Raw genomic sequence first — 125,334 nt, 5'->3', positions numbered from 1 at the left:
TAAGACCACCATCTTAATTTTTCGAATTCACCAATTTTCGAAGAAAGATTTTGGGTGCCACTATTGTTATAAAAAGGGGCATATGAAGCGGAAGTGTAAAAAATTGAAATTCAAGGAGCAAAACAAAAAGAAAAATTTTGAGAAAAAGCATAAAGACACAACTTCAGTTGCATCTGATGGTGATCTCATGGTTGTTTGTGATGAAAGCTGCATTAATTTGACAAATCCAGATACTGATTGGGTTATTGATTCTGGTGCATCATTCCATGTCACTTCTCGGGGAGATTTCTTCACTTCTTATTCCAAAGGAAATTATGGAGTTGTTCGGATGGAAAATGAAGGTCTGTCGAAAATTATTAGCATGGGAAATGTCTGTTTGGAAACAAATTTGGGATGCAAGTTGGTGCTCAAAGATGTGAGACATGTACCCAATATCCAACTAAATTTGATATCTACCAGAAAGCTTGATGATGAAGGGTTTGACAACCATTTTGGTGATGGAAAATGGGAGTTCACAAATGATAATTTGGTGGTGGCTAAAGGCAAGAAGACTGGTACACTTTATATGATGCAAGGTAAAATTGGTAATGGTGTTGTGAATGCAATTAAGAGTCACTCTTCTACCAATTTGTGGCATAAGCAGTTTGGGCACATGAGTGAAAAAGGAATGCAGTTTTTGTTCAAAAAGAAGCTCCTACCCGAGATGAAAGGTACCTCTCTTAAAACTTGTGTTCATTGTTTGGCCGATAAGCAACATAGAGTTCCTTTTCGTACAAAGTTTGTTACTAAAAATTCTAATGCTTTAGATTTGATACATTCAGATGAATGTGGTCCTTTGAAAGTTAAATCTCATGGTGATATACTTTATTTTGTTACCTTGATTGATGATTGTTCAAGAAAAGTTTGGGCTTACACTTTGAAAACTAAAGATCAAGTTTTAGATGTGTTTAAGCATTTTCAGGTTAAAGTTGAAAGAGAGACTAGAAAGAAGGTGATATGTGTGCGCTCAGATAATGGTGGAGAGTACATTGGCCCATTTGATGCATATTGTTATAGTCAAAGCATTAGACATCAAAAGACCGTCAAGAAAACCCCACAAAAAAATGGAATTGCTGAAAGGATGAACCGCACCATACTAGAGAGAATGAGATGTATGCTTTCTTATGCAAAGTTGTCAAAATCATTTTGGGGTGAAGCAATGATGACGGCGGTGGACTTAATTAATTTGTCTCCTTCAACTCCTTTACTTGGTGAAGTTCCCAAAAAAATTTGGAAAGGTAAGGATGTCACTTATGATCACTGGAAAGTGTTTGGTTGTCGTGCATTTGTTCACATTCCAAAAGATGAAAGATCCAAACTTGATGACAAGACAATGCAATGTATTTTTCTTAGCTATGGACATGATGAATTTGGATACAGATTGTGGGATCTTGTTGACAAGAAAATTTTTAGAAACCAAGATGTTGTATTTTTTGAAGATCAAACAGTTGAAGATTTTGGCAGGGTTGAGCAACCAAAATCTAATGAGAATGATTTTGTTGACTTAAACTTATTGTAACGACCCGAAGAGTAATAATATTTAATAATAAAGAAAATGGTAAATGGGAATGGTAACAGAAGGAGGTAGCAGAGTTACGTTATACTTTGGGATGTAATAACCCAAAAAAATTTTCCTGGCCTCGTCGCCGAGGGTTCTTTAGGACCTCATTGACGAGGTCCCGTCTCGTCAACAAAAAGATATCGAGAGAGGATTATTGGGAAGTTTGAAATTCGTCGGCGAGGGTGCAGGTTTGTCGACAAACTTTCTACAGGACTCGTCGATAAAGTGACGTGGCTCGTCGACGAATCCCGCAGTATAAATAGCCCTAAATTGAGTTTAATAGCAGAATCTTCAGCAAAAATCATCCTCTCTCTCTCTCTCTCTCTCTCTCTCTCTCTCTCTCTCTCTCTCTCTCGCTCTCTCTCTCTCTCTCCTCTCCCTCTCCCTCTCTCCTACGACTCTTTCTCTATCTCTCTTCGATTCCAGCCTCGTCAATCGCTGAATCGACGATCTGCGGCCACCACGACACTCCTGGTGAAGTTCTCTCCAAGTTTACTGGAGCAGATCGTCGATGGAATTGAGTTGAATTTTTTCCCAGAAGCAGGGTAAGGTCTTTTAGTTAGTTTTTGACCTTCTAGCAGTTGTAGGAAATGTAGTAGGCAAAGAAATAATGATGAGTTGATTATAGTACAGTATCGTAATTATACAAACTATGAATACCGTATTTACAGTTTATGAACAAAAATACCATGATATTTACATGCTCATAGAATAAAGGACTTTCAATATGCAGTATACTCAGAAAAATATATTTTCAGTAATTTCAGAATAATCAGTTTTTTAGTACCATAACGCCCCAATATTTAGTTATATAGATAACATTTTCAGTTATACAGAAATTAGATTTTCAGTCAATTTACTTAGAATTTCAGATAAATTCTACAGGGTTATGGTTATTTTAGAAACCACAGTAAAAACAGTATATTACAGATATCAACTACCCATATAGTATCAGACCTTGATGGATCAGACAGCAGAGCACGGTACCATAACTACAGATATTCAGTTCAGAGTGCAACCACTTTACTCAGATAGTAAGTGGTATGAGGTCGATCGTGCCCACATCGAGACAAGCTCTCCATCAAATATGGATTAAGGGGGTCAATCAAACTGTTGGAGTTCAGTTAACTTACCCTGATCCTCCAGCTAGGATAGGTCCCGCCTTCAGGCCGCACAACCCTGTCATAAGAGGTTAAATCATGACATACAGCCATCCAGGGAAATTTCTCAGATATTATAAGTACTATCAAACATAGTAGTATTAATATGAAAAGTAATTTCATATAGATTGACAGGTTCAGTTATGAAGTTAATGGTTTTATTATACGTTATGTAATATCGGTACTTTTGGATTCAATTATTCATATTATTCTTAAATTAGATTATTTTTACCAAACTATAGCTCAATAGCCACATACTAGTAATAGCATGTTTCGTCTTACTAAGCGTTTGCTCATTCTAGTGTTGAATTATTTTTCAAGTGAACCAGTTCCGTGAGCAGAGCTGGCTCGCAGGTAGAGGGGCTATTGTTCTGCCCTTTTGAGAGTGAGTATTATTTTGAGTGGCATGTTTTGTAAACCTTTGGTATTTGTGAGGGTAGTTGTCAAAAGAACAGCAATGTTTGTATATTGTGGGATGATTTGACACTCTGGTATTGTATTATGTGTGGTTTTATTTTATATGTTTGGTCTTCCGCTATTTAGGTTAATGATTGAATTTAAAACTAGGGAAAAATATTTTATTTTATTAGCAGGTCGTTTCACTTACCTTCTCCACCTTTGGCACATGATGAAAATTTAGAAGATGTTCTTCCACCTCATGAAGATGTTGGAAATGATGAAATTCCTAGTGATGTTGAAGGCGAAAATGAAGGGGAGCAACAAGTTCAAGAGCAAGTTCCATTGAGAAGATTTCAAGAAAGCCAAGATCTTTAACTAAATATCCATCAAGTGATTATGTTACTCTAACAAATCAAGGGGAGCCTGAAAGCTATCAAGAAGCCATGAACCATGAAAATAAAGTTGAATGGATGGAGGCTATGTAAGAGGAAATGAATTTCATAGTTGACAATCACACTTATGATTTGGTTAAACTTCCTCTTGGAAAGAAAGTTTTGAAAAATAAATGGGTGTTTAGGCTGAAAAATGATGGAAAGAATCTTCGGTACAAGGCTAGGCTTTTGGTAAAAGGCTTTGGTCAGAAAAAGGGAATTGACTTTGATGAAATATTCTCACCGGTTGTGAAGATGTCATCTATTCGGGTTGTTCTTGGCATGACAGCATACTTGAATTTAGAAGTTGAGCAACTAGGCAAATTAAAGAAAAGTTTGTATGGGTTGAAGCAAGCACCACAGAGATGGTACAAGAAATTTAATTCTTTCATGATTGATCATGGTTACTCAAAAACCTCTTCAAATGATTGTGTGTTTGTGAAAAAAAATTTCGGATGGTACTTATATTATTCTCTTACTCTATGTTGATGATATGCTCATTGTAGGATAGGACTTCTCCAAGATTGACAAGTTGAAGTTGGAGTTGATCAAGTCTTTTGCTATGAAAGACTTGTGACTAGCAAAGCAATTTCTTGGCATGAGAATTGTTCGTGATTGTGAAAAAGGGCAAATTTGGTTTTCTTAAGAAAGTTACATTGAAAAAGTACTTGAGAGGTTCAATATGGATAAAGCAAAACCCATTGGTTGCCCACTTGCTAGTCACTTCAAGCTTAGTATAAAACAAAGTCCTACAAGTGAGAAAGACAACGAAGAGATGAACAAAATTCTTTATGCTTCGGCCATTGGTTCCTTAATGAATGCAATGGTTTGCAAGACTAGATTTAGCTTATGCTGTTGGAGTTGTTAGTCGGTTTCTCTATAATCCAGGAAAGGAGCTTTGTTTAGCGGTAAAATGGATTTTCCGATACCTTAGAGGCACTTCAAAGGTGTGTTTGTGCTTTGGAAATGGTAAATCTACTCTCCATGGATTCATGGATGCTAACATGGTCGGTGATGTTGATTCTAAAAAATCCACTTCGGGTTATTTGATAACTTTTGCAAGGGGAGTTGTGGCATGGCAATCTAAATTGCGGAAATGTGTTGCTCTATTTATTACGGAAGCTGAGTTTATTGCCATTATAAAAGCCTACAAAGAATTACTTTGGTTGAAGAGATTCTTGAAAGAGTTGAGCATGGAACAAGAAAGGTATGTTATTTATTATGATAGCCAAAGTGCAATTCATTTGAGTAAAAATTTCATCTTCCATTCAAAGTCAAAACATATTAATGTTAGATATCATTAGATTTGGGATGTGTTGGATAAGAAATTGTTGGAACTTGACAAAATTCACACTGATGATAATGGTTCGGATATGATGACAAAAGCATTGACTAGAGACAAGCATGTGAAGTGTCGAGTTTTGGCCGGATTAGTGGAGTTGTCCCCATAAGTCGGGAGGGGGAGATTTGTTGGGTTTTCCCTCCTTGTGGGGCCCAACAATTGGAAAGTGTTTTTTTTTCTTAATGGTTGTTGGCTTCTCAAGGAAGCAGTACTCACCTTCAGCAAAAAGGTCTCACGCGCAGTGACTGCCCCTTCATCTCCTTTTTTCTTTATTTCCATTTTTCTTGCTTGCTGCCATTCCACTCTCTAATTTTCCAATACGAGCTCCCTCCGCCTGCAACCAGCATCAGCGCCAGTTGTCCTCTCCATTTTCTGCAACAGCTCCGCCGGTCACTCCTGCAACTCAAGCTGTTTATTATTAATAACATATTGGTATTTTGCTAGATGTGTTAATTTGGTTGTTTCTTTTGGGAGTTTTGTTTAAAATATTTGGTGAAACTTTTTCATCTTGCTACATTTATTTATACACTCCTGTGTATTTGTAAGGCTTTTGCCTTTTGTATTTATTTTATACAACATATTTGGTGATAGTGGATTTAGACCGTCGTGCTCCGTGAACGTACCTCAACATTTGAGACTATCATTTTAAATTTCTTGTATCTCTTTTTTTTTATTTATCATTTCCATTATTCCATTGATTTACTTGTGGGAATTTTTTCCGTATATATTATATTTTTGCTAACACATCTTGGGATGAAAATATGCTTGCTGCTGGAGGCGGCGATGGCATTCCGGCGCAGAAGAACGCCCAGAGCGACACGGTGTCCACCAGCTCCGCGCCTTTTCCCCATCCCGCCTGCGCCTGTAACGAATTAAAGGCGATATTTGGTCCTATTGTTGGACAATGGGTCGATAGATTGACGAATCTTTGGGTTCTCCAATTGTGGGTGTCATCGCAGAATCTCTCTTATATTTTGGCTGGAGGAAGTGTGATTGGGTTACCAGTCCACTTAAGCTTGAAGACAACAAATTTCACGGGTCTCGGCATTCATCTCACTTGTTGTGCTGACAAATGTTGCTGGTGCTGTTGGCGAGGCGTGCTTTCTGTGCTTGCTGGAACCATCTCGATTGAAAGAGAATGGTGACTACATCAGCTTAGAAAGGGAAAACAATACACAGTGAATAAAACTTAAAACTCATCCAGGAAGGATTTTACACTATTTTTGTTGTCACGGGGTTAGAATTTTATGCCCTAATCTGTGGATATTTGGTTTTACCTGTCATTTTGTTCCCAGCTGGCTATGCAAGCACCGCATGTTTGATATTAGTTTGTAGTCTCTGCAACTGCCATCTTCAGTCACGCCTCATGAATTTGAACCCGAATGGTCGAAAGATTTTAATATTTTAATGTTTCCTTTTCCAATCTTTGAAATATATATATATATATATATATATTAATTTATATTTAAATTTTAATTAATTAAATCAGGTAGTCGATTAACCGAATTAATATTTTCTAATCACCGAATCGAAATCCGATTCACCAAAATGTTGGAAGGCATGACCGAACCGGTTTTTTTAACCGAACCGAACAGACCAACTTCGGTCGGTTAATTCGGTTTTTCCCGAATTATGCTCACCCTTAATGTAGAGAAAGAATAAGTTATGGAAAACTTGTATTTCATGAATAAAAAGGTTGATAGTAGAAAAATTTTAAAATCAAAGTACTACTTATTCTTTCTATATTTATTATAATTTTATTTAACAAAGAATATAAAAGAAATACACATTCCCATAGTGAAATTTGGAGATAGTTATTTTTTGTTTATTCCTTATCATGAACTTATAAAAAGTTTCACATTATTATTTACTTTATCCCGACAATATAATTTTTTGCATTACTAATTGAACTAACCTATTATAATTTATTTATTTCTAAGAATAGATATATATATTTTTCAAACCAAACGAAATCTTAGATCTTTTGCTTGATCTGATGGACGCGTGATTTGAGCTTGACGTCATAAAACAAAAAGAATAGGGAAAATTAAAAAACCTCCATGTGTTTTAATCGAAAAATACTTAGCCACCCTGTGATTTTATCGTAATCACTAAACTCCCTTATGATTTTCAAAAGCATAAAAAGTTATAATCCCGTTTATTTGCTTGATAGACAATTAATCTATTATATGCATGTGCTATTTTTCGGACAAAACTATCCTCAAATTGGTATTTTCATGTAATGAAGGGTGTATGAATTTTTGCAACCTAATTCCTATTTGCGTACATCCATGAATATCCATCGCCTTTATACCCCACTTTTGACGACTCCGACGGGTCCTAGGATAACCAAAAGAGACATCACGACCCTCATCTTATTCTATCGAAATTTATATATTAACAAAAATTATATCCATTTTTAGCATATGATATCTATGCTCTAGCTTAAGGGGGAATGTTAATAGTTATATCATTTAGTACTGTTAGTGAGTTAGTGTTGCGTCAATAAATTAGAAATGACATTATGGTTACTGTGTGCTTGACATATATTGATTACTTCAACAAGGACAATCCAAGTGTAAGAATATAAACAAGAGAATTTTGCACTAATATAACAACCAAATAATTTAATGCAAATACGTATTGTTATGCGCTTTAGATATTATTTCAACAGTGTAAACGTTGAGTGTTATCGTAGGGACAATATGTTAGAGAGAGAGAGAGAGAGAGAGAGAGAGAGATTACAAATATTCATTGAGCAAAATAAATAATACCTGTACTAGGATAAAACCATAAAAATAGAAAATAATATAAATTAATACAGTTCAATTTTCACTTCTTTTTGTATATGCTTATCATTGCAAAAAAAATAAATTTGCAAGGTACGAGAATCTGAAGCCACCACGACGCTTCCATAGAAGTTCTTTGCATATCTGACGGAGCGAATCGTCGGTGGAACTCCGTTGAAATTCATCCCTGAGTTGAGGTAAGGCTTTTTATTCGAAATTTGGTCTTTCCACAGTTGAAGGAAATGATGTACTCGAATAAATACTGAAGTTTAGTTCTGAAAATTATCATTTTCAAGGTACTGCTTAAGGTTTCCTACGGGTGTAAGACCAGTATTATAGAGGAGCTTTTCAGTTGCTAGGTAAAGGGATAAATTAAAATAGTTATTTTTCATTGAAATTACTATTATTTAATAGTAGAATAATTTTCAGAAAGCATGTGCTTATATATGAGTATAATAGAAAAAATGTAAGTTTGGGAAAATACTGCAATTGTATAGGAAATGTAATTTAAGAATGGAATATATGGTTTCATTCAATTCGTGTGGCGTGAATATTATTTTATAAATATATATTATACCATGTTAAGTTAGATTTGCAAAATAAAGCATGTTTACAAATCTTTTCAGGAATAACATGATAAACGCAGTAAATTATGATTTCAGAATATATGATATGTTCAGTGCAAGGCCCTAATTGATGATCGGCGCAAGCCCGCAATTATTCATGTTATTCGGTGCAAGGCTGCATTCATTCATGTTTTTCAGTGCGAGGCTGTAATTATTATGTTAATATAAGATTCAGAACATGTTATTATTTGATTTACGATAAACAGTATACGTTTATGTACTATATGTTATCAGAATCCGGATATTAGTTTAGTTCAGTTTCAAGAGCACGGTACCGTAACTTATAGATCCAATATCTATGATCAGATTGGTGCTAACCACCCCACGAGGGGGTGGGAGATGGATAGTCGATTTGGCTTTCAGTGTAGAGTGTAAACGTCCACCTGACAGTCCAGACCAGGGTGTGGCGGATCCATCGTACTTACAGACATTTTTGACTTGACAGTGGTCGGCCAGCCATTGTCGAGTCTCGCCTTCGGGCTACACAACCCCGTCATGGGGGATAATACATGACATCAACTAACTATACATTTTGGGTAGTTTTCAGTATAATAGATTATATCAGATAACACATGATTAGTATGTTTACTTTGAAGTATGAAATTATATGTTTATCTAACCATATTACGATTTATGCTTTATGCTATGTGAAATGTAAGGTATATGTATTACAGCATAAATATTCATGTTACCACACAACTGATTTTAATTTATCTATCCTTACTAAGAGGTGTCTCACCCTAAGTTTAAACTATTTTAGGAAACCTGGAGAGACCGATGGGTCAGGGCCGCCGCTGAGTGAGTTGAACTTCCCTACTAGAAGGGTAAGTTATGATCTATGATCAGGGGATTTTTGTTATAAAATCCTAGGTTTATTTTGATATTTGGAGATTGTATATATAAATACAGTATCTATAGGAATATAGTAAACTCTGGTATTATGTAATTATTGGTTGATGAATGTGATTTACATTTACTACTGCCTAGGTTCTGCTGTGTATGACAGGTGTCCCTACTACCCACGAGTTCGGGTTGACTATTTTATTTATTCTACTTTTATTATATGAATATCTAAGCAAGTCGTTACAATGGGGAGCATGGTCCAGAGGCTAACCGGATAGAAGCAATGTCTGGCAAGAAGGCAATTGCCCTACAAGAAGTTGCTGTGAAGGCCTCGAATCTAGTAACGAAGGTAGTGGATGCAAATAATGTGGGCATCTATGAACAGAGGTCCAATGAGCTGGAGGAAAAGTTCAAAAAAATTGACCAATTGAAAAAACTGGGGAAGGAAGTACGCAACTACCCCTTCGTGGGAAAATCATCAACCAAATATTTGGACCCTCCTTTTACCAAATAGGTAATGGAGATCCCTTTATCAAGTAATTTCAAAATGTCAAGTATTGAAGGGTATGATGGCTTGACCAATCCTTTGGACCACCTAGACACCCTTAGGGTGTTGATGTAATTACAAGGCGAGCCTGATGCAATCATGTGCCGAGCATTTGCAACCACCCTAACGGGGAATGTTAAGGCATGGTATCGAATCCTAAAGACTGACTTTATTGAATCCTTTTTTTGAAATGGAGCATCAGTTTTTCGAGCATTTTGTCAACAACAAAAAAATTGCAAAAACTTCAGCTCATCTAATGAGTCTTGTCCAAGGGAAAAATGAGACACTTAAGGAGTTTGTTGACTTTGGTGCAATCCCAGGAGGGGGGGGGGAGTGAATTGATATTTTAAAAATTCTTCTCCCCTAGGTCAATTATCCAGCAGTAGTATTACACAACCTAGGGTCAATCTAAAGCAAATAATGAAATGAACTAATAAACGCAGTTGAAATTTAAATTGCACAATTAAAATATTCAAGCATGCACAGTAAAGCAAGTAAAAAGATATAACACCAGATATGTTATCAAGGTTCGGCAACTGTGCCTATGTCTCCGCCTTGGCTCACAAGCATAAAGATTTCACTACGGCTCACTTAACAGGTGAAGTGACACCGTTTACAATTAGGTCAAATTAAAGCAGGGCTAACCTCAACCTTTACACACACTCTTTGTAGGGCAGAGAAGACCCTAAACAACTGATCCTTCCGGGTTATATCAAACCCCCTCAGGCCACGCCTGGAATACAACCAATTATTGAAATTTACGTACTATTTAAGCGCTTCTACACAATCATATATGTACCACAATACAATCCAATTAAATATGCACTCATAGATGATATGGATTTAATGCTTAGGTGAGATCCTCCAATATGTAAACTCTCCAAAATGTGTGAGCAAACGTATATGTGAGAGTTTCAACCTTTGATTCAAGTTATGATATTCAACAAACAATTTATCAAAGGAAGTTAAACACAATCCAAGTCAAATATCTCAAAGATTTTGCAAATGAAGAGCACACTAGATATTTGGATTGAGTTTGGCATAATCAATATTAAGGATAATATGCAAGCTTTCAAGTCTTGCAATATAAGTGCCAAAACTAGCAAGCAAAAATCGAGACCTTCCCAATCGAGTATTTATAAATGAAATACTATGGGAAAGATCAAATGAACAAGAACTCTCAAAATGGTTTTTCAAAATGTTTCCGTATGAGAGAGTATTTGCCAAAGGAAGGATTTGTAAAAATGTATGCAATAACCACAATCACTTCCCTTCTATCTTGCAATTGATTTGCAAGAGATAGGAACAAATAAAAACAAAAACAGAAAACCCTCTTTTCTTCACTAGAATACTCAATTTCCATAAATAAGTATGAACAACAAAATAATAGGACTACATGAGTACACATTAACACACTACCATTTGTTCAAAAAATAACATTGAATGATACTTTACATGGGGTTTGTATTTCATAGAATGATTGATTACTTCTCCAGAGGTCTATACATAAGTATAAAGAACAAAGTAATATGAAAAAACAAATTAATATACTACACTTCATTCAAAATGACATCAGATCAAAGTCAATTCCTTGAATAACATTTTTAGTGTGTACAATTTCATAGATAAACTAGAGTTGATTGTCTTTTTTTTTTTGGGTTAGTTCATAGTGAAAGCAGATGAGAAGACAGGCTAAAGAATTTCTTTAGCCGATGCACATATATCAGCTAGTTGGTCCCAATATTTTTAAATATAATAACTATATCTCATACTTGAACCGTTAAATGCAAGAAAAACTATTAGAAAATCTTTTTTGAAAAAAATAGTATGTTCAGAACTGTCCAGTCATAAATTTTTTGTTAGTTTGTTCAAAATGATCGGCAGCACATGTAACTGGTATGTATGTGCAAGTTGAAAGGCTGATTTAAATCCAATCTTTATTATGATTACACGAACCAGCTTTCATTTCATGATACTACTAATTCATTGTACATCACTTATTACATTTTGCCTACAACAGGCTTCACAGTGATAATATGTGATTCTACAGCGTCAAAGCTTGCTGGTTGGGAGTCCAGCAGGTGCATTTCTGACCCTCTTTTCCACCACTCGAGAAAGTTGCTTCACTGCTTCCTTCGGCAACCGGCGAGGCTGGCTCAGCCAAAGTCCTCCATCAACTATAAGAGTGGTTCCGTTGATGTATTTACCTTCGTAAATAATATAGAAAAATGAGATCTCTCGAGTTAATTAATACTGAAAAACAGGTACCCATGAGTAAATGAGCATATTTGATGAGTGGAAATACCATGATGTTAGGAGCTGAGATTACTGAAGGATGGAGGCAGATGTGATGAGAAAGATGCAAACATAGGATGAACTAAACAGCGATTGCTAGAAAGTACAGCACAATCACTATATATGGTTGGTTTTAGGCAGACCTGTCAAAGCATGTATGATCCAAAAGCAGAATTCTTCTCATGCAAAAATTAAAAACACAAGCTAGAACTTCCTCTTCTTCTCTACCTTAATGGCTTATCAATGGGACTAACCTATATTCCTCTCAAGAGTTACATACAAGAGAGGAGAAAGGTCTTAGGCCTTATAGAGTTACAGGCGTACCTCAACAATAGTCCAATCCATCATAAGACTCCAAATAGGTTTAGAGTTAATTTGTCCCCCTTTTTTTCCAATGTACTTTTTTAAGTTTGCTAAACTGATTTTCAGTTTTCCAAAAGCCAGCTTAGGGGGTTTTGGGAGAACTTCTAGGAGTTAGAGATTTTGAGCTCAGAGAAGTTAAAGGCTGACTTTTTTCTAACAAATTATTCTATTAATGTTCTAAGTTTTTAGTTTAACATTACAAAAGTATCCATGCATTAGTGGCATTTCTTAAAATGACAAATCGTCATTTTAAACATTAGAGGTATCACAGTTTTTTCACTCAACACTCTGAAACGATATTTTCTTTCTATTGTTTCCTTTTCCATGGGGAGCAAACAGTTTTTATGACTTAAGTCAACTCCTTTTCAACTGTTCCTTTTTCAAAGTAGCTTTTCATCAGCCACGAGGGAACAAGCTAAGCCCTAAGTTTCTACACTTATCCTACCACACCAACTTATACAGAATTCCTACACTACTAGCTACAACATAGCACCATAGATCATTATGATCACAAAGCAAACTAACATTCTATTTTACACCATAACTCATTTTGGTTTTTTCTTCCACTTGAAACAACCATAATCAATATAAACCCAAGTATGTGTTGACCCACATGTGGAAAAAGTACACCACCTCCCACTTGGGTGAAATTAATTATAAACACAACTTTTAAAACTTGTATGATTTGGAAACAACACTCAGAATGAAAACTGCTTTATGCTGCCATATGACTTAATTGATAATATATTAGATGATCTAGTTCAACAACTCCACTAAGAACCAATCATAACAATCATTGCATCATTTATTAGCACAAGACCAATCCATGATTATAATACTAGTTTACTTATGAAATTGACCTTAACAAATATGGTAAATGTAAAATGATATCTAACATCATTCATGCAAAAAATTTGGGCCAACACCAATTTCAATTCATTTTTACAGTATCAAACTAATTAATGCTTCGCAATTGATGCAACTCATTTCTTGAATGATACACCGTATGTGTCACATCATATTGTATCTCAAAATTACTATAAACATCCATGACATATTGCTTTACAGCATCCAACATTCTTTGAGATAGACATCCAATAACTTAAGCCTATCATAAACATTATATACATAATAACATAAACATAACATGCAAATGCATGAATGACAGAAAAAATGACAAAACACATAAATGTTTAATTGTGCAGTTGTATGCAAATCCTTTATGGGTTTGTCACATACCCCTTCAAAAGAAATTAAGCCACCATTTAGTCATTTGTAGTTCTGTATATTATCACTTAACAAGTACAACGAATGAACACAATTTCAATATGGCCCTCGAAAATTTTAGATACAATCTCCTTGGTCATATTTCTGCTAATATTGTCTGAATAGCAATATGCACAATGACTATCTTCTCTTTCTACATCGTATCTCTGACCACCAAGTATTTGATTTCCAAACGTTGTCAGCAACTTGAACTTTTATGGTTCTTAGAAAAGAGCACTGTTGTAATGTTATTGTGAAATATTTTCAGTGGTGTATGAATGGGATCCATGGTCTAAAGACTCTAAACTCTATAACAGACGAGATAAAATTCCATAACAAACTAGTATTCTAAATACGAACTTCAAAACAAGTCACAAACATAGCTTGCATACTGGATGATGCTATGATACTCTGTTTCACTCTTTCATCTTGAGCCAACATGAAGCTATACCCAGAAGTAGACTACATAACATCTGAACAACCTATAACAATCTAAGTTCTCAGACCCAATCATCACTACATGATCAACATTTCCATAAAAAAGCATATCGTTTGTCCTTCGTAGATATCGCATCACTTATTCTGTCAGTTTCCAAAGCTCTATCCAAGGATTAAACTGAAACCTACCCAGAACATTTACAGCAATGCTAAATCCAGTTTAGCTCAAAATTGAGCAGACCCTTCACTAAACCTCTATTCACCGCCTCAATGCAAAATTCATTGGACATACAATTTTTCATCCATCTATGCCATAAAAATCTTAGCCATAAAGTTCTAGCTCACTCTATTATAAGCTTTTTCAAAATCCAATTTAAAAACAAGCCCCTTCTTCTTCCTCCTCCTAATATCCTCAACAATTTCATTCGCAATCACTATTGCATCCACAATTTATCTTCCCCCCAAAAAAGCCCTTTGGGTCTTAGAAAGTCTTATCAAGCACTACATTTAACCTATTGGCCAGCATTTTAGTGATTATTTTATAAACACTTGAAACTAGGCTAATCAGTCTGCAATCAGAAATCTTGATAGACCTACTTCTATATGGCATCAAAGTGATAAAAGTATAATTAATACTCTTACTTTAAATCCTATTTCAATAGAATTCATTGAAAACCTTCATCGGGTCATTCTTCACTACTGCCCAACAATTTTTATAAAAAGCTAAATTAAAAGCCTCCAACCCAACAGCTTTATCCTTCTCAATCCCAAAATTGTAGCCCTAACTTCCTCTTAACAGATCTTTCTAACCAGGCTATCATATCAACAAGAAAAGGATCCCACTCAATACCATCACCCTACTCTCATCCTCCTCAGTATACAAATTACAATAAAAATCAGTGATCTCAGAGACAATTCTACTAGAATCCAAGACAATAACCCCCCTATCCACCTCCATCTCCCTCATCAAATTCTTTCTCAATTTTCTATTGGCTATCCTATGAAAAAATTTAGAATTATAGTAACCATCTCTAACCCATTCAAACTTCATATTGTGCCTCCAACTTCTCATTTCCTCAAAGATCAGCTCTTCCAATTCGTTTCTAAAAGAAGCCCTTTTAGCCACTTCCTCCCTAGAAAGGGTCACACCTTCTTCCTTTCTAACTCTTCTAAATCTTCTATAATAATATAATTAAAACCTAATATGTCCAAACACCTCCAATTCCACCTTTCAATTTTTCTTTCAACCTCTTTAACTTCTTCATAAGTCTAAACCCCTCCCAACCCCTTTCCACATCCTCACTCCATAAATCCCTAACCAAGGTCTAAAATGAGCCATGATCTAAGTACATATTCTTGAACCTAAAAGGGGTGGGGCCCCAATGCACTTTCCTAGATTCCAATAAGATACGAAAATGATCATAAGTGGGTATAGGTAATAGTCCTAGAGAAATATTAGGAAACTACTCCTCCTAGTCGTTTAAAAACAAAAACCTATCAATTCTACTAGCCACCTCCCTAGCCCCACTCATTGACCGCATAAAATTGGCATTGCCCAAGGGAGAATCCTTCAACCCACACTTCCTCATAAGTCATAACCAAATCAAACTTCTGCATAGATGCAATAACCCTGCCACCTCCCTTCTTTTCCGGAGGGAACCTAACTGCATTAAAATCACCACCCACAATCCACCTAAGCGAGCAAAAACTAGAAGCAAAGTAATGCTCATACCAAAAAGATCCCCTACGAGCACGCCTAGAAAGACCATACACAGAGGAATTTCCTCTCCTAATATTTACTAAACTTTCTTCAACCAACGCCTAAAATACGTGTACTAAATGGGCAACCTAGGGGATAAAGGTGATCCTCCATGTGCAGTAGCAACTCTTCTAACCTCGAAAAAGGATGCGCCTTGGAAGATGTGTGTGGATGGTAGAGCCATCAACAAAATCACCATAAAGTATAGGTTCCCTATCCCTAGACTTGAGGATATGCTTGGCATCCTAGCTGGCTTCTAGTTGGCACTCCAAGATAGACCTGCATAGTGGATATCGCCAAATTAGAATTAGACTAGGAGATGAGTGGACAATGGCTTTTAAGACCTAGGATGGTTTATTTGATTGGTTGGTCATGCCTTTTGGACTTTCTAGCTTCTAATGTCCCCAACACTTTTATGAGGGTTATGACACATGTTCGGCAGCCATTCATAGGAAAGTTCCCGGTGCTCTACTTTGATGATATATTGGTCTACTGTGAAACTAGGGAAGAGCACTTGTTACATCTTTATAAGGTCTTTGTCACCTTGAGGGAAGCAAAGTTTTTGCTAACATCAAGAAAGAAGTGCAGCTTCTTACAGTCTAGTGTGCTCTTTCTTGGTTTTGTGATCTCTACACAGGGAATAGCCACTCATCTAGAAAAGGTTAGAGCCATTAGAATTAGAGAGTGGTCTGACCCTAGGATTATTACTGAGGTTCGTAGTTTTTATGGCCTCACTACTTTGTATAGGCAATTGATATGGCATTTGGGCACTATCATGGCTCTTATCAGGCTATCACTAAGTGTTTGAAAAAAAAGGTGCGAGAGCTTTTGGAGGGGTCAAACAGAAGATAACCGAAGCACTTGCACTTAGGCATCTAGAATTTAGTAGAGTTTTTGAGGTGCTTGTGATGCATTTGGGATAGGTATAGGTAGGGTCTTAAGCCATGAGGGGCATCCTATAGCATTTTTCAGTGAAAAACTCTTAGATGCCAAATAGAGGTATAGCAAATATGATACCACTACTTGTTGCCCCAAGAGTTTGTACTATTCTCCGACCAAATAGCTTTGCAGTATTTGAGCTCGCAGAATAAGTTGAGTGCAAAGCATGCTGGTTGGGTAGAGTTCCTTAACAAGTACACTTTTGTTCTTAAACATCATTCTAGTGTTGAGAATAAAGTGGTTGATCGCCTTTGTATAGTAGTTATTCTCCATATCTTGAGAGTCGAGGTCATTGGGTTTGATCGTCTATAGGACAAGTACTACACTTGTCCTGATTTTGGGATTACCTTTCAAGAGGTGAGTGAGGGCCACCACAGAGATTTTGTAGATTTCATCATCCAAGAGGGATACCTATTTAGAATTACTAGGTTATGCATTTCCTATACTTCCTTTAGAGATCTTTTTGTTTGGGAATTGCATGGCGGAGGGTTAGCTAGTCACCTAGGGAGGGATAAAACCATTGCCTTAGTTGAGATTCTTGAGAATAGGTTTTAATGGCCTTCCTTGAAGGGGGATGTTGCTAGGATAGTGTCTTAGTGTTGCACCTATCAGTTAGCCAAATCTTAAAGACACAACACTAGCCTTTATACCCCTCTTCCATTGCCACACATGCCTTGGGGAGACCTAAGTATGGATTTTGTTCTTGGACACCCCAAAACAGCCCGAAGACAGGTCTCCAAGATGGCACACTTCATTCCATGTAATAAGACTTTTGATGCATCTCATGCAGCTAAATTGTTATTTTAGAGAGGTCATCAAATTTCATGGGTTGCCAACCTCCATATGTCTAATAGGGATATCACATTCTCCAGCTATTTTTGGAAGACACTTTGGAAAATATGTGGGACTCACTTGCTGCTTTCTTCTTCTTGCCAGTTCCAAACTAATGGTCAGACCGAGGTTGTGAAGTGTAGTCTTGGTGACCTACTTAGGTGTGTTGTGGGAGACAAATAGGGCAATTGGGACTTGTGTTACCTCCTGTTGAGCTAGCTTATATAATTCTATGAATAGGTCCACGGGTAAGAGTCCTTTTGAGTGTCTATTCAATTACAAACCCCGTGCGCCCATTGATCTTGTTCCTTGCCACCAGATGCTTATATTTTTGAGTCTACTGAGTCTTTTATCCATCACATTCATAAGTTGCATGCTGAGGTTAGGTGAAAACTTTCTATGAGTAATATGGATTACAAACTTGCTGCAGATGTGCGTCATAGAGCTACAGAGTTTAATGCAGGTGATAGTGTCATGCTTTGCACAAGACCTGAACGCTACCCTAGAAATTCATTTAAAAAGCTCCATGCTCATGCCAGTGGCCCTTTCCTCATCCTTAATAAACTTGGATCTAATGCATATTTACTTGATTTACCTACTCATATGACCATTAGTCCAGTTTTTAATGTAGAGGATTTGACACCTTACCAAGGCACCTTTGAGCCTCTTGGTTTGCCATTTGATGCTTCTGCAGGTTCAGCAGCTCCACAACCTCCCTCTATTTCTCAACCACGGGAAACAGTGAAGTCTATCTTGGATGATGAATTCATGACATCTCCTCACGATGATTTTCGCCGCTACTTGGTTCAGTGGAGAGGTCATCCCAAGTTGGATGCTACATGGCTTGCCAAGGATGATGTTCGAGACAGTGCTCCTGACTTGCTGTTGCTGGAGTCATATTTGCAGTTCCACTCTATGAAGCATTGTTCCTTTCAGCTGGGGGAGAATTATGGAGGACCACCTATATCCCCTAGGCAACCCATTTGGCACACGTATTTTAGGCATAAGCTTAAGAAGGTTTAGTAACTATGCATATGTAGGACCTCTTTGTGCTTTTTCTTAGTGGCTTCCTTTAGTGTTTGTAATTATGCGTTCAGTTGGATCATGTTTGTAGATGTGTTAGCTGTACTAGAGGTTTAAGTGCTGGACATGCAAGTGGATGTACAGTTATTGTTTGAATCAGATTTCCATTCCCCACCTCTCTCTCTCTCTCTCTCTCTCTCTCTCTCTCTCTCTCTCCTGCGGGTTCTACTGTTCTTCTTCTACTTCCTTCTTCTCTTATCTCAATTCTAATTCTGTCTCTTACCTCTGTTCTTCACCTTCCCCTTCTCTGTTCTTCTCTGTCTGTTCTGTATTACTACTGCTGCTGCCTTTTTTCTTATAATTCTCTCTCTCTCTCTCTCTCTCTCTCTGAATTGTAATACTGTCATACATCTGTCTCTTACCTCTGTTCTTCACCTTCCCCTTCTCTGTTCTTCTCTGTCTGTTCTGTATTGCTGCTGCTGCTGCTTTTTTTCTTATAATTCTCTCTCTCTCTCTCTCTCTCTCTCTCTGAATTTTAATACTGTCATACATCACAAAGTCAATGCATGCTATCTACAAGAGTCCCAACAGCCCAAGACATTATTTGTCTTACCTCTGTTCTTCACCTTCCCCTTCTCTGTTCTTCTCTGTCTGTTCTGTATTACTACTGCTGCTGCTTTTTTTCTTATAATTCTTTCTCTCTCTCTCTCTCTCTGAATTCTAATACTGTCATACATCTGTCTCTTACCTCTGTTCTTCACCTTCCCCTTCTCTGTTCTTCTCTCTCTCTCTCTCTCTCTCTCTCTCTCTCTATCTCTCCCTCTCTCTCTCTCAATTCTAATTCTGTCATACATCACAAAGTCAATGCATGCTATCTACAAGAGTCCCAACAGCCCAAGACATTATTTGTATGGATAGCAACATCAAGAACAAAAGAACCTTCCCATACATCTTCCAGCTTATAAAAGTTGCAGACAAAAGGTGCTTTGTCTCATGCAGAAGACCTAGACCACTACCAGCAAGGAGTATGCCATCAACGTATAAAACAAGGAATATAAATTTCCCCCCCTAATGTTAAGATATACACATGCATCTACAATAAAGAAAAGAGAAGTCATAATTTTGTCCATCTTCAAGTACCATTTTCATGATGCATGTTTAAGGTCATAAATAGATTTCTTCAATTTATGCAGCACATGTTCCTTTCCTTCCATCCAGAATCCCTCGGGTTGTATTTTACAAAATAATAGTCCTCCATTCAGAAAGGCTATCTTAGTATCCATTCGATTAAACTCCAAAATCCAAATCCATGATATTATAAATCAATCCATAGAAGACACATGAGGAAAGGTGGTGCTGTAATCTATCCTTCTCTACCCTTTAGCAACCAGTCAACGCTAATCCATTAGACTTCACCATTTGAGTCCTTAATTTTGAACACCCACTCACAACTAATGGGTTTGAAATCCTCATCATTTTTTTTCATAACAAAAGAAGATAGATAAAGAGAAGAGAAGGTACAATGTGCGGGGACAAGGATTCATCCAAATAAATAAGAAGACACCAAAGGGAAAAAAACAAAAAAACAAAGTTCACAAAATAAAACTAAACAATATTAGCCAAGAAGCCCTCGTCCCTTCCTGTCATAATTCACCAAACTCTTCAAATTCGCAAATTCCCTTCGTCCCTTCATCTTTCAACTTTTACCACCACCTATATGCACTTCATTTCCTCCAATATCACTCAACTTTAAATCCATTTTATCCAAAAGATTTTAAGCTTCTAACTCCACCTTAGGAATCTCCACCATGGGTGTAGGCAGAACACTATATCCCAGAGCTGTAACTTGTTCATCAACCATCATTATCGAAAATAGAAACTCCCTCCAACCTTCCAATGGGGGTAGAGGTAGATGAACATACGATAAATCCCCTATTTCATCAAAGGAATCAGAAATGTACCCATATTGTTCTCGAATCTTAACCACCCACCACAATCAAACTCACTAATATCATCACTCACTGAATCTGAACCTCCCCCCCCCCCCCCCCAATTTCTTTCCCCATCTTTCCGTTACTAGCCTCGTACCTACATCCATCCATCTTCTTAGAATTCGGGTCTTCCACAATACTGAACTCTCCTTTTGAATTTCTCCTTAGTAACTTTGTTATTGACTCACCAGAATATTCTCTCTCCTTCAAACACTTTCTTCATTTCAGGAACCATACAAGCCACCCTCCTACAAGCATAAACCTTGTTACCCTCAATTCTATCAGCGCTAAGACAACGATCATCAGAATTATCCCCAAACCCATCTTTTTTACTCTTTTCCACACCACCTTTAAAATTTTAATACCTCTATGAAACTTGACACAATTTTAACAATGATCATGTTTCGAATCTAATCTGCTAGAATTCTGAACTTGCTCCAAATCTTGGTCATTTCAACTCATATCTTGGAAAGTTGGAGGCCGGATTTGAATTCCATTACTAGAATGTTTAGGGCCTTCCTCCGCTATACTCATCATCTGAGATCCAGAGCAAAATTTTGTACCTCCTTTTTCAACAATGTTGTGATAATGGTCGGATCGGATAATGAAGATGCACAGCGGAAATAAAAACAACAAGTGAATAAAAATACACAATCAGAATGACAACACAAAGATTTAACGTGGTTCGGCAAAGCCTACATCCAGGGAAGCAATGGCACACAAATTTTTCACTAAGAAATCAAGATGTACACAATAAACTTCTCAAAATGATCAACTCTCTACTCATATATGCCCAGAATAACATATATAAAAGTTTCTCGAAGGTTTCCCCCCGTTTGCCCAACCACCTAACATTCAAAATTCAAAAATTCTGAAAAACTGCTCGCAGCCCAGACGTCTCTTGTCGATGAACATAGGGCTTCGTCGACGAGACCAAGAAGACACTTCGTTGACGAACACACGGCTTTCGTCGACGAATCCAGAAATCTGAAATCACCTGCTCTCGGTAATTACTCGTCAACGAAATTTAGAGCCTTCGTCGACGAGCCTTTGCTGTCTCTTCGTCGACAAATATAGCTCTTCGTCGACGAGTCTGCTGTGCTACCTCCTTTATGTTTTTCCTTCTTCATTCTTTTCTTAAAGTATAAGAGCCACAAATAACAATTAATTTGGGCCAGGTCCAAAACAAGTAACATACAGCCCAGACCAATTCTTTTTGCAGCCCCCTCCCTAACGCAACCACCCTAGCTGCCTCTGAGATGATCACAACACCATTAGGAACCCTAGGTTCCTTCATGTTCTAGTTGATCAATTTCAATCGATTTACGACGGCCCCAGATTTGCTCAGATGTAGCACTCCTCCACACTGACAGCACAGCTCTTCTTTCCCAACCAAAACACTCTGATTTCTAGAATAAATTTGGCTATTGCAACACTCATCTTCACACTTTTTACCTTCCAGCACCACTTGACTCCATGGTCTTTGGCGTGAAGAACTATTCACACCAACGCCTCCAGATCCTCCCAAAAAACCTTTGCTATCTCTAAAAAAATTACTTGCAACACTTCACCACCCATCGCCTCTGGCACCACTAGGCATAAACGCCGAAAATTTCTTTCCTTTCAACCCCAACCCTAACTCCAAATACTCCCCCCCCCCCCCCCACCTCATCCACCTAATCGACAACGAATACCTAGGGAAACACATTCAAGTAGTCTGAAATCACCTTCACATTCAACCAAAAGATCAGCCAACCAGACCACAGCTTCTTTAGAAAACATAACCCACTTGTTTCAAGAGACTTTATCCTCAACCACAAGCAAAGACAAGTCACCCCAACCTTGTCTAATAGCAAATCAAAGGATTTTCCTTCAATCTAAACCAATCATTTCAACATAATCAACCGCAAGAAAATTCATATGATTGAATGCAAAAGGGAAATTTTGAACAAGGAAAGAAAAATATATAGATACATTAGAGCGACATTAATAAGAGTAATGCAGCCTCCTAATGATAATTAAGCCCTCTTCCACCCCCACCCCCAAATCTACTTCCCACTCTCCACTATAGGGTCCCAAAATGAAGTATAGTTAGGATTGCCACCAAGTGGAAGACCTAAATAAGTTAAGGCCACTCCAAAATGGTACAACCTGCTAGGTCAACCAAGCCATCTAACTTGTCAAGCCTAAATTGATACTACCATCCCACTCTTAGACATGTTAATTTTGAGGCCAGAAATATTCTCAAAGATTTTCAAGAGTAAAAGTCTTGTGAAAACTCGAAGTACTATCCTCAAGAAAAATATGGGTATCATCAGTGAATTGGAGATGGGACACTAAGACCTCCTCCTTACCTACCTTGAGACCCTAGATGACATTAAAACCTCTGGCATGGTTTATCATCCTACTCAGCACATCACAACTAAGATGAAGAGAAATAGGGAAAGAGGATCCCCTTGCCTCAAACCCTGCAAAGCCTGAAACCGCTCCCGTAGTTGGCCATTCACAATAACTAACAATGTCACTATGGAAAGGCCGCTTTTAATCCACTTTCTCCAAACCCTACAAAAACCCTTCCAAGGCCAACATATGATCTAAGAAACTCCAGCTAACCATGTCATAGGCATTTTCAAAATCCAATTTGAGTAAAACACCCCTCCCTCCCCTTCTCCTAACATCCTCCACCACCTCATTGACCACCAAAGCAACACCTAGAATTTGTCTATCATTAATCAAGGCAGGCTGTTCTAGAGTAACTATTCTCCCCAACACCTCCCGAAGCCTCTTAGAAAAGACCTTGGCAAGAATTTTGTAAAAGCTAGTTACGGGGCTTATCAGTCAGAAGTCTCTCACCCTTTTAGAATGCTTATTCTTAGGAAGAAAGGTAAACATAGAGTTCACATTCTTTTCCACCACCCTGCCTCTTTGAAACTCAAAAAGGAAGTTCATAAGATCTTCCCAAATCACCTCCAACTATCCTAGAAAAAAGCCATGGTAAACCCATCAGGGTCTGGGGCCTTACCCCTATCCATCTCAAAACTATCCCTCTAATCTCCTAAATATCATAAGGACTTTCGAGCATAGTAATGAGGCTTTCATTGATGGGACTCCAATTAATACCTTCAACCATCAACCTTTTCGAGCACCCCTTGGAGTACAATCTCTCATAGAAATTCGTTCTCACTTCCCCAATTTGTCCTAAATCCCTCACCACATTTTCCCCATCTATTTCCAACTCCTTACTGCTCCTCCCATTGGCCACTTTATGGAATCATTTGGTATTACAATCAGCTTCTTTCACCCACTTCATCCTAGATTTTTGTTTTGAACTTATACTCACCCTAAACAGGATAATCTCCAAATTATTGCCCAGTTGTCCCCTTCTAACTCTATCCTTCTTCGCTAGCTAGGCCACACTCCACCCATCTATCCAAAGACTCAATCTTATTTTAAATCAGTTTTTTTCCCCTCAAACCACCAAAAACTTCCTTATTCTAGATTTTCAATCTACTTTTCACATCCTTCGACTTTCTCAAAAATCTAAAGCTTGCCCATCCCTCAACATTGCTCTCTCTCCACCAAAACTTAATGCATTGCCAAAGAGAAGGGCACATCGACAACATATTCTCAAATTGGAATGGTGTAGGGCCCACAAAGAAAAGGGTTGGCATCCAAAAGAACTGCCAGTGATCCGACATTGGTCTAACCAAAACCTCTTGGGCAACACTCGAAAAAGTGTTCTCCCAATCACTAGTAAACAAAAAATGATCAATACAAAAGGTAAAGCAATCTCGTCTCTTGAGGCTACCTAGGTAAAGTGTCCATTACCTAGTGGTGAATCCTTAAGCTCACACTCTTGAATAATGGACTCAAAAATTCCCATGCTACTGGTCACACTAGAGTACCCCCCAAACTCTCCTTTAAAATTCAAACGGTATTGAAATCCCTACCCACCACCCAATGCGGGTTGCGAAGGCCCAAAAGACTAGCCATCTCTTCAAAAAAGGAAATCTCCAAATGGGATAGTGTTGCTCCACAAAATGACAAAAACCACCAATCTCCAAAATGCTTAACATCTAGCAACATAGGAAGATATAATTCACCAACAACATGGTCCCTAAATGAAGCATCCTTCTATCCAAACAATGATTTCCCTCCCAAAGCACCTGAAGAGGGAAAGAACACCCAACCATGATTTTAAATCGCGGTTGTGGGTAGCGTAACGTAACTGTAACGGGTGTAACGGGAAGCGGGAGTAGCGGATGTTACATAATGGGAAGCGGGTGTATTAGCCGTGAATTTTTTTGAAGCACGCACAACCTTGTGCATATTAGCGTACTTGCATGTTTTAAGCTTTTAGCCCTTCTTAGAAAGAGTTTTAGTGTATTTTGGATCCTTTAGTTCGAGTAACTAAGTTATTTGGTAAGGGCAACAAGTTTACATTTGTTTTAAGCCACCATTGATAGAAAAATTACGTGCGTGTATTTATACTTCTCATTGTTCTTATCTATGATAAATTCTTATGTGTGCCAAATTAATTAATAGAACAAAATACATTATACACTCTATTAATCTATTAGACACATAAGACATACAAATAATACAAATATAAAATAGTTAGAAAAGAAAGATGGTTGAAGTTGAAAAATCTAGAACATAAATATCACATTACTAATATTATCAAAATAAAATATTTTCCTAGTATTTTCAAATTGTTAATTAATGCATCTATTGTGAGTATTTAAAGAAATAATAAATTTTGTATCATTGTCATCCTCATTATAATCTTTTCCCCCTCTCGCCACATGGTATATTGAGAATAATTTATGAAAGAGAGGGAAAAAGTAAGAAGAAAAAGTAAAAAATAAATTAAATTTTTTTGTGTAACAGTCCTGTAGCAGTAACGTAATGGCCGTAGTGGCCTTTACGTAACAGTCGCGGTCCATAACGGCCGCTACGGCCATGATTTTTCTTCTCACCGATTTCGTGGTGTGTAACGGTATCGGTAACCCAAAAAACCATTACGTAACGCCGTTACGTAACGGTCGCGGCCTTTATTTAAAACCATGCACCCAACCTCTAAGCTTAGAATCCTAAATATTTCTCACTAAGACAGCATGTACTAAATCTGTCTAAAACTCTTGGATGAACAAGATATTCAAAGAAATCCTACTCATTAACTATTTCACACCCCCCCCCCCAGCACACGCGCTTCCTACTACTTTCTAATCCTTGAATCTGTATATTAGTTAGATGCAAAGAATGCTTTCCTACATAGCGATCTTCAGGAGGAGGTCTATACAAAGCAACCACCTAGATTTGCTGCTCAGAGAGAGCCAAGGTTAGTGTCACGCAAGAAATTATTATATGGTTTAAAACATGTGTCACGCAAGAAATCATTATATGGTTTAAAAAAATCTCCTATAGCATGGTTTGGTTGATTCAGTGTTGCAGTATTTGAGTTTGACATCTAATATGGTGTACAGCAGATCACTCTTTATTTTTCATCATTCATTCAGTAGGATTCTACGTGTATAAAGTATCAAGATCTCACCTTGGTATCATCTCGTCATAGAAGTATGTTCTTGATCTCTTAGATGAGGCTCGGATGTTGGGATCACACCTATCATCGCACCCATAGATCCCAAGAGTAAGTTACTCCCTTTTGTTGCCTAAATTAAGATGGTACCAAGAACTTGTTGGAAGGTTGAATTATCTCATAGTCATTCGACCTAATGTATGTCTTTTGTAAGTTGTAACAAGTGTTATGAGTCAATTTCTTAATTTTCCAAGAACAAAGTCACTAGGATACAATAATTTGCATCTTGGAAGATCTCAAAGGTGCACCAAGGCGAGGTCTCTTATATCAAGATCAAGCATCACACTTATATTCAAGGACACAAATGCAAATAGCATTAAGTCATTTCCCACAAAAGATCCAAAATCGGGTATTGTATTTTTGTTGGTGGTAATTTGGTTTCTTGGAAGAGTAAGAAACAAACCGTGGTAGCCAAGTCGTTGAGACAAAGTACAGGGCCACGACTCACACTATATATGCGAACTTGTTTGGTTATATGGACAAAACACATATAAGTTTATTGCCACTTTGTTGAAGAGAAACTTGTGCAAAAGCTCATTACAATCACATATGCGAAGTCTGATTTGCAGCTTGATGATTTACTCACTAAAGCCTTTGGGAGGGCTTATTCTAAATTCATTTGTACAACAAACCAGGAGCACATGAGACACACACTCCAACTTGAGGGGGAGTTTTTTTTTATAATAAAAGAAAGTACCATTAGATATGGAAAAAAAGAAGGTACAACATGCCGGGACCAGGAGAGAGGCGACTCTACCTAGTGAAGGAGTGGGGTACTCCGCCCAAGCAAAGGAGAGAGTTAACAATACCTAAGTAAAGGAGAAAGGCAACTCTGCCTACTGAAGGAGGGATAGTGAATCCTCATAATGGGTTGCTTGAGGCAAGGACGTAGGCTTGGTTGTTGAACCTTGTAAAAAATCTAGTGTCACTCTCTACCTTACCAATTTATCTTTCTAAGCATATTTATTTTAATTTGTATCTGCTGTGAAGGTTGTGAATATTTTATTGATTGAAATTTGCAATAGTTAAGCATATCATATTGATTTAATCTGCTGGGAATTTTATTGTGTTAGTTTACCACTTACTCAAGTTATAGTATAAACTATCTTGTGGCTGAGCATATTTTCATTAATATTGATCTGTTGTGAGTATTGTCAATATTGTGTAGTTGGCTACATATTGAAATCTTAGCTTAGACTCTTTAGTATTTAAGGATATATAAATTGATTATTTGTTGAGAATACTACTGTTGTTGAGAAGTTAAGATCACTTGTGAAAATCATATTTAAAATTGATTAAAGCTTCCGCGTAATTTTTAACTATCCAATTCACCCCCCCCTCTTGGGATCACATCTCAACTTTCAAAGCTCTCTTGCATGTGTGAGTTAGTTTTTTAAAAAAAATGAACACGGATGGTAAGTTTTATATTCATTAAGTGTGGAATTATTCAAAGTAAGGTTCGGAATACAAGGGTTAAAAACAAACTATATAGCGGAGAAAAACAAATGGGGAGATGAATCAGACATTGGCAGTGAGTCTGATAGTGATTTTCTTTGTCATGGTGGACTTTTACTGGAGGAGGTTTGTTGGCTTTTTGAGTTTGATCCCTGTTTTGATGCTGACAAAGCATCTATATCTTATGCACTTAGTGTGTCAACAGGTTTACATTTCAGCACGGACATAAGATATGAGTAAATGGAAGTCTAATGGACTTAAAAGATTATACATTTCAAGCGAATTCCATGCAGAAGAGCAAAGAAGAAAGAAGACATTTGTTCATTTCAGTTGTAATTGCATTTAGTTTTTTATATTATGGTCTATAATAACTGCATCTCATGCATGATAAGTATTAAATGCTCAAGACCATAGGCTAACCATTTGGACCTAGATGCTATAACTTATTCACACATGGTTGAGTAAGTTCAAGGACAAAAACAAGGCTTACACAGACTTCAGTCGACCGACGTTGGATTTTTTGGGCTTAATTAAAAAGCCTAGGCCATAAAATGACAATAGGAACCATGACCCTTACACTTGAATGTCACATGCTTTTTCACCAGGGTTGAAATAGCACAAGAGACCAAAAAGGACATAAAGGTCATTTTTGTGATGTTTCGGGCGACCGAACCTTGGCAATATAAAATGCCTCGGTCGACCGAACTGGTTAGAGGTCAATAGGTTGACCAAACCTCAGCCGGCCAAGCGATTTTTGAATTGACTCTCCTCAGTCGACCGAACATTGGATGTTACCATCCTCACTTTACTCAGCCAACCGAAATGTTAGTTTAATTTGCACTCAGGCGACTGTAGTTCGTAGCTCAGCCAACCGAACCTCTCACTGGGCGACCGAAAGCTCAAAGCTTTGGAAAATCGCCTAGCTCAACCTGAACTAGAAAAAATCCCTAACTGTTGTAAGTGTTCGGTCGCCCGAAGCTCAGCTCGGGTTGAAAATTTTTACCACAAGTAAAACAGGGTTAAAATTAATTAAACACAATTAAACTTTTTCTAAAAGGGCCTCTGTGTCCCCAACGGTTAGTTTTTATGAAAAATCTATATATACTCTTTCATTTGGCTTAATTAGCAAGAGATTTGCAAAATCATTAGCCAAAAATTCTCCGAAATTCTTTTCACCCATAATACTCATATAGCTCATATTCTTCCAATTTTTTGAGGCATATTGCTCATTCTCCTTGTTCCTTGATTTGCAAAATTATCTCTTGAGGATAATTATTTATCATACTCCTTGGTTGCAAACCAATTGCAACTTGCAAAGGAGTTTAATCTCTTGATATTGTGCTTACATCTCATACATATTAGTGGTAGCTTACAACTCTCTCATTGTGCATTGTTTGAAATTGATTTTAGAGAGTAAGCTAGAGTGTTTCCCGTACTATTTTATTGATAAATATTATTCGGGAAGAACTCATATTTTGGTTTCTGAGTCTTGGCATTTTCATTGCCAGATTCAAGGGCTTGCTTGTGTTATTTGCCAAATACATATATTTGCAAGCTACAATCCCTTATCTCAATTGTGCTTAATAATTGATATACATTGTGCTGAAATATTTGCATAGAAATTCAAGGTCCTTTGCTTATTTGTTTGTTGAATATATTATCTTAAATCAAAGGTATCACTCTCACATATATACAATATATACACATTGGTTGAGAGTTGACATATAGCTTGACCTTATCTCACTTGAGCATAAATCCTTATCATACATGAATGTATTGAGCGTATTGTTGTACACATCTGCTTAGTTTAGAAGCACATTTGTTTTGTACACAAAAACTATTTGATTATCTATTGTATTCCCGACGTGTGGTCGAAAGAGGGAGACTAACCCTGTGAATAGTCCCGAATTGCTCAGAATCGGTTAGGTGAGCACCGGATTGGTTCAGACCCGATTAGGAGAACTAGGTGCGCTAGCCTGTCGCTCCACCCGCAAGTGAGCAACTTAGTGGAATCCTCTTACTTGTAAGCTTGAGGCGGGGACGTAGGCAGTACTGGCCAAACCCTGATATCATATTGTGTGTTCCCTTATCTTTGATCTTTAATTTCCGTACATATATGGTATTATTTATTGTCTTGATTATTTTACATACATGCTTTGAATGGTTGTGAAATACTGAGTCTACTATAAATGTTTTATTTATCTGCTTAGTTTTATATTGTTGGGTAATTGGCATATGTTTAGAAAAACCATAGGTTGTGGTATACTGCTTGTGGTTTGTACATAATCAAGGAAAAGTTTTTAAAATTCCAATTCACCCCCCCCCTCCCCTCTCTTGGGAATACACCAAAGTCAACAAGGTTCATGAACAAATTTGATAAGTTTCTAATTTGTCTAATTTTGCTACATCCTAGAAGGTTTGGAGGGGGTTTCTATTTTTTGAGGCGGATGAGTTCAATAAAGACTTGCTGGTGAATAATCAAGGTAAGGATGGTGTTTTACCAACCCCTTGGTGGAGATTAGTTGGAGTATTGAAACTCAACTGCTGACAGAAAATTGGGGATCGTGGATGCCAAATCTTAAAGGTCAAGAAGTTTGCCTAAATGGTTGTGAGGAAAGGAAAGGCCAGCGAGGATTAGTAAATTTACAGCTTCTAGTGAGTTCCGTTGCCAAGGGATTAAAGAGGGACTATTTTATTTAAGATGTGTTGGATACTTCAATCTTTTTCTTTTCTGTTTTTGTCCTCCTTTGTTATTTTTGCTTTTGAAGTTTCTTGTCCTTTCCCCCATTGCAATTGCTCTCCTTTCTTTCCAAATACACTTAACTTTATTCTAAAAGAAAAAAATTATCCCCAGTCCAAACCTCCTAAAGTTAACTGATGGCAACCTGCTTTCCTTTGTTGTTACTTGTTAGCCAACATTGTATTGCACTGTTGGAAATCCCAAAAACAGAAATCTTTTGTTACATAAATTCCCATTAACAAGATAAATGAAATTATGTTCAAGCCATTTTCTGTGTTCAGCATTTAGGAATTTTTAGTTATTTTAGGTTCTGTTGGCTCACAGAATGGAATAGGATGGGAATGGAATAGCTGTCATATGAGTATAATAGCCTATAAATAAAATTGGAGTTATTCCAAGGCAGATGACTGATAAAATTGGACCTTACAACCTAGATGTATTTTTTCTGATAAATAAAAAAGAAGCTATATTAGATGGAAAGAGAGGAAGATACAATGGGTTGGATCAAGGAGTCCGCCAAAGAAAAAATAATGTAAAAATAAAAATTACAAAATAAAACTAGACAATATTAACTAAGAAAGCCCCTTTTTAACCCCTTCCCATCATAATTTACTGAGCTCTTCAAATTCGCTAATTCCTTTGACCCTTCAACTTTTGACTAATGCCACTATCCATCTGCACTTCATTTCCTCCAATATCAGTCAATTTTAAGTCCATTTTATCCAAAAGATTTTGAGCTTCTAACTCCTTAGAAACCTCCTCCATGGGGGTAGGCAAAATTCCATCCCTTCACTGCGTATTGCTATCGAGCCAATCATTGTCAAAAATAGAAATTCATGTAAACCTTCCAATGGGGATGGATGAATATATGATAAATCTCCTATTTCTTCACAATCATCCGAAACGCAACCATATTGTTCTCAGATTTCATCCAACAGCAACCGCCCACTGCAGTCAAACTCACTAATATCATCACTTTCCGAATCTGAAAAGTCCCCCCATTTCTTTCCTTCCTTTTATTTACTTACCCCATTACTGCACCCAACCTCCTTCCTTGCATGAAAATCTTCAATTATGCTAAGCTCTCCTTTAGAACCCCTCCATAACATCTTTGCTGCTGACTCACCAGATTTTTCTCTTATTTTCAAAGACCTTCCTCATCTCAGCACCCATACAAGCCGCCTTCTGGCAAGCATAAACCTTGTTTCCCTCAAATCTGTTATTATTTAGACTAAAACAATCCGCTCCCCCGCCCCCCCCACGCAAGGCATCTTTTGATTTTTCATTCGTTTCCATTCCACCTTTTAATTTCTCTACAAAACTTGTCACAGTTTTAATCCTGTGATCTTGTTTCGAATCTAATCCACTTATATTCTGAGCTTGTTCTGAACCCTGATCAATTTGCTTACTAATTTTGAGAGCAATAGACTGGGAATGGATTCTACTACCGAAGGGACACGGGTCTTCCTTACCAGTACTCATTCTCTGCATTCTAGCATCCAGATCAATATTTTGGGCACACAAACCATAACCTTGACTACCACCAAGGCCCATCTGCATATAGCCCAAAGGCTGAGCTCCCTTTGACTTAACATTAAAATCCAAATCATACTTTCTTGAACATTGGGCCTGTTCAAATAAGTAGCCCAATTTGTTCAAAAAATACAAGCCTCCTTTTTCAATAATTTGGCCAGGTCCAACACAAGAACTATGCCCCCCGGCCAGTCCTCTTTGCAATCTCCTCCACAAATGCAATCCTAGCTGCATCTGATAGAAGCTTAACTCCTGCCGGAATCCTAGCATCCTTCACCTTCTAATCAATTGATTCCAGTCGGTCTGTGGTGGAACCAGACTTCAAAACCCCATGGTCCATCTACATCGCACATCCACATTAACAGCCGCATCCCTTTTGCCCAGCCATCATACCCAGATTTCCAGAAAGAGACTAACTATCATGCTCCACTCCTTCATCTTATATTTTTTGCCTTCTAGCACAACCTGAATCCACGACCTGGGACGTGAAGGGTCATCAGCGCCTGCACCGCCAGATTCCTTTCAAAATTCCTTACCAATCTCACAAAAATCATTCGCAAAGTTTCTCCACCAATTGCCCTTTGCACCGCCAGGAATGAATACTGCAAATTCCTTCCTTTCCACCTTACCCCCTAACTCCAAAAACTTTCCCATGTTTGTCCATCCAATCAACATCCCATATTGTGTGATACCCTTGTGAATGCTCCAGTAACCCCTTTCCATCTGGCTGAAGACCGACAGCCCATCAGTGAACCAACAAGTTGCCTCCTTAGACAACCTAACCCATCTGTTTGGAGCCGCATTATTTTCGGCTATGAGCAAAGAAGAAATCGAATGATTCACCATAGCCTACAGCATCAGGCTCCATAGCTCTTTACGAGTGAACAAGCGAGAAAGGATTGTATTGCGAGAGAGAGAGAGAGAGAGAGAGATTTTCCCCATTACAACATGTAATAAACGAGGAATAACTATTTCCAAAATTCACTATGAAAATGTTTATTCCTATGCGATTCCATGTTGGTTGAAATAAAACCAAATTTTGCAGTAATTTTTCTAAAAATAGCATAATATTTTTTTAAAACAACTATATGAATATAAAACAGCAATTCCATTTCCATCCTACTCCATTCCGCAAACCAAATGTAAAATTTATTGCAATATCATTAAATCCCCACTACATTTATGAGGGAAATATATAAAAATGGGGAGAAATCAATTTTGCATGATTTAATATTAGTAGTTTAGTACTTCTAGAATTTTGGCCCAAAAGAAACACTATCATCTGTGCAACTGCACCTAACAAAACTGTAACAGATTTCACATATTCTGAAATTCAACCCAAACTTCAGCTTCAAATGAACACAGTATGCTTGGGAAGACAAACTAGCTCAATAATATATCACGCAAAAGAACGCAGAAATAGAAATACTGGTTACTGATAATTGTAGATGAATAAGGTCACCAACCAGCATCAGATGAAAGGTAGAGAGCAGCCATAGCAATATCCCATTTCTCCCCTAGTTTAAATAGAGGAATGTTATTTCCAGCTTTGCTATTTATCTCCTCAGGTATTAGTTTACTCATGCCAGTAGTATCAGCAATGGGGCCTGGTGCAATCCCATTGACTCTTATATCATACTCACTTCCCCATTCCAACGCCAAGTTTCTTGTAATGGCATCAACAGCTGCCTGATTGGAAGGAAGCAATGCATAGATACAAACCACAATTGAGAAGAAACAATGTATAGAAATCCAATGCTAAACCAACATATCTTCACAACAAAGAATATATCTAGCAAACCTTGGCTGCAGATACATGGATTTGATACCAAGATGCTGTATAATGCAAAGTGGCACTTATATTCAAAATTGTTCCACCATTAGAAGAATCCCTTCCAGGTCCCCCTTTCTTAAGATATGGAAGAGCTTCACGGCACATTGTAAATGTGCCAACAGAATCAATATCCATAACTGCAAGAGTCAGATGAAAAGAATCCTGTTCAGCTCAAAACCTTAGTTAATATTTTTAAGGTGCGTTTGAAAGCAACTTCACAGTGCCGGTAAACAACCATCATTTAACAAATTATGAAAGCAATTCGCCTGTGCATATAGTTTTAGACTAGTAACCTCAATCAGCACTCAACGAATCATCATGTAGCACAAAACTAGTTAATTAACAGATGGAGCTATACCATTTTATTCCTTTTCCAGTAAAAATGGATAGAAAGTCATCGTGCTTTTTCCTTAATTTTTCAATGACTTGCAATTAAAAGATGCATCCTTTCCTAGCATTTGCCAAGCTTTCTTTTGATTTCCTCATCTAATTCTAAGACCCCACTCACCAACCAACTTCAGTCGGAGAATACTGAACCCAACACGCATTTTACACGAATCAAATGCTCATGCCAGGAAAACTACATGGTAGGCCAAAAAACCTCGCTTTCTGTCAAAATTTGTAACCAATTCAATCGTCTAATAAAAAATAGATTCTAAATTGTTCAAAAAATGCACTATATACTTCAACAATTTCAATACATATTTTATATGAAGCCACAACCACTTTTGATGCATATGGTTATATCATATATGAAGCCACAACCTGTTCGAAACCCATTAGTAGACAAATCCTCTGCTGATACTAGAAAATTGCCCGCTGCAGCATTCACAAGAATGTCAACCCTGCCAAAATGCTTGACAGTGGATTCGACAACCCTCTTTGCATCTTCCTGTTTGCGAACATCCCCCACAAAGCCAACAGCCTGAAAATTTAGGAAAAACCACACACCAATGGAATGAATCAAATTCAAACCAATCAAAGCTGTGGATCAGAAAGTCAGCTAAAACATTCATCACTCGACCATAGCGCAAAAGTACTGCGCAGCCAGTGGAAAAGGGAAACACTCAATCCATTTAAGTAGCTAGGAAACACTAAAGGCCAATTTAGTTGTAGAAAACAGTTTTCATCGCTCGACCATAGTGCAAAAGTACTGTGCAATCAATGGGAAAGGGAAACACTCAATTCGTTTAAGTAGCTAGGAAACACTAAAGGCAAATTTAGTTGTAGAAAACAGTTTTCATTTTATATCTCCAGATTTCCAAATAAATACAAAGATGTCACCTTACTTTCCAGTTTTCTAAGATTTATATAGGAAATCCAGGAATATATTTTATCAAGGAAAACAAGAAGTAGCATAAAGAAACCCTCCTTAGAAGATACAAGAACAAAAACAAAAAATCAAAACAGCACAGCCGGCCAATCACGCTGTAAATCAGAAAAAGATACCCCTTTAAAACATCCTGCAGCAAAAGCCCACAAGGAGGCCAGATGCTCAATCCTGTCCCAAAGCAAATTGAAGACATACTCAAAGAAAGAGATAGAAATTGAAGAGATCTGGTAGGACGTCAGCAAGTCACCCAGCCACTCGTGACTGCTGCTCTCCGTTCACCTCAAACTGCAAATCTGTCAATACCAAAGCTCCTAAACCAGAAAAGATAAGGTAGACCTGGAGATTTTATGAAGCTAACAGAGATGTCTGCAAGTCACTTGACCACTAGCAGCTGCGGCTCCCCCGTTCAGTACGGACTGCAAATATGCCCATCATCGGAGCTCCTAAACCAAAAATGTTAAGGCAAACCAAAAACCCTCTCAGGGCCGCAGGCTCCGCAACTGGTTGGAGAGCTTTCAGATCCACCTTAAAATGTCCATTCTCCTAGAGTTCCAAAGTGATGATCCTCATTCTCACAGATCTGTTTAAGAGAGAAGGTCCTATAGCAAAAAGACTGACGGATCTATTTGACAGAAAGTGAGAATAAAGGGATCTGTTTGAAGAAATATTTCATCTTAAAATCTTTTAAGATTTTTCGAGAAATTGAATGATTGTAAATATCCTCCCAATGCAATCGATTCTTCGAGAAATTGTTTAAGATTTTAAATGATTGTATTACATAAATAATGCTGCATGCCGCGTGGGTTAATATGTAGTTGATTTTGAATTTTTAATACAACAGATCATCCAAGAGGAGTGCTAGAAGTGGCATAGGCGGACGTTTGGTGTGTGCTCAATTGTGAGTAAAGCCAATATTGGCACTGGCATCTGCAGTTACCTTTTCCTTCACCCGCATATCTAGTCAACCATGGCAGTGTTCAATTGCTATTAAGGTTTACACATCCCTATGAAAAACTAATCCACGCCCATGAACATCTCTAATGTCCTTGTTGCGCTGTTGTTGGGCCGTAGTGGTCTTTTCTATGAGGATATTTACATGATCACTCCAATCCTTTCAATTTGTACCATCTCTATTAGCTAGCTCAAATTGGCCTTTAGCCACATCACTTTTTTTCTTCAGTCTGGTTGGTTCAATTCTATAACTCCAGCCCAATTTAATTAATTTAGTTGGTTACCAATGGTTCAGGACTAACCCATGGTTCAAGATTGGACTAGTTTATAGAATAGATTAAGTAAAAGAAAACTCTTCTTTGAATCAAGTCAAACATATGAAACGACCTATAATTCGTCTTCTCCTCCTTCAAATCCCCAACAGCAGTGGCAGAAGGGGTTCAATGGATTTAGTGAGGTCATCAATGGTCAGTCAAAGATGACGATGTGAGACAGGGCTGGAGGTGCTCCTCTCTTCTCTGGTGACAATTTGAGCCTTCACGGCTGAATGCTGTTGTTAAGGCAACAAGGAATGTTCATTGATGGCAAGCGAAACTTCAACTAGGCTGGTGATGGAGAAACAAGGTCATCAATTGCTGCAATTGAAGCTTTAGTTTAGAAGTGGTCTTCTAGTGACAAGGGCTTTGGCTGGAATGAGAAGATTCAAATGAGGTTATTGTGAGAGATTGTAATGACTGAGAGTGGTAATGGGTGAGGCGGCAACAAATAAGGCTAGCTACAGTCAGATGCCAATTAATGTAGAATGCAACATACAAACTTGGGTTCCAGCATGACAATAACTCTATTGGGAGCCTTAAAATCTACTTTCCAAAATTAAAAGAAATAAGATTTCTTAAAATAAATAACCAAAAGATAAAATTAGTCAAAACTAAAATATTCAAAATTTGATGCATGAAGAGAAGAGCTTCCAACAGACCACATAAACTTTTCAAAGGTGGATTTGGATATGGATTTTTTTAGACGAAGTTAAATATAAACAAAGGAGTTAACTGTACTAACAGAAAACTTCCAAAAAAAGCAACTATTATTAACTAAAGGGACTAAGAAGATGCAATTAGACACAAATGATCCTTCAAGTGCAATATATTGTCATGAAAGCTCAAATTCACATCAGGTACCTGGAAATTAGTAAAGAATAGTCTAATGCTGCATGCACATGGAAGCATTGATTTCAGACCTTAGATTTGGATTTGGATAGATTTGGACAAATTTCAATACAATTTTGTATTAAATTTTATCCAAATCCAATATAAATACAAATCCAAGGCCTCTCCAAACATAAGGTAATTATAAATACAAATCATTAAAAAATAACTAAAATTGTGTGGCAATAGTGACTCGAACCAAAAAAAAACACACCTCTCAAAAACAATATCAATCAAACAAAAACAGATTATCAGTTCACCAAGTAACAAAAACCTTAAGATCAAGCAAAAAAAGCGTTTAATACAAAATTCCTACTGTATGCAAAGGTATGAAAGGTGGAAACCAATAGCTTCAGCCTTTTTGATCCTGCTTCAACTTTTAGGCATTTCCACATGCTAACATGTAAGCATCATTACAGTCAAAATTCCAAACTGGTGACGGTTGCTCCATTAATGTATTTAGAATTTCTTTATTATCACTATGGATGAAGATCAATTTTAGTTCCCTAATTGTTTTTGCAGTCACTCAGGGTATATTCTAAAATCTAATGCCTGTTAATGCAATAAATTTGTAGCCTGGAATCAAAATGAACCAATTAATGTGAGACCAAAATTCAGCCGTTTCAGCAGTACAAATAAACAAATAAGCAATCAAATCTCATCTAATCCAACAGGGATAGTCAGACCAAACCAACATGTCTGCTGTTTAGCCCAAAGTAATGAACAAAATGAGGGGAAAAAATTAACGTATAAATTTTCCACTAAATGGTATAAGAGCAGCTGAAAGAATAATTCCAAAAAACAAATAGACTTCCATATATGTCAAATGCATCGAACTGACCAAAGAGCAAGCTTAAGCCCAACTGACTAACAGAACCGACTGAGGCTAAAACACCAGAAAAACATCTATTATGAGCATGTAACAGAATCGTTCTATGAAAGATCAAATGATAATTAAAAGAAGAGTGTTCCCCACAATTGAAGAGAGAGAATAAAAACAGATGAGCATGACCAGGTTCAACCAATTGTACGCGTTTTCTGAATTTCGGAGCACGAGAAAATGGAAAACGAAAACCCATACAAAGTAGGAAGGAGGGAAATTGCAAAATTACCGGAATTCCAAGGGACTGGAGTGTGGCGACAGCAGAATCAAGCACGGACTTGCGTCTACCCATAACAGCGACAGAAGCTCCATGTTTACCGAACTGGGTTGAAATCTCGAACCCGATTCCGGAGCCACCTCCCGTCAATAGGGCGACCTTGCCTTTCAAAATATCCGCCTTGAACGACGACTCCATGGATACAAAGCTCTCTCCTCTCTCTTTTTCTATATCTCCGGGGCAGCGCCAGTAGGATAGAAAGTGATGAACGATCTTTTATGCCATCACCCGGTCAAACGGGGCAGCGCACAAGTTCCAAGATTCGTCGAAGATTACGGAAAAGACCTTGCCCCTGTTCTTCCTTTCTCATCTAGGAGCTACGAAGTCAAATCTACATGCGGCATCCTCAATCATCCCACATCCCACCATTTCTTTTTGAAATTTTTATCACATAAAATTGAAAAGAAGTGCAAATTTAATTGTGCGTCATATTTTATCCAAATTCAATCAAAATGAAATTAAAATTAAATAGTATAAACACATTTTGGGATAATTTGTAGATAGTTATAGAAATATTATGGGATAATTGTGAGTAGTTATGTAGATAAATTTGATATAATTATAAGGATATTTTGAAATAATTGTAATTAGTTACACGATTATTTTGGAATAATGACCGGTAGTTATAGGGATAAATTTGACGTTTTTGAGAGATAATATTAAAGGAAAAATTCCATCCATGGTATTAGCGATAATTATAGGAGCATTTTGGGATAGTTATTGGTAGTTAAAGAAACATTTTAAAATAATCATTGGTAATTATAATTATAGGGATAAATTTGAGTAAAGGGAGAATCTCTTTTATAATATTAGAGATTTATTCAAACCTAATATAAATCTAAATCTCAATTCTCTCCTATATAAATATATGGTAATACTACATTTGGGAGTATTAGAACCCTGAATTTAAATTCGGATGGATTAAGAAATATAAAATTTTGTATTATATTTAATCCAAAAAGGTCGTATCTTTCCCTCCGCTTCGGCCTGTCTTGCAATACCCTCTACAGCTTGGCCCGTAGCAGTACCTTGACCAACTCCAGGACCAATAGAAGAAAGCCCTCCCCTACCCCCATTGAGATAAGTCAAAAGGGTCGAGAAACTCAACGTCACACCACTATTCTTGAACAACTTGGAGTCGGGCTACATACGGGAAGGATGAAATGCTTTTGAAAAGGGATCTATTGATTCTCTCCCAATTGGTTGGACCATAGATGCGATGATTTACTTCAGTAGCAACTCGGTCTCGAGTGTTGACTTAGTGGGCTTTTCTGGGTGACCCAGGTAGCTAAGGTCGTTGTGGGTCTTCCATTGATGCTTTGTCTACAGAGACTTCTATGGGGTAGCAAAACAAGGGTGTGTTGGAGCTTGGGTAGCTTGATTTTTGGGTAAGAGGTTGGTTCTGGGATCTGGTGTTTGCTGCTTACTTGAAGTTGTTGAAATCTTTCTAAAACCCTGAAAAAAAAAAAATTTAAATCAAATTTTCAGGAAGAAGAGTATATGCAACAACTAAGAAGAGAAACAAAGTAAACATAGAACAAAAGGCAACTATCTAAATATCTCTTATTGGAATTGGTGTATTCCCAAGAGAGGGGTGAATTGGGTATCAAAAACCTTTTACCTAGGTCAATCTAATCATTAGCAGTATAACACAACCTAAGGTCTGTCTATACAATCTCAAATGCACAGATAAATATAATGTGCGGAAATTAAATCATGTGCAGCATTCACAATCTATTGAAAATAACATACATGTGTCGTAAATAAATTGCGGAAATATAAAGTACACACATAGTATGTTATCGAGGTTCAGCTAATACTGCCCACGTCCCCGCCTCAGCTCGCAAGTTCGAGGATTCCACTAATGCTTGCTTGCCAAGTGGAGCAACACCGTTTATAACACCACGTCAAATTATCAGAGTTGACCTCAACCTTTACAACCTCTCCTTAAAGGGGTGGAGAAGACCCACCTCAGGCCACGCCTGAATTACAATCAATAAAGTTTTTCATACAATTAAAAGTGCTTCTAACACAAACAGATTTGTACAATAATATGATCCAAGTATATGCACTCACAGATAATAAGAATATATGCTAGAATTCTTAGAAAACTGGAGAGACGGCTTTAAATTTTGGCAAGGAGTGTTTCAATGCCTGGGAAGAATAAAAAAAAAAAAAGGAACAGGATGAAAAGGCGTGCAATCTTCTTGTGCAGAATGCTCAACCTTTTTTTTTTTTTTGGAATTTAAAATTCAAGTGACATCATGAATGACACATTTGAAATTTTATAGAACCTGCTTGCCCTCCCTTTACAAAATTTATAGAACACATCACGTAAGCCGCGGGCACTTTCTCAAAACGTTCTACTAGCATTTTCGATCGTCCCTCGAAATAAAAGTAGTGTGGCTATTTATAAATAAAAAAAAATTCTTGTGCGGCTAATGCATGCCTTGATTTGGGCAATTTTTTTTTTTTTTTTTTTTACAAAAAAGTTGGAGTCAAATGTGATAATTTCATGGGTAATTTTTCATGATTAGGATCAACATGTTTGAAGCACTTTTGCTGCTTGTGAGGGTATAAAGTGCATTAACATAAGCTTTAGAAAGCAAAAACGTTATTTCTAAAATATTGATAAATTATCCATGGTCTGGCATATGAGAAATTTTTTTTTCTCTTTCTGAGGTAATTTGTGTATGCCTACTGTTTCAGTATAGGTATATTGAAGTAATAAGTTGTCAAAGTAACATCTTTTATGTAGATGCATTTATATTGAAACATTAGGGATGTATGTGTGTCATTTTTGTGAGTAATGATCAACCCAAAGGAAGGTCATTACTAGACCAAATAATTTGCATACTTGCGGTGATAAATATGTTACAATTGTTAGGTTATCCATGTGAATAATAAATCGGTCCAAAGAAAGGCTTGTTGTTTGACAGGACTTATTGTAAGTATTTGATCACTGCATGAAGGATACCACTAACAAGTTAATATTTTTGTCTAAAGATAGAATATTAATGTTGTACTAGGTATCTTCAAATGGGGCCCATTTTTATTTGTTAATGTACTTGTCATGTATATATGGAACTAATTTAGGAATTTAATATGACTTGTATATTATGACTAAGCATGTTGTTTGGTTTTTGTTCTACATTCAGTTACTGCATCTACTACTACAATTTCTACCAACATAGATTCCATTTCGGTGCTTAACGGCTCCAACTTTAAGAACTAGAAGGAGAACATCATGATTGTTCTAGGTTGTATGGATCTGGATCTTGTGCTACGAACAGAACGACCTCCCGCCCTTACGGATACAAGTACCTCTGATATGAAGAGGGACTTGGAAAGGTGGGAGCATTCTAATCGCATGAGCCTAATGATCATGAAATGGTTTGTTCCAGAAGCATTTAGGGGCGCAATGTATGATGAGGATAATGTTAAGGTATTCCTTGAGGAACTATAGAAACATTTTGTAAAAAATGAGAAGGTTGAAACAAGCAACCTTTTGGCTAGTCTTGTTTCAATACGGTATAAAGAAAAAGGTAATATCAGGAAATACATTATGGAAATGTCTAACATTGCTTCAAAGCTAAAGACACTTAAGTTAGATCTTTTTGATGACTTGCTCGTGCACTTAGTTTTGATTTCCCTTCCTACACAATATAGTCAGTTCATTGTGAGTTATAACACTCAGAAAGATAAGTGGACTTTGAATGAGGTCATTGCTCATTGTGTGCAAGAAGAGAAAAGGATTAAGTGGGAGAAGACAGAAAGTGCTCACTTAGCAACTTCCTCTAAGGATAACAAAAGGAAGAAGGATAAGGATGCTACAGTTAGGACATCCCAAGGAAAATTGCAAAAGAAATCAAACCAAGAATTTGGTTGCTACTTCTATAGAAAGGGAGGACACCTCAAGAGGGACTGTCCCAATTACGCCGCTTGGTGGGAAAAGAAAGGTACACTTCTAACTTTAGTTTGTTCTAAAGTTAATTTGGTTATAGTACCTTTACATACTTGGTGGGTAGATTCGGGTGCTACTACTCACATAAGTGTGTCAATGCAAGGCTGCCTAAGAAGCCGAAAGCCGGTTGATGCTGAAAGATTCATCTACGTAGGTGACGACAATAAAGTTGAGGTTGAGGCAATTGGGACATTTAGATTGTTATTTAAATCTAGTTGTATTTTGAATTTGGAAGAGACATATGTGGTACTGTCTTTTAGACAGAATTTGGTTTCAATTTTTGTATTGGACAAATTTGGTTTTTCTTGTTCTTTTAGAAATAATAAATTTTGTCTTTTTCAAAATTCAAATATGGTTGCAACAAGATCTTTGGTTGAAAATTTATATATGTTGGATACTATTGCCTTTAATAATGAGTCCTTGCATGTTATTTCACGAGGTACTAAACGCAAATTAACTAAGGAGGATTTTGCCACCTTATGGCACAAGCAGTTAGGACATATCTCTAAACAGAGAATGGAAAGGCTTGTGTCAGACGGAATACTGGGACCCCTTAACTTAACGGACTTTAAAGTTTTTGTGGAATGTATTAAGGGGAAACTGACAAACAAAAGAAATTTAGGTGCCAATAGAGCCTAACTAATACATACTGATATATGTGGTCCATTCCCTACGGCTTCTTGTAATGGACAGCAGTAGTTTATCACGTTCATAGACGATTACTTGCACTATGGGTATCTTTATTTGATACATGAGAAGTCACAATCTCTAGACGTGTTTAAGGCTTTTAAAGCCGAAGTTGAGAACCCACTAGGCAAGAAAATTAAGGCCATCAAATCTGACCATGGTGTTGAATACTATGGTAGATATGACGGATCAGGAGAACAACGTCCAGGACCCTTTGCTACATTCCTTGAGGAATGCAGTATTATCCCACAGTACATCATGCCAAGGAAACCTAGCATGAATGGTGTTGCTGAGAGACGAAACAGGACAATTAAGGACATGGTAAGAAGTATGATTAGTCATTCTTTTTTACCAGAATCTCTCTGGGGCGAAGCACTAAAGACTGTACCATATATATTGAATAGGGTGCCAAGTAAGGCAGTAGCTAAAACTCCTTATGAACTTTGGACTGGTAAAAATCCAAGTATTAGGCATTTACACATTTAGGGTTGTCCGGCTAAGGCTATGCCTTATAGGCCTAATGAAAAGAAACTGGACCTAAAGACAATTAGCTGCTACTTTGTTTGGTACGCTGAAAGGTCAAATGGTTATAAATTTTATGATTCCTCGACAAGGACCTTCTTTGAGACAGGAAACGTTAGGTTTCTTGAGGTATTTGAGTTTGTGGGGGGAGATAAGGTTAGGGATATTGCATTTGAGGAGGAATTTATTTCTTTTCCTAGTATTGCTATTAAACCTATCCAAGAAACAATACAACACAATATTATTGTACTCCCTACACAAAATGAGGATATTTCTCCAAAAGAGCAAACTCAACAACCTCAAGAAGTGATGCCATTAAGGAGACCCACTAAAGAAAGGAAAAATGTGATTTCGAATGATTATATTGTTTTTTCTCCAAGAACATGAGTTTGACATTGGTGTGGTGGAAGATGATCCAGTCAACTTCCATTAAGTCTAACAAAGTTCTAATTCTCAAAAGTGGATTGATGCCATGAATGATGAGATGAATTCCATGAAAGCAAATGACGTTTGGGATCTTGTCAAATTACCTAAAGGTGTGAAGCCCATTGGTTGCAAATGGGTATTTAAGACCAAAGGGAATTCAAGGGGTAATATTGAGAGATATAAGGCACGTCTAGTTGCTAAGGGATTCACTCAGAAGGCGTTGATTATAAAAAGGCTTTCTCTCCTGTTTCATTGAAAGACTCTTTCAGGATTATAATAGCATTGGTGGCTCTTTTGGACTTAGAGTTTCATCGAATGAATGTAAAGACAACGTTTCTCAATGGTGACATTGATGAAACAATTTATATGGTGTAGCCTGAAATTTTCATTTTTAGAAATCCAGAAAATATACTCTCCAAATTAAAGAAATCCATTTATGGGCTCAAGGAGGCTTCTCGTCAATGGTATCACAAGTTCCATCAAGTAATCATCTCATATGATTTTAAGGTAAATTCGGTTGATGATTGTGTTACCATAAGATCAATGGGAGTAAGGTTATATTCCTAGTTTTGTATATCAATGACATATTGTTGGCAAGTAGTGATATAGGCTTATTGCACGAAACCAAGAGATTTCTAACCCAAAAATTTTGAGATGAAGGATCTTGGGGATGCCTCTTTTGTATTAGGAATTCAAATACATCGAGATCGCTCTCGAGGTATACTTGGGTTATCGCAAAAGAGCTATATCGGAAGGGTACTTGTTAGATTTAGCTTGAAAGACTGTCACCCAGGGGATACACCCACAGCTAAGGGAGAAAGGTTCAATTTCAGTTAATGCCCCAAGATTGAGGTTGAATAGAAGGAAACGCAGAAGATTCCTTATGCGTCAACTGTAGGGAGTCTTATGTATGCTCAGGTATGTACGCGTCTGAATTTGGCATACATAGTTGGAATTTTAGGAAGATATTTGAGTAACCCAAGATTGGATCATTGAAAGACAACCAAGAGGGTTATGAGGTATCTTCAGAGAACAAAAGACTACATGCTCACCTACAGTAAATCAAATCAACTTGAGATTATTAGGTATTCTGATTCTGATTTTGTTGGATACCAAAATAGCAAGAGATCCACTTTGGGCTATATCTATATGCTGGCTTGGAGCCTTGGTAGCGCACCAACTTCTCTTTGTGCGACCTCTGATTTGCGATCTGGAACTCTGGAAGCGATGGATGAAGGTGAGGGTTGCGGCTGTCAAGATCCTTATGGAAATCAAGATATGTTGGTCGGAAGAGAAGAGAGGTGCAGGTATGGTAGCGCACTTCAAACGAAGGAACCTGGGCTTTTGAAAACAAAAATGGCTACAAATCTACCGGAATTGAAGGAAAAGGAAGCTAGGGTTCTGGCGGGGGTCTGGGGGATGTGTTTCTATTTCTTGGTAGGGTTGTGTCCATCTTATTCTTCAATTCTTTAGACAGATTAGCCTACGATTTTTTTTTTGTCTTTTGTTTTTATATGAAATGTTTAAAATTTTTTAAAATAAATAAATTATATTTTTTAAATAGGTAACTTAACCCAACCATTTACTAAACGGGCGGATAGGGTTTACATGGTTGTGACCCATTTAATTTCGATCTATTTATGACTTGATCCATTTACGACCCGCCCGGACTTGACCCGTGAGGGGGCTAAAGAAAAAGGTGTGGTAGGGGTAGATTAGTTTTTTTAGGGATTTTTTAATTTTGGGGGGCACTAGGAGGATGGAGGAAGGTGGGGAATGCTGTGGAGGTGTTAGGAGGGTCTAAAATGGCGTTATTTTGGCCCTGATCAAATTTTTATTTGAAAATACAAATGATTAAAATGACGTTGTTTAAATAAGTGGCAAGCATGTGGTCCTCACACATGGGCATGTGTATGCATGCGCCTAATATTTCTAATTTATTTGTAAATTTTTAAAAAGAGAGAAAAAGCCTAAAATGATAGGGTTTTGTTTCAATTTTCGTGCACAAGGTCAAAATTACCATCGAACCCCTCCTAACCATTTTGGATTGTCAAATATCACCTGTGCAGTCAAAAATTACAAAAAAGATCATAAAAAAGTTCGAAATGACAAAACTTTGCTTTGATTCTTGTGCACAAGGTTAAAATCATTATCAAACCTATTTTTTAAAATCATTTTAGACTATTTTAAATCACCTAGTGTAATCAAAATTGGTAGAGAAAGACAAAAAAAAAAAAAAAAGTCAAAATTATAGGGTCTCCCTAATTCTTGTGCACGATAAAAATCACTATTGAACCTTTCTTTACCATTTTGGACCGCCTTGGATCACCTAGTGTAGTTAATATTGGCAAAAAGATGGTTGAAAAGCCCGAAATGATAAGGTTTTGCCTCATTTTTTGTGTACAAAGTCAAATCATTGTCAGATCTCTTCTTATCATTTCAAATTGCCCTAAACCACGTAATATAGTTAGAATTGGTAGAAAAATAGTAGAAAAACTAGGAATAATAGAGCTTGCCTTGATTTTCGTGCATGAGGTCAAAAATACTATCAAACCACACCATTCCATTCTAGAATGTCTGAGTTCACCCGATATAGCCAAAGAAGAAAAATAAAAAAAAATCTGAAATAAATAGTACAAGCCAAGGAGTGGATAGGTGGGGTCTTGTTTCCGTTCGTTGTTAGTTCAACTCTAGAGTTTCGTTTGGTGTATTTCGTTTTAATTTTGGTTGTTTTTATGTTTTTATCTCTTTTGTTAGTTATGTTTAATTTTGTTTGTCCTAGTTTTGATTGATTTGTTTTAATTTGTAACCACAGTATTCCTCCGCCAAAAGTGAGGGTATATTAATAAATAAATGGAGGTGCCGCCCTCTTTTAGTAAAAAAAAAAAAAAAAAAGAGCCAAGGAGTGGTAATTAGGGCTTGTCAATCTTCATTTTGGTCATTCGGTCAAAATGGCCATCAATACGATAACAAAAAAATGGCTTTATGGTAGTCGAGTTGCAAGGAATGACCTATGTAGGCTAGGGTTTCAGCATCTTCTTCGGTGAGACACTAGAGAAAATGACCAGAGCTGTCATTGAAAGATAATGGTCATGCACATGCCACTTAAACTAGTTCAAGATTAGACTAGTCAATTGGTCCACATAAACTAGTTAACCTATTTTTTTTTTCTTTTTTACTTATTTATTTTTAATTCATTTAATTTGATTTAAAATTAAAAAATTCAAAGACATAGTTCTCCATTTCCATAAATTATGAAAAAAATATGAGGAATTTAATAAAATTTCTTTTTTATTTAAGGACTAGGTCATGTTTTTTATATTTATTTTATATTTTCTTGAATTTAAGCTTCTTTAATTGGAAAGATATATTTTGAATGATTTTAATTTGTCTGCTTTAGTAGTATTGTTTAGGAGGGTTCCTTTTGGGGGTTTATAGTTTATTTTAGTTTTTTTTTTTAAAAATTTTGAATGATTTAACCAATTTACTTGAATTTTATTTCATTTTAATGGTTATTAATTGGTTAAAAACATAAAAATGTAAACTTTTTAGGTAAAATACACAAAACATTTCTCTTTTGTTTTTTATTACTTTGTTGGAATTTTAGGGTTGTTTTGGGCTTAAGGGTGGCTTTAAATTGGGTTCATAGAGTGAAAATGTAAGAAAAAGTGAGTCTTAAGGGTGTTGGGCATTGCATGTTGGGTATGAAATTCTTTATTTATAAGCATGAATGTTAGAACTAAGTTTAAATTCATTTGATTTCCATAAGAAAATACCTTGGTTTGGTTATTGGTTAAATGATATGTATGCTTGCTCAAATCATTTAATGTTGCTTCAATGAAATGTGTTATTTCATATGCACGTGATGTGGGTCATATGATACATGAGGTTATTGATAGAGGTTCTATACTATGGTAAGCTGGATACAAAGATACATACTAGTGCAGAGTTCTAACTCTATCTTGAACTTCTAAAGGTTCCTAAATTGTCCTTATTGTTGCCAACATTGACTATCAATGCCCCTAATCCTCAGTCATTATATGCTTTAAGCATAAATGGCTTGTTATGAGTCAGAGATTTTCCATAAGGCCTATACGGAGGACAACGCCTTATGAAGGTCTCTCTACTTCATCTTTTTCCTAATCTTAGTAGGTAGGAGTCTGCATATAGAACTCATGCAATGTTAGTGATCATTGTGTGTAGGAGTTACCATGATCAAGATAAAATTAGTAAAAGAAAGGAAAAGAAATTTATGCAACAACTTATGTAACCAAACGACAAAGCATAGAAGAACTAGCAACACAGACTCTTAGAAGACACCACTAACCAAGAAAAACAATCAATCAAACAAAAGAAGGCGACATATAACAAGGATCAACTCAATTCTCTGCGTGTCCCCAATGGAGTCACCAAGTGTTGAGACCATATTCTGTTCGAGGGTGCTGACGATGGTAGTTGTATGGCCATACTCGAACAAGAAAACCTAAAGAAAGTGAAGATTCTAACTAAGAAGATACAAATGATTGAAAAGCAAAATCGCCACCTTGATTTTTTTGAAAGGAAAACAATGGAAAAACCCTGAAAAATATATGAATTAGAGAATTATGTTCAGGAGTACACTTGTGCATAGAGAAAGTGACTGACTCACCATCCTAATAGAAATCAATCAACCAACACCCTTATCAACTCTCGTTCTAAGAACAATCATCGCTAAATATATGCGTGTAAGCCTTAAATGAAAAGAAAAAGAAGGAAGAAGGAATCCCCTTTTTGGTCCTCCAATGAAAGATCATCATCCAAGAGTCCATACAATTGGGTTACAAACCCTAAATGCTCTTTGTTGGAAAGGTGGTGGCCTTAGGAAACCCTAAATTTGAAATTTAAAAGGATGGAATGATTTGAAAACTAACATGTTCTCAAGAATGAAGTAATGGAAAGATTTGATTTGCAATCAAATTAAAGAGGAAGATGATTTGAAAGAGACTATTTTATTTTATTTGAAATCCACAAAAAAAAAAAAAAAAAAAAAAGAAGAAGAAAGTTTTGATCTTTGAGGAATGGAAAGTTTTGAAAATGGCAACTAGGGTTTCATCATCGGCCAAGAAAGGAATGAATTTGAAATCATTTTTGAAGATTATTTTGAAAAATTAGGATTTTGAAGACAAAATGGAATTCCATGTTTGTCCTTTGTGCTTCAATCTTATTGGTGAAAGGACCTAGTTCCATTCACCCAATTGGGTTTAAGGAAGAGTACGGTGAGATTAGATGAAACAATAGAAGATAACATAGAGACACCTTAACCTCCAAGATGGGACCAAAAGTACACTTAAAATCCCTAATTTATATAAGAAAAATGAGTATATCATGTTAAAAGACCAAACTGCAAGTAAGGTAATTACACGTGCATTGAATCTAGACTAAATGCAAATAAAATAAAATTTTATTTTGATTTCAAGAAAATCCTTCTTTTTTTTTGGGCTTTTGTTGTTTTTTTTTTTTTAAACTTCAAATATGTTTACTAGCTTTTTATTTTTTATTTTTGAAGATTTATTTCCATTTTTGGATTTTTCTAGCAATTTTATAGAAGTAAAAAATAAGTACAATGGCTACATAAAAAGAGCACAAAAACAAAACCTAACTTATTATAAATAATAAATACAATAATATAAAATTAGAAAGATAATACCATATAATAGGAACAATAAACTAAATAGTAATAATAACATAGTAATTATAATAAATAATAATATAAAATTACTAATAATAATATTAAATAATAAGAATAATAGAATTAAAAAATAATAATAAATAATAATAGATAATAATAATTCAAGAATAATACTAATGCTAATAAATAACAATAATAAACATAAAAATTATTAAATAATTACCCAAAAAATGATATTTTATTATTTTTATGACTTCTTTTATTTTATTCATTTTTAAACAACTTCAATGAAATATATAAAAAGAAAAAAAATAAAAATAAAAGGGAGAGGAGATCAACCAATTCACTTTTTAAAATATGCATGTGCACGATGGCTTCTTCCTTGCATCTTCTTCTTCTTCTCCGTTCATGCTCAACGAAACCCTAGTGGTGTGTAGGTGTCGCAACAATAGTAGCAACCCATAGACTACTCTGGTCACTTCTTCGCCATTGTTCAGTCTTGCGGTCGCTCCAACGACTCACTTCCTAACCCCCACTCCCCCCCCAAAAAAAAGAAACAAAGCCTCTTCATGCCATATTTAACCTTGTCCCCTTCTACTGTTACCATTAACCATGGCCATCTATGGCGACTAACAAAAAGTTGTGTGATTTTCTCTTAACTTTCTATTGATACTAAGAACGTTTAATTTGGAGTTTTATTGAAAAAGTTATGTCCAAAAATACTAGAAGGTGTCCGTAGTAGAAAATTCCTTTCTTGCTGAAGACTTCCAAGAAAAAACAGTCAACAGTTTGGGAAAGCCTAGAAAAACCGTCTATGGTTTTGTACGGTGTCAGAAAGTTAAAAATGGCTACATTTCAAAATAAAATAATGTTATCTTCCTCCAAAGACCATATAACGGCTATATCTCCATTTAGCCTATAAATACAAGCCTTAGCACTTGAAAAATGTTAGAGAATCCCTTTGTGATTCATGTTAAACATCTTTTGATTGTCCCATTATTTTTAAACTCTTCTTGTGCTTTAAATTTCATATTTTTCCTACTCTTTCATTTTGAAAATTCTTCTTGGGAGAAAATATTATGGGTTATTGAAGAAAGCTTGGAGCATATATCCACTCATATATTTTTGCTTCAAAGACTTCCTTTTCTTGAGGTAATTTTGTTTTAAAAGGCTTAAACATATATTATTTTTTTTATATATTGTGCTTAATAGCCCTTGTATTTTCATGTTTTCCAAAGACCAAAGTTTTTCCTTTACGCTTCATTTGAATATCTTTTTGGAGAAAAATATTCTGGGGTTTTTGTTTTAATAGGCTTGAGCATATATATTCAAGTTTATATATATATTGCTTGATAACCTTTGTATAATTTTCAAAGTTTAAATTTCTCCCATACTCCTTTTATTTGAAAAATATTTTTTCGGGAAAAACTTTTCATTGGAGGGCTTACGCTTATATTCACTTTCATAATATATAGCTTGAAAGTTTTCTTATTATTTTGAAAATCAAAGTTCATATTTCTCCTACTCTTCTTGAATATCTTTTCGGAGAAATATATTTTTGGGGCTTTATTTGAAAAGGCTCAAACTTAATCATCCTTCATATATATATAGCATGAAAACCTTATTTTTGAAGGTCAATCATTTGGGAAAGAAATCCCTAGTTTCTCCCATATTCTTTTATTTGAAAAATATTTTTTGGAGAAATTCTTTGGGGTACTCAAGTAAGTTTTGAGCATGTATTAATTGATATACATTTTGCTTGATAAGCTTCTTGAGAAAAGGCAAGAGCATATATTCATTTATAATATTTTGCTCGGAAGCCTTTTGGTATTTGAATTTCAAAAGGTCATTTTTTATGAAGAAAAATCATTTTCCAAACTCTCCGTTTTCACTTGAAAAAAATATTTTGGGAGGAAAAACCATACTCTAACGAGCTTCATTGTTTAAATCATATGAGAGTGCATTTAGATTTCAATGTGTACAACTTAGCTTTTTTAGAATCATTTCTTTGTACAAAAATTGTGTTATGTACCGATTTGGCTTAGTCGGGTGATTGAGCTGGGGAGACTCTGTCCCATAAGGAGGAACCAGTTTGGCTCAGCCTGGTAAATTGAGTTGGGGAGACTCCTCCCCATAAGGAGGAACCAGTTTGGCTCAGCTTGGTGAATTGAGTTAGGGAGACTCTGCCCCGTAAGGAGAAACGGTTTGGCTTCACTCGTAAGTGAGCTAGGGAGACTCCACCCCGTAAAGAGAAGTGTAAACGACGTTGCTCTGTCTGATTAAGTGTGCACATAGTGGAGTCCTTGGGTGGTTGGCCCAAGGCGGGGACGTAGGCAGCATTGGATGAATCTCGTTAACAAATCTTGTGTCTTTCTCTCTCTATCTCATCTAATTTCCACACTTTAAATTCCATATGCGTATATTTGTTCATTTATTGTTATAATTATTTTGCATACACATATTTAATTGAAATGAGATATGCTCCACATGTGTATGTTTGTATTCATTACTTAATTCATTTTAATACACGCCTTTATTTTTAAATGGGATATGATGTGGTGAATCGACATGGTTTAATTAGCCAAAATCTTTTAAAACCCAATCACCCCTCTCTTGGGATCATACCATAATTGTCAAGTTGGGGGTTGTGATGTGTTCCTAAAATATGCTATTTTTAGGCCCTCATTTACCTATGTGATGTTCTTATTTACTTTGTAATTATCCTTTCTTATCATTGTTCGGAGTTACACGTGGTATGCTTTATGTTTTAGGAAATCGGAGCTTAAATCAAGGAATTAAGCAGTGCAAGGAGTCAATGCAGCAACTTGGAAGCACAAGGCTCGACCAGGTCTCTAAGGCCTTGATTCAACTAAAGCAGCATGTCCCTCCTCGACCATGTGGTGCAATCAAATAGTCACAAGGGGCGGCCAGGTCCACCTAGAAAACTCTAAAGTGCTGACTAATAAGAAGATTCATAGAATGCCTCGACCAGGGTGCGACCAAGAGACCTTTTACGTGCGACCTGGTTGACAATGCCATCAGCTAAATAAAGAATGAATTAAAGATTTTCCAAAACGGTTCGATTCAGGGCATGACCAGGAGAAATAGGGGTGCATCCAGGTCAACTATTATCGAGTTTAGAAATCTGTTGCGCGAGATTTTTGGCAAAAGTTTCCTGATTTCAATTTCCGTGAGTGTAAACCCTAACAGGTATAAAATCAAACTTCGAACAGATGATTAGGGTTCCCCTTTGGTTTCTTTAGGTCCTCCTTTGGTTCCTCCTTGGTTCCTTGAGTTCCTCGAGTTCCATTGGGTGCCATTTATATTAGTTTTCTTTTACTTGTCCATTTACATTGCTTTGTTTGATTTCAAGTTGCAAGTTCAATTGTATTTCAATTCCTGCTTTGTTTCAATTATGAATTTCAATAAAAGTTATGCTTTCAATTTTGTTTTTCAATACCTTGTCTTTACTTTTGATTTCATGCACCATAAGTAGCTAATTTCTTTAGTTCTCTGGTTGTGATGAAACCCTAGGTTTGAATAGCATAGCTAGGATTTAGTTAATTATGCATAATAGGGTACGATTGCTATAGAGGAATCTGTGTTCGCTAGATAGGGTATACCTCATTCTCTTGATCGTGTTCCGAAAGATTGGTGCGAACCCGGTTACGCTATGCTACTTGAGCGGATTGCTTGACCGTTGAAACCCTAGTATGGATAATTGACCGAACCTAGTTATCGCTTATCAACCAGGGTGGATTCATAGCCAGAGACTTGTTTTTCCATAAGAATTTCAATTCAATTTTAATTGTTTTCGTAGTTTAATAGAAAAAACCAAATTCCATTTTTTTCTTCTTGTTCTAGCATAGTAAACTAGGTTAAGTTGGTAAACTATTACACTAAGTCCCTAAGATCGATACCCGACTTACTCATTGTTGTACTGAACTTGGGATTAGTTAGGTTTTATAAATTTTATCTTTGGTAGTTAAGGACCCAAGACTTGGCGAGCCTACCACATTTGTAACGCCCTGAACCCTAAAACCCGGGTCCAGCGCATTATACTTAATAAAATCCTCATAATCCATCATCCATAATATACGCAGCAAAAAACATAAACATAATCTTCATATAACATAATACCAGAGTTTACTAATTCTAACTATAATCCATAATAAATCATCCATCATTTGCATTTCCATAAATCTACATAACTCTCAAAACATTTCAGTATTTTCACAATCACTCCTTACTCAACAGCCTTAAAACATAGAGACATAAAACATAGATATTTACATTCCCCAAAATTAACATAAAAATATACCATTTTATTTTTCTATTTCCCAATAATGCTATAAAAATTTCGAGCTCTTAAAGCTTGATCTCGATGAAATCCTGAAAAAGATAAATTCATATTCGAGTGAGACACATCTTAGTAAGGGAAGAAACAATATATTAAAACAGTGTGTGGCTAACATGAGTCTATATAACAACATAAAATTTAACATTTGAAAATCATTAACATAATTTCTGAAATCATTCTTTGATTCTAACCAAACACATACAAAATATTTAACCCATGAGATTACCCAAAGATAGGGGTGATTACCCGCCCATACAAGTAGCACACCTCTGCTCTGATATCTAGGCAACTCAAAGGTCACAACTAAAGCATACTAGGGCACTCACCTTACTCAGTAAGCCCTCAAGTGATGAATTGATCTCGTACTCACACAGTTCATACAAAAGTTTACCGGTGAAGGCTCCCAAGAATAGGGAAATCTACCCGCCCATACAAGTAGTTTCCCTCAGCCCTACCACGTTATGCAGCCTACTGCTACACCTGATACAACTAGGGCACTCACATTTCTCAGCAAGCCCTCGGGTGAAGAGTTTGCCTCGCCCAAACGTAACATGTTCTACTAGCATAAATACTGCTAATACCTTAATACATTATTCTTTCTGTCATTGTTCAACCATTCACCTATGTTCATGTTCATAATTTTAACATTTCACTTCATTTCACTTTAAGTGACTCTTTCCCATTTTACATTATTCACATTTCACATTTTATTTCCATTTCATTCATTTCATTTCATTTCATATCCAGTATCTTTCAGTTATTTTACCCAACATCTTTCAGCTATTTTACCCAACATCTTTCAGCTGTTTTACCTAACATTTTTCAGTTGTCATACATTTACCCAACATCTTTCAGCTGTTTTATCCAGCATATTTCAACTGTTTACATGGTTGCATTAACACGCACAAACAGCATAGTTCATATCATATTTCATTCTCAATGTATTACTTACTTAATCTGCATCTCATACATTTAACATATATTTTCACACAACATTCCTATTTACTCATGTCACACAATTTAACAATAAAATTCATACACTGCCTGTAAAATAAGCCAACCAACATTTAATGTTTATATATTGAGAATACCTTTCATTTCTTATATAATTACCTTGAAAATATTTTTCCACTTTCATCAGTTCATTTTCACATATACATATATAATAAATAGCCCTAAATTCGAAAAAAAACATAATTTAAACAGTTAACATTTTCAACCCATATCAAAACATATACACGTACCTATAACACAATTTATTTTTCATTAAATTCATAAAAATTCTGATTTAATATATATTTTTCCCCTTACCTGATTTCTTGAACTACATCAATAGGGACCTTGAAAAATACCTGCGGCGTCCACCCGGACCCTGAATCAAAAATCCTAATTCCATTAAATCAATCATAAATAAAATATTATTTTAATATTTTTTTAGGTTCATAAATTCTAAATAAATAATTATACCCTTAAATATAGTCAAATTATCAAATTTCTCAAATCTCACTCTCGCTTTGAAGTAGGGTCTAGAAAACCCCAATTGAAAAATTACTTACGCCAAAATGACGACGATCACGACTAGGACCCCATGGTGGTGTTTGTCGTCGATTTAACAGCAAATTTAACAAGAAATTGAGAAATTAGGGAAAAACTGTCTTACCTCATGAATGGTGCCTACGTCGCTCCCACGACAAATCTGCTCTAGTAGAAATGTCGGTGGCGGAGTTAGAAATCCAACAGTACTTTCCATTTCTCGACTGGGCGAATATCCGTCGAGAAATGAGGGGAGAGAGAGAGGCAGAGACGGAGAGGCGCGGGGATGTGAAAAAATTACAGAGAGAAAGAGATTGACGCTGAAGAAGAAGAAGAAGATGATGGAATTGGATTTCAAATTGAAATCCAATCCATCTTATTACATTTAATATATATTGTTTTAATATTATATATATATATATATATATATCTACTTTAACTTATATTATATAATAACCTTATATATATATATTTATATATCTTTATTTCATTTTTTTACTATTCTTTTTTATTTATTTATTTATTTAATTAATTCAATAATGTTTAATTAATTAATAATTAGTCTTAATTTTTTTCCATATTATTTCTTTTTATTTGTTTATTTAATACATTAATTTAATAATGTTTAACTAATTAATTGATTAATAATTTTAATTTATTAATTATTTTTTTTAATTTTTTTCCTCAGGTTATTACAACATCCCTTAGTCCAATGCAATGTTTGTAATTGTATGCAAATCAATGAGAACATCTGCGCTGCTTTACTTCTCATCCATGTCATATATAGACATTCCATAAGAAGGCAATTGAAATGACATTCCTAGGCCTTTGTTCAAATCCACATTCGTCATATCATCTCCACCAAATACATATTGTAAAGAAGGTTCCAATTGGGTGTCTTCTTGTGCTTGAGCAAATGGTTTGGCAGGTGTCGACGTCTTTCTATCATTAATGACACCAACTTTCAAAATAGCTATTTGAGGAATGGTTTTGACAAAAAATTCCACAGTGTAAATATTAGGGCATGAGCTCTGTAGGCCCAAGGCAATGCGTAGACCATAGTCATCTTATATAGGAACATGTTGGAAGAATACTATATCATTTAACCCCCTTACAAGATATCTCTCAGTAACCCACAATGCATATTGATTTAGATTAATGTACAGATATTTGTATATCTTATCATATAATTTGCTTAATTTTTCCCTCTTTCCAATTCGAGTATCTCTAACTGCTTGAGTACTATAAACAACTCTATCCACTCCTATGATCATTTCCTCCTTATATACAATAGGATAGTCATTGGAACACTGCTTGAGCTTCCTGCCATTTGGAGTAGTACTCTCGAAATGAAAAATACCTATGAGAAACACTGAATCCTAACTTTTAGAATTTGCTTTATTATAATCAATTCTTTGACATATTAAGATAATCATATTCATAGTATATACATATATAATACCCTACTTTATCTCCTAAAAGGTCATGGATTCCACCTTAAACACACTATTTTTCCCCTTAATATTCTGCAACAGTCATCAACTACAATGTCATTGCAGCACAAATTTTTTGCCTATATAAGGCTAAACTTCTAATTTTTACCTCAAACCAATGTTATTATCATCAACTGCTCTAGTATTGTAGCTTAAGTTTGCATAAAGTCAAACACTTCAAATCGAATCATTAAATTCATAGTCATCATTAGATAGAAGTGAAAATTAGTCGATTTTATCGATTAAACTATCAATTACTATGTGACTGACATAGTGTTGCTACCCATGTGAAAGGGTTTGGCTACTCCTTGAGCTTCTACCAATTCAGATGATGATGTCAGTCTCATATAATTTTTCATTTTTATTTGTTCTTTATATTCCTGCCCTATATTGTTAAATGTTATTGAGCTCATTTATGATGATATAATAATTCAGCTAAAGAAACAAATTGGACTCATTTCAAGATAGCTTACTACTCATTGTTGGACTGATTGGTCAATGATGCAAATAAGCTTCAAGGCATTTGATGGAAAGGTTTGGTATTTTGGGATTTTTTGCAAAATTTAATTTATTATTTCTACAACTTTTTTTCCAATCTTTGCAGCATTTTATAATACAATTGTATGTAACTATTATCTAGGGTCTTTATGATTATCTAGTGATTTCATGATTTAAATATTTTACGAGTATGTGTTTCTCTAATTTTATGATTTCAATTGAATTTCAATTGGCTTTTGAGTGTGCATTTTATTAATTATTACTTATTATTTTCTACGGGATCTTCCCTGTTTTTTTGTCCTTACTTTTTTTGACGAAATCTCTGCCATGTTCTCTAAATTTTAAATGACTTGTTACACGATGAGAAACGTAATAGACAAGGAAACTGGACTTAGATTGAACCTTGGAGATATAGTTAGTTAACTTGGACAAACTCTTCTTTTGGCTTAATTACTTGTGATGATCTACTCCTAGTCTAAAAAAGGGATATTTTAACACCAGGAATCTGAATTTGTCGAACCTCCTCTTTTCCTTTCCTCTTTCACTTTATTTGAAGTTGTGTGAATTTTTGCATGTCATTTGAGATGTCTGGTAAACTATTTTCTAATAATTCTTGTTTTTTATTTTTGTTTTGAAAATTTCCTTCAAACCTAATGTTTTTTGGTCAAATGATACTTGCTCAATTGTTCCTTCTCCTTATTGTTTGTGAAATCACTTGGGACTTTTGGATCAAAGTCTATATTTGTGTGATGGTTTGTGAATGTTGTACTTAGAATTACATGAGTGTGTGTATTAATGTAGTATAAAATGTGTTTATGTGATTTGTGAGGGGGATGAGTATGTTTGCAGCGTGCATAATGTGTTTTGGCGGTTAAATAAAGCACACAAACGATGATTAAATCGATCAAGTTGTATCCTTTGTCAATGCTTCCATTTTGTTCCCTTGTTTTTTGGCTTTTGATTGCATCTGTATTGTTTCTTAGTTTGGGTTTTTCGGTAGAAGTTATTTTTGGTTCAAACCTTGGTTTTGAAAGATTTTGACTTCGAAAATTAATTCAAACCTTAGTTCCTAAAAGACTCCCTTGTATAATGAAAAATAATTTTTCTTCCTTTTTTTTATTTTCTTTTTCCAAACAAAATTTTTAATCCAAATAGATCCTAAATAATTTCTTAGTCACATCAAGATTAATCATTATACTATAATGAATTTTTTACTGAACTAAATAAGTTAAGAATTATCACAATTATGATCATTTTAAACACATTTTTTCCCCTTTTAGCATAGAAAAATGAGTATTGTAAAATTGATAAGTGACTTGCTATCTTTAGGTTACAAAGAGAGTTAATCACCTTTCAATCTATATAAATGGGAGGTAACCATCTCTTATCCTTTTTCAATCTCTCTCAAAATTCAAACTAAAGAGTTTTTGTTTTAAACTTATCTACTAGAAAAAAAAATTAATGTTTTTTTTTTTTTTTATCTTAAACTTAAAAAATATGCGTTTACTTTTGTTTAGTGATATTTAAGTTTGTATAACTAGCATCATGTGAATTGACTATTAAATAAATTTGACTTGATAATTTTTATTGGCTAAATTTGTCTTAGAATGATGAAAAATGTCAAGTACATATAGTATTCAAATTGAAAAATACATTTTTTTTTTTCAAAAAACAAGTTCAACAAAAAATATTTTTTAAAATAAAAAATCTAAAAGAGATTTTCACATAAAAAAATTATTAGAAGTAATATGTTGAAAATTTAAAAGCTAGACTAAAGTAACATTTCTCCATTTTTTTTAATAAATTTATCTAATTAGATATATTACAATAACTTTCACGATGATTTTTATCAAAACAAAATTATTATGTTGATCATAAGTTAAATAATTTTAGAATAATTAGAATAATAAAATTAATGGTTTTACTAAAATAAATTTATTTTTTAAATTAATTTTAGTATATCAAATAACTTCAGTCTTGCAATAAATCTAAATAGCATATTAACATTTTTTTTATAGATTTAATATATAAATAAAATCGTAGTCTCTTTTTATACTTTAAATTTTTTTTAAAATGGTTTAAATTGCACTATAGCAACATGAAGAATATTATTAGATTACTTTTACTTCAATTCATAAATATATAAATCTATATTTTAATTTGTTTTTTGTATTTTTTCTAAATAATAAATTTTACAACATGGGATGAGATTGAATCATGGAATGACAAGAAAATTGGTTTTGGGAAATTTTGACTTTAAAACTTCGTTCAAACTTTGGTTCCTGAAAAAGACTCCATTATATTATAGTGGTTTAATAAGGTTTTCTAAATTGTAAATGACTTAGTACAACATAATAAACAAACTTCAAATGACTTCAAAATTAAAACTAAATTTAACAGTCATGTAAATTGAAATAAAATGTACACATTCATTATTTATATATTCAAATTAACATAAAATGAAATAAAACCCTAACAAAAAAATTTACACGTTAATTGTTTCAAATAATTATGAAATTAAATAAAAACCTTAACATTGAAAATTTCTAATATAAAGCATATGACTTCAAAATTGAAGCTAATTTTATGCAAATTGATAATGATAATTTCACATTCATCATTTGTACATTCAAACAAACATAAAGATTAAATACAATTCTAAGCTAAAAAATTTACACATTTACTAATCATTGGGAGTTCCACAATGATGTTTCAAATTAATAAATTTTCTTCAATACATGCCAATTCAATATACAAGATAATAATTTCTACTTCAAATTATTCAAAATCATTTGAAATTTTAAATTATAAGAATTTAGGGTTTTAAACAAGCTTGGATATGGGGAGAATATATCTCATTTTCGTTTCTTAAATAATAGTCTCCCAACATTTGGCTTGTACCTGTGGCAAAGCATTCGACTTGTACTATCCTCCCAGAACGGTCACTTAAAAAAAAGCTGGTTGACTGCCTTACAAAGTCTCCACGATCGCCCTCCCATGCTATTTCTCTCGGGTTCATCCGTTCGCAGAAGGAAGGAAGAAGACAAGTTTTACTAGTAGCATTTTTTATTTGGTCATGTATCACTCGATGACACTACTTGGATCAGATTTAAAAACGCTAGCTCATCTAACATTTTTTTATTTAATAAACGCCGGATGGATTAATGTTTTTCTAAATGCTGGATGAACTAACAGTTTTTGAGACGCATTAATTTAGGGAAAAAAAGTTTAGTCTGAACTATTTTTAAGTTATTTTTATTGATAAAACACTAAAAAAAAAACTTGAAATGAGAATGCATTAATTAATTAAAAAGAGAGAGAGAGAGAGAGAGAAAAGAATTCATTCAACTCTGCTTTGGAGAAAAAAATCATTAGCAGAGGTCCAGAGGGAGAGGAGGTTACATTTGGGATTTCACTGTTACTTTTGGTTGACTAGATTGCCCAATAAATATTTCCGCAGAAAGGGCCGTTACAGCCGTCATTTTTCTTGTCTGAAGTCTGAAAGAGAAGACGAAGAAGACTTGAAATTGTTTAGCAAGCAGGAGAGAGACAGAGAGAGAAGAGCTTTGACTCTTATTCTTCTTCACTCGCAGTGATGGCAGGTTGGGGCAGATAGCTTCAACCATTGCTCTTTCAGGTATTCATATACTTCCTATCCTTTCGATCAACATAATTTGAGGCATGCTCTTGATTGATTCTATTTCATCTATTATGAATTTCATTTCTATCAATTTAGGCATTTCGTTATTGTTGGACCGTTGGTTTAAAGCTTATTCTTCGTTTTGGTGTCACTGTTTTCGTTGATCTTACACATTCTATCATCGTACCAAATCTTTAAAATGAACTTCCGGCCGTTAATTAGCTATTTATGCATACATAATATGCATGTGTGTGTGTAGTTAGTTGAAGAATTTTTATGAACTTTTCTTCTGTCTGTGGTTAAAGTGCCAACATTGAAACTCTGGAGCCACGAATTAAATTTTTGGCAATGAGATAGAGAGGAAGTATGCTCAATGGTAAGGATTGTGATCCTAATGGTTTAGGTGCACCTTAATCGCATGCCATTACCCTATGGGACATTAGAAAGGGAGCCAGGATTCCTGAGAGTGGAGGGGTAGATGAGGTGTCTGATATCGAAGATGACTTGAGCAGCTTTTGTAAATCTGAGAAGGAATTGTTAGTGGATCAATTGAGAGATGATTTAGCTTTGTATGAAGAGGAAGCCTTGGCTCAATTAACAGAGGAAAGCTCTGAAGGAGAGGAAGTGGAAGCATTAGGACAGGGCTACGAATCTAATCAAAGTATACAGCTATATGAGGAAGAATGTATTCAATTGTTCTCTGAAAACAAGGGGGTACTAATCCTATTAAGCACAATTTAAATCAGATGAAAGAACTGATAGATAAGGGGTTTTTTCCTCTATCCCTGAGCCAAATTCTGATATGGTGGACTTTGTGGATATTCCTTCAGTAAAAAGACGGGTAATGATGAAGAGGTAGCTTTTTCTATGGCTGGTCTGAACCTGTCAAAATATGGAAAAGGTGTTCTTCCCCTTCTTGTTCAATCCATTATTGCTTCTGACACTTTATGCCATAGTGAAGGTTCTTCTAGGGATAGCGCTTTTTTTGGTATTGGTTTGGGAGGTAGTGAGAGAGACATTCCAGATCCAAATAAACTCCTAGAGGACCTGGGTTTGAAATTGGTTAGTGCAATAGGGATCAAGGTGAAATTGCCAATGAATCCTACAACTTATGAGTGGAAAAAGAAGGTGCAGAAAGAACTGAAGAATTTGGTTTCTTCTATTAACTATGGGGTAGGGAAGGGGGAGGTAATTGTGTCAAATTATGAAAATTGTCAGCTAGAATGTTAGAGGGCTAGGAGACTATATAAATAGGGGGTTAATAAAAGAGGTCCTGCTTAGATCATGAGACCAAACTTAAGAATGTTGATGGGAGGTAGTTAGAGGGATTTGGGAAGGTTGCAAAGACTGGGCAGTGGGCATGCATACATTCTCAAAGGGTCAATAGGTGGTATTTTGGTTATGTGGGATACTCACTTTTTTGTTAAAGTGGATAGTCTTGAGGATTTTTTTCTCTCATTCCGTTTTAGTAGAGGTGAGCAGCCAAGGTCATTGGTGGGTTTCATTGGTGTATGGTCCTTCTAGACCAACCCTTAGGAGCTTTTTATGCGATGAGCTTGGTTATGTGTACGACTTTTGTGCTCCTAATTGGATTGTGGGAGGTGATTTTAATGTGGTGAGGTTTCCCTGAGAGAAGAAAGGAGGTGATAGAATTATTGCTTCTATGCTGAGTTTTGATTATTTTATTAGGGAGTGTGGTTTGGGAGATATTCCTCTTGATGATGCTAATTTTACATGGTCGGGGCCTAGAGTGGTGGTGAGTGGGCTTGATATATTCCTTTTTTGTACGGAGTGGGAGGACGAGTTCCCTAATCTCTCTTAATCTATTTTACCTAGGCCCACTTCTGACGACTTCCTTATTTTGTTGGAATTGAGAAAGGTTGCTTGGGGACCTACTCCTTTTAGGTTTGAAAATATGTGGTTGGATCATGATTCCTTTCATCCCTTAGTCAGCAATTCCTGGAATAAGGATGTGGAAAGGGGTTGGGAAGGTTTCGGATTCACGAAAAATAGTTAAAAAGTTAAAAGAGAAGTTAAAAGCAATGTTTTAAAAGGCGACGATGTAAGGCGAGGTATTCTAACCCTTTGGAGGCAAGACGCAAGCCTTAAGGTATTGGGGCGTAAGTCTTTTGAGAATTTATTTTTAAAATAAAAATACATTAAATGAATTAAATACATTTAAAATAAAAAAATCACAAATATAATGTAAAAAAAAAAAACTAGATATACTTTGCAAACTACTTGTTTGCCATTCAAAAATTGCTAACTTCAATACATGACATGACAAGATATAGCTATGCAATTACAAACTTCAAAGTATTTTCATGATCTAAGAATCTAAGATACAACTCTCAATTATTTTGGAAAGGTTGAGGTTTAAGAAGATTAAAAATCAACTCATTTTATGACATTCCTTTTATACAAACATGTAGTTAAAATTTTCTAGCCAATTCTAACTTGAGAATCACACAGCCAAAATGCATAAGCCTCAACTAAAAGGTGCAAAAAGCATGCCTTTTGTAAAAATGCGTAAGCCTCAGCATGTAAAGCGTTAGCCTTTTTGGAGTTTGGTTTTTTATATTGATCCTCAAGGCGTTTTAGGCATGCCTTGCCTTGAGGTGAGCCTCGAGGCACCTTAAGGCAAGCCTCGATTGAGCCTTTTAAAACACTGGTTGAAAGAATGGAATAGGGAGGTGTTTGGAGACTTTAAGGTTTAGAAAGGCTAAGAGTTAGTTGAGTTAAATAGGAAGGAAGAAGATAATACTCTATCGGGGGAGGAAGAGATGAGAAGAGTATATTTGAAGAATGAGTTGGAAGAGGTGATTTTCAAGGAAATGAGCAGTTGGAGGTAGAAGACGAAGTTGAAATGGATCAGATATGGTGATTGTAATACTAGATTTTTTCTTAGAATAGCGATATGGAAAAGAAGGAAGAATTTGATCAGGGGGTTGGCAGTGGATAGGGGGTCATTTTAACCGATCAGAGTCAAATTGCTGCTGAATCATTGATTTTTATTCTAATTTGTATTGTAAGGAGGATGATAATAGACCTATGATTGAAATAATAGAGTGGGAACCTTTATTTGGCGAGGAGATGGGTTGGTTGGAAAGACCTTTCGAGGCAGAGGAAGTGAGGGCCCTGGTTTTTGGCATGGAGAGGGATAAAGCTCCACGACCAGACGGTTTAAATATGGCTTTCTTCCAAGATTGTTGGAAGGTGGTTAAGGATGATTTTCTTAAGGCCTTTATGAATTTTACGGGAATGGGGTTATAAGTAAGAGTATTAGTTCCACTTTCATAACTCTTATGTTAAAGAAGAATAAATCTATTAAGATTTCAGACTATAGACCTAGTATTAGCTTAGTTTCTAGTGTTTATAAAATCATCACTAAAGTGTTAGCTAATAGGCTGAGTATGGTGCTTGATAGGACCATTTCTAAGGCTCAGAGTGCATTGGTAGGAAAATTGTGGATGCCATTTTGGTTGCTAATGAGGTTGCAGTGGATATTTGGAGAAGGAAGAAAAAAGGTATCCTTTTTAAGTTGGATTGTGAGGAAGCTTATGATATTGTGAACTAGAAGTTTCTAGGTAAGATCTTTGTGAGGAAGGGAAGGGATTTGGAAAGAGATGGCAGCGTTGGATTAGAGGCTGTTTGCTTAATGTGAGCTACTCAGTTTTAGTAAATGGTGAGTCTAAATCTTGGTTTAAGGCTATGAGAGGGATTAGGCAAGGTGATCCTCTTTCCCCATTTATTATTTATTTATTTATTTATTTATTTGTTTTATTGGCTGATTCTTTGAGTAGGATGGTGGATAGGGTAGTGGATAGAGGCTTAGTGAAAGGCTTGGAAGTGGGGAGAGAGGGGGTCAAGGTCTTGCACCTTCCATTTGTTGATGATACTATATTTTTTTAGAGGTTAATAAACCATTCTTTAAGAATATTTTGGGTCTCCTTCACATTTTTGTTAAGGTTTTTGGGCTTAAGATTAATATGGGTAAAAGCGGTATTGCGGCTATCAATATGGCTGTTGAGAATGTTAGGGAGTTTTCTGTGGAGGTGGAGTGTAGTGTTTTGAAATGGCCGTTGTCCTATCTTGGGGTTTCTATTTTTTGTGGGGTGGGGTAACCCTAGATCTGCTAGCTTTTGGGATCTTGTTGTAGAAAGGGTTTCTAAGAGATTGGATGGGTGGAAAGGTGCTCTTTTTTCTCTTGGTGGTAGAATTACTCTTATCCAGGCCGCTCTCTCTGGTATTCTTTTATATTTTCTTTCGATTTTTAAGATTCCAGCAGGGGCTGTTAATAATATTGAGAAGATTATAAGGGATTTTTGTGGTCAGGGGTAGGGGGTATTAGGGATCATCTAGTTAGTTGGGGAGTCGTGGGTAGGTCTAAACAGGAGGGTAGTTTGGGTATTGGAAATTTGATGTCTAAAAACATAGTCCTTTTGGCTAAATGGCTTTGGCAGTTTCTGCTAGTGAATTCCTCTTTGTGGCATTTAGTTGTTAAAAGTAAGTACGGATTAGACGAGAATGGGTGGGATACTAATTTGAGATTTAGATGTTCTTCAAAGAGTCTGTGGAAAGCTATTTCTTAGAGTTATCCCCTCTTCATTCTCGATATTAAATTCTTGGTGGTAGAGGTAGTAAAATCTGGTTTTGGAAAGATCCTTGGTTGGAGAATGTAGTTTTGTCAACCTCCTTTCCATGCCTTTTTCACCTAAGCTCAGGACAGGATGAGTCCATTTATTCTTTTGTTGTTGATCGAAGTGGTCCTTTGCCTTCTGTAGGTCGTTAAATGATAGGGAGATGAGAGAGCTATCCTCTTAACTATCATTTTTCTTTAGAGGAGGATAGGCGGTCTTGGTCTTTGGATCCCTCGGGGGTTTATTCGTGCAATTTTTTTTTACTAGTTTTTGAGTAGGTCGAATTTTTATTTTCCTCTCTATAGTTCCATCTGGAAGGCCAAAGTCCACTTTAAAATTAAGGCTTTTATTTGATTGGTTCCACTTGATAGAATTAATACCATTAACTTGCTATAGGTTAGGAGACCTTTGGAGGCTATATCTCCAGACATATATGTTCTCTTCTTTAATTGTTCAGAATCATCATCACATTTGTTCATTCATTTTGACCATGCTTGGAGTGCGTGAAATAAGTTAATTGGTATTTTAGGAGAATGTTGGGTGAGCTCAAAGACAGTGGAAGAGAATGGTATCATTGGCAAATTGAAGATGCGATAAGATACAATACTTATATCCAGCAAACCTTTATCAATTCCTTTCTCAATCATCCTATTGAAGGCATTAACCCCAATAGTAAATAGAAAAGGAGAAAGAGGATCTCCTTGTCTTAGACTCTTGGATGCATGAAACAAAGACTTAAGCTCATTGTTTACTAAAATAGAAAAGATCGCAGAAGATAAACACCCTCTAATTCATTTCCTCCACCTCAAGCCAAAGCTTTTTCTAGCCATCACCTTGTTCAAGAAGCTCCACCTCACCCTATCATAAGCTTCCTCAAAATCCAATTTCAACACTAGACCCCTTTAATTCCTTCGAACAACATTTTCAACCACCTCTTTTGCTATCAATGCAGCATCTAGGATCTGTATATCACCTATGGCACTTTGGCTAAGAGAGATAGTGTCCTTTGGAACTGTCGCCAATCTCTTAGGGTGCATTTGGTTGGGTGGCTAGGCCTAGGACTCTTATCCCATGTTTTGTGCAACTATGGCCTTAAATTTCCACGAAATTTTTGAAATTTCCGATTTCCATAACCCTCGAAATCAAAATGGCAGTCGATTTCCTTCTTACAAAATTTCGATTGAAATTTCTATGAATCATTTGAAATTGATCAAAATCTCAAAATTTTAGCAAAACTTACCGGAATTTTAACTATAGAATGGAATTTCCTTGGGATTCAAATGAGAGATTTAATCGCAAAGTGAAATTGTTCTTTTAATTTATTTATTTTTTAATTAAAACAAAAGATTATTACAAGGGCTTTTAAAATTACACAAAAAATTCAACTAGATATCAACAACAACATTTTATTTAACCATTTTTGTGTAAATTATCTTTATTTGTATAATAGAAAATGTTTAATCAATTTATGAAATTCATTTATATTAACTGAATATGTTTTTAATACACATATTATATTACAATTTTCAACTATTGCACCTTATATACAACATAGATATTGTTAATTTATTATTATTAGCCCTAAAACTTACATTATTATCTTTACTAACCATTTCTAAAGTTTCATAAAAGAATTCCAAGCTTTACTACTAATTTCTATCATTTTTTTTTCAAATTGAAATCAACATCAAAATCGAAATTTCCATCGAAATTTTTGTACTTCTAGAGCTTTGAAATTTTAGTTGAAATCAAAATTTAAGACCTTGGGTGCAACACACCAATAGAACAGGACTGGCTGAGAAGGAAAGGCTTAGCCACTATATATAGGATAGGGGATGGCTACCCCCCCCCCCCCCAACTGGCCAGCCTCTGCTAACCAACAGATGGACGAGGATACCCTCTATTCCCCCACCCCCAAACAAAATCTTCTGTCGATCACAACTGAAGCGTTGTTGGGGCTTAGTGGAGACTTCTCTTTGGACCTTGCTTGCTGCTGCCGCTGGCTGCATGTACCACCGCATGGCACAATGTCGCAACTTGTGGTGGTTTCTCCACTTCCCTTTGAGGCTTTGAAATGAGTTTTCACGTGTCAACCAAATGAGCTTTGTTCCAGGCAGGTCTGATTATTGGGCAGTGCTTGGAGTCAGACATTGCAGAGAGTGATTGAGAAGTTCTTGTTAAAGCTTGATATACATTGTTGGCCTACAACCTATTAAGCTTATATTATATATAAAGTGGTAGTCTAACATGATACCAGAGCTGGTTACCAAGAGGTCCTAGGTTCTATTCTTGTTGCTTGGGTTTGTTGTATGGTGTTTAAAATGTTATTATATTCCCTGCAGTGGGTGTTATCTATCGTGTGTTTATCTCTCCACTTGCTGTTGGGCTGCATGTGTGGGGGAGTGTTAAAGCTTGATATACATTGATGGCCTGCAACCTATCAACTTACGCTTTTAGGTGAAGTGGTAATCTAACAGTTCCATTGTCAAGGTGGACTTTGAATAGACTGAATCGAAACCCTGGAAGTGTTCAATGAGTGTGGGTGTGTAGGGGATGATTGAATGGGAAAGGCATTGCAGAAGTGCAGCTCAAAAGGCTTTGAAGCAGGAACCTGTATGACGGGGAATCTGAGAACGATGACATAAAAATTGGAGATTGAAGTGGTTATTGATCGGAAAGGGGGAGGAAGAGGGAACGGGGAGTGACAATGGCATTTTTTGTAATTTCATAAGGTTTAAATTGAAGAAAAATAAATTTTTATGTTTTTTGTTAAAGGATATTTTGCTTTTTTGAATGACTAGCTTATTCATCGGTTATCCTAGTTCAAACATGGGATAGGATAACAACTAAAGTTAGTCAAATTAAATCCAATCCAATGCAGTCCAGTACTATAAGCCTTAACCACCAAACCAAACACACCCTTAGATAATACCTTAGTCAAAAATCTTATAAACACTAATTACCAAGCTAATTGGTCTAAAGTCAACTTCAATCACAGTCTTGTTCCTACCACTTCACTGTCAAAGAATTCGAGAAAAACCTTGAAAGGTCTCCCTATAGTCCTGAAGGAAAGCCATAGTAGAGCCATTTGGCCCAGGAGCCTTCTCTCTATCCCTCTCAAAAAACCAAGCTCTTAATCTCCTCTTCCTGAAAAAGTCTCTCTAACAAAGCAGCTTTATGAGATGATATAGGACACCAATCCAGCCCCTCAATGATAACTCTTCGCTAATCCTCCTTTGAAAAGAGGTTCCTATAAAAGTCAATAATCAAACCAGCAATATGGTAAGGAGCCCTAATAACCTTTTCCTTGCCATCCTCAAGTTCTTTAACAAATTTTTTTCTTATCCTCTGCCTTGCCAGCCAATGGAAAAATCTAGAGTTACAAGCTCTGTTCCTGACCCAATTCACTCTAGATTTCTGAGTCCAACTCATATATTCCCTTAAAACAACTTGTTCATACTCACTGGACAATTGGAATTGTCTACCAACTATGTCCCCAAAAAGAGGTCCCTCAGCCAATCTATACCTTTTTTTTCTTTTATTTTTTGGTTCTAGATTGAACATCACCAATAGTCTCCATATTTCAGATTTTCAACTGCTCTTTCAAATACATCAATCTATTCATTGAAAGGAAACCTTCCCAACCTTTCACAATGCACTCCCCTAATCAATTCCTAATTAATTTCCGAAAATCAGGATGAGACAGCGACATGCTTTCAAATAAAAATGGAGTAGGGACCCATTTAACAGGATTAGACTCAAGAACCAAAGGGCAATGGTTACTTCCTGAGTAAGGGTAGGAAATGTATACTGGTAAATAAGAACCTGTCAATCCTAGTAGCTGACCTAGTGCCATCAGTGAACCATGTAAATTGAGCATTTGAGAGTGGAATATCCCTCAAGTGACACTCCCTAATAAAAGTATCAAAACCCTAATGCATGAGGTAATTCTAGAGCCTCCCAATTTCTCATTAGTGGATCTAAGGACATTAAAATCACCCCAAACACCAATGGGGAGAACTCATGCCATAAACCTTGGCTAATTCATTCCACAAAAACACCCTTCAATTGAGGATTATTCGGTCCATATAGTAACGTAAACCGCCATTGGTTCTTCCCTATGACATGCAAACAAACAGGCACAGGAAAGGAACCAATTAGAACATCCCATTTATTAGAAAATTTGGCGCTCAAATGATCAAAATATCCCCGAGGAACTAGTGGACATTAACCAACCTAATCTTTGAATCTAGAATCCAGGTGTTCCTAACAAGAAAACCATCCACTAGCTCCAATTTAGACTTTTGAAACATAACGCTTGGGCAGATCCTCAGCATGTTTACCAGGACAACCCAAACTCCAAATGTTACAACTCAAGATCTTCATTCTACCACCTTACTGCCCCCTAACCCTCTTATCACCCCCCTTTAGTTTATATTAGAGGCTAATTTTTTCAATTCATTCTCCTCTTTCTCTCTCTCTTTCTCTCTCTCTCTCTCTCTCTTTCATAGGTTCTAGGGGAATCGGAAACCTTAGCAACCCGGCCTAAAGGATTAACTACAGAGCAACCCATTCTATCTAGAAGCTCTTGTGGGTCTTGGCTGCTCCTCTAACCTGCCAGTGGAACAAGGGTCAAGCATAGCGTAGGCAGGATACCTTTGTCAAAATTAATTAACTCGCTGCAAGTATCTAAAGTTATGGTCCCAAATTTAGGATCAGTCAAGGTGTAAAGTAATAGAATGACTACAAAATGAATTATCCATGAGAGTTTCAGCAAGCCAAAGCTTCCTCATCAAAAATATTGCTTGAACCTAGAAAATTTTGAAAAAAACCTTGCCAGATTGATCAGAAAAGGCAACCTGTTAAAAGTCCCTACATCCTTCAGAAATCAGTCTTGCTTTGAAGTCTCAATTCAATTCTCATCCAGACAAGTTTTTAAGTTCCTCAACAACATCTGATTTTTCCACACTCTCCAACTGAGAAGAGATCAGACAAACATATTTGTATTCTTGAATCTGATCTAGAAGCAGATTGTTGTCTTCTTCATACCAATCTTCCACTTCAGTATCAAAATTGGAAAGATTAATACAAGAAATAAATTTCCCGTATTTGAACTTTGATGATTTTGGGGCTTGTATAAATTGCATTAGAGGATAATTAACAAAAACCAAAAGAAAGATTTCTGCCTATAGTCAAAATGTTTCGGGAATTGTTCACAGTGGTAATTGTGGACTTTTCCTGCTACCTTATGTGGACATTGGTATTTTATCACCTTTATACAGGACTTTTGGTCAACTATTTTTTTTTCAATCTCTGACAAGTCTAATGCACTTCATGAGTTCAATATTTATAAGATTGAGGTTGAAAACCAACATGGAGAACTAATTAAATAAAACGATCTAGTTACTCAATACAGTGAGTGGCCATATATTGATTATCTTCTAAATAAGTAGAAGAATGTGGTATTATGGCACAGTATATATGCTTGGGACTCCGGAACAAAATGGTGTGGCTGAGTAGTGAAATTGAACTCAAGGATATGGATAGGAGCATGACATGTAATTTTCATTTGCCTAAATACTTGTTAGGTGATACCATTAAAACCGTCACTTACATCATGAAAAGAGTTGCAATGTGTTGGCTGTTAACATATATTTCTTTGTATGTTTATGATCTAAATGCTTTTGAAGGTAATATAGTTTGTGGCAAATTGATAATGATGGGATAGAGTGGTTCGCTATTGTTTGTGAATTTCGTCATACAATCAATGGCTTGTGTAATGATAATAAATGAATGAAGTAATCTTTTTGTTCTCAGCATTGTCTAGGACTTCTTTTCATTACCCTTTTCTTCAAATGGTGATACCTTTTTTCTACATTAACAATTTATCTGTAGCCTCATTGTCAGTTGCCACTTGGAGATCATATTGTTCCCTATCTATCCATAATCTTCTCCATTAATTGACAATACTCTTATTGAAATTTACTAGGATATCTATGATGATTTTTTCTAGTGGGCTTGTTCAAATAACCACATTTTAGCAACACCTCTCCCTTTCCCTATATTGAAGAAAGCTATGCATTTCATATCCTGAAATTCCTTTCTAAGTGAATTGCAGACACCTTTATTAGAGTGGTTCACTTTTTTCCTGCTTTTGCAGCAATGCTGGCATAGGTCGCATAAAATAAGCTTTTGCTTATACGTAGTGAAACTTCCATACTGCTTGCTGAATTTCTTTCTGTAACCCTTTATGGTTTTAGTGCTACTTTATTTACCATGTGGCTGTTTTATTCTGCCAAAGTTTGGGGCCACTGCCCTTGCCTTGCTTGGGGTATGTCTAAATTAATCCTTCGGTGAATAGGACTACTTTCTGTACTAGGGCAGCTCTTCTCTTAACAAATATTGGTTCCTTCTCAAATTGTGAACTAAAGTTATGTTTGTTCATGGAATTCCAATGACAATGTAATGAAATTTGTATAGGTTAATTATTTGGAAAGAAGTCACTGGTGTAAAAGTTTATGATATTCCATCCAGTGTAGAATAGGAAAGAAATAGACATTCCTATGGTGAAATTTGGGAGTGGTTGTTCTTTATCTATCCCTTGTTATGGATTCATTTAATTTTTTGCATTTTTCTTTGCTTTATGGCAATAAAACATTTTGTTGTGAACAATCAAATTCTTAATTATAACCTTTTCTATTACTTGGAATGGTCGTTTTGCCAAACAAACATTACGTAAATCCCCCTCACTTGGAAATTTTGGACCCAGTGACTGGGAAGCTAATTTGTTTATTGACAAGGGCAAAATAGGTAGAAGAGAAATGCAGAATTCCATAGCAACAACAAAAGAAAAGGGGATGTGAATACTGTGCTACTTCATTCATAATAGATAAAATCATAGCAAAAGATAACTTTTTCTAAGATCATACCTCCTTATTATAAACCCTCATGCATTAATGACTACTACAACTACCCAAACTACAACAAAATACAAGATAAGCAAGCAACACAACTTACTCAACTTGGAATGACTGCTAGTCTAGAGACAGATTTTGGGGTAATTTCCTGGTCAAATTGATTTAAATGAGAGAGTTTCTCCAATAAAGGAAGTACCATTTAAAAGGTCTATGAATTTACTGTCCAACACTTGCGACAGTGTAGTTTGGAGCTCTGTAGAGAAAATTATAGCAATTTTCTGAAGCTGATCCATGCTGTCTGCAGAAACCAAAATTGAGCATTTACTAATCCTGGAAGTCTAACTTGTTAAAAATTCTTTTTCCATTGCATCGTCTTTTTCTGCTCTATAGCAGAATGACCGGTGGCTCCTGATTGTTTTTTATTTTCAGTGCTTCCTTTGATGGTGGAGATCTTCAATTAGTATCCAAAATAATGTAATTATGCTACTTTTGTCAGTCTATCCAATCAGCCCATATAGTGATGTCTCCTACACTGAAAATGTGTCATGTACTGTGCATGTGGAATGTTAACCTAGCTCTATTGACTACAATGCATGGGATGTACTCTATGTAACTTAATGTCCATCAGTTTTGTAAGTTCAGTCCAGCACTCCTGTGTTAATCAACTGGACCAACAATGTATTCAGCTTTAACACTTCCTCACATGTGCAGCCTAATTGCACGTGGAGAGAGAAACAAGCAATGAATAATAACCATTACAGGGAATAAGAGAATTTTTAACCACCACACAACAAACACCGGCAACAAGATTATAACCCAGGACCTTCTGGTGACCTTGGCTCTGATACCATGTTAAACCTCCAGCTTAAGCTGTTACATTGTAGGCTGGAATGTATCAAGCTTTTACACCCTTAATTGGAACCAAGTTGAAAATAAATGATCTAAATCTATTTGTCATTTCAACTTACTGTCACTGGCTCTGATACCATGTTAAGCCACCAGCTTTCACAGGTATTGGACTAGTAATACTGGATTAGTATTATACAGCTATTGGACTCGTAATATTCGAAAAGAATATTAGTCATAAATAGGCGATTTGTTTAGGGAATATTGGGACAAAAAATGTGTGGCGATTTGTTTAGGGAAAATTGGGACAAAAAAGGTGTGAACTTGTCTTCTTCTATGTGCTTTCCTGATTCCTAGATTGATAATTATCTGACAAATTTTAGAAGAGAAAATTTAATGTTGGGGAAAAGAGTTGTTGCTCCGGGGCAAACTTGTCTTCTTCTGTGTGCTTTCCCTATTCCTAGATTGATAATTATTTGACAAATTTTACTGGAGAAAATTTAATGAAGGGGAGAAGAGTCATTGCTCCAGGGCAAAGGATCACACGGTGCTAACAAGAAGGCTGAGTCTGAACCTAAAAATTTCATCATCTTATGTGGTGCTGTTAATTAACATATCTTGGAAAAGAGTCATTGCTCCAGGGCAAAGGATTACATGGTGATGGCAAGAAGGCCGAGTCTGAACCTAAAAATTCCATCATCTTATATGGTGCTGTCAATTAACATATCTCTCAGGAAGGTTTACTTGGGAAAAATGGTCATTTCTCTTGGAAAATGTGGTGTACTTGTCTTCTTCTTTGTGCTTTCCTGATTCCTAGATAGATATTATCTGACAAATTTTACAGGAGAAAATTTAATGTTGGGGAAAAGAGTCATTGCTCCAGGGCAAAGGATTACATGGTGATGACAAGAAGGCTGAGTCTGAACTAAAAATTTCATCATCTTATATGGTGCTGTCACTAAAAATTTCATCATCTTATATGGTGCTGTCAATTAACATATCTCTCAGGCAGGTGCACTCGGGAAAAATGGTCATTTCTCTTGGAAAATGTGGTGTCGGTGGATCAGGCCTGTGCATTTTGCCCTGGCCTTGTGGACCTGGAAAATTCCTGGAGAGAACACCTGGAGTTTGGCACTAGATCCCTCTACTAAAGGTATTGCTAGCTTGCATTAGGTTCACTAATCATGATTATTGGGTTGACTAATGATGCCTAGCTCTTTGTTTTGTTTCTTTAACTGAAAGATTAATTTCGATTTCTTCTTGAATCTCCATTCTTGTGAAAAATTGCAACTCAATATTTCCTTGGTTTTGATCTTGTATAAAGCTTACTTATTCACCAAAGTGAGATTTAGTTGGCTTGTTGAATATTTCAGTACATCCAAGTGCCTTCATCATCACTGAAGCAATTGGAGTTATCAATCAGAGCAGCTGAAACTGGAAACAAGCTGTAGCCCATTTCCAGTTCGAGTACCTGGAGTTTCAGAAGCTCAACACTTCAACTTCTTTGTACTTTGTCGCAATATTATCTGCAAGTTTTGCACCTTATGATGGGCCATTCATTTATGCCCTCCCTCCGATAATTTTTTGTTTTCTGGCATTGATTTTTATGCCCACTGAAGTAGATTTACATGGAAAGAGAACTCATAATTTTATAATGGAACATTCAAAAAGTTGTAAAGAATTGCTGTATGATTCCCTGCAATATGGAAGTGATCAATCTGCTTCCCTGGGATTTGTGTTGGATTCTACGAGCAGCATAAATACTAATACAAGACCTCCAGAATTAGGTATATTAGACGTTAAACCTGTACTTAATTACTCCATACAGACGGGTGAGGAGTTTGCTCTTGAATTTATGCGTGATCGTGTGAATACCAGGAAAGCTTTTATTCCAAATAATGCTGGCGAACACAACAATTATGCAACAGGCTACATGGATCTCAGAGGCATTTTGGGTAACGGTTATACCGGGTCTGACGGTGGATCAGATATTTCAGTGTCGACCATAGTAGAAAAAGGTTTGAAAGAATTTGAGGGAAAAAACTCTTTATATGAAGACCGAAGTAACCATGACCCTATGCAATCAGTAGAACAAAATTCTTCAGGCAATGGAAGTGGTCGAGGAGATGCTCATGGGTATGACTCTTCTCGAGCATGTCATAGTTTTCTTACAAAAATGAAGATTCTCTGCAGCTTTGGAGGGAAAATTCTACCACGGCCAAGTGATGGGAAGCTCAGGTATGTTGGCGGTGAAACACACATCATATGCATTAGCAAGAATATTTCCTGGGATGAGCTTAAGCAGAAAACATTAACAATTTTTAACCAAGCTCGTACAATTAAATATCAGCTCCCTGGGGAGGATCTCGATGCCTTGGTTTCTGTGTCCTGTCATGAGGACCTTCAAAATATGATGGAAGAATGCAACACACTTGAGGAGACAGAAGGATCAACTAAACTCAGGATGTTTCTGTTCTCCAGAAGTGATTTGGATGATGCTTATCATGGTCTGGGGAGCCTGGATGGTGATTCTGAAGTACAGTATGTTGTTGCTGTGAATGGCATGGACATCGGATCCAGAGAAAACTCTACTCTGCATGGTTTGGCTAAATCTTCAGCAAGTAATTTAGATGAGTTAGATGGACAGTCTATTGAGGGGGGGACAGGTAAAGCTGCAACAGACTCAGTTGGGACTAGTACTTCACCCTTCACAGGAAATTTTGTTGCATCATCAATTCAACCTACTCGATTGACTCTACCAGGTTCATCCAATGCCTATGAAAACCATGCAAAATTTCGTCATGACCAGGTGATTCATCATGGTAAGCCTCCTGGCAAAAGTTCTGTTTCGATGCCTATTTGTGGGAATTTAACTGAAGGGCATGCATTCCCTGGCTTAGATGTTGAGGATCCTGAAATGCTAGTGAAAAAGGTGAAACTGAAAAGTGATGGTTCAGTTCAACCTGCGTGTCACCGTGAAACACTTAGTCTCTCACAAAATGATTATGTTGCGCCATTGGAGCCTAAGACATATGATGGTGAAGTGATGAGATATGTTCCAGTTGAAGAAGCAACTGTTGCTGTTTCTGTGCCTGGAAATGAGAGAAAACACCAAGAACATGTGCAGACTTCTTTGTACCCTGATGTTAATCCAATTCAAGGTCCCATATGTAATGAAGATGACCATTGTCATACATTTAGTAGTGCATTTGCTCGTGGACATGCTGACTCTGAGTCTGATCCAATTGATTTGAGCTACCTTGAGCCACCTGCACTTCCTCAAAGAGTCTTTAATTCTGAGAGAATTCCTCGAGAGCAATCAGCATTGCTTAACCGTTTATCAAAGTCTGATGATTCACTTGGTTCTCAGCTTCTCCTGTCTCACTCACATCCTGATACTATGGCACATGATCCAATCAACCAATCCACTGAAAAATTGCACAATGGAAATCAAGCTCCTCAAAATGAGCAATTCATGTCAACTGCAAAGCCACTTTATATGGAGTCTCTAACAATTGATGATGGACTGGCACAGCTTCAAAAGTACAGAGTGTTTGCTGATGCGATAGGCCAGAAGAATAAAAAGCTTTCTGCAGATGAGTCAGAGTTTGACTGGAAGCAGAAAGTCCCAAACATTTTATGTTGTAAAGATGCTGCGAATGAGGGTCAAAATCAAAAGGCTGACTTTGAAATGACCTCTGTTGACTTTAAAAATTTACATGTTGAGTTAACAGCAGAAGCTAAACCAGAAGTTCCTGTGGTGAGTGAAGCAACTTCTCTGAAACATGATGACAATAATTCATCTTGGCTTCCAGAGCCTAACTGGGATGAAATGGTGGGCAAGGATTCTTGTGATGAGAATCAGGGGCATGTTCAAACTTTTGCTTGGGTGGAGAGCTCAATGATGGATGCTTCTGAGGGTGAAATTTCTCATGCGATTCCCAGTACAAAGCAGGGAGATATTCTTATTGATATTAATGACCGATTCCCTCGTGATTTCCTTTCTGACATTTTCTCCAAAGAAGTACTCTCTGAGGATTCCTCTGGAACTAGCGTGCTGCACAAAGATGGAGTTGCATTAAGCTTGAACATGGAAAACCATGAACCCCAGCACTGGTCATTTTTCCAGAAATTGGCGCAAGATGGGAATGTTTCTCTTATTGATCAGAATCATATTGATTTTTCATCTGGACAGACACAGGTTGACGAGGTATCTCCTGGATCTTATCATGTTACACCTTTAATGGGAGAGCTAGTTCCCACAAGCCATGTGGGTTCTCAGACTAATTTTAGTGAAGACAATCACAAAGAACTGCCTGCTACAATGGGAGCAGATTCCATAGTTTTGCATTCACATTACAATCGTTCCATGGTGAAAGGAACTGAAAGTATGGAGTTTGATGGTATGTCGGAGAACTTAGGAACACACATGGAGCATGAGGTATTTTTCTTCTTCTTTTTCTCTATAATGATGATTTCTAATTTTCTGAACAAATTTGATTTGTGTATCCAAATTTTCTGACTTTAATGCTTCTAGGATGGGAAGTTTTTCAAGAATATTGGTTTACCTCCTCTTGATCCTTCTTTGGAAGATCTTGATATCAACACTTTGCAGGTATGGATTGTGTGCTTACATTGTTGGCATGTGTCGTGTGATTTTGTGTGAAATTACTTAAAATCAGTATTTTATTTTGCTTCAGTGGCATGTCTGGATGCCTGGTTGCATTCATAGCATAACTATGAGTCCTTCCTAAGGTGTCTACCATCTTTATAATATGCATTTCGAGGATTGCAATTTGTTTCTATATGTTGTTGCTTGGTTGTTAAGAGGCTCATTTTCTTTTGCTTAAGCTCTGAAATTACTGCAATCGTTTAATGATGTGTCATGGTCATGGTCTTAAATTTCCACGAAATTGTCGAAATTTTCGTTGAACTTTCTGATTTCCATCACCCTCAAAATTGAAATGGCAGTCGATTTTTGTCTTGCATAATTTCTGTCGAAATCTCAACGAATCATCCGAAATATATTGAAATCTTGAAATTTTAGTTAAACTTGTTGAAATTTTAACTATATGATGAAATTTCGTCAAAATTCAAATGAGAAATTTAAGAGTGAAGTGAAATTTCGATCTTTATTTATTTTATCGAAACAAAAGATTATTACAAGTTCTTTTGAAATTATATGAAAAAATAAACTTACTGTAACATTTTATTTAACCATTCATGTCTAAATTATCATTATTTGTATAATAAATAATATTTAAATGATTTATGAATTTCATTTGTATTAACTGAATATATTTAATGTACATTATCTTATAAATATGTTTGATACACATACTATTTTACAACTTTTCCACCTCATACAAAACATAGATGCATTTAATTTGTAATATATTAGTCCTAAAACTTATATTATTATGTTTGTTAATCATTTCTAAAGTTTCACAAAGAATTCCATGCTTTACTACTAATTTTTTTTTTTTTCAAATTGAAATCGAAATTGACATTGAAATCAAAATTTCTGTCGAAATTTCTGTATTTTTGGAGCTTTGGAATTTGAGTCAAAATCGAAATTTAAGGGCTTTGGGTGGCACACCTAGACATGTAGCATATATGGAAATGTTTTCATGATGTTTATAATTAAATTGTGAGAAAGACCATGATTTATTTATAGCACAGCTTGGTGCACAAAGCTCCCGTGTATGCGGGGTCTGGGGAAGGGGGGCGGACCATGATGGGTCTATAGTTTGCAGCCTTACCTTGCATATATGAATTTTTTTTTGCTGGTTCAATTGCATTTTTAAGGATCACTATCTCTATTGGCAATTATTTTTCGTGGTTGAATTGATGAACATAGTTTTTCTTCATTTTGGTTTTACCCTCATTATGGCACAAAGGATAAGCATCACTATTGTGTATCCTCATGGTTTGCTATGCAGATTATGTCATTATTTCTGCAACCTCCATTACCGTTATGCTATTCTATACTACCCGCTACCACTATTTAAAACCATGTATTTACATTTCAACCCCTCTTGAGCTAAAGGTACAAAATGCACCCAAAATCTTTTCAAGAAGAGTTAAGAGCTTAGAACTTTCAAATGTACCAATATGCGTAAGTTGGGTGATGTGTGCGCTTGAAAAGAACTTCATGGCCGTTACGCTCACTTCCCGTTATGCTACATCTGCTACTCCACTTCCTACCATGCCCATCACTGTTACGCTACCTACCCATCACTGCTATTTGAAACCATGAGTTTCCACTTCAAATCCTCTTGAAATTCAATTGGTAACTTCAACAAATTTTAATATCTTGAAGAAAACACACTGCCCAATAAATGGTAAAAGAATCCAATTCAAAGATTCTAGGCACATTTGACAGTCTTGCAGGCATCACCAGTGCCCTGTGCATCTTGAAGGTCATTTTCCGTTTGTCCCCTGATCTGATGCAAATCTAGTCATAATCAATGTGTGTATGTGAATATCACGGATCCTGCCAACATACCCAACAAGCATGGGATTGGGATTTCTACTAATAAGCTGTTGAAATGGTTGAATCTGAGGTCCGAAATGAGCTCCAGCCTCATGGACAAGCAGTGATGCTGTAGGACTTGGCTCTAGGGACTTTTGTGCATATGCTGTAGACCTCGCCATTTGCTGATAAAAAATCATGGTTGTTTGAAGTTGGGCGAGAGCATTTCGTACAAGTGGGCTTCTCATCATCCTACTTGTCCATGAGTGCTATGGCAGCTTGTTCTACATTGTTTTACCATTGTGGGAAACACTGAACATAGCTACCATAGCTGCAATGTTGAGCAGAACTACTAAGTTGAGCTTAGCTACTAAGCATAGCTGTAATGCTGTGCAGAGGTGATGTAAGGCTTTTGTGGATTTGGATGTGGCAGATGATATTTTTAGCCTTTTTTGAAAATATTTTAGTTATTGTTTATTGGGAGTATTTTATGTTTGGTTAATGGGATTTGCTGAACACTGACTTACATGCATTAAATGCAGTAGTTGGGAGCTGTCCTCTTTGTGTATTGAATTTTCAACTAGACAAAGTACAAGTTAGAATGCTTTTGATATAAAATTGTTCTACAAGTTCTTGTGCTGGTGTGATCAGTGCTTCGCCTTCATCACCATGTTCTTTTTTCATCTCTCAACAATTAAGTTCATCAAAGGTGGAGCCTTTTGTATTTATTATTGCATCTACATGTTTGGCAATCAATTTTTTAAAAATTATATCCATTCCCTCAGTCGCTGTTAATCAAGGTCTTAAATTTTGATTTCGACTCAAATTTCGAAGCTCCAAAAGTATGGAAATTTCGACGGAAATTTCAATTTTGATGTCAATTTCGACTTCGATTTGAAAAAATAACGGAAACTAGTAGTAAAGCATGAAATTATTTATGAAACTTTAGAAATGATTAACAAACATAATAATATAAGTTTTAAGACTAATATATTACAAATTAAATACATCTATGTTTTGTATGAAGTGGAAAAGTTGTAAAATAGTATGTGTATCAAACATGCTTGTAAGATAATGTACATTAAACATATTCAGTTAATGCAAATGAAATTCATAAATCATTTAAAAATTATTTATTATACAAATATTGGTAATTTAGACATGAATGGTTAAATAAAAATATTACTATAAGTTTATTTTTTCATATAATTTCAAAAGCACTTGTGATAACCTTTTGTTTCAATAAAATAAATTAAAAGAGAAATTTCACTTCACTCTTGAATCGCTTGTTTGAATTTCGACAAAATTTCATTGCATAGTTAACATTTCAACAAATTTCGCTAAAATTTCGAGGTTTCAATAAATTTCGGATGATTTGTTGAGATTTCGACGGAAATTATGCAAGACAGAAATCGACTGCCATTTCGATTTCAAGGGTGACGGAAATCGGAAATTTCGACAATTTTGACGGAAATTTCGACAATTTCGTGGAAATTTAATACCATGCTGTTAATTTAATGCAAGTAGAGTGCTTTCAAGAGGAGAGAGAGAGAGAGAGAGATCTTATGTGTCATTGCTTGAGTGTGATGTGTATTTAAATCTATTCTTGAATTTCCTTGGAGTTTAGGTTAGAAATGTATGACCTTCTCAGAATGTAATTTATGAACTGTAGTTGAGAGATTGGCTTTTAATTTTCTGAGTAGTTAACGACTGATGCAGTGCACAAATTGCAATTATATGCACACACACAAATACACACATGTTGCATGGTCAATTGTAACATAATATAATTTTTTTAGATAATTTATAGTAACCGAGATACATTAAGTTTTCTAAATTGTACTTCAGTATGACAAAGGATTTGTTAAAGCTTGATATACATTGTTAGCGCACAACCTAACAGTTTAAGCTTTTAGGTAAAGAGGTAATCTAACATGGTGTCGGAGCAAGTTACCAGGAAGTCCTGGGTTTTAGTCTCCTTGCCCGTGTTTATTGTGTGATGTTTGAAAAAAAAAAGTTATTTATTCTCAGTAATGGGTGTTATTTATTGTATATTTTTCTCTCCTTATGCTGTTGGGCTGCACATGCGAGGGAGTGTTAAAGCTTGATATACATTGTTAGCCCACAACCTAATAGCTTAAGTTTTTAGGTAAAGTAGTAATCTAACAAGATTATTACATTATATACTTAGATTTTTTATTTTTTTTTATTATTTATTAATTTATGGAAAAAAATGAGAATTGTAATCAATTAAGTGGCAACAAAAAGCTCCTATGAAATGTTCAACATCTAATTTTATATTTTATTAGTTTTAAATTATATTTTTGTTATGCCTTATTAATTAATTCACTTTTTTTCTTATCTGGGATATTACATATTTCTTCTTGAACTGCACAATTGACAGTCTTTCATTATGGACCTAATAATCTTAGAGAATGATGATTAATAATTTTTTTGGAATTAATGTTATTCCCTTGCATTTTGAAATAAATATGATAGAGGTAACTTTTTACAAAAAATTATATATGCCGGAGATATACATATGATTCAAAAATTTCAAAATCAAAATTCTTCTAACATGAATGAAATGAAAAATGTTTTGTTTCCCCTTCTCATAGATGGATTAATATAACTCAAAGTTAAAATTTGTCTGAAAAAGTGTAAAATTTTGAATTATCCTTTTATTACTATTAGTAATCGATAGCATATGAAAGTAAATAATCAGCTTTTTCTTCTATGAACAAATTTATGTTTGCTAGCATGGTGCTATCGATATATGTGTGTATATGCGCATGTATATATATGTGTGTGTGTGTGTGTGTGTGTGTTTGTGTCAGCGCATGCAAGTGCATCTGCTTCATTTGTGGGTCTATGTGTACTATGTGCACATGCATTTGCATGTGACTTTTGTGTGAGTGTATGACACTTCATATATTTGGACATAGTTCTGTAAATTTTTTTAATTGATTTATATATGTGATGAAAATGGTGGTGTTATTGGAGCATAGAATGATTTTGTCAATGGGTTTGTCCATTTGTATGAATGGTGGGCAAGGATTGAACTTTTGTTTTTCACTTGTGTATATGAGATTTGTTGCTTTACAATGGGGTGGAATATAGAATCTAATACTTTGTGTACCAAATTTGTGTTCTTTGATTAAACGAGTCCTTTTAGGTGGCTATGAAGCACATATATGGGTCAAGTACAATACAATACGAGCTTATATTGGTATTTGGTAGGGGTTAAGCTTTTGTTTTTTCACATCCATATAAGAGATTTGTTGCTTAAGAATAGGAGTGGAATATACGTCAAAAACAACAAACCAAGCCTTATGTTCCACTGGTGGAGTCAGCTATATGAATCCTTTTTCATCAATTTACACGATCATGTGAAATTTTCTTCGACAAATTTAGGGCTATTAGGTCTACCCCTACCCCTTTTATTGCCCCTTACAAAAACTAGCTCGCTCCTCCTCACAAGCACGCTATTTGGTATATGTTGTAGATGCCGAAACCATCCAAGCCATCCCCCCTTATCTTGTCTTCTATACAAGTTACCCATAACTTATTGCGAATATGTTCATTCTTTAATTTTTTTTTTAACATTATACCACTTATCCACCTTAGCATTTTCATCTCGGCAACTTTTACTTTTTGCATGTTGTTTCTTAGTCGCCCAACATTCTGATCCGTATAACATAGCTGCTCTTATAGCCATTCTATAGAGCTTCCTTTTTAATTTTAATGGTATTCTAGGATCACACAACATGCTTGAAGCACTAGTTTGCTTTAACTTTATGCATTACATTTTCTTTAATTCTCCTTCAACTTGCATAATAGATCCAAGGTATTGAAATCAACTAGTGTTATTGATTTCTTGACCACCAAGTTTAACCTTTTCTCAAAATTCCTCCTACTATTTCTAAAATTACATTACATATTTTCTATCTTATTTTTACTTATCCTAAAACCTCTAAATTCTTAAGCTACTCTTCATATTTCTAACTTAGATTCTACCCCACCCCTAGTTTCATCAATCAAAACAATATCATTTGCAAACAACATACACCATAGTACCTTATTTTGGATACTCCTAGCAAGTTCATCCATCACTAGAGCAAAAATAAAAGGGCTCAAAGCAGATCCTTGATGTACACCTATTGTGATTGGAAATAGCCTAGCCTCTCCACTTGTAGTTTTAACGTTAGTCATTACTCCATCATACATATCCTTAATGAAATTTATATAGCTACTACATATGCTCTCTTTTCTATTTTCTTTTTTCTTTTTCCTTTTTTTCTTCTTCTAATACCCACAATAGAACTTTCCTAGGTACCCTATCATATACTTGCTCTAAGTCAATAAAAATCAAATGCAAGTCCCTATGCTTTTGCCTAAACTTTTCCATTAATCTTCTTAAAAGATATATAGCTAATGTTGTAGATATCCTGGGCATAAAACCAAATTGTTTCTTGAGACCCTTGTTTCTAACCCTAATCTTTGTTCAACTACCCTTTCCCACATTTTAATTGTATGAGTCATAAGTTTAACTCCGAGATAGTTATTACAATTTTGAATACCTCCTTTATTTTTGTACATAGGTATAAGTGTTTTTCCTATGTTCATTTTGGCATTTTCTTGGTTTTTATAATTGTGTTAAATAAATTAGTTGACCATATAATTCTAATCTCACCTAAGCACTTCCAAATTTCAATTGGGATGTCATCCCGTCCTATAGCTTTTCCATTTTTCATCTTTTTAAATGCAAACTTCATTAATTCTAATTCTACAAATTAATTTCATTTTTTTAGTTTTTTTTTTTTTTTTTTCATTTGTCAATTCTAAGTTTAAGCATAGGTATGCATTATTTAACTAACCAAGCCCCTATCAGTTGGCTATGAAGCACAAGTATACATCAAGTGCAATATAGTATGGCCTCATATTACGGATATTCCTAAAAAAGTAGGGTACCTTAACAATTGAACACATTTATATTAAATGAACGCTATTTTTTTTTTTAAAAGGCCATAATTATTCTATAGTTGAAGGTTTATTATATATTAGATTGAGAATATTGAGTTATATTCCTTCGTTTTATGACCAAATGTTTTGTAATTTTCTCTCCTGTGCATTTGTTTATAGACTTATTCGTAATTTATACTTAAAAAGGTCATTTTTAGGTTTGGGGGTGTATTTGATAATTGATACTAATGTGAAAGCATCTATTAACTTCTATCTTTAAACCTCATTACATACTTGGAAGCATTGGATGAGTATCATATCCAATGTGAATATTGTTAAGGCTTAATAAATATTGTTGGCCCACAACCTAACAACTTAAGCTTTTAGGTAAAGTGGTAATCCAACATGTTATCAGAGCCATGGTTGCCAAGAGGTCTTGGATTCTAGTCTTGTTGCCTACGTATAATGTATGTTTGTTAATAAAATTATCATGTTCCCAATATGGGTGTTATTCATTGTTTATTTCTCTCCACATGCAATCGGGCTACTAGTGTTAAGGTTTGTTATACATTGTTGGCCCACAACCTAACAACTTAATCTTTTAGGTAAAACGATAATCCAACAAATATGATGTGGGTATACAGGTGCCTCTAGAAGTATCCTTTCTAAATAATTTGACTTGAGTTTGAGGTTGACTAAAAGATATCTTCAGGTTTATGTTATGCAATCAATGTGCATAAATTGCTTAATTGTAATTACTTCCCATGCTAGTTGGGTTTACCCAAAGAAATTTTCAAACTACTCATTTTTTTCACTAAATAGATTGTGTGAGAGTAAAGTAAAATGATGATGTTCATGGATTTTAACTTTGTGTGCACTTTAAATTTTTCATGAGTCATGTTAGTAATAGGTAGGTCATGTGCTTGTTTCTCAAAATCTTGAAATATGCCATTTTGAATAATTCCCTTAGACAATTAACTACTCTGTGTTAATAGTTCAATTTTTTTAACAAAGGAATATATGTAAGTATAATTATTGTATGGTATTGTTAAGCACATTTGCACACCCTCAAAGCTAGTATGCACCTCTTCACACATTTTCTAGTCATCTTGCTTTGACATTTATAAAGATGCAAAACATGTAAATTTATGTTTTATGCCTGCTTTGTGGGCGTCGTCTGGTAATTCTTATTAAAAGAACTGTACTGATAAGGTATTGTTGAACTACTCATATTAGTTCATCCATTTATCATCCATCTTCTTATATCTTATGAATTTTCATAGCAGGTTATAAAGAATGACGATCTTGAAGAGCTGAAGGAATTGGGCTCTGGAACATTTGGGACTGTTTATCATGAAAAATGGAGGGGTACAGATGTTGCCATCAAACGAATAAAGAAGAGCTGCTTCACTGGTCGATCATCAGAGCAAGAGAGATTGGTAATTGTTTCATTACTTGATTCATACTTGAGCTTGTTTTTATCTCTTATCCATATGCCGTGTTAGCCACATAATGTATGCACTAATCAGTGTAGTAGTTGATGAAAGAAAAAATTTAAGGATGAAATGTATGATAATATCACTCTTTTTATATTGTAGCAAGTGCCACATTACTGCTGATTAATTATTTCTTCTAGATTGTGCTTCTTGGTCAATACCTGCCTACCTCTCCCCTTCTTCCCCAAAGGTACTTTCTTAATGCCATGTTAACTAACTAATATTACTGCCACTCAGACCATAGAGTTTTGGCGAGAAGCTGATATTCTGTCTAAACTTCACCATCCAAATGTGGTTGCATTTTACGGTGTTGTGCAAGATGAACTGGGAGAAACATTAGCAACTGTGACAGAGTACATGGTTGATGGTTCTCTTAGGCGTGTTTTGCTTTGCAAGGATCGGTATAACCTCCTCCATTCATACATCTTTAGTTTGGGCATGACATCATTTTTTGGGCTATGTATAGAATGAACACTATATTATTATTTTAAACAGAATGGTAGTTTGACATTCTAGAGCAACTTGGATTTGCATAGAATAAGTCCTAAATTTATGGTCTTGTTGATGTTTTTTCTTATGAAAATATTTCCTTCTGTTGTATTCTTCTCTTTTTACAAATGTAATTTGCAGGTATCTTGATTGTCGCAAGCGACTCATAATTGCCATGGATGCAGCTTTTGGAATGGAATATTTGCATTCGAAGAATATTGTGCATTTTGATCTTAAATGTGACAACTTGCTCGTAAACATGAAAGATCCTTTACGGCCTATTTGCAAGGTAATTCCGAATTTGTTACACTCCAGAGGAAACCTCATTAATTCTTTTGTAGTTATGCTGAATTTTGTCAATGTAATAGGTTCATTCCTGCAGTCACTGCTTATTTAAAGAAAGATAGGTTTCATTTCAAACCAATTTTTGACAACAGCATTACTCTACTCTTATTCTTAGGTAGGTGACTTTGGCCTGTCTAAAATTAAGCGAAATACCTTGGTTTCTGGTGGCGTAAGAGGCACCCTGCCGTGGATGGCTCCAGAGCTGCTGAATGGCAGCAGCATTAAGGTGTCTGAAAAGGTACATTACCACTCATAAAAACTCTTTCTTAGACTGGCTTGACAGATCAGAAGAGAGCAATTGATGTTTTTTCTTTTCTTTTTTGTTTTTATGCAATTCTTTAGAAATTTTCACCTACTGTGCACTAGGATCAAATGGTGATCCAAAAGATTCTATAACGTATAAGATACCTGACAGGTGCCTTTCTAGTTTCATCTTTTTAATTACAAGGAAAATTGCCTTCTGTCTGCTGTTTGACTTAACACAAACATGCATATAGAGAGAGAGACAGAGAGGGGTGTGCTGAGGGTGTGGGGGTGGGGGTTGGGTTTGGTAATAGTCACAATACAGTACAACATGGCTGCTTGCCAATTGAAATGAGAGAAGGGATGAAACGGTGAATTGTTTGCCAATTTAAATTATTGTGAAGATATAGATCTTTATTGACTATTTGACTTTGACTTGGCTTGGCTAATGTCTGAAGAAAGTTATGGTTATAGTTATTCACTAACTAAAACCATTAAATATCCACAATGAACCATGCTAAGTGACACTGTTGACACTTTACGTATGGCTCTTGTCAGTTGAATTTGTTTTCAGAAAAATGTTGAGAAAATCTCTTTTTATTTTTAAAATATTCAGTAGAATTGAAATATTCCTTCTGAATTAGTTTTTTCTTTCTATTTTCTAAAGAAGCAATATCATTTTTCCTTTCCCTCTACTTTTTCCTGGTCTCACTCTTGAATTTTAATACTGCTAGCCTCGCTCCTTTTTCCATCAATCCACAGGTTGACGTGTTTTCCTTTGGTATTGTCTTATGGGAGATTCTCACTGGAGAGGAGCCTTATGCCAATATGCACTATGGTGCAATCATAGGTCAGGCAGTAATTGCTTTTCCCCCTTCTTTAGCATTCAACTACAGCAGCTCTACTGTGTATATTTTGCAATTATCATATTATTGACATTGTGGTTTCAAACCATAGGTTAATAGAATTAAATTTTATTAATTTTTTAGATTGGTTCCAGATTGATGCTAGTTAGGCAGTAACTGATTGGCAACAACTTCAGATGCTTAGAAAGTGTCATGCCATGTAAACAACAACAACAACAGCAACAACAATAACAAGCCTTAAGCCCCACTAGGTTGGGTTGGCTACATGAATTCTTTTTCTCCAATTCAACCAATGTAGAACGTTTGCCTCTAGTAGATTAAGGGCTATTAAATCCTTTTTCACTGCCTCATTCCAAGTTATTTTAGGCCTACTCTTGCCTCTTTTCATGCCAGAAACAATAACTAACTCACTCCTCTTTTCAAATGCTCTAGTAGGCCTATGTTTCAAATGTCTAAACCATTTAAGTTGCACTTTCCTTATCTTATCTTTGACATGTGCTATGCCTAAATTGTTGCACATATGTTCATTCATTAGTTTATCTTTTAATATTATACCACTCATGCACATTAACATTCGCATTTTGGCAATTTTACTTTTTGTACAAGTTTTTTTAGTTGCCCAATATTCTGAACCATAAAGTATAGTCGGCCTTATAGCCTTCTTATAAAATTTTCCTTTTAATTTTAAGGGTATTTACGATCACACAACATGCTTGACACACTCCACTCCATTTTTCCCAACCCACTTTAATATTATGCTTTACATCTTCTTCAATTTCTCCTTCCGCTTGAATAATAGATCTAAGATATCAAAATCTATTAGTGCTAATGATTTCTTGATTATCAAGTTTCATCTTCTCCCCACTATTCCTTATGTTATTGAAATTATATTTATTATAATATGTCTTATTCCTACTTATCCTAAAACCTTTGGACTCTAAAATGGTTTTCCAATATTCTGTCATGCCACCTAAGGCCATGAAAAATTTTAATGTTTGAGAGAATTTTGATAATTTTTGGAAATGATTGTAACATGATTTTTTTTAAACTAAGAATTAGGAAGAAAAACAAAATACAAATTCCAATGAGAATTTTTTTGGGGAAAAAAAACTTAAAAATTAATATTTAATTTTGAAAAACAATTTAAAAGCATTGAACAATTAAATTGGGTTCTTTTAAGAACTCAAAGAAGAAAACAGTGGCTATTGAAGCTTGAGTAAGTGGTTTTTAAGTTATAGATTTACTTTCAAATATAAAAACAATATGAAAATATTTATTTTATTTCATAAGGTAATGTGGAGATCACGTCTGGGAAATGGAGATATTGAATGTGTTGTGTGGGAAGAACCTCAAATGGATATTGTTAAGATTTGATTAAAATGAATGACCTAACTTGAAGATAGGTCTCTCCCTTTATTTATAATTCAAATTAAATACATTCTAATGACAATAATACCTTAATAACTCCCACTAATTAACATACTAACACAATAATAATAATACTAAAAAGCATAAATAACCTCTAACGCTCCCCCTCAAGTTGGAGCATAAATGTCATATGCTCCTAGCTTGTTACAAATGAATTTAACACGAGCACCCCCCCAATGCTTTGGTAAAAAAATTAGCAAGTTGCATATTAGACTTCGCATAAGCAGTAGTAATAAGCTTCTGCACAAATTTCTCCTGAACAAAGTAGCAATCAACTTCCATGTGCTTTGTTTGCTCAAGAAAGATAGGGTTGGAGGCAATATGAAGAGCAACTTCATTGTCACACATCAATTTCATAGGTTGAGAATGAGAAATACTCAATTCTTCCAACATGTTCTTTAACCAGACAAGTTCACAAGCAATGTGAGCCATGACTCTATATTCTGATTCCACACTTGACCTTGCCACCACAGTTTGTTTCTTACTCTTCCAAGAAACCAAATTACCACCAACCAAGATATAGTACTCGGTTGTGGATCTTTGGTCAGAAGGCGACCCAACCCAATCTGCATCTGTATATCCATGGATATAAGTGTGACCTTGATCATGATATAAAAGACCTCTCGGGTGTACCTTTGAGATATCTCAGGATGTGAAATATTGCATCCCAATGACTTGTCCCTAGAGAATCTAGAAATTGACTCACAACACTTGTTGCAAAAGATATATCCGACCAAGTGACTGTAAGATAATTCAACTTTCCAACAAGTCTCTGATATTTTCTAGGATTGACAAATCAAGATTTAAACTTTGATACACTAGAAAAAAAGAAGAAGAATGGAGTAGGAATTATTGTACAAAAAAACTTGAGTAGGGGATAGAATTATAAAAATGAAGATGGTATTAGGTCAATAGATAATAAATATCATTAGTGCTTATGCTCCTCAAGTAGGCTTAGCAGAAAATTTTAAGAGACAATTTTGGAAAGATATGGATGGTATTATACAAGGCATACTAGGGACTGAGAAAATATTTATAGGAGGAGATCTAAATGGACACGTTGGAAAGGATAATAAAAGTTATGAGAGAATACATAGAGGATATGCATATGGAGACAAAAATGAGCCTGGGGTGATGATCTTAGATTTCGCTATGTCATATGATTTTAGTATAATGAATACTTGCTTTAAGAAGAGAGAACACTTAATAACCTTTAAAAGTGGACAAAATAACCTTTAAAAGTGGACAAAATAAAAGTCAAATAGATTTCTTTTTAAATAGGAGGGTAGATTGTTTATCATGCAAGGATTGTTAAGTTGTTCTAGGTGAAAGCCTAACCACACAACATAGAGTCTTAGTGTTAGATATATGAATTAGAAAATGGAAGAAAAAGGATAAAATAAACCAGTGTAAGAGAACTAGGTGGTGGAACCTAAAGGGAGAAAATATAATACAATTTAAAGATAAAATGATCAAAGATGGGGATTGGACTATAGAGGATGAGATAGATACAAATACTCTTTGGAGTAGATTAGCTAACTTTATTGAAAAGATAGCAAAATAGATTTTAGGTGAATCAAGGGGAAGATTCTCGAATAGCAAAGAAAATTGGTGGTGGGATAAAGGTGTCCAAAAAGCCGTAAAAACAACAAAAAAAATAAAAAATAAATAAATAAAATAAAAGGTACAAAACATGACAAAATGTAGAAACATGGATAACTTAAAAAATTATAAAGAGGTGAGAAAAGATGCAAAAAAGGTCATTAGTGAAGCTAAATACAAATCATTTAATAGTTTGTATGATAGATTAGATACAAAAGAAGGGGAAAGAGATATATTTAAACTTGCTAAAGTTAGAGAAAGGAAGAGTAAGGACTTAGGAAATCTAAAATATATAAAAAGTGAGGATGATATTGTCTTGGTTAAGAATGAAGACATAAAAGAAAGATGACAAAGTTACTTTAGTAAGTTGTTTAATAAAAACCAAATAGAAGACTTGTTAAAATGTCAACCCAGAATATCTTTGTAAATAAAATATAAATTAGGAAAGTGGGTAATTATAGGGGATTTGATATTATTCAATAGGAAATTGTTTCCTTGTTTAGAATAGGTTATTGTATTATATATTGGATTGTACGTAAGAACAAAATTATGAAAGAAATATTTTTTCCAATCTTTTCTTCTTTCATGGTATTAGAGCTAGGGTTTCTTAAACCCAGCTAAACAATGGCTGACAGCAGAGACTCTACCTCCTCTGCAAACATCACCGGCGATTTAGAGGTTACGTCCGGTGGGAGTACAAATGATAACACAGTCTTTCCACTCTCATTGGAAAAACTAAACGGAAAAAATTTCCGTGAATGTGCTCAGTCCATGAAATTGGTGATTGAGGGAAAAGGAAAGCTTGGTTACCTTACCAGTGAGCGAAGGAAACCAGATCCTTCCGACGCCGTAGCCTTGCAAAGATGGAGGTCCGAAAATTCCATGGTCACGGCTTGGCTCGTCAATTCAATGCAACCATCAATCGGAAAAATTTATTTGTTTTTGCCGACGGCGAAGGAGGTCTGGGAAGCCGTACGTGAGACGTACTCCGATGGAGAAAGTTACTCTCATTTGTCACTCCTCTGCAGAAATTTCAGGAAAACTTTCCTACCTCTCGACTACCTTCCAGTCTCCCATTGAAAATTTTTGGCTGTACTGCGTTTGTTCATGTCCATGCACACCATCGCGATAAATTGGATCCTCGTGCCATTAAATGTGTTTTCATTGGTTACTCACCTACCCAAAAAGGCTACAAATGCTTTGACCCGGTCTCAAAACGACTGTTCGTTAGTCTTGATGTCACCTTTTTTGAAACCACTCCTTATTTCTCAAAGCCCTCTCTTCAGGGGGAGAAATGGAGGAGTGAAGATCGGTTCTTCGATCCTTTTACTATTGAATATGAAGATCGGTTCTTTGATCCTTTTACTATTGAATCTGCGGTTACTCCAGTTACTTCATTCCCTGACCCATCTATTGAGTCTATTGAGTCTTCCATTACAGTACTTCCTGATTTGCCAAACACAACTGAACACTTACCCTCAGGAAGAGATGCAGGAGAACAAAACAATGCAGACATACTAGTTTATTCAAGAAAGCCGAAAACAAAGGAGAGGGAGAATCTCATACCTGAGGTACCAAGAGCGTTGGACCCGGTGATGGCTCCGAATGATCATGATTTGGTAATTGAGTCTTTCTCTGATAATTCTACACCTGATGATATCAATCTACCTATTGCAATCAGAAAACAAACCAGGTCATATACTCAATATCCTTGGTCGAAATACATGTCTTATAAAAGCTTGTCTATAGGATATCGTGCATTTGTCTCTAATCTGGACAGGATGAAAGTACCAAAAAACATTCAGGAAGCTCTAGAAATACCAGAATGGAGAGAGGCAGTCTTGGAAGAAATGCGAGCCCTAGAAAAAAATGGAACTTGGAAGTTGACAGATCTATCGAAAGGGAAGAAGCCAGTAGGTTGTAAATGGGTTTTCACAGTGAAATGTAAATCTGATGGAACAGTTGAAAGATATAAAGCCAGATTTGTTGCAAAAGGCTTTACACAGACTTACGGCATTGACTATACTGAGACATTTGCACCAGTGGCAAACTTAAATACAGTTCGGGTTCTCTTGTCCATGGTAGCCAATTTAGATTGGCCACTACAACAACTTGATATTAAAAATGCTTTCTTAAATGGAGAATTAGAAGAGGAAGTTTACATGACTATACCACCAGGATTCAATAGAATAGGTGAAGAAAACAGAGTGTGTAAACTAAAAAAATCGTTATATGGCCTCAAACAATCTCCGAGAGCATGGTTCGACAGATTCGCAAAGGTACTAAAGAATCAAGGGTATCAACAAGGGCAATCAAACCATACACTATTCTTCCAACAGTCTGAGGGAGGTAAGAAAACAATTCTAATAGTGTATGTTGATGATATAATCCTTATTGGTGATGATACTGTAGAAATGGAGAGATTGAAGAAGGTTCTGGCTACTGAATTTGAAGTTAAAGACTTGGGACAGATGGCAAGAACAAAAAAGGGGATTAGTGTTTCTCAGTGAAAGTATGTTACTGACCTCCTAGTTGAAACTGGCATGCTAGGGTGCAAACCTAGTGAAACCCCGATAGAAACAGTAAAGAGGGTTGAAGATTGTGGAAAACCAGTAGAAAAGGAGAGGTATCAAAGATTGGTTAGCAAACTGATCTACCTATCACATACTAGACCAGATATTGCATTTGCAGTTAGTGTAGTAAGTCAACACATGCATTCACCAAAGGAAGTTCACTTCGATGCCGTATACAAGATCCTTAGATATCTCAAGGGATCCCCAGGAAGAGGACTCTTCTTTAAGAAATGTGAAAGCAAGGAAATAGAGATCTTTACAGATGCAGATTGGGCAGGATCAGTGGAAGATAGAAGGTCCACCATAGGATATTGTACATTCGTCTGGGGAAATCTCGTGACTTGGAGAAGCAAAAAACAGAATGTGGTGGCTCGTAGTAGTGTTGAAGCTGAATTCAGGGCAGTCACTTAAGGGATTTGGGAAGGATTGTGGTTACGAAAACTATTGGAGGAATTACGGGTGCCGGTGAACCTTCCTATCAAACTCTACAGTGACAATAAGGCAGCTATTAGCATCTCTCTTAATCCAGTCTAACATGACAGGACTAAACATGTGGAGGTAGACAGACACTTCATCAAAGAAAAAATTGAAGAAGGAATTATATGTATGACTTATGTACCAACTAAGGAACAAACTACAGATATCCTCACTAAAGGCTTGGGACGACAGAGTTTTGATGATCTTATTAGCAAGTTGGAGATGATTAATATTTATGATCCAACTTGAGGGGGAGTGTTAAAATGTCAACCTAGAATATCTTTGTAAATAAAATATAAATTAGGAAAGTGGGTAATTATAGGGGATTTGATATTATTCAATAGGAAATTGTTTCCTTGTTTAGAATAGGTTATTGTATTATATATTGGATTGTACGTAAGAACAAAATTATGAAAGAAATATTTTTTCCAATCTTTTCTTCTTTCAAGACTTAAACTTAGATTTGACAAATGTGGAAAAGATTAAAAGTATGACATTTATTTGCAAAATTAGAGTTGACGAAGTTAAGTTTGCACTAAAAAAGATGAAAAATGGGAAAGTTATAGGACTAGATAACATCCTAATTGAAGTTTAGAAATGCTTAGGTGTCACGACCCAAAAATTCTATTTATTTTTTTTTATAATAAAATAAAATAAGTCTGCCCTGATACCAACTGTAATGCCCAATGTAATACTCCATCCACTATATCTGTATAAATACACTAAAGTACCCTGTAATGCCCAAAATGGCACTAGGTACTACAGTCCTCAAGATAACATACTACACAACGGAAGCATCTATATATATATATATATATACATCCAACAACAATACCAGAGTTCTACTATTTCCATAATTATACATGTACATCCCCAAAAATCCATAAACACATCTTAGGGATTACACAAAACACATTCCCAACTCAAACACTTACCCCGAAACTATAACTGTACCAACACCCCCTCCTCTACCTCGGAGCTTTCTTCGCTCGTTTGTCTGGATCTCCTGAAATGTTTGAATTCTTAGGGTGAAACACCTCTCAGTAAGTGGGAATAAGTTATTATCACTGTGTGGCAATATGAATTTTAATGTTCCAAAAATACAACCATTATTTACCTTTTCTTTCACTGTGAAATCATGTAAAACAGTAATCACGTATATACAAATATATTTCAAAATACACACTTTTCTTTCTCATCATACTCTATAAAACAATAATTTTGTATAAAACAATAACTCTGTATAAATTAATAACTCTGTATAAAACAATAACTATGTATAAGTAAATGTGCATATATGCATAGAAGAACTGCCCTAGATGGATAAACAATAACGTCATGTATTAACCCCGCATGATCCGGGTTGTGCGGCCCAAAGGTTGGACCTAGCCATGATTGGCCTAACCAGGCTAAGTCAACTGTATCTGTATCTGTAACTATGAGTACGATTGGCCTACCCAGCTAGTCTAGACTCCAGGGGGTAATCTCTACACTTCTATGGCACAATCGACTATTCCACTAACACTCTATCTAAGAAGCGTGGCTGCACTGGCAACTATGGGACTATGGTATCGTGCCTAGCTATGGTCCATCAGGGTTCTAAAACCATATAATGTGATTTCCAAAACAATATAATCACATGATTTCATTTCTCGAATCAGTATAATCTATTATACTATAAATCTGTATAAAACCACTAAAATACTATAATTCTGTATAAAATACTATAATATTGTAGTTCTATATAGAACGCTATCATTCTGTATTTATGTATCAAATGTTGTACTGTAGTTCTATATAGAATGTTGTAGTCCTTTACAGGACGTTGTAGTCCTTTTCAGGATGCTGTAGTCCTTTATAGGACGCTATAGTCCTTTTCAGGATGTTGTAGTCCTTTACAGGACACTGTAATACTGTATGAAATCTGAACTGTAGTCCTTAATAGGATGCTGTAATACTGTATGAAATCTGTACTGTAATCCTTAATAGGACGCTCTAATATTGTATGAAATTTGTACTGTAGTCCTTAATAGGACGCTGTAATACTGTATGAAATTTGTACCGTATAAAATCATATCTCTGTGTATATATATTTCTCCATAAAAACTGACGAATTTGTTTATACATACATTCAAACTCATGCCACACAGATTAAGTGATACTTTATACTATACTTTTCTTTTGAAAATAATAATATAACCATCTCTAGGGTTTTACTCATCCCATTAACCCAACTTTCTCAAAACATATATGTTTGTATATCATTTCCAAAGTTCTCATTTTCACAAATCAGTATACTCAGGAAAACATCTATATTACTCAGAAATCTCATACTTTAATTTATTCAATGAAATTTCTGTAAACGCCTGACATAACATATTCCCCTTACCTGTTTCCTAGAGCTATGCCTACAGCGATCCCAAAATTGTGCCTGCAGCGCTCGCACGAACCCTGTATCCATACATCCTAACTCAATCAGCTCAACCCCAGAATATTTATCATTTTAACATTCCTTAAGCCCACATATTCCAATAACTAATTAAACCTGAAAAACAACTTCCTTACCCCAGTTTTGGTGTGGTGTCTGAGAAGCCTAAACCAGCAAAATCACTCCGGTTAAATTGCAGAGAAACGTCACCAGGTTCCTGAAATGATGTTCCTTGTTTAATTAGGGCTAAAATCGGACGAGAAATCGAAGAGAGAGAGAGAGAGGTCCGCAGCTTAGAGAGAGAGAGAGAGAGAGAGAGAGAGAGGAGAGTTTTAAATTTTTTACAATTAAAATGACTTAAAAGCCTATTTATAGGCTGCTGGCACAGGGGAAACCATCAACGGTTTCCTTGTAACTGTCGACGGTTTGGCCTTTTAACCAAACCGTTTTCGTTGTTTTACCCTTTACTAAGCCTCGGTAACTAAAACCGTCGACGGTTTTCTGAGCTCACCTCAAACCGTCAACAGTTAGGCTTGTGCCAAACCAATTTTCCTCTTTTCTTTATTATTTCATTACTTACTATTTTCCGGGTCTCTACATTAGGTGATAGCGGACTTATATGGTTAACTAATTTATTTAATACAATTATAAAAACTAAGAAAATGCCAGATGAATGGAGGAAAAGTACTTTAATACCTATATATAAAAATAAAGAAGACATTCAAAATTGTAATAATTATCGTGGAATTAAACGTATGGGTCGTATGATGAAACTATGGGAAAGGGTAGTTGAACAAAGATTAAGGCTAGAAACGAAGGTATCAGAAAATCAATTTGGTTTTAGGCCTGAGATATCTACCACAGAAGCTATATATCTTTTAAGAAGGTTAATGGAAAAGTTTAGGAAAAAGAAGAGGCATTGTGTATGGTATTTATTGACCTAGAGAAAGCATATGATAGGGTACCTAGGGAAGTTCTATAGTGGGTTAAAAAAAAAAAAGGTGTACGTAGTAGGTATACTGATGTCATTAAGAATATGTACGATGGAGTAATGACTAGTGTAAGGACTATAGATGAAGAAACTAAAGAATTTCCAATCACCATAGGTTTACATCAAGGATCTACTTTGAGCCCTTATCTTTTTGCTTTAGTTATAGAGCAACTGACTAAGAGTATTCAAAATGAGGTTCCATGATATATGTTGTTTGCTGATGATATTGTATTGATTGATGAAACTAGGGGTAGAGTAGAGGCTAAGTTAGAATTATGGAAAGAAACTTTGGAATCTAGAGGCTTTAGGATAAGTAGAAATAAGACAGAATATATGAAATGTAATTTTAGTAATAATAAGAGGAATATTGGAGACAAAGTTAAACTTGATGATGAAGAAATAAATAACACTTGTAGATTTCGATATCTTGGATCTATTATGCAAACTGAAGTAAAATTGAAGATGATGTAATACATAGAGTTAAAGTAGGTTGGGTAAAATGGATAAGTGCTTCAAGTGTGCTTTGTGATCGTAGAATACCCTTAAAATTAAAAGGGAAGTTTTATAGGACAGATATAAGACCAGTTATGCTATATGGATCGGAATGTTGGGCAATGAAGTAACGGAATATCCAAAAAGTAAAAGTTGCCGGGATGAGAATGCTTAGATGGATGAGTGGTATAACACGGAAAGATAAATTAAGGAATGAGCATATTTGCGGTAATTTAGGTGTAGCTCCTCTAGAAGATAAGATAAGAGAGGGAGGACTCAGATGGTATGGACACTTACAACATAGGCTACATAGTGTGCCAGTGAGGAAGAGTGAGTTAGTTACTGTGGGGAGTGGTAGGAGTAGGGGTAGACCTAAAATAACTTGGAATGGGATAGTGAGTAAGGATTTAATAGTCCTGAATCTGTCAAAAGAAATGGTCTATGATTGCATAAATTGGCAGAAAATGATTCATATAGCCAACCCCACCTAGTGGGACTTAAGGCTTGGTTTTCTTGTTGTTGTTGTTGTTGTATTAGGTATCAAATCACCCATATTTAGTACTAACTTGCTGTTAGAATTCATGGATGTATCAACCGGTTTTGATCCAAACAATCCAATTTCATCTAACAGATCAAGAACATACTTCCTCTGTGACAAAACAGTTCCCATATGAAATTTAGATACTTCCATACCTAAGAAGTATTTCAACAATCCCAGATCTTTGGTCTGAAAATTAGTATATAGAAAAAGTTTGAGACTCTGGATACCTTTATTATCATCATCTGTAATAGCAATATCATCCATACAAACAACAAGAAGAATTCTACCCAATGAAGTATGATGCTAAAACATAGAATGATCCACAACTCACCATTGAAGACCAAACTCAAGTACTACAGCACTGAAACGACCAAACCATGCTCTAGGGAGACTGTTTAAACAATATAGAGCCTTCTTGAGCCGACACACTAAGCCTAACCCCACGGAGTGACAAACCTAGTTGGTTGCTCCATATAAACCTCCTCTTCAGGGTCACCATGCAAGAAGGCATTTTTCACATCTAACTGATGTAAAGGCCAGTGACAAGAAGTAGCCAAGGAGATGAATTGCCGTACTGATGTAAGTTTGGCAACTGGAGAAAAAGTATCAGAATAATCCAGACCATACACCTAAATGTATCCCTTAACAATAAGACGAGCCTATAGATGAGCCACAGAACCATTAGGGTTTACTTTCACAGTGTAAACATACTGACAACCAACCACAAACTTGTCAGGAGGAAGAGGTGCCAAGTCCCAAATACCATTGTTATGTAAAGCATTCATCTCTTCAACCATAGCAGCCATCTACCTACAATGGGCTAAGGCTTCCTAAATAGATTTAGGAAGGGTAGTAAAAAAACAAAAATAGGTGGGTGATAAGGAGTCATAACAAACATAGTTGGAAATGGGATGTTAAGTACATGTGTGTTTACCTTTTTGAACAGAAATAGGAGGATCAACATCATGGGAAGTATGATAATCAGATAAGGAAACCGAAGGCATGGTAGTAGAAGCTAGAGGGGACTCTCTTCCTTGAAGCTGCCATCGTGAATACACTTGCAAATTAGGATGATCAAGACAATGAAAATGACTCAAACTACATGGAGACTCAGATGGTTGGTTGGGTAAGGTCAACAAAGTAGAATCTGGAAGATTAGGCAAAGGAAGAAACTCATTGAGCTTAGAAGCACTCAGTGACTGGGGGTAGTAAGGTGTAAACTCAAATAAGGTAACATCGGAAAAAACAAAGAAGCGATGCAGTATAGGATTATAACAACGATATCCCTTTTGAGTATATGAGTAGCCTAGAAAGACACATTTAATAGCACGAAGATCCAACTTATCCACCCTTGGATTTAGTTGATGAACAAAGGACACACACCAAAATATATGAGGAGGGAGAGAAAATAAAGGTGAATTAGGAAATGGAATGGAGTACGGAATTTTACCACTAAGAACCGAGGGTGACATTTTGTTGATCAGATAACAAGCAGTAAGTACCACATCACTCCAAAACACTTTAGGTATATGCATTTGATAAAATTAGGTGTGAGTGATTCCGAGATGTCTATTTTTCCTCTTTGCAACCCCATTTTTTTTAGGAGTGTGGGAACATGATGATTGATGAACAATACCAAACTAAGTCATATAAGTAATGAATTATGCACTGAAATGCTCTTTAGCATTATCACTTTGAAATATTTTAACTGGCAAACCAAATTGAGTCTTTATTTCAGAACAAAAGGTACAAAATACATGAAATAACTTAATCTTTTATTAAATATATAACCAAGTCATTCTTAAATAATCATCCACAAAGGTTACAAAGTACCCAACTTAGACACAACCCTATGAAGACCCCAAACATCAAAATGAACTAACATAAAGGGGCTTGCAGCCCATTTATTGACTTGGGAAGAGAAAAGAACACAATGGTGCTTTCCTAACTAACAAGACTCATAATCGAGACTAGACATAGAACTCAAATTAGGAACAAGACATCTTAACTTTTTCAGTGAAGGATGACCAAAGTGTGGCAGTAGCAGTGTAAGTGGTAGAAGGAGATAGCGGCTCAAAGTGATAGAGTCCACCAGCTTCATGCCCTTCACTGATCGTTTTCCTTGTTTTCAAATCCTGAATAACCACAGAATTAGGGAAGAATGTCACTAAACAATTTATGGATTTAGTAATTTTGCTAATAGATATGAGATTGAAAGGAAAGTTGAGAATATATAAAACCGAAGGAAGAGAAATAGAAGAAGTGGAATTTATTGTCCCAATTCCTTTGGCTATAGTGGTGGATCCATCAGCAAGAGTAACACAAGGTAAATTTATAACGCCCCGACTCTCTACGTGAACCCAGAGTGCTACTAATCCATTCATTTACCTGATAATGCACATACTAATATCATGTATGCAGCGGAAAAGATAAATATAAACTCCCATTATATAATACTAGAGTTTACTATTCCTATCCATAATCCAAATTAACTATTCACCATCTGTAATCACATATATACATGTCTCCAAAACATAATCCCCAAATACCAGTATTCTCAACCATCCATATCTCAGAAAACTTAAAACATAGAACATAAAATATAAATTTATACATCTCAAAACTAAAATAAAAATATACCCTTTTCTCTTTCTATTTCCCAAAAATGCTATAAACCTCGAGCTCTTTAAGCTTGATCTTGAGGAAATCCCAAAAAAAATAAATTCATATTCAGGTGAGACACATTTCAGTAAGGGAAGAAACAATATATTAAAACAGCATGTGGCTAACATGAGTTTATATAATAACATAATATTTAACGTTTGAAAATCGTTAACATAATTTCTGAAATCATTATCTGAACCTAATCAATCATTTGCGAAAGATTTAACCCACGAGATTACCCAAGGATAAGGGTGATTGCCCGCCCATACAAGTAGCACCCCTCTGCTCTGATACTTAGGCAACCCTAGGGTCGCTGCTGAAGCATACCGGGGCACTCACCTTACTTAGTAAGCCCACAAGTATTAGATTGATCTCGTACTCACACAGTTCAAACAAAGGTTTTCCAGCGAAGGCTCTAAGGATAGGGAAATCTACCCGTCCATACAAGTAGGTTCCCTCTGCCTTAGTACGTTATCCAGCTACTGCCACATCCGAAGTTACTAGGGCACTCGCCTTTCTCAGCAAGCCCTCAGGCGAAGAGTACGCCCTGCCCAATCGTAGCATGTTCTACGAGCATAGATACTTCTAATATCATAATACATTATTCTTTTTGTCATTATTCAACCATTCACCTATGTTCAAGTTCATAACTTTAACATTTCATTTCATTTCACTTTAAGTGATTCTTTCCCATTTTACATTGTTCACATTTCACATTTCATTTTCGTTTCATTCATTTAATTTTCATTTCATTTCATTACATATCCAGCATCTTTCAGCTATTTTACCCAGCATCTTTCAGCTATTTTACCCAACATTTTCAGCTGTTTTACATGGTTGCATTAGCATACACAAGTAGCATTGTTCATATCATATTTCATTCTTAACGCTTTATTTACTTAGCCTGCATTTCATACATTTAATATATATTTACACCAAACTTACATTTACTCATGCCACACAATTTAACAATAAAATTCATACATATTCTTTATACAATAAGCCAACCCACATTTAGCATTTAAATACTGAAAATATAATTTCCATTTCTTACATAATTGTCCAGAAAATATTTTCTACTTTCATCAGTTCATTTTCGCATATACGTATCTAATAAACAACCCTAAATTCGGAAAAGCATAATTTAAATGGTTGGCATTTTAAATCCATACCGAGACATATACACGTATATATAACCCAATTCATTTTCCATTAAATTCATAAAAATTCTGATTTAATATATATTTTTCCCCTTACCTGGTTTCTTGAACTACGCCAACAGGGACCCTGAAAAGATGCTTGTGGCGCTCACCCGAGTCCTAAATAAAAAATCCTAATTTCATTAAATTAACCATAAATAAAATATTATTTTAATATTTCCTAAGCCCATAAATTCCAAATAAATAATTATACCCTCAAATATAACCAATTTACCTAATTTTTCAAATCTTACTCTCGCTTTGGAGTGGGGCCTAGAAAACTTTAATTGGAAATTTACTCACGCCAAAATGACGACGATCATGACTAGGACCCCGTAGTGGTACCTGATCGTAAATTTAAAGGCAAATTTAAGGAGAAATTAAGGATTTAGAGGAAATATACATTTTCCCAGGAGTGGTGCCTACGCCGCTCCCACGATAAATCCGCTCCAATAGAAATGTCGGTGGTGGAGTTAGGAACCTAACGGCACCTTCTGTTTCCCGATCAGCCGCAAATTCGTTGAGAAATTGAGAGAGAGAGAGACGGAGACGGAGAGAGTGATGGAGAGAGAAGGGGAGAGGGGAGCGATCTTCCTGAGTAAGAAGTTTACTTCCTATATAAATAATATATTTTATTATATTATTAAATCTTTTATATATATATATATATATATATCCTTATTTCAAATTTCTTTTCATACTATTTCTTTTTATTTGTTTATTTAATACATTAATTTAATAATATTTAACTAATTAATTGATTAATAATTTTAATTAATTAATTTTTTAAATATTTTTTTTATTTTTTTTTATTTTTATTTTGGGATTATTACATTCTTCCCTCCTTTAGAAAATTTCTTCCTCGAAATTTCTTCACTAATCAATCATCCATAGCCAAATTAAATCATTATTATCTAAATCATAAACCTATACTTGCGCCCCTGACATTATTTGGCTCTGTCAAGATCAACGAGTACACTTGTGCTGATCCACCTCTACCTAGAGCTATTTGCTTGTTTCCTCCGATACCATAACCTTTGAAATCAACTAGCCAACCTCATACCACACATTTCCATATACTCCAATTTAAATATCAAACACCCAAGTTGACCACAAACCATTAAATCACATCACCTAAATTATTCTCTTTCAAAGATTTTTCTCCCTAAATCAACCAACCTAACCTTCGAGTTCAAATTCCAAGTTCTAATTTCTGTGCTCGGAAACATCACCATCGATGGATTTACCATGATTTTATGAAGTTAGGTACTTCTTCAGAAAAACATAGAAGACAATCAAGAGATTTTTGCCCCCAAGCTTACTAAATACAACTCAGAATTCCTAACGGTATCTTAATCTACCCATCCCTATCCTTATCGCAACTCAATCTTATACTCTGGTATAAATCATTCTTAACCTAATACTCTAACATTTCCATATCCAGGCAATGTGAAGTTAATCATAGTTCCGGCTGGACATTGCTCTGATACCATCTGTAACGGCCCGACCCTCTATGTGGGCCCGAAGTACTACTAATCCATTCATTTACCTGATAATGCACATACTAATATCATGTACGCAGCAAAAAAGATAAATATAAACTCTAATTATATAATACCAGAGTTTACTATTCCTATCCATAATCCAAATTAACTATTCACCATCTGTAATCACATATATACGTCTCCAAAACATAATTCCCAAATACCAGTATCCTCAACCATCCATATCTCAGAAAACTTAAAACATAAAACATAAAATATAAATTTATACATCTCAAAATTAACATAAAAATATACCATTTTCTCTTTCTATTTCCCAAAAATGTTATAAACCTCGAGCTCTCTAAACTTGATCTTGATGAAATCTTAAAAAAAATAAATTCATATTCGGGTGAGACACATCTCGGTAAGGGAAGAAACAATATATTAAAACAGCGTGTGGCTAACATGAGTTTATATAACAACATAATATTTAACGTTTGAAAATCGTTAACATAATTTTTGAAATCATTATCTGAACCTAATCAATCATATGCGAAAGATTTAACCTACGAGATTACCCAAGGATAAGGGTGATTGTCTGCCCATACAAGTAGCACCCCTCTGCTCTAATACTTAGGCAACCCTAGGGTCGCTGCTGAAGCATACCGGGGCGCTCACCTTACTCAGTAAGCCCTCAAGTAGTAGATTGATCTCGTACTCACACAGTTCAAACAAAGGTTTTCCAGCTAAGGTCCTAAGGATAGGGAAATCTACCCGCCCATACAAGTAAGTTCCCTCTGCCCTAGTACATTATCCAGCTACTGCCACATCCGAAGTTACTAGCGCACTCGCCTTTCTTAGCAAGCCCTCAAGCAAAGAGTACGCCCCGCCCAATCGTAGCATGTTCTACGAGCATAGATACTTCTAATATCATAATACATGATTCTTTTTATCATTATTCAACCATTCACCTATGTTCAAGTTCATAACTTTAAAATTTCATTTCATTTCACTTTAAGCGACTCTTTCCCATTTTACATTATTCACATTTCACATTTCACATTTCATTTTCGTTTCATTCATTTCCATTTTCATTACATACCCAACATCTTTCAGTTGTTTTACCCAACATCTTTCAGCTGTTTTACCCAGTATCTTTCAGCTGTTTTACATGGTTGCATTAGCATACACAAGCAGCATGGTTCATATCATATTTCATTCTTAACGCTTTATTTACTTAGCCTTCATCTCATACATTTAACATATATTTACACCGAACTTACATTTACTCATTTATCAATAAAATTCATACATATTCCTTATAAAATAAGTCAACCCACATTTAGCATTTAAACACTAAAAATATAATTTCCATTTCTTACATAATTATCTAGAAAATATTTTCTACTTTCATCAGTTCATTTTCGCATATACATATCTAATAAACAACCCTAAATTCGGGAAAACATAATTTAAATGGTTGGCATTTTAAACCCATACCGAGACATATACACGTATATATAACCCAATTCATTTTCCATTAAATTCATAAAAATTCTGATTTAATATATATTTTTCCCCTTACTTGGTTTCTTGAACTACGCCAACAGGGACCCCGGAAAGATGCATGCGGCCCTCACCCGAGCCCTGAATAAAAAATCCTAATTCCATTAAATTAACCCCAAATAAAATATTATTTTAATATTTCCTAAGCCCATAAATTCCAAATAAATAATTATACCCTCAAATATAACCAATTTACCTAATTTCCCAAATCTCACTTTCTCTTTGGAGTGGGGTCTAGAAAACCCCAATTGGAAATTTACTCGCTCCAAAATGACGAAGATCACGACTACGACCCCGTAGTGGTGTCTGATCGTCGATTTAACGGCAGATTTAAGGAGAAATTAAGGATTTAAAGGAAATATACCTTTCCCCAGGAGTGGTGCCTACGCCACTCACACGATAAATCCGCTCCAATAGAAATGTCGGTGGCAGAGTTAGGAACCCAACGGCACATTTTGTTTCCCGATCAGCCGCAAATTTGTCGAGAAATTGAGAGAGAGAGTGACCGAGACGAAGAGAGAAGGGGAGAGGGCAGCGATCTTCCTGAGGAAGGAAGTTTACTTCCTATATAAATAATATATATTATTATATTATTAAATCTTATATATATATATATATATATATCTTTATTTCAAATTTTTTTTACTATTCTTATTTATTTATTTATTTATTTATTTAATTTAATAATGTTTAATTAATTAATTAATCAATTAATTTTTTTTTCATACTATTTCTTTTTATTTGTTTATTTGATACATTAATTTAATAATGTTTAACTAATTAATTGATTAATAATTTTAATTAATTAATTTTATTTATTTATTTATTTTTTTCCGGGTTATTACAAAATTTGCAAAATATTGAAGAGTGGAGAAGAAGCTAGGTATACCTGTGATATGTTAGTGATAGTAGAGTCTATAACCTAAGGACTAGGACGAGAAGTACCAGATGATGGGCATACTGTGGGATTATCTATTTTGGGCAAGAGATGCAAAGGTAAGAGAATCTTGTTGTGACGCTTGATACTGCTGGAACTTGGAATACTCTTCCTTTGACATGGATACAATATGTTGCCCCCTACTTGGCCCCAAAGGTGATGAGTCAGTGGTGGCTACATTGGCTGCCCCCAAAGGTGTGAAGTCAGTGGTGGTTGCATTGGCAACACGGGAAGGTCTACCGTAAAGATCCCAACAGTGCTCAATAGTATGATTACTTTGTCCACAATGAGTGTACTTACGAGGAGTACCTCTACCTCGTCTGTCTCTATCACTATGATTAGTCAAACCACCACAATAACTTTTGTGATTGTTTGGTAGAGAACTAGAATCACCTTGTGTAGCAAAAGCTATCCTCTCAAAGCTAGATGCAAAAGCGGGACAATGCGTGCTAAAAGAAGCACCAAGGACACTAGAATAAACATTGGCAAATGAAGAACTGTCATCTGCTCCCTCTGCTTTTGCATCTCATGAATGTCGGTAGTTATAGGTTGCACGACGTTAAGCTCCTCATAAATACGCTTTATCTCTCCAAAAGAGTCTGCAATACTCCTATCTCCTTGTTGTAATTTAAAGTACTCTTGGGATAAATCTTACGTACATTTAATGTTTCTAGAGTATAGAAGTTTGGCATAATCCCAAATCTCCTTACACATATCTAGATGCATACACATCCATGCAATTTGTGGCTCCATCAAATTTCATAAAAAGGAAACAACCAAGACATCTTCTTGAGCCCACATGTCTTTTCTCTTCTCATCAGAAGGAGCATATTGGAGAAAGTGGTCGTATTTTCTTAATCCTACTAAATAAGTCCGAACAACTTTAGACCATTGAAGATAGTTCTTTCCATCCAACTTTTGAGTCATTATTTGTAGTAGTGATGTGGGAAACAAATTTTTGAGAGTCACTGATTCCATCCCAACACTCACAAATCAGCAACCACACTAGTGTCAAGCGAGAAGAACAATGAAAAAACTAATTGGGACAATCACAAGTCATGTGAAGCACCAACACAACCACGGATGAGGTGAATGACTCATTGACAGATATAGCACTGTCACAGCCTCACAATTAAACATATGAACGCTGCCATTGCTCTAAAAAACAAAGAAGCCTTCACAAACCCTGAATAGAGATTAATGGAATACTGCGTGTGCATGGTCGAAAAAGGTTGAATTTTTTAGCAAAAAAAAAAACAAGCCTAACAAATTGATAATATTGTCTAGAGAAGGAATTAGAACATGGCAGAGGAAAAAAAGAAAAGAAAAAGGAGGCAAAAAATTCACCAGCGCACCAGCGCGTGGAGGCTCCTTCAGCTATGGGGTTTTGTGGGGTTAGGCTTTAGGGGGTTTTTGTTTATGGGTGTATGGTTGGTTTTGTGAAATAATGTGGGTTGGATGTGGATCTGGGAAGGATAGCCACAGGAATGGTGTTTTTCAACGACGACCAAGGGGAATAGGGTTTGGGTTGGATCTCGCTTTGATATAATGTTAAGATTTGTTTAAAATGAATTACCTAACTTGAATATAGGTCTCTCCCTCTATTTATAATACAAATTAAAGACATTCTAATGACAATAATACCCTTACTGACTCTCATTAATTAACATACTAACACACTTAATAATAATAATAATACTAAAAGACATAAATAACCTCTAACAGATATTAAATATATTGGAACAAGTTTAGGTTATTATATACCTTAATAAAACATGCCTTACTAAGGGGGAAAAAAAGAATAAATAATTGTTGGATTACGGAAAAACTGGATATACATTGGTGGTCTAAATCCAATAACTGAAACTCTTTTATAACGTGGTACTTTGACATGGTATTAGAGCCATGGTTGCCTAGAGGTCTTGGCCTAATCTTTCTGTTCGCGTTTATTGATGATTGTTAACCATTATTTTATTCCCTGTCATCAAGGTTTTAAAATTTAATTTTGACTAAAATTTTGCAGCTTCAAAAGTATAGAATTTTAATGGAAATTTTGATTTTGATGCCAATTTTTATTTAAATTTTAAGAAATGCTGGAAATTAATAATAAAACATGGATTTTTTTTTAATGTAACTTTAGAAATTGTGAATAATGATAATGTGAAATAGAACTAAAATAGTGTAATTAAAATGCACCAATGACATGCATGTCATATATAACATGGAATAACTCTAATGCGATAATTCATATTAAACACAATTAATATAAATGAAATTCACAAATCAATTAATATTATTCAAAGACAACTAATTTAGACATTAAAAATACAAATAAATTGTTGTAGCAAATATCTAAGTTAATTTTACGTAATATTTCAAGTCTAAAAGCTAAGAGTCATATTGTCTTTGTTTTAGATAAAAAAGTATTTATCAAGAGACAGATTTCAATTTGAATTTTGAATCTCAAATTTCAATTTCAAGGAGAATCTAGTTTCATAGTCAAAATGTTAGAAAATCTTGTTGAAAATTTTGAGATTTTGATATTTTGATATTTTTGGATGCTTTGTGGAAATTTTTATCAAAAATTTTAAGTTGCAAAATTGACTACCATTTTGATTTTGAGGATGGTAAAAAGTGAAAATTTCGATGATTTCATGAAAATTTGATTGAGACTGTGCCTCTAATGCATAATTCATTTTCTCTCTACAATCGCAATTGGGTGCAGGATCATTGGGAATTCGTATGCATTGTTGTCTCAAGACCTAGTAGCTTAGGCAAGCTTTTTGATAAAGTGATGAGTTACACGGTATAGGAGTCATCGTTGTGAAGGAATCCTTGGTTCTAGTGGTCTTGTCTGTGTAAATATTATGTGGTGGTGAAAAATGGTCTTATTCCACGTGGTGGGTGTTACTCATCTTTTGGTTATCTCTCCGCTTGTGCAGGCAAGAATTAAGGCTTGTGCATTGGTAGCCCACAAGCTAAAAACCTAAGCTTTTAGGTCAAGTCATTGTCTAAATAGATTATACTGTATAGACCAGAAGTTGAAAAAAGATCCTGGGTTCAATTCCTAGAGAACAAACCCTGCTTCTATGATTCATTATATGTAATGGTCTGAATTTCAACAATTACTAATTGGATTTCACATCTCCCGTAAGTATTAATTGCAAACATTTATGAACCAATATTACTGTTAAACTCTGCAGGTAACTTTTATTCGCTAGAGTCAATATATGGATCAGTAATAATTTTGGAAATAACTTGGTGCGTGCAGGGGGCATTGTAAGTAACACATTGAGACCGACAATTCCAAGCTTCTGTGATACTGAGTGGAGAATACTAATGGAGCAGTGCTGGGACCCTAACCCTGCAGCCAGGCCATCCTTCACTGAAATTGCCCGCCGCTTACGTGAAATGTCCGTAGCTACCCACATAAAACCATCATGTCACAAGGCATCCAAGTAGTTGTCTAATCATTTCTCATCTATGCCATTTCTGTGTTCAGTCGTCACGTAATAGATTTATTCATTCAATTGTTCACTTAATAATAATAATACTAGTTAAAAAGAAAACAGTTTGTATTGGCACTAGGGAGAATTGTTCCCTATAAATATTTTCATGATGGGAAGGTTTTCCTAAAATAATCTCTAATATCATTTTCTTGTGGTTGCAAAGACTGATGTTCATGATATCTTATTGTAATTTTTACCAAATTGCAACTTCCTGGTTTGTAATGGTGCCTGCTTTCTTCTGCCAAATTTGTCTGTTGCTCTTCTCTTGAAAGGAAGAAAAAAAAGTTTGAACATCTCTTTAGTTGGTAAATCGTTGCATAGGTTCCTCTTATAGGTTTGAATCCTTAAGGCACAAGGCAATACCAAGTACGGGACTTATTGGAATGGGTGAGATATTAAGAAAAGTGACATTGTCTCTCATGCTGGGTCGGATATTGAGGGAAGTGGCATTGTTTTCATGGAATTCTCTAGAAGTTTATTGTCTAAGTGTCTTTTTTGAACTCTCATCTTGCTCATTTTAGACCAAGTAATGTTTTTGTTTTTGGAGGATGCTTGGGTGGGTGAGAGCTCACTTGAGGTATCTCGTTTGTTTTAAGTTTTTGTCACTCATGACATGCTTATAAGTGCTTTCTACTTGGGTTTTTTACTTTTTTAGAATTGTCAATGAAAAAGAGGTTGGTGAACTCACAACCTTGCCTTTTTGCCCTCAAAACATTGTGTTTTATTTGATAGAGGATGAAGGGGTTTGGAGGGTGATTCCTAAGTCGTTTTCTTTGAAATCCTTTTTCCTTCACCCTCCAAATTTAAAGTTCCCTTCAAATTTCAGGTTTCCATCTGGACTGGGACTCTCAATAGGATTAACACATGTGGTATGTTACATATCAAAAAACTTTGTCCCGTAGTCTAATATTTGCTTGATATGCAGGTTCAATGAATGCAGTGTGCACCTTTTTCTTTCAGATGAATAACTACTTTTGGATTTATTTTTTTTTCCTGTGGGGTGGCACCAAGTATTGTGGGGGATATCTTATTAGTCAGGATTTGGGGGTTTTAAGAAGAGTGAGTAGAAGAGTTTTATGGCATTGCGTAGTTTTTACAATTTTATGGACACTTTGAATTGAGTATAATGTGAGAGCCCACAAGGATTGTTGAACTTCTCTCAACTCATTTCAGGATAGATTGGTGTTTTGACACCTTTTTGGGGCATTTTGATTTTTTTGGTGTCGTCTTTGTCTTACCTTCAAAGATATTAGAGGGCAACTTTAGCACAATTTGTTTGTATTATTTGTACTTAGTGTTGTCTTTTGGAGGGTAAAATGCATTTGTGGTTATTGATCTATTTGTTAAAGCCCTAATGTGAAGTCATTAAACTTTAAATTTGTGCAAGTTGGTCAATCAACTTACCAAGAAAAACAACTTATCGACGTGTTACGATATACCATTTTTTATCCATGACAAACACTTCTCTATTAGAATTGCTAATTGGAAGGCATTTTTGTGAGTGTGCAGCCTAGGCCTCACTTGAGCTAACACGCATGATCATGAGCACAAGTCTCAGAGATCAAGTATATTTTTCATCACTTGCCTTTAGCCCACTTCTCATCTTTTGATCTTCGGTGAGATGTGTCTTAACTCTTGATCCTATTCTCTCACTTACTCTTTTTCCTACTACATTCTCTCTCAAATCTAGATGTTTCCCTATTCCTTGGTTAGCAAGTTTTTTTTTAGATATTTTTTAGATGCGTGTGAAAGGATTTGTCAAAGGAGACATAAACTCGATTCTGGCCATTTGGCTTACCTGCTCGATCTAATTAAGGTATGAATGTAGCTCTAGGGTGAGAGCCAAATCCCCAAACCAAATCTCGTGGGTCAAACTTTCTGCCTAGTTCTTGGCTTCCACATCCCTTTTGCAATAGCCACACCATGTGGATCAGTTCAGTTATCAAGCGTACGATGACACCCGCATGTTGGATATGCTCATGTGCATGGAGTATAGCATTTATCAGTGGCAAAGAAGCCTTCCTTTGCACAATCTAGATAGTGAAGGTCACTAAGGGTGGCAAACGAGCTGAGTGAAATTGAACAATGCCTAGATCTAGCTTGACTCGTTTAGCATAAACATAACTTGAGCTCAGCTCAAGCTCGACTCGACTAAAGCTCATTTCATATTAAGAAAGAGTCAAGCTTGAGCTTAAGTTCAAATTAGACTCGACTAAAGCTTATTTTGAGCTAATAAACGAACCAAGTCTAGCTAATTAAAGTAATTAATAATTAATGAATATAATTTGAGAAAAATACATTTTACAAGTAAAAAAAATTAAAATCAAATATTTAATGAGATTAATATCAAGTTTGTTCATGATCTTCAAGAGTTACTACCGAACGAGTAAACGAGTTAATAAACGAGCTAATAAACAAGATGGCTTGCAAGCTATTAAATGAGCTGACTTGCGAGCCTAAAATGTCGAGTATGAACTAGCTCGAGTTTGGTTCATTTAGTTGACGAGTTTAAAGTCTGAGCTCAATCTTAGCTCGTTTAACTTGATAAACGAGTTCGAACAAGCCATTATCGAGTTGAACATCAAGTAACTCACAAGAGGTTTGACTCATTTGCAGCGCTACGCATTAAACCTACTTGGTGGCCCTCTTGTATGGCTTCTTCTTCATACAAGTTTTTGGTGACTTCGTTCTGCATCCCAAGGTCGTGGAGTACTTGGCATGATTTGTAATGCTCGATTCCATGAATGTAGTTGAGAATCTCCATGTCCTTTATTATTACAAGTCAACCTTGTCTAGGGCATCATACTTACCAATGACCGCTTGCCTTGTGTGTATGAGATGAGTTATCATAATGAAAGTTGTAGTATAGGTTTTTTGCTTTGAGTAGGTGTTAGCCTTAGTGTGTAGAGTGGGAGTATGACTCTTTAGACAATTTTATGGAGTTTTTTCCCGATTGAACTTTTTGAAAAAATATATATATTAAATAATACCCCATTCTGGGAAGTATCTTAGAATGACTCTGACGTAATCTCACTACTCGAAGTAGTGAGATTTACTTTGGATAAACGATGCTGGTGTGGACGCGTGGTAAATCTCGCTACTCCAAGTAGCGAGATTTACTTTTGATAAAGCATGCTGGCGTGGACGCGTGGCAAATCTTGCTGGTTCATCCAGCAAGATTTACTTCGGATACTTAATGCCCATCCAGCCGACGTTCGACGCGTGGCAAATCTCACTGGTTCGTCCAGTGAGATTTGCTTCGGATACTTAATGCCCATCCAGCCGGCATTCGACGCATGGCAAATCTCATTGGTTCGTCCAACGAGGTTTGCTTCAGCCATTACAGAGCCCTTTCTCCTTCCATTGTCTTCGCGAACAGAGAGTACTTAGGCTTTGCAGAGAGACGGGGAGGAGCAAAGTTGTAACGCCCCGAACCCTTACTCTCGGGTCCAGTGCGTTATACTTGATAAAATCTTGATAATCCATAATCCATATCATACGCAGCGAAAAACATAAATATAATCTCCTTACCAATATACCAGAATTTACTAATTCTAATTATAATCCATAATAAATCATCCAACACCTACATTTCCATAATTACATATATCTCCAAAACATTTCAGTATGTTCACAAACTTTCTTTTCTCCACAGACTTAAAATATAAGGACGTAAAACATAAATATTTGCATCCCAAAATTAACATAGAAATATACCCTTTTCTTTTTCCATTTCCCAATAATGCTATAAAAACCTCGAGCTCTCTAAGCTCGATCTCTAGGAAATCCTGAAAAAAATAATACATTTATATTCGGGTGAGACACATCTCAGTAAGGGAAGAAACAATATATTAAAACAGTGTATGGCCAACATGAATTTATAATCAACATAATATTTAACATTTAAAAATCGTTAACACAATTTTTGAAATTATTCCCTGATTCTATTCAAACACATGCAAATGTTTAACCCACGAGATTACCCGAGGATAGGGGTGATTACCCACCTATACAAGTAACACCCCTCTGCTCTGATATTTAGGCAACCCAAAGGTCGCAGTTAAAGCATATCAGGGCACTTACCTTACTCAGTAAGCTCTCAAGTGATAAATTAATCTCGTACTCACGCATTCAACAATAGTTTACTGGTAAAGGCCTTAAGGATAGGGAATTCTACCCGCCCATACAAGTAGGTTCCCTCTGCCCTAGCGCGTTATGCAGCTACTGTCACATCTGAAGCTACTAGTGCACTCGCCTTACTCAGCAAGCCCTTAGGCGAAGAGTATGCCTCGCCCAATCATAGCATGTTCTACGTACATACATACTTCTAATATTATAATACATCACTCTCTCTATCATTATTCAATCATATACATCTGTTCATATTTATGACTTAACATTGCATTGCATTTCACTTTAAGTGACTCTTTTCCATTTTACATTGTTCACATTTCACATTTCATTTCCATTTCATTCATTTCCCTTTTCATTTCATTTTATTTCATATCCAACATCTTTCAGCTGTTTTTACCCAACATATTTTAGCTGTCATACATTTACCCAACATTTTTCAGCTGTCATACATTTACCTAGCCACTTTTAGCTGTTTTACCCAACATTTTTCAACTGTTACACATTTACCCAACCACTTTCAGCTGTGATACATTTACATAGCCACTTTCAGCTGTTATACATTTACCCAACCACTTTCAACCGTTACACATTTACCCAGCTACTTTCAGCTGTTTACATGGTTACATTAACACACACAAGCAACATAGTCCATGTCATGTTTTATTCATAATGCATTCCTTACTTAACCTGCATCTCGTACATTTAACATATATTTCCACACAACATTTGATTTACTCATGCCACACAATTTAGTAATAAAATTCATATAACGCTTGCAAAATAAGTCAACCAACATTTAATGTTTATATACTAAAAATATCTTTCATTTCTTACATAAATACTCTGAAAATATTTTTCCACTTTCATCAGTTCATTTTCACATATACATATCTAATAAACAGCCTTAAACTCGAAAAAAATATAATTTAAACAGTTTGCATTCATCCATACTGAAACATATACACGTACATATAACACAATTTATTTTTTCATTAAATTCATAAAAATTCTGATTTAATATATATTTTTTCCCTTACCTAATTTCTTGAACTATGCCAACAGGGACTTTGAAAAATACCTGCAATGCTCACCCGGACCCTGAATCAAAAATCATAATTCTATTAAATTAATCTTAAATAAAATATTTATTTAATACTTCCTAAGCCCTTAAATACCCAATAAATAATTATCCCCTTAAATTTAGCCAAATTTCTCAAATCCCACTCTCGTTTTAAAGTAGGGTCTAGAAAACCCCAATTGAAAAATTATCCACACAAAAATGACGACAACCATGATTAAGACCACGTGGTGGTACCCAATCATCGATTTAACAGCATATTTACAGCGAAATTGGGAAAATGGAGAAAAATTATCTTCCCCAGGATTAGTGCATAAGCCATTCTCAAGAAAAATCTACTCCAATAAAAATGTCGGCAGTGGAACTAGGAATCCAACTGCACCTTCCGTTTCCCGATCCACCGCAAACTCATCTAGAAATTGAGAGAAGGAGAGACGGAGATGAACGCGCAGTAAAATAAAAAATTTCAAGGGGGTGTTGCGTTGTACTTCTGCTTCTTCTTCTTCTTCTTCTTCTTTCTTCTTTTTCTTTCTTCTTTCTTCTTTCTTTAACTTTTACTTTATATATATATTTATATATTATAATAACATACCTATATACATATATATATATATATATATACATATATATATATATACATATCTTATTTCAATTAGTTTTTTTTAATCTAATGTAAAAATATTTAATTTAATAACTAATTATTTAATTTATCTTAATTTAATTTAATTTCTTTTATTTTAATATTATGTTATTATTAGTTATTATTATTTTTTCTTTTTCCCACGTCATTCCTTTTATTTATTTATCTATTATTTTATATATATATATATATATTTTTTTTTTCTAATTATTTTAATCATTTTAATTTTTCGGGTCTTTACAAGAGTAGAGCAGGTTACCGTTGAAGGAGGCAGAGGCCGGACGTGTTGTGTAGGTGACCGTTGCGACGAGAGGCTGCCTAACCATTGAGAACCAACTATATAAACTCGAGGAGATGGGGTAAGACACAAATCCATCCTTTATTTTGTTCAAAAATTTTAAATTAATTTATTTGATCGAAGAGTTCGTTTGATTAATTAAAGAGTTTAGTGTGTTGTTCACTGTTTGAATGCTTCATTCGGAACCACCTTTCTTTAAGGTTAGTGCTTTTTTTGTATTTGAATTTTATTTTTTATGATACTGCCCAAACAAAAACATGCATAAAATTTATTTGTTTGAATTATATAATCGTTTTTATATTTCTATGTTCTTTAGCATATTTATGGAATCATGTTTGTTTGATATAGTAACAATTTTATTTCTAAATGTATGTTGTTTATTATCTTAATTTATTTCATCTAAATTGAGTGGAAGGGTATCATTTTATTAAGTTTGTAGAATGAAATGGAAAAGAAAATGAAAAGAAATTGATCGAAGAATATGATAGAACCAAATGATAAATTCAGCATTTAACAAGACAACAAATATTCAAGATCAGATATATCCTTTGACTATAAATTTAATTTAATTATCAGAAACCATCTACTTGTTTGAGAACAAATATAATCATAAGGCTTATGTGTGTTCATAAACTAAAGATTCTCATGCCTTATACATGAATCTCATTGGATTTTTATGCTCCCTTATAGCATGTTAATTGTGAGATGCGCCTAATCTAAGCATGATGCATTGTTTGAAGATCTCAATATTTAAATTTCATTTTCAAAATATTTTTTTTCTTTAAATACAACTCAAATGTCTAAATAAAATTTTTATTAGTCAAAAATATAATGGCATATTGGCAAACGAGGGCAACAGAGATAAATTGAATAGTAAGTTTTAAAAATGTTTATGAATCACATTTAGCTTTTCAAAAATCTAATTATGCAGACAAAATTATTAAAAATTTAGCTTCAACTTTTATGACATATATAGACAAAGATTTTGATGAAATTTGAATAATATAATCATCAAAATTAAACCATTTGAACAGGTGCATGGATGGATATGTTGAATGTTCCAAAGGGGACTCTGCCGAATTTTTTATAGTAATTTGATAGGTTGGATGTGTATGTAATTGGTGAATGTAATGTTGTGAAGATACTGGTATCAATTGTGTTTGATAAATGTTTTCTTTAAATAGGTGTGTGGATGGATATGCTAAATTTTTAAAGGGGACTCTACCAAATTTTTTATAGTAATTTGATAGGTTGGATGTGTATGAAAGTGGTGAATGTAACGTTGTGAACATACTGGTATGCTAAATGTTGTGTAGGATAAATATTTTCTTTGAACAGGTGCATGGATGGATATGCTGAATGTTTCAAAGGGGACACTGCCGAATTTTTTATAGGAATTTGATAGGTTGGATGTGTATGTAACTGGTGAATGTAACATTGTGAAGATACTGGTATCAAGTGTATTTGATGAATGTTTTCTTTGAACAGATGCGTGGATGGATATGCTAAATTTTTAAAGGGGACTTTGCCAAAATTTTTATAATAATTTGATAGGTTGGATGTGTATGAAAGTGGTGAATGTAACGTTGTGAACATACTAGTATGCCTTGTGTCGAATAAATGTTTTCTTTGAACAGGTGCATAGATGGATATGCTCAATTTTTAAAGGGGACTGTGCCGAAATTTTTACTGTAATTTGATAGGTTGGATGTGTATGAAAATGGTGAATGTAACGTTGTGAACATACTGGTATCGAGTGTGTTGGATAAATGTTTTCTTTTAACTTCCAATACTCAGATTACTATTATTCATATTATAGAATATTGAGTCAACAACAACTAAAGAACTCAATGTAACAATCACACGTTATAAATATACACTAACTCATTGGACATATACCATGGTTTATGTGAAAACAATTCATGCCTACAAAGTAGGTCAAGAATTGCATACTTACCACAAAAGAAAAAAGAAAATGACGTCAAACTTCATGAATTGTGAATGAAAGTTGCTGTCAAATGAGCATAGCATATAAGTGGAACTGCATACATGAAGGTTGATAATAATTACAGGGCTGAACTTTATTTCTGAAATTTGAACCCTATATCCCCCCCCCCCCCCCTTCTCCCAAACTAAACTCAACATGCATGCTTAAGCATGTACCAAACGAAGTCAAATTTCAAACCAGAAGGCTATCTTTTTTAGCCAACATGCCTACACATATGAAACATTATTAAAAAAATTTATGATTACGTATCTATTTCAAATTAATCCTACGAAATAGTGTAGGTAACAAGTGTAAAAAAAGGACTTGGATAAGCACAAACACCTCTATAATTTGATCCAGCTCAATGTTCAAAACCTGATTGAACTGAGACTTGTTAACCCCATCCCTAAATCAAACAGTTAAGTAACTAATCAGTGAAGATTATTCTAAGTTAATTAACTAATGGATCAAAAGGATATGGATACTTGATGTTATCAAATATTAAAAGCCATATTTTAGTTTTCATTTAGGCGAATGATTCAAGCAAGAAAAAGGGATTTTTTTGGGAGGTTTGAACATGCTAGTAAGGCCAAAATATTATGTCATAAACACATGGCGTACAAATCTAGAAGACCCCATCAAATGAGAGATGTCGTTTCGTGACACGTGACAAATCTCGCTGCACCAAGTAGCGATATTACGTCAGAGTCATTCTGGAAATTATTTGCCCAAAAAAAGTATTATTTAATATATTTTATTAAAAAAAAGATAAACTGGGAAAAAAGTCCTGTAAGTTGGGCATTTGTATTGCTTAATACTCTTTAGGAAGTGGAACTTCCTCTACCAAAAGAGTAACTTCCCAAGTTTCATTTGGCTGTACATACAGACACAAGTTCTCCTCCTCTAGATCACAGAGGCCATAACAATCATCAACATTATAGGTTAAGGCACAAACAAGGCAAGCTCGGCTACCTTTGTAATCCTTGAAAATCTTTTCTACAATTCGAGGACTGGAAGCCATTTCCATGGCGTACAAGATTAAAGTGATTCAATAGAACTTGAATTCAGACAGAATGCCGAAACCTTTTGGGCATATTCGATGAACAAAGAGCAGCTTGTCGAGGTCGCGACCATGGTCATAGATCAAACTCTTCCAAAAAGGTTTGGGATAGATACCCTCCTCGTAACACTAACAAAGCCCACCTATAAGTAGGGCAACAGACAACCCATCTTCTCCATTCTTCAATTCAATCTCACTTCCCAATCTCTCCCTGAAGGCCTTTGCATCACTTCCCACTCTCTCTCTCTTGTCGGTAATTTCATTTCTTCATATGTCGATTTCTTTCGAGCTTCGATCTTTGCTTTTTCATTGTCTTGGAAAGGTTTTGTGGTTCTAATTTCTATTCTAATCAATGTCTGCATTGGCGCTGCTGTTTTTGTTTTATTATTTTGGGGAACTCGAAATACCTGTTCCGTAATGCGAATTGGTGTGGATTGGGGTTTATTTCTTAGTGGTTTTTTTTTTTTTTTTTTGTGCAAAATGGTGGTGAATTGGCTTGCAAGAAGATTTCCTCCCCAGGAGGTTGCTAAAGGAGTATTGCAAAAGGCTCTCTTGTGCCTATTTGACTATCAAATCAGCCCAAGTAATTGTCATTTACTGTGGAATTGGGTTTTCTTTCTTCGGATTGAGCTCCTTGATCTCCAGTACACAGGTATGTTTTAATATTCATTTTAATGAAAGATTTGGTATTAAAAAAGAAAACTCGTGTAAAAAATGATAACTTATTTTATACGATTAATAATTCAGAAAACTCAAATGTTGATCATTTGTAAAATTATATTTTTAGGCATTCTTTTGCTATACTTTTTTTTTTCCTCAATTTTCTTGATATGAAATATGAAAATTAAATTCTCTTATATTTCTTTTACTTTTTTTTCCCCATTTTTCATTTTCAAAAAAGGACCTAAATAGAAGGTTGTTGTTATCAATTAATTAGTTTATTTAATTGATTAACAATTTCAATAATAATTATTTTCAATTAATATTTAAATATTTCTTACTCAATAAAATAATAGAAGATTTTCCCATTTAATTAAATATAATTAGTGTATATTTATATAGTGTATGACTGTTATATTAATTTATGATAAAAAATATTTTTAACTAAATTAAGAAATGTAATTTATTATATGTGAAAATTTAAATTAATAAATGATTCTTCCCTCCGATAATTAAGAAAAAAATTTAATTAATCATTATTATAATAAATAAATAATAAAGGGAAAAACATGTCTTCTTCGTGCACAGAAAATCTCGTTACTCCAGGTAACGAGATTTAAATGGCAGCCCCAATCTAGTATAGACGCATGGCAACCAAATCTCGCTACTCCAAATAGAGAGATTTGCATAAGGTCATACACGTGGGAAATCTCGCTACTCTGAGTAGCGAGATTTGTTTAAATCTGGCTAATTGGAGTTGCGAGATTATGTCATAGTCATTCGAGAAAATACTTCCCAGAATTGGGTATTATTTAATATATATATTTTTTAAAAAAGTTAAACCGGGAAAAAACTCTAATTTTTTGTTACCTATAGTGTCAAAGGTACAATAGCATATAAAACTTTTCAAGGGAGTTCATCAGTCTTGTAGAAGTCACTAGTTTTTGTAAAGGAACGACTTAGGAAAAATGTTTCTTAACAAAAGTATTAAATAATAAGTGTTGAATTGAAAAAGTATTAAAAGTCATAAGTGGTGTTTAATTGTATTTAAAATGAGTGGCATCTTCATGCAGAAGTGTATTTTAGAATATATATATATATATATATATATATATATATGATAATAAGTGTTGAATTGAAAAAATATTTAAAGTTTTTTATTGTGTTTAAAAAATTTTAAATATAAAATTAATATAATTTTATTCAAATGAAGCGGGTGGAAATTTAAGGTGACCATCAATGGACCGACCATAAGGCTGTTTCTACCTGTTGCTGGCAACATGATACAACACAACTCTCTCTCTCGCAAGTATCAGTCGATGAGATTGAGGGCCCCTTCTGCTTTTGAGCTTTTTCCATGAGTGGGCGGTGCTGTGCTGTTCATCTCCGCCGCCCTACCCGTATGCATTCCCCGTAGATAGAAAGCAAGCTTCGTCGGAGCCCTAGCGGACTCGCGTTCCCCGTCGAACCTCTCTGCCCCGGTCTCCCGCTGCTCCCGGCCTTCTACGCCTTGTTCGCTGGACATCTCAGGCTTCGTCGGAGCCCTAGCGGACTCGCGACCCCCGTCGAACTTCTTTCCCAGTCTCCCGCTGTTCCCAGCCTTCTTCGCCCTTCTCGCCGGACATCTTAGGCTTCGTCGGAGCCCTAGCCGACTCGCGACCCCTGTCGAACCCCTCTCCCAGTCTCCCGCTGCTCCCAGCCTTCTTCGCCCTGTTCGCGGCCATCTCAGGCTTGCTCGACGACGATCTTGGCTAGGCTCCAAGCCTCTTCTATGTAGAAGAGTTCAATCAAAGCTCTTCTTTGAGTTGTCTCGAAGGGTCGAAATATTTGGGTCTTTGCTCAACGTGAGTCGCCTCTTTTTTTTTTCATTTGATCAACTCTTTCTGTTTGATACTCCTTCTCTGTTTTGAACCTTTGCTTGGATCCCGAAATTTTCATTAATATTGATGGCGATTGGCCACTGGCCTTGAAGTTTCTTTTGACGGAAATAAAAAAATACACGGGAACTTGACTAATTAAGTAAAAATTCTGGTTGATCTTCAAAGCATTTAATCGAATTTAGCTTAATTTAGTTAATTTGATATTTTGTATGATGTAAAAAAAAATGCATCTTCAGGAACTTGAATGAAAATTCTGTATTTTGGTTGTTGATGATCAATTTTTTGATTGTTGATGAATGAACGAATGTTTCTTGCGTTTCCTAATTTGAGTGTTGTTAGTGATTATGCAATTCATAATTGAGCATGAATGGTGCTTATTCCAATTAAATTGAAATTAGCACAATATTTTTCCACCTAGAAGGAAAAACAGGTCTACATCCTTATTTTTACAAAATCAACATATCACCATGTCAGTGTCGTATGGTATATGCGCCCTGTGTTGGTATTGGTGCTTCTTAAGTTAAAACTTAAAACTGTCTCTTTAAAAGAAATAGCATCATTGTGGCTGAAGTGCTGAACCCAAAGGATATTTGTTTCATTGAACTTGATTGGATGTTATATTCTACCAACATTCTGAAAATGCATCAGATTCTTGCTTTAATACAATGTAGACTAAAGTACAGGCTGTCTGACTTCTGCAAGAATTCTACCATAACATAGAAGGAGACTAGCAGAAATTAATTGGATGATTTCTGTAAGATTCCTAGTTGTCTATTTATTTAACACATTCATATGACTTAAATAATGCAGAATATGATCGACCAGGATAGCTTGTGGAGCTGTCAGTTTGGGATAATTTTTTTGTTTTAATAGGCTGAAGCATTGTTCTGTTGCACCTTCATTCGGGATGGTGGTTTGTTGATTTTCTGCATTATATATATTTTACATGAGGTCACTTTGAACTTAAACTCTTTCTTTCGGTGCTGTGCTGAGCAAAATAGCTGCAGCAGAGGTAAAGATTTTTTGATTGGCCATGGATCAATCAGAACAGCAGCAGCAGCCCCCGCAACCGCAGCAGCAGCAGCAGCAGCCTGTGGTTGGAATTGTTGCAGGGTCAAGTCAAATGGCCTACTCTACTTCTCCATACCAAACTGCTCCCATGGTGGCTACTGGAACTCCTGCTGCAACCATCCCTTCCCCAGCACAGCATCCCACCACTTACCCATCTCAGCATCAACTTGCCTACCAAGCTCAACACTTCCTCCATCAACAGCAGCAGCAACAGCTTCAGATGTTCTGGGCTAACCAACTGCAAGAAATTGAGCAAACAACTGACTTCAAGAATCATAGTCTCCCGCTTGCTCGGATCAAGAAAATAATGAAAGCTGATGAGGACGTCAGAATGATTTCAGCAGAGGCTCCAGTCGTATTTGCAAAAGCATGTGAGATGTTCATCTTGGAGCTGACTTTGCGCTCTTGGATACACACAGAAGAGAATAAGAGACGAACGCTTCAGAAGAATGATATTGCAGCTGCCATTTCAAGGACAGATGTCTTTGATTTTTTGGTGGATATTATTCCTAGAGATGAGTTAAAAGAGGAAGGACTTGGGGTCACCAAGGCAACTATTCCAGTGAGTGACAATATTCCATACTACTATGTCCCTCCCCAGCATCCTGTGGGGCCAACAGGGATGATGATGGGAAAACCAGTTGATCAAGCAGCACTCTATGCTGCCCAGCAGCCCCAGCCACCTGTGGCTTTCATGCCACCTTGGCCTCATTCTCAGCCTCAGCAACAACAAACTCAACAGCCGCAAACTGACCAATGATGGCAGGATCCTGGTAAGGGAATGGCTGTGATCAAACTTGTTCCATTCAGATGCATGCTCAGGATGAAATTCAGCTGTGCCTTTCATCATTAGTGAGTTGTAGTTTTAGTGCTAGTGGATAAGCATGATGGTAGAACTTGTAGCTATGGATGATGCCAAGTCAATCGTAAGACAGTTGTATCTTGTATGGGTTTCCTCTTATTTTGGAAGTACATGTTACTCTTGTGAATGGGGGAAGAGGATGGGTTGTGTTATTGAATTGATCTGTCTAAGCAAGAATCAAGTTCTTGGTTTGTATTGGTGATAAGACGCTGCAATGCTGTATTAGAAAATGGCCATGGGTTTTTTGCACCGGTTATATTTTATCTAGTATGGCGTCTGATGTATCTCTGCTCAAGAACATTTAACTGTGCATTGCCAAACTTAATATTTACTGGAGTTTTTTCAAAGCTGAGAGGTGGTCATGGTCAGGAATAATATTGCTTGTACAGGCTTGTGACAATCACGGGCGAGTTGGTACATAGAAAGGTTCATTTTTAGTTAGTTATTGTTTTTGTTGAGTATATTGGAAGGTTATTGTTCGATGTGAGAATATGATGTTAGAGTCTTTAGTAAATTTTCTTGCGATTCTTTTTTGAGTTCTTGACCAAATATATATCATTTTCTTTGGTTCATATGATTTGGAAGGCCAAGGTTCACTCTAAAATTAAGGCTTTTATTCCATTGATTGTTCTTAATAGAGTGAAGACTAACAAGCTGTGGAGCAGAAGACATGTTAAACCAATCTCTGGACATATTTTTCATTTTGGGCTCCTCGACGCTATGCTGGTTATTTCTTTCTTTTGGATTTTGGAAGGAGCAAAGACAAGGCTAGGCTGCTCTATAGAGATGTGGTTTGTTTCCGGTGTTGTGGGGTATTTGGATGGAAAGAAATAATTGCATTTTTAAAGGAAGGTGGTTTCCTAAATTTTTGTTTAAGATAAAATTCCATATTTGGCTTCTTTATAGGCTACTGCAATTCAAGAGATTATAACTTGAAAATGTTTAGCATGTTTGGTCTACTATTTTGTATTACTTATTTTGTTTTTTTACTTCAATTTTTTATTTTTATTTTTATGGAGGGTTCCTTATTCTTTTGTATTCTATATTCTTTTTCTATTAATTGTATTCTATATTCTTTTTCTATTAAGGGGCTATCTTGAGGTTTCTAAAGTTCCACACACCTCCCCTTAAATTTGAATTATGGACGCCCATGCCCCTTGGAATGATAGATGCGTAACACCATTAAAAAAAAAAAAACATTAATGAGACAAATTTGCCCCTTCAAAATTGGGGGCTGCTCTCGTTCTCTAG

The 125,334-nt window shown here is 35.5% G+C and overlaps 3 protein-coding genes across 14 annotated transcripts; 2 read left to right on the top strand and 1 right to left on the bottom strand.

The window, feature by feature from the left end:
• Window positions 1–11,657: 11,657 nt before the first annotated feature.
• LOC131143779 (peroxisomal 2,4-dienoyl-CoA reductase [(3E)-enoyl-CoA-producing]-like) lies at window positions 11,658–38,856 on the bottom strand. Its single transcript, XM_058092108.1, has 5 exons — window positions 38,405–38,856; window positions 34,569–34,728; window positions 33,771–33,940; window positions 33,436–33,658; window positions 11,658–11,944 (listed from the first exon to the last, which is right to left on the bottom strand). The coding sequence occupies exons 1-5, from the start codon at window positions 38,588–38,590 to the stop codon at window positions 11,790–11,792; spliced, it is 894 nt and encodes a 297-aa protein (XP_057948091.1). The 5' UTR covers window positions 38,591–38,856; the 3' UTR covers window positions 11,658–11,789.
• A 22,083-nt stretch (window positions 38,857–60,939) lies between these two features.
• Window positions 60,940–110,620, top strand: LOC131143778 (uncharacterized). Of its 11 annotated transcripts, none has more exons than XM_058092104.1 (10): window positions 60,940–61,240; window positions 74,655–74,799; window positions 75,020–78,087; window positions 78,184–78,261; window positions 86,370–86,522; window positions 86,817–86,980; window positions 87,210–87,357; window positions 87,529–87,651; window positions 88,419–88,506; window positions 110,176–110,620. In XM_058092104.1, the coding sequence occupies exons 3-10, from the start codon at window positions 75,253–75,255 to the stop codon at window positions 110,364–110,366; spliced, it is 3,780 nt and encodes a 1,259-aa protein (XP_057948087.1). In that variant the 5' UTR covers window positions 60,940–61,240; window positions 74,655–74,799; window positions 75,020–75,252; the 3' UTR covers window positions 110,367–110,620. The 11 variants fall into 11 exon arrangements, with proteins under 11 accessions (XP_057948087.1, XP_057948086.1, XP_057948082.1 ...); XM_058092103.1 differs by having other exon boundaries at window positions 60,997–61,240; window positions 74,659–74,799; XM_058092099.1 differs by having other exon boundaries at window positions 60,997–61,240; window positions 74,659–74,799; window positions 86,367–86,522.
• Window positions 110,621–121,477: 10,857 nt separating this feature from the next.
• On the top strand, window positions 121,478–124,339 carry LOC131143777 (nuclear transcription factor Y subunit C-2). 2 transcript variants are annotated; one of them, XM_058092095.1, is made up of 2 exons: window positions 121,478–122,114; window positions 122,961–124,339. In XM_058092095.1, the coding sequence occupies exon 2, from the start codon at window positions 123,184–123,186 to the stop codon at window positions 123,979–123,981; it is 798 nt and encodes a 265-aa protein (XP_057948078.1). In that variant the 5' UTR covers window positions 121,478–122,114; window positions 122,961–123,183; the 3' UTR covers window positions 123,982–124,339. The 2 variants fall into 2 exon arrangements, with proteins under 2 accessions (XP_057948078.1, XP_057948079.1); XM_058092096.1 differs by having other exon boundaries at window positions 121,485–122,114; window positions 123,152–124,339.
• The last annotated feature ends 995 nt before the right edge of the window (window positions 124,340–125,334 follow it).

This window comes from Malania oleifera, chromosome 12 (assembly GCF_029873635.1).
Source record: "Malania oleifera isolate guangnan ecotype guangnan chromosome 12, ASM2987363v1, whole genome shotgun sequence".
Taxonomy (NCBI): domain Eukaryota; kingdom Viridiplantae; phylum Streptophyta; class Magnoliopsida; order Santalales; family Ximeniaceae; genus Malania; species Malania oleifera.
Note: the sequence above shows the minus strand (reverse complement) of the source record. Positions and strands in the feature narration are given on the sequence as shown.

Coding starts and splice junctions, on each gene's coding strand:
- LOC131143777 (XM_058092095.1), top strand. CDS start 123,184: ATGGATCAATCAGAACAGCAGCAGCAGCCCCCGCAACCGCAGCAGCAG.
- LOC131143778 (XM_058092100.1), top strand. CDS start 75,253: ATGCCCACTGAAGTAGATTTACATGGAAAGAGAACTCATAATTTTATA. Junction 78,088..78,183: donor GAACACACATGGAGCATGAG/GTATTTTTCTTC, acceptor TAATGCTTCTAG/GATGGGAAGTTTTTCAAGAA. Junction 86,981..87,209: donor GTTTTGCTTTGCAAGGATCG/GTATAACCTCCT, acceptor TGTAATTTGCAG/GTATCTTGATTGTCGCAAGC.
- LOC131143779 (XM_058092108.1), bottom strand. CDS start 38,590: ATGGAGTCGTCGTTCAAGGCGGATATTTTGAAAGGCAAGGTCGCCCTA. Junction 34,729..38,404: donor TCCAGTCCCTTGGAATTCCG/GTAATTTTGCAA, acceptor CTAAATTTTCAG/GCTGTTGGCTTTGTGGGGGA. Junction 11,945..33,435: donor CTACCTTTCATCTGATGCTG/GTTGGTGACCTT, acceptor TTATTTACGAAG/GTAAATACATCAACGGAACC.